At 33.7% G+C, this 144179-nt stretch overlaps 1 protein-coding gene across 1 annotated transcript; it reads left to right on the forward strand.

Moving 5' to 3' along the window:
- Window positions 1-50707: 50707 nt before the first annotated feature.
- Window positions 50708-100887, forward strand: RGS21 (regulator of G protein signaling 21). Its single transcript, XM_001113001.5, has 5 exons — window positions 50708-51038; window positions 77020-77090; window positions 81323-81399; window positions 85942-86108; window positions 99501-100887. The coding sequence occupies exons 2-5, from the start codon at window positions 77080-77082 to the stop codon at window positions 99702-99704; spliced, it is 459 nt and encodes a 152-aa protein (XP_001113001.1). The 5' UTR covers window positions 50708-51038; window positions 77020-77079; the 3' UTR covers window positions 99705-100887.
- Window positions 100888-144179: the final 43292 nt, after the last annotated feature.

Raw genomic sequence — 144179 nt, forward strand, 5'->3', positions numbered from 1 at the left:
AAGCCATCCTATTGGATAAAGCATGCTATTGGATAATGTTTATGATTATAGGACTTTTTTGATGGTTGTATGATCAATTGGAATAAGGAATTCTAAAGAAGAAAAGCTTATTAGGTTAATCTGTGGTCAGTTTCGTGAAAATATAATTCAATTTCTTTTCTTGCCTGTGCCTATTCATTGAAGTGTAACTATCCATAGTCCATTAAGTGGGCAGGATGATCGCACATCCTAACTATAAATAATTGGACAAAATCTACAATCCTGACCGAAGATGGATTAGTCATAATCCTTTCCCTGAAACTGTAAAAAGAAGACAACTGCCTTTGATTGACTAAACTGGACTTGAAACAATTCTACTCCTAGATATGTTCCTAACTAAAATTCATGCACATGGGCACCAAAAAGCATGTACTAATGTCAATTCCAATATTAGCTGTAATAGCTCCAAGCAAGAAATAACCCATCAAATATTCATCCAAAGTCGAATGATGATTGCATTGTAAATTCCTCACACAATGGAAAAATATGCAGCCTTAAAGAACTACGGCTAAATCTAGCAATATTGATCAATCTCAAAAACACTTTGTTGATTGAGTAAACCAACCTAAATCAATTTATAAATTCCAAGAAATCTAATTCAAAACTTTAGTTGTGTTTTTGAGTGATTTAGTTTAAAATGTATATGGCATAAAAATGTACTCAAATATCTAAGTTAGCCTACAAGAAAGAAAGAGATACTATTATTATACTAAGTTATAGCAGTCATTAGTGCTGTTAACTGAACATATACTTTCATGCTGTGATCACATGTTAGGGTGTAACTTGCTGGATTTGTGTTTTGGATGATAAATTATAAGCCAAACTTAGGTATGTCACTTCTGGACTGGAGCATTCATTTAATTATCAGCATGAAAACATCTAGTCTGTTCTTCCCTCTGGCTTGTGAATGGCAACACAGAGTTTCAGGTTTCAGTAAAAACCACTGTTCCTGAGTAACTAAGACAATTGAAGTATCCTGCAGACCTTCACTGGATCTGCAGCATGAAAAGTAAACCTCTCATTCTAAGCCACTGATGTTTTCAAGTTGTTTATTACCACAGCATAACATAGCCTGCTCTGACTTATGCCATTGGTGCAAAAAAAAGACTAATGGACCAATAGAATAAAATGGATAGCTCACAGGCAGGTATATATACAAACGCTCTATGAACAGGGTGCACTATAAATCTAGAAGAAAAGAATTGTCTGGTGTGGGAAAACTGGTTCACTACACGGATGAATATAAAACTTGATGCCTACCTAAGACCACACAAAAAATGGGAAGCCTAGCTGGTGCATTAAAAGCCAAATTTAGAAGAAAGGTTCAGTGGAAGAAATGTTGAAAAATTATTATGACCAAAAAAATCACTTATTAAGTAAAAATTTCAAAACACAAGCCAAGAAGCAAAAAGTATAAAAATAAATCTGGAAATCAATCAGAAAAAGTCTACAATCTCAAAACAAAAATAAAGGATACACCAGTCACTTTCCAGCAGAGAACCAAAAATGTTGACAAGTAGAAGATGAGGTGCTCAAAAGTATGGCAGTCAAAGAAATGCAAATTAAAGCAATAATGCTGTATTACTTCTTTTAGAAAGTTGTATAATTCTAAATGTGGAGGACATAGAACCCCTCATTCCTTGCTATGGAAGGATAAAATTGATTAGATCACACTGGAGAACACCCTTAGTTTATTTAGTTAAATAAAATATACACAATTCCTAGTAACATAACACAAAGGTAGTCTACAGGACATGCAAACATCTGTTCACTGAAGAATTGTTGATAGAGATGGGGAGAGTAGATGGACAAATTCTGGTAGAGGCCATGAGTATTGTAAGGCAGTTGGAAGCAACACATTAGACGAAAACCTAGGAATGTGAATGATCTCAGAAATAAAATGATTATTTTAAAATGGAAACTACATTAAGTCATTGTATACTAAATGTCTGCAGACAAAATAATCATTTGAGAAAGAACTTAATTAAATACTGAATATGCAATAAGCACAACAAAAACGGTTGCCTGTGTTCAGGAAGAATGGGAGTCGAGTATAGAGATAGAAAATAATAAACAGGCAAATAAAAAAAGGAAAAAATACTGTTGGTTTTCAAATGTTGACTATGTGCAAATTGAGAACTATGTATGCTTCCAAAACCAACAAGAGATGTCTTTTGTTGAGTTAACAATTTGAGACTTGTTTTAATGATCTATATAAAACATCTAAGATGGGGAAATAAAAATGTGTTATAGTAATACATGCCTGTGTTGTAATTGTGATGTAACTGTAATTGCAAATCAGTTTGATCCAGGTGTTAGTGTTATCAGAATAATTTGTATGTGTGAATTCCAAAGTGCTTCCAGAAATCAATGTGGACTTCCACACGACATCTTAAACTTATGTGTGCATTGTAAAAAGATGTTTAAAAATTTAAAACCAAAACTTTGCCATGTCCATTCTCAAATTTTATTTAATTCCTTCTTATTTCACTGCTATCTGCCTATTCTGCTTATCTCTCAAACATTAGGTCACTGATTCTAATAGCATATAGATCCCTATGATTGGTGTTAAGGATAATAGATATAAGCAACAAGAATATGAAAAATAACTTGAGATATGATTTCACATTCTTACTATATGTTGTAAAGTGCTGAGATATATGCAAACACCTACATCACTTACTAAAAATTATATAAACAAAGACAGGAAGAAATGACTGAGATGAACCAACCTCTAGACACAGTTCTGCAGGCTGCCTGGATATAAGTGATTTGTGTGTTTAAATGTGTACGTATCTATTAATGAACCATTACTCCAGGAATAGAGGGCTAAATTAAGTCTGACATGTTTTACCAACTGCATTTTAAAAAATGTGAATTGGATAGACATCAAGAAAACAAAGAGAATCTATGTGGGAGGGAGTGATTCACGTTTCCTGTGACCAGCACCTGTGAGACCAGTGGACTCCAGGAAAAATTGGCAGTTCTGGAGAGAAAGTGTGGCCTTTGCTAGTACAGGAGGTCTGGAAAAATGAATGTAAGTTGCAATAATTCAGAGTTTTCCTTCGGATAAATGTTAATAGAGTGACTGTATTTCATAGGACATTGCTAGTCAATTTCATGTGATAAAGAAAAAGAGAAGAACACACTCAAGAAGAACCAAAGTTTAACATGTAACAGGATACATTTTATGTCAAAATAAAAATACAATAATTCACTGTGAGGAGTAAGAGGACAAATAGAGCTATTAATGTTACATAAGGCAAGTTCTAAGCTTAGGAAATAGAAGAGTACTTACTGGTTCACAGAACATTTTTAAGTGTTCTGAAGATACAATAGATTCTACATTTGAAATAACACAGATAATGTAGGAATTTAACTTGAAATGTAAACTCTATAATTACTATTTCATGTCTTGAATTGCTTATTGCAATGTTCAGTAGCACATTACAGATCCCCTTTTTAATCATTTGTCTCTTATTCTTTTCCTACAAGCAATATATTGTCGACAAAACATCACGACTCATTTCTTTTTCCATAAAATCCATTCTTATGTGTGTCTTGTTCAATATTAAATTTAAACATACAGTCTTTAATCGTCAGAATTCTGAAACCAAAACTATTCATACCTTAAAATATATATCCCTGTTTGATATCAAATTATATTTTATCTTCATTTCAATCAATACTTTTCTCATCCTATCTAATAGCCCCTAGATATTTGTATGTTATCATTAAACATCATTTTCTATATTAATTTCTTCTGAAAAGTAATTGATCTGCAGCATCAAAAATGGTAAATAATAAAATAACCAAATTAGGGACTTGAGCATAAAAGTGTATTCTAGTAGATTTGTTTGAATACCTTGGTATTTGGTTCAGAATATTCTGAATATATTCTCACCTTTAGCAGTTGTCCTTCTTTACTCACATGAAATATTAATAACAGAATTATTTAAAAAGTAAAGAAGTTCTGTAATGCTTTATATAAACTCTCTCTCTCTCTCTCTCTCTCTCTCTCTCTCTCTCTCTCTCTCTCAGGTCTCAGAAGACACAGATTAAGATGCTTCCTTAAATGAATATGCCTTGAATTCTTTTTTCTTCAGTTACCCCGTGGAAGCATGGAGGCCTTTCTTATGTTGCTATTTGATGACCACAACCTTAACTTCAGTTACAAACTTTTAAAAGAGAAGCAACTTTTGCATTAATATAATCCATTTTTAATCCATTTCTTAATCCATGTGTATTTCTTAAAGGTAATTACTAAATATACATGTAAACCATGACCATCTATCACCATGGAAAAAAACTATACCTTAGTTCTGACACTAAGAACATCAAGCAATAAGGATGACATTATTCTACAAATAGCTGCTACTTCCGGGGAAACATTCTTCTCTTTCAAGTGAAAGCAGATGTTTCTACATAGAATTAAACAGGTTTTTTAGTTCTTAATCTTCCTTATTTTTTAATACTAACCTTCATATTCCCTTTACATGTCTTATAAAATGTCTAGCATTTTTCTGAGTGTTACTTCTTCCAGAGCACAAATTAAAAAACAGAATAAATCCATTCCTCAGAAATACACATAATAAAAAGATATACTGCACAATACAATGTTAAAAATCCATAAAATAGTGCAATTGAAAATAACTAAAGATTAGCTTCTTTTCATCCACATAGAGATAATGAGGAAAAAAGACCTCATAATTTAGGTCTTCCCTAAATGAATATGTCTTGAATTTAATGTAAATTCCCAGAAAATATTTTGATTAAGAAATTCATTTTCAGAAAGTTATATTCTTCGCGTTGAGACTGTTTTTAAAGTATATTTGTGACCTTCCTTCAAGGAAAGTGACAAAATGCAAGTACAAAAGAAAAATTACCATAAAGCATGTTCTGTGTCTAAGTGTCATTGATGCAGATGGCTAGTTAACAGTGCTGCTGCCTTTTGATAACACTGGAGGAAATGCATGATTTTATTTCAGCATTAGCAGATTGTCTTCTCTTTTGCTATGTTATACCTAAAACATTGGCCTTTTGCTTTTGTGTCCTTACATAGAGATAAACTTTTATTTTTATAAAAAATCTGTCATTTAGAGCCTAGTGGATACAATAGTTTCTGTGGTTAGACTTTTTGAGTTTAGAAACATGCTCAGCAACTTACTAGACTGACCTTGAATATAATCCTTCTGTGTCTCATTTTCATCATCTGTAAAATGGGGCTATTAATAGTATCTCCCACGTAGGCGTCTCATAAGAATTAAATGAAACAATACACCTGGTGAGAGTTCAATAAATGTAAGCTATTAAAGAAGTTTAATCTACAATAGAAAAGAGAAATACAAAAATCTAATTAGAATAATAATAAAACTAAAAATAAGTGGCACAATACATTTACAGGCAATGTTAGGGTGCATTTAAACCTGCCTGAATAAGTGATCTCAGAGAAAGCCAAATAAATGAGAGTCTTTTCAGTTGAGTGCTGAAACATACATTTTTATATATATATATAAAAATGTATATGTATATATATATAAATGTATATGTGTATATATATGAAAATAGGCTTAGAGAATAGAATAAAAAGGTAAGGAGTTATGAAAGTACATGTCACACTTTGAAAATATCATATAATCTTGGGGATTTTAAAGGATATTTAAAAATAAACATCTCTTCTTGATTAATGGTTTTATTTTCTTTGTAATGATGTCACTAAAACAAATGAGAAAATGATTGAAAATCCCTATGCCTCACTTTCCTTTGCTCAATTTTTGTAATTTTCTCTGTTTAAAATTTCTCCATTAGTAAAAAATTCACCTCTTTGAGTCAACCAGACAGAAAAATTTTGGCCAAGTCACAGAGATTTTTTTTTTTTTAAGTTAAGAGTTTTTAAAAAGCCCCACAAGTTTCTGGTGGAAGTGCTGACTTAAACTGAACTTCAGCATCCATTAGGAAGCTTGAGTGAAGCTCTCTCGACAGAACTGGGCTTCATCAGCCCAGAAAATGATTTCAATACTGCTGTTTCCAAGTACTCCGGGTTGTGACCTGCTTCCTCGTTCTTTGAGAGCTGTATCAGTGAGCACGTATTTGTCAGAGTGCGGATACAAAACCCAATGCAGAAAAGCTTGTGAATTCAAGGAAAGGCTGGTGGAACTTCCCCACTGAAAGTCCTGCCATCTAGATCTGCAAGGTCCCTCTGGGATGGGTCAGTCTTGTATAAGCAGTTGTCCACTTGATTTGATTTGATGGGTTCTTCTGCATACTCTACCCCACAACTATCCTACCTATTTCCACACCAGAGTGGAGTGGGCTTTCTAAAAACCATCTTGATACTGAATTGAATTTGGAATCAACACCTTCCATAAAACCCGCTGTTCTGGCAGAGGCCTGGGCAGTTCCCTTCAATGTCTTCTTAGGCTCTTCCTCCTGTTCTCTTCTTCCATTCACAATCCCAGGTTGGGTTCTCTATCATCAGCCTCATGTTTGAAACAGGGTTTAGAAGGAGACCCCAAATATCACTTCTTGTATATGAAACATGATTCCAGTGCCTCTGTTCTCAGCTCACACCTAGCACTGCAGTTCTGTACCTCCAAGTCACTCTATTGTCTTATTCACTATTTCTGACTCTCCTTCTTATCATTTACAATTTAGTACAGGCTTTCTTCTAGATTCATTCTATACAAGACCTGTATTTTGGTATAAGAATTATTCTCTACTCTCCACACTTTCTTCCATCATAGAAGTTCTCAATTATATAATTATTTACTTATAGATGTCATTAGTCTGCGAGCTCTGGGATGTGAGGGGACTTCTTTTAATTTTTTTTTAACCTCAAAACCCAGAAAATATCTAGCATTAAATAAGTGATCTATAAATGTTTTTTGAATTACCTAATTGCCTGTTTTCTCTAAAATAACTTTCATACTAAATAAAAATGTTATATTAATTATTCATTTATCTGTATATTTATCTGTATATAATCATTATCCTTTCACTACAATCTTTTTTTTTTTTTCCTTCCTAGATGAAGTTTCGATCTTGTCGCACAGGCTGGAGTGCAGTGGCGCAATCTTGGCTCACTGCAACCTCCGCCTTCCAGGTTCAAGTGATTCTCCTGCCTCAGCCTCTTGAGTAGCTGGGATTATAGACGCTCACCACCACGTGTGGCTAATTTTTAAAATATTTTTAGTAGAGATGAGGTTTCACCATGTTGGGCAGGCTGGTCTCAAACTCCTGATCTCAGGTGATCCACCCACCTCAGCTTCCTAAAGTGCTGGGATTACGGGCGTGAGCCCCCACACCCAGCTTTTCACTACAATCTTTTTAAAAAATATAAATGCATTTTTGGTAAGTAGCACATACGTTTTTAACACATTGCTTTAAGTACCATTATTGTAATGTTTCTCTGAGATTGGAGTAAGTAGGGCTTAAAGAAGAAGGATAAATTCAAAATTATATATAGGATGCTGAGAACAAGCCTTTTCTTTTCGAGACAGGGTCCCTCTCTGTTGCCCAGGCTAGGGTACAGTGTCGTGACTCCCAGGCTCAAGTGATCCTCCCACCTCAGCCTCCCAAGTAGCTGGGACCACAGGCATGCGCCACTACACCCAGGTAATTTTTTTTATTTTTTAGAGAAGGGATTTCACCACGTTGGCCAGGCTGGTCTCAAACTCCTGGGCTCAAGCGATCTTCCCACCCTGGCCCCTGAAAGTGCTTGACATTTTAGGTATGAAACTCCATGTCTGGTCCTTTTCGTATTTTTAGTTTCTCCAAAAATAAAGGTGCCCTTAAATTTAAGGCAAAGGAGTCTTTAACATTACCACACCAGCCAACAGTGGTTGCTATTTGTGTCGGGGAGCAAACTGCAGCTTCTAGCTACTTAGTGCCTGAGATAGATGTTATGGATTTTAATACAAATGTTGAAATTCACTTAAGCCTTTCACACTGTGAAGGTTAAGTGACCATTGAAATGGGAAAGTTCCATATGTCATTTTAGTACACAGACAAAAAAGATATATCAACTACAAAACATAATCCATTAGGTTAATGATCTATGCTGAGGTTGCAAATACATATTAGGGAGGTGATTCATTGATTCCATCAAACTTTCTTACAGCAACCTACATTTTTAGAGATGTAATGTTCATTTTTCTTTGGATCATTGTGTAGTAAATGATGACTTAATTTCTCTGTCAGAATAGCATTCTCCACGCAAACCCAGAAGAATTGCATCAAGTAGCATCCTTGTGCAATATATTCCAATCCAAGCACATCTCAGCTCTTTCTCAGTTGCATTTTATTTTAGCAATGACAATTTCTTTATTACAATATTTATGTATCAGGTATGCAACCCAAACAACAAAGAGGGCAACAAAACTGTGTTCTTGAACAGCTGCCAATGATGCAGTGTTAGGAAATAAACTTTTAAATTTTTCTTTTAAAAACCTTCTGCAAACAAGACATATTTCATGGAGGTTAACAGTTACCCAGAGAAATGTGATATAAGCTGAAACACATTCTGGCTTTCTCAGGTATTGTGAATTTCTGATAATGTACATAAACTGGTTGATCTCAGATTAACTCTATGTGGATGAGAGATGAAAGCTGAATGTAGATAATTAGTACTCAAAGTGATGTGGATAATAGTATCCAGGCAATGAATGGGATCTGAAATTTAAAAGTTTGGAATCTTACAATGCCCAATAATGTGGAGGATGGGAGAGAGATGTTGAGTGTAGAGAATGGCAAGGAATGATACTAGAAGGTACACTGGAACTAGATAGGAACCATGTTTTGAGGTCCTGTGTTAAAGAGGACACATTTTTTTTTTCATAGTCAATAAAACACCAACAAAGATTTATAAGGAGTGGTAGGAAGTGGTTATAATTCTTAAAAAAGTCTGGTGATGAGGAACCCAGCTAGGAAATTCATCGACAGTCCAACTGAAACACTGTGAGTAATGAGGATAAGGTGGGTAGACAGGGAGATAAGACACTAAGAACAGAATTGTGTTTTAAATAGAATCTAACTAGACAGAAAAGGTAAGAGAGAAAGTGAAGTCTAGGATAATTCTAGATTTTCTGGCTAACACTGAATATATTGTGATATACTTAGGAAGGAAGAAAAGTATTGTAAAAAAAAAAAAAGAAGAAGAAGAAGGAGGAGGAAACATGGAGATTTTCATAGAATGGGCACTCAAATATTTGAAGAATTGAATTAGAAAAATATGACCATTCTAAACCACAATCAAGCAGTTTTTCCTTTCTCTGTGACTTTTTTCAGTATATGCATTTGTTTTTCTTCCCTCCTACATGTTAATCCTAACTAAGATATTCTAGCAATATATTGTGAATGAATGTATGAACTATATGAGAAAAATCAAGCTGGGAGTTTTTGTTTTACAGATGAGTAAAATGAGGCTTAGAAGGAGTTTTAATAACAGAGATGTGAAGAAGAACAAGACAAACTTGTGCGTGTGTGTGTGTGTGTGTGTTTTATATTATATTTAAGGCAGACTTAGGCTTAGTGTGTTAGGGACACGAATAAATACTTTCAAAAATGTGTTAAGTATGTATGAAAGGGACTAGAAAATGGCTAAGAATTTGATTGAATTATTGTACATTCTTGGAGAGTAAGTTTGTCCTATTATAATAAAATAATATAATCTTAATTGAACTGCATGACCAATTAAGCTTACTAAAAGATAATTATATACTGGAATATAATAATATACAACAATATTATCATACAGTGAGGCATGTTGTGATGACTCAGTCAATAAGAGTTGCCTGATGATGGAGAATAAATACAGGGTGCAATGAATATGACTCATTCAGGGAAAAGCGGGAAGGAGGGTGGTGACCAAGAAATTATTCTGTTCTTGATTCCGTTATGACTGCACAATTCTTGAGGAATGTCAATATCTTTCTAGGAGTAGGCTGCACTTTTGAATAGTCACTTTACAGTTTTAGATAATGCCCTTTCCCCTTACTCTAGGTAAAACATGCATGAAATATGAAATATCTAAAAAGCAAAGAGTGTCTGAAAATAAACATTTTGCAAATTGTTCCATTTGAGTATATTTCAATATGCTAGTATGTTTCCTGCTTTAAAAATCTTCTTGCTCAGTTACTACTTAATACATTGAAAGTTAATTCAAAGATAATTCCATAGAAGAAAATACTTATATAATTAAATTTATATATCAACTTCATATATATTTTAAAGCTTAAAATAAATTTATAATCTTTCTGTGTAAAACATGACTCATTTTGCTCTTTTTTGCATTGTTGGATGTCGTTTTCATTTCTGAAAGAATTTACATGCGACAGTATTTTAAAATAGAGGAGAAAAAGCATAGCTAACACTGAATATTTTAGAATGGCTACATTTGGGAAAAATAGTTTTAAACCTTGTTATTTCACAGTAAAATTAAAGCAACTAAGTTAGAAAAAAGATGTTTGCCCTCATATTTGAAACTGAAGCACTGCTTCTTCACTATGAATAGAAATTTGATATAAGTTACACAGCTTTAGAAAACATACCATTTTATTTATGTCAGTTAAATCTGGACACAACTTTTGAAGTGTATGAGATATGAAAACTTTATTTCTATTTGTTTGGAACTAGGGTGTCATTCAAAATCTTGTCATTACCAAATATTATATTGCACTGAAATCCAAACCTACACAAAACAAACAGTAAAAATGTCCCAGATTTCGTAAAGAAAAAGCCCATGTAATCAGTCATCATTGAAATGTAAGTAATTAAAGAGTATATTTTTCAGTGCCCTGAGGTAAATTGCCATTGGTTTTCATAATGTTTTAAAGGTTAAAAAAAGAAAACGAAAGGAAATAAAAGGAAGAAAGGTTGTCTAATGATTTAGGTTTCTCTACATGCTAAAATACTTTGCCATAGCAATCTAAGCTTAAAACTCCATCAAGTCAAACTTTCTCTTTTTATTTAAAAATATGTGATGTGTTATGAAGTCACTGGGTTTCTATTAAAGAAATCCAATCCATTCAACAAACATTTGCCATCATGTATCATATTCAAGGCAATGTGCCTGAAAAAGTAAAAACCATAGGAAACTTGTCACTTGTTACTTTTCCTTGTCCCTCTCTCACATTTTAGATGATTCTTGTCAAAGAAATTAATCGATTGATAGCACTTTTTTCTTTAACATAATTATGTTTTATTCAATATTTGACAAATACTATATGTACCCCAATATAAGGCAATTCATGATAAAAAGTTTTTCTACCATATTCCCAAATAGAGGAGCCAAACATTTTTAAATAATTTGAGTTTATTGACTTTTAGAAATTTTTGCAGAGACTACTAAGTTGTTTACTAAACCTGCTCTTTTTTCTCCTAGGTGCGCATTTAGATTGCATTGCTATTAGATGTTTCTATGGATTGAATGTTTAAGTGATGTGGACCATTCCTAGGCCTTCTAAGTTGGATGGGGAAAACCACAATGACCTGGAGGATGGCAGAGCCTCCATTACCTCAAGTTTCTGAATAACTGTGTAGAATACTATTATACTTCTGTGACTTGGGACAATTACCCTGGACTGTGATGTCATAATTTAATAAATTTTGTTTTATATAATCCACTACATTTTAGAGGTTTACCATCATAACAGTTTAACTAGATATGTTGAGAAAATTATCAAATGCATTACATATTAATTTTTGAACTTTTAAAACATTATATATGTACATTTAAAATCTATATAGTATATTAAATATTATGTTGATTTTGGAATAAAATTAGTTTTACTAACAAGTCATGATGTAATTTTGTTTAAAACTCACGTTTCTTTGATATTAACGTTATCTTAACCTCCAAGTGAAATGTTTTAGACAAAAACATGTAAAGTTCATCTTATCAGCTAATGATTATTCCTTTCCTCCTCTACCCTCTTCTGTTATCATGGTTTCCCCTTTCTTCATGAGAGAATAATATTGAATCACTCCATTAACTCTGGGCTCAGTTGTTGATTTGCATTAATAAATAGAATGTTAGTGGACCTGAAGCAAGAAGAGGTTTTAAATCTGCTGGCAGGGATGGGCTTTCTCCAAAAGTTTGCTTGTCCTGGGTTTCTCCTCGGATAGCTGTTGATCCAAGGAGAATGAGGAGACTGATAGAGCAGATCTCCACTCAACCCAAACTCTGAAGCAAAGGCACCCTATCCAACCCACAGACATGTCAATGAGATAAATAAAACCTTAATGCTGTTCACCATTGGGGTCTATATTTTCATGTAGCATTACCGCAAGCAGTAGCTGACTAATATAACATGTACAACGCTCACCGGAGATTTTAACATAAGTTCCAGCTTTTATAACACAGAGGGAGTTGATCCTACTTTTTATACTTATGAACTCCAAAATCTAACAAAAAGGATTTCTTTTTTTCAATGCCCTTTAAACAGATTACAATGACATTTCACATTTGCAATCCTGAGACCACACGCCAAGATATAAAATCTCTATTAAATGTGTTTGCCTCCTTTTCTAGTTTTTCTGTTAAATGATCTCTCTATGCATCAAAAACTAGCATTAACTGAAATAATTTATGCTAATATTATTCTTCAGAATAGAACATCTTATTTCAAAAAAGTAGTCTGAGATATTTTTAAGGGCTTCGTTATACAGGATCTTTCTTAAGATTTTTTAATGGAGGACCTCATTTTATCTTTAGACAAATAAGATACTTATTTAGCAACACTATGTTTTTGTACTGTGCTAGAGGCTGAAATTGAAAATGTAATTTTTTAGAAAAATGTCTTGCTCTCAAAGATTTATGTGGATTTGGCAGCAAAATCTCAGAATACTGAGATATTAGGGAGTTTTGTTTCTTTTTTATTTTTCTCTCTCTTATGCTCATTGCTGTAAGAGGGAAATAAGATATTTATTTCGCACAAATAAGATATTTATTTAACAACACTATGTTTTTGCACTGTGCTAGGGGCTGGAATTGAAAACATGATTTTTTTAGAAAAACATCTTGCTCTCAAAGATTTATGTGGATTTGGCAGTGAAATTGCAGAATACTGAGATATTAGGCGGTTTTTACTTTCTTTTTCTCTCTTATATGCTCATTGCTGTAAGAGGGAAATATGTTAGGGCTACAAAAAGAGATAATCTCTGCCAGAAGCAGGGGAAAGAATACTTCTTCCATTCCAGTCATATAAACCACACAAACACATATGTACCTTCTCCTCTACTTCCATCATCTCCACTATCACTAGACTACAGAGAGAAAGATAGAAAAGGCTGGGTGTCTTAATGGTAAAAAGACCTTGTCACCAAACAGCATACCAGAACAATAGAAAGAACCCAGGATGAATTGGCTGAATGTATGCCACAGTAAAATGATACCAGAGGTATCCTTACTGAAACTCCAAGCCCTGGAATAAGCAGAAAGCCACTGGTTTCAAGAGCAAATGGCCAATAGTCAATGGAGGTTTCAAGGGTAATCTATATGGACATATGGCCAATGGCCAGAGGGTCTGCATCCTGCTCATACTGTGTCTGAAGGGGCCAGAGTGATTGAGAGGTAGAAATTAGCATTACAAAGTATGTAATGTTTTGGCACTCTTTAGTTGTTCCTTTGCCCACATGCAAACACAGTTTTAGTAATAGTTTGCACACAACCTTTTAATTTTATTTTTGATCTTGACTTGCTGTAAAAATGACCCGCATTTTAGTATTTGTAATTATAAATATTGGTCTATTAAAACAATATAACATAATATTCCACCTCCTTATCCCTCAATCCAAATACCATGAAACATTCTTATATACTGTATCTTAAATATCTCTAGAATTAGCCTCCCTTCTGTATTCTCACTACATTATTTACAGCTCTCAACGTATTTCTCCTGTACCACTGTAATTGTGTTTAGCATAACTTTCCCGTTTCCAGTCTCATCTATAAATAAACAAGCTTCAGTAGTGCTGGTGAAGTTGTTGTACATTGAAAAATCTCTTAAGCCATATTTAAGCCTAAAAAATAGTAGTACCTAACATATTAGCAATACTTCCTATTTCACAAAGCAAGCATCTCTCATTTGACCCAAGTGTACCCATTGATCTTCATTACTAATATCTTCACCTACTTTCCCCAACCACATTGAATCACACCTGGTTGCTTTCGTTGAATTTTATCAAGTATGCCATCCAATCTGATGCTGTGACTTTTTGAGTCTGTGCACATATAACAAAATGTTAAGGCTATTTACAAAATGTGTATCACTTGACTTTATTTTTCCATAGGAAAATTCAAATGAAAGGTAAATATGAGTTTTTTAAGAATCCCAAATAACACCCAGAGCCTGAACTATGAAGCAGAATAATCATATATGAAAATAATCATATATGAAAAAAAAAGGGATAAACCAAAGGAAGACAGCAGAAGTTGAGTAATTTGAGACCAAGCAATATCCTCTAATTGGAGGCTACTTCCTTGTAGAAAGCGACAGGTCCCACAGCAGAAAGATGATATAAATTCTATATTATTTTGCTGAGAGGCACACATTTTTGACATTGTCTATCTGACATTTCCATTAGAAAGAGATGTCCAGTATTACCAAAAGCCTCCACTGGGAAAACCGGCTTTCAGAAGGCTCCATTCCATCTCTTCACATGTAAATCTCTTCCCTATGTTATCTACTTAATATATTACCACAAATTCTTTTAACGTTTTTCTTAAGCACTGCCCCACTTTCAATAATAAATTGCCAGTCATCAGACATTCTACGCAGAACTTAAGACAACTTATACCTAAATACTCTTTACTTCAATTATAAAGTTAGCTATTTCTTTACTCTGATTAATTAAATCTGGTTAATAAGTTCAAATTGAAATTATATACATTTTCTTTAAAAGAAAGAAATAAAAGGGTATACTTTATAATCCAAAATGGGATAAATTATATTTTATGAAGCAGGAGAATTCTACTCTTAAATTGTTATAGCCTACTTTGGAAGTACTAAGGAAACTTTACTTATCACTTGGCTGAATGTAACCAGTGAAAGGGATTGTGCTGACACAGATGACTGAAAATCCCTCAGGACTTAGTAGCCCTTAAATACCCCTCAGCCCCATCAAGTATTCCTTAACCATTAAGACACCTGAACCACATTATGAATGCATGTGCTCATCTCCATTCAATAACTGTTGGCCAACTGAGAAATTGAATGGGTGGGGATTCTGGGCCTGGGCACATACATGGCCATGACAACTTCCAAACACAGTTCTATGCTTTCTCTCTCTAGATCATCCTGGAGTTTGCTTCTAATTGTTCCCAAATTTATCGCAGTATCAAATGAGTTATTGCTTTGTTTAGAATCTAGTTATACACCCCCAAATCTCCTTTACCTAAGCTAAATCTCTTCTCTCTTCATTTAATCTGAGACAGTGCTTCACAGCAAAATGATTTTGGGGGACATTTTTTAGACTAGACTGAAAAGAAAGAAAGAAAAGACATGCATCTAAATGTAGTCCCAATTCCCAATTCCTCTTCGACCTGCTTTTTTCTTCAACTTTTATTTTATGCAGAATGTGCAGGTTTTTTACATAAGTCGAGGTGTGCTATGGTGGTTTGCTGCACAGACCAGCCCATCACCTGGGTATGAAGCCCAGAATGTTATACCTTCTTCCTGATGCACTCCCTCTCCCCACCCACCCTCCACAGGTCCCAGTGTGTGATGCTGCTCACTGTGTCCATATGTTCTTGTCATTCTGCTCCCACTTATAAGTGAGAATATGTGGTGTTTTCTACCCCCTTTTGTTGTCTACTAGTAATAGAAAAGCTGCTAATCATGATCTATTGTCTTATAAACCTAGAACATAACTGATGAGGGAACAATTTTATATTTTTATTTATTTAATTTAATGACATTTTGGATTACAGTGAAAAAATAAAAAATAAAGTTTTAACTTATTCTTCTGCCTTTATATTTATATAAACCAGTTCGCTGATTTAAAGTCATCTTATTTCAACTCTGTCATGCAAGTTTAAAACACACACACACACACACACACACACACACTTTCTAGTTGATTTGAAAGCTTTTAAAGGAAAAGAATCATTATTTTTTTTCCTCAAATGGTTAAATCGGCATTAAAAGACATTTAAAACTAAGTTATAATTTTCACACTACACTTCCTCATAGCTATAGTTGTTTTTTATGTGGCACCTTTTCTCCAAGCAGCACCACATGTTTTATAGACTGTAAGTTACTAATCAAAAGGGTAACTATGCTTTAAATTTGAATCTATTTCACTTATCTTAAAGGTAAGTGCTATTTTGAGTGTTTTGCACTTTCAGAATTTTTCACCTCTAGAAAGTAAGTCAAGTTTCCTTCTGGATATAATAAACTGCCAACAATCTAAACATATTTTTAAAGTTAGTAGCTGAATGGAAAAGATGGGAAGAGGGAGATTGTTTTATAAGATCAGACCTCCGGTTTTTCTGTGTCAAAATCCTACCTCTAGCAGTGGCCATTATCTGATGACTTACAAGGTGAATGGAAATGTACCTTTTTTGCATTTTGATAACTTTGAGGTATTCTACATGGAAATAGATTTTTCTATAAATGTTTATGGAAATGTGCTAATAGAAAGCTATGTAAACATGACAGCAAACCAATTCTATAAATATAAAAAAACATTTCATAAGAACATGGATTTTTTTAAAAAAAAAATGGGGTTTGACACTATAACAATAAATAAGTCTAATAATTGGATTTTCATTTCTCTCCCGTTTTCTAGTAGCAAGATATATCAGAAACATTTTTACCTCTTTCAAAACCATAGCACATTTTGAAAAAACCCTAAAGAGAGCCCAGTTGAGAAACGAATTCTGTAAAATTAATAAAACTAGTTTTTCAACTGTCTGCTTCTTTTTTGGTCTGGAACTTTTGGCCTCAAGCAATCCTCCCATCCAGGCCTCCCAAAGTGCTGGGATTACAGGCATGAGCAACCACATCTGGACCCCTTCTTTTATCCCAAGGCTTTGACGTGTTTTTTTCATTTCTGATATTGGAGTCCCTTTACAGATTGTAGCTGGAGCCCTAGCCCTTTTAATAATCTTCCACAAGCAGGGCTGGTAACAGCTTCTGCATGTCTTAGATTCACAGGTAGAATGTACCCTATAATTCCTTGGACCTCTGTTTTTCATTCCTGCTGAATAATATGACATTTTGACAGAGAAAAAGACAAAGAAGGCATTTTTTTCCCTATTGCTTCCTTTTTACTTAATTTAAATTATTTTAGTTAAAGCAGTCTCTCTGTGTGTATGTTTATGTGATATAAACTTTTTAAATCATAGATAAAATGGCTAAATATAAAGACTAAGTTTTTCTCAATAAAATGTTATTGCAACAGGTTTAAAAAAAAAAAAAAAACACCACCACAAATTTCTGGCTGGGCACAGTGGCTCACGCCTGTAATCCCAGCACTTTGGGAGGCTGAGGTGGGTGGACCACCTGAGGTCAGGAGTTCGAGATCAGCCTGGCCAACAGGGTGAAACCCTGTCTCTACTGAAAAAAATACAAAAAATCAGCCAGGCATGGTGGCTCGTGCCTGTAATCCCAGCCTCTCTAGAGGTTGAGGTAGGAGAATCGCTTGAACCTGGGGGCAGAGGTTGCAGCGAGCCGAGATTGTGCCACTACCCTCTAGCCTGGGTGACGGAGAGAGGCTCTGTTTCAAAAGAAAACAAACAAGCAACAACAATAACAACAACAAAAATAACCCCACAAATTTCTTAGCAGTCAAGCTGCAAACAAACCTCCCAAAATAAGAGAGAGCAGCAGTGAGAGATTCTGACAGATTCCTGGCATCTCAGTGTGTGTGTGTGTGTGTGTGTGTGTGTGTGTGTGTGTGTGTGTGTGTGTGTGTGTGTGTGCTGCAATTCCCTAAGGGGATTGAGTTTGGTACATTTGTGTGAATTAGTGTGGTTTACTAATGCAGAGATTACACGATGAGGGGTAGAAAATAAATTCGAGTATTTTAAGAGCAGCCTTCACAGAAGGTAAAGAGGAAAGGGGAGTTCAACTAGATTCTCAGGGGAATGCATACCAAGGGGCCCTGTTCCAGTGACCTGCAGGTATGGGCTATGTTTGTCTCACTGCCTGAGGGATTTGCCAATTATATGCTCTGTGTCTATGAGCCAGTCTCCAGCTAGAGAAGAAGATGAAATGGTGTAAAAACACTTTTCAAACTCAGTGATAATGAGGCATTTCCAAAAAGGATGGAAGGAATAACTTAATGAGGAGGTGAAAAAGAAAGAAAATATGGTTCTGAAAGAATAGAATAGAACAAAAGGTATAAGGCTGATGAATTCAAGAATATGTTGCACAAAAGGAAGAAGAGGATAAATGTGTATTCCCAAAGCTGTATAATTAGGAGTTTTTTGTAGATGTTGTTTGTAGGGGTCTCTAAACTTTTCTGAAGACTAATTTATATCAAGGTAAAAAAATTTTAAATTGTTATATGAAGAGTTAATCAGAGTGTGGGGAAAAAGTTTCAATGACGTTAGGTATCCAGCAAGTAATTTAAAGAATTTTTATATTAAAAACAAAAGGAACAAGAAATTGAACATGTACTTTCAGTATATGCATGATTATTTAAAATTATATTCACATACTACTGTGCTGACATTGCATACACGTTAAGATACACACAAAATAAAATTCTTCAAAAATGAGACAATATTTTTATTAAAAAATTATTGGCAAATTGTATAAAAACCTTCTCACTATAAATGCTTCAATATTTTTTGTTACAGCATCCAAAGTTTCTTTCCAAATAGAATGCATTTTAGTACTTGGTTTTGAGAGTTGACGTTACCATTTCAGCTAAATAAAGTACCCAGAAAACATCTAAATACTAAAAAAGCGCACCATTGGCTGCAATAATAATCAAGACAAATAATTATATATTTTATATATATATATTATATATAATATATATATAGTTTGGCAAAGATTTTTTTGAAATTATGCTTTGCATTAAATTTATGTAGTCCTTCAACTGGTTGTTCTTAGGAACTGGTTAAAAAACAATTTCTAGATTTTTAAAATGTGAATATCAATGACAGTCTTTATGGGTAACATATGCATCAGAAAAATTCCAAATTCCTCTCTATAAAATGCTACCTCCATGGGATGAGTTTCCTTCTCAATGTGGGGGAAAAACAGCCATATTTACCATTCAGGCTCTAATTAAATGTAATTATTTTTAAAAATAAACTTTAGGTGGTATGCAACAGTGTGATTAGGTTACGATGCTTTTGTTTTTACTGACCTACCCAATACATGCCTGACAAAGCACTGAGCTATTAACTTTGGCAGTTATCTTCAACTAGAGAGTATTTTGCAGAAATCCTTTTATGCAATTTGTTCATTTTGTGAAGGTTGGCTTTGTTGGAATTAAACCACAAAATTTTTAAATTTACTAAACACAAACTGAGGCCACCGGCATCAATCTTTATTATTTATACAATAAGCTGTATAGATGCCTTCACTTATGAAAAAAAAATAATTACAGGCATATCTCACAAAGACATTGTGGGTTCAGTTCCAGATCACCACAATAAAGTAAAGCAAGTCACATAAAATTTTTGGTTTCCCAGTGCATATAAAAGTTATGTCTATACTACACTAGAGTCTAGTAAGTGTACAATAGCATTGTTTCTAAAAAGAAGTACATACCCTTAATTTAAAATTTTTTCGTTGCTAAAAAATGCTAACAATTATCTGAGCCTTTGGCAAGTTGCAATCTTGCTGGTGGAGGGTCTTGCCTTGATGTTGATGGCTGCTGACTGATTAGGATGGTGGTTGCTGACAGTTGGGTAGCTGAGGCAATATATTTGCCCCATCAATTGCCTTTTTCTTTCATAAAATGTTTCCTCTTTAGAAATATATTGAATATGCAGTGCTATTTGATAGCATTTTACCCACAGATCTTCCTTCAGAATTGAAGTCAGTTCTCTTAAACCTTGCTGCTGCTTTATCAACTAAGTTCATGTAATATTCTAAATTCTTTGTTGTCATTCCAACAATGTTCACAGTATCTTCATTAAGATTAGTGAAACCACAGGAAACCACATTCTTTGTCTATCCACAAGAATCAACTCCTCATCCCTTCAAGTTTTGTCATGAGATGGTAGCAATTCAGACACACCTTCAGGCTCCACTTCTAATTCTAGTTTTTTGGCTATTTCCTTCCCATCTGCAGTGACTTCTTCCACTGAAATCTTGAATCCCTCAGTTGTCCAAGGAGGGTTGAAATCAACTTCTTCCAATCTCCTGCTAATGTTGATATTTTGATCTCTTCGCATGAATCACAAATGTTCTCAATGTCATCTAGAATGATGACCGTTTTACAGAAGGTTTTCAATTTGCTTTGCCCAAATCCATCAGAGGAATCACTATCTATGGAAGCTATAGCCTTATACAATTTAGTTTTTAAATAATGAGTCGTGAAACCCAAAATTACACCTTGATCCATGGGCTGCAGAAAATGTTAAGCTCACAGACATGAAAACAACACTACTCATTCCTTTGTATGATTCTGTCAGAGCTCTTGGGAGACCAGATGCATTGTCAATGATCAGTAATATTTTGAAAGGAATATTTTTTCTGAGTAGTAGGTGTCAACATCAGTCTTAAAATATTCAGTAAACCATGCTGTAAACAGGTCATTCAGACTTTGTTGTTTCATTTTTAGAGCGTAGGCAGAGTAGGTTTAGGAAATTCCTGGGATTTTTCACAATGGTAAATGAGCGTTGGCTTAAATTTAAAGTCACCAGCTGTATTAGCCCCTAACAAGAGAATCAAAGCTTTGAAGCCAGGCATTGACTTCTGCGCTCTAGCTAGCAAAGTCCTAGATGGTATTGCCTTTCAATACAAAACTGTTTTGTCTACATTGAAAATCTTCATTTAGTGCAGCCACCTTCTTCAATGATCTTAGCTAGATCTTCTGGATAACTTGTTATAACTTTACATCTGAACTTGTTGCTTCACCTGAAACTTTTATGTTATGGAGGTGACTTATTTCTTAAACTTCATGGGCCAACCTCTGCTAGCTTCACACTTTTCTTTTTTTAGCTTCCTCACCCCTCTCAGCCTTCAGAGAATTGAAGAAAGTTAGGGCTTTGTTTTGGGTTAAATGTATGGTGTGTCTGTTTTGATCATTAAAATTTTCTCCAAATCAGCAATAAGGTGGTTTTGCTTTCTTATCATTTGTGTATTCACTGGATTGGCATTTTTAATATCCTTCAATAACCTTTTCTTTGTGTTCACAATTTGGCTAACTGTTTGGCATAAGAGGCCTAGCTTTGGGCCTGTCTCAGCTTTCAACACGCCTTCCTCATGAAGTTTAATCATTTCTAGCTTTTGATTTAAAGTGAGAGGCCTGTGACTCTTCTTGTCACTTGAACATGCAGAGGTCATGGTAGGTTTACTAATCAGCTTAATATCAATATTATTATGTGCTAGGTAATAGGGAGGCCTAAGGAGGGTGACAGAGACTGGAGAATGATTCGTCAGTGGAACAGGCCGGACACACACAATATTTGTTAAGTTTGTTGTCTTATATGAGTGTGGTTCATGGCACCCTAAAACAATTACAATAGGAACATCAAAGATCACTGATCACAGATCACTATAACAGATGTAATAATAATGAAACCTTTGAAACTTTGGAAGAATTACCAAAATGTGCCAGAAACATGAAATGGGCAGATGCTGTCAGAAAGATGGTGCCAATAGGCTTGTTTGACACAGGGTTGCCACAAACCTTCAATTTGTAATAAATGCAACATCTGTGAAGTGCAATAAAGCAAAGTACAACAAAACAACTATACCTACAAGCTGAAGGATTTTTGTTATTTTTTTTTTTTATTTTTTTTTCTGACAAAATGTCTTGCTGTGTTGCCCAGCTTAGAGTATAGTCATCCAATCAGACTCAAACTCCTGGGCTCAAGTGTTCCTTCCACCTCAGCCTCCTAAGTAGCTGGGATTGGAGGTATGCAACATCACACCCAGCTAATTTTTAATTACTATTATTAATTTTTTTTGTAGAGACAGGTTCTTACTATGTTGTCCAGACTGGTCTTGACCTCCCAGGTTCAAGCAATCCTCCCATCTCAGCCTTCCAAAATGCTGGGATTACAGATGTGGGCCATGGTTCCCAGCCCTAGGTTAAAGTTCCAATATTTTCTTCTTAGCTCCAGTGGATCATCTTTATGAATCCTGTAGACCTGCATTTCATTTTTAAGACCTCTGGTTCAAATGTCTATAAATTGGTTTAACATGTACTATCAGGCTGAAAACCCTTGAGACAGAGATCATAAGAGGCATGTGGAAGCAGAAAAGAGAAAGAAACTTAACATTTTTATGGATTAGGCATTTCGCTTGCAACCAGTGAGGTAGCTATTTCACTGATTAGAGACATGAGGTTCAAAGACCTTAAGTAGCTTACAAAAAGCCACACTGTTATTAAGAACCTAGGACCGGCCGGGCACGGTGGCTCAAGCCTGTAATCCCAGCACTTTGGGAGGCCGAGACGGGCAGATCACGAGGTCAGGAGATCGAGACCATCCTGGCTAACACGGTGAAATCCCGTATCTACTAAAAAATACAAAAAACTAGCCGGGCGAGGTGGCGGGCGCCTGTAGTCCCACCTACTCGGGAGGCTGACGGCAGGAGAATGGCGTGAACCCGGGAGGTGGAGCTCGCAGTGAGCCGAGATCAGGCCACCGCACTCCAGCCTGGGCGACAGAGTGAGACTCTGTGTCAAAAAACAAACAAACAAACAAACAAAAAGAACCTTAGGACCATGCTCTTTTGGAAGTGCCATCCTCATTAGTGACTCTGTTAAAAGAAGGTGAAAATTTCTAAATGCAAAACTGATACGATTAATAAGGTATCTTTGATAAGAGAGAATGTTTCCAAAAACACATTGGATAGTCACAATTGAAAGTTCCTGAACCTGAAAACTCCTGATTAGATTTCTTTAATCAGAGAGAACAATATTATCATTTTTAGGGCTTAACAAACAAAACAGCATTCACTCCTATTCATGACTAATAATCACAAGGAAAAATGCACTCCAGGTATACACTACTTGCTAGAAACTACAATAAGGACTCATTTGTTCAACACATTTTTATCTGAAACATCTCTAGGTGTTAGGCACTGAGGATACATTGCAGCAAAATAGATAAAATCTCTAACATTTTGTTATTATCTTATAGATCATACAGTCATTAATTAAGTACTAAAACCAGTAAGTGTTCAATTATAAAAAGAGAGAAATTGTTATGAAGAAAACATATGTGGTATTATGAAGGTTAAAAGTAAGGAAACTGGCCTAACACAGAGGTCACAGGGAGCTTCTCCAAGATCTAAGGGGTGGTGTGAAGTTACCCAGGTGAGAGTGAAGGGGAAAACATTCTGGCAGAGGGCAACATCTGTTCAGGACCTGCCAAAGGAGGGAGGATCATACAAGAGGCAAGTGTGACTGGAGATCAAAGCAAGAACAGCCGTATTCTGTGTGTCATGTCATCCTGAGATGAAGACAAGGCCAAACCATGTAGGACTCTGAACATTAACATAATTTTGTTCTCTATTATGTAAACAGTGAGATGTTTTGGGGATTTTCAGTAGAAATGACATGATCAAAACTCACTTGGAAAATATCATTGTGGCCAAGGATTGTAGAACTGGAGGAGGTAAAGTAGAATAAAGGGTGGTAATTTGCTGTGGTTGGCTGTGGCTTGTTCTCACCAAAACCTTTGTTGAAATTTGATCCCCAATGTGGCGGAATTGGGAAGTGGGGCCCGGTGGGAAATGTTTTAGTCCTGAAGGTGGATCCCTTATGAATAAATTAATGTCTTCCCACAGGAGTAAGTGAGTTCTTGCTCTTGTAGGAATACATTCTCTCGTAAGAATACATTCTCTTGCAGGAATACACTTCCTCCCAGGAGAGCAGGTAATTAAGTGTCTGGTTTCCTTGTTTGTTTGTTTTTTTCCTTTGATTCCATTCTTGTCCCGTGATCTCTATCCACATTATCACTTCCTTTCCACTTTCTACTATGAGTTGAAGCAGCCTGAGGCCATCATCTGATGAAGCTGCCCAATTTGGAACTTCCCAGCCTGCAGAAACTGTGAGCAAAATAAATCCCTCTTCTTTACAAATTACCTAGCCTCAGGGCTGCACCCTCATGGGTGGTTCATGCCATGATCAAGAAAGGGAGTGAGTTTTTACCCTCGCCAAACTAAATTAGTTCCTGTAAGAGTGGGCTGTTATAAAGCCAGGACACCCCTCAGGGTTTGCCTTTTAACATATGTCTGCAGGAAATATCCTATTTCATGGCAAGAGTGATGCCATCTTGAAGCAAAAAGTGCCATTATGACTCATGTTAGACCCCCACATACGAAGGTGTTTTGCAGTAAGATCTTAAACAATGCCTGTAGCATAGATGGCTCTTATTAAAATGCTTATCTAACCTTCCCAGTGGTCGTGAGTATTGGCAAGAAAATCTGGAAATAGGAACAGCTGCATCTCTTTAAGGGTAAAATATTTTTACCCTACAAGCTTGCTCTACAAAGAAAGCTTTCTGGAGGGCCAGTGCAGGGACCCACCATCTCACAGACATCTGAGACATGGCTTTTGTTCTAAGTCCTATTCAATGTTTCTTTTTGACAAATTGCATTTATCTTCCTTTCTTTAACTTCTCAACTCCCCCAGTCTTTGGGAGTAGGTCAGCATGTACCTGCTCACCGCACAAGAGTGCTCACTTCCCCTTTGTCCTTGTCTACCATGTTATAAGACAGCACAGAAAGCCCTCATAGGAAGTTGAGCAGATGCTGGTGCCATGCTTCTTGCACTTCTCTGCCTACAAAACTGTAAGTTAAATAAACCTCTTTTCTTTATAAAGATCCAGCCTCAGGTATTTCTGTTACAACAACACTAAATGGACTAAGGCAATGCTAAAAGCAACCTATCTGAAAAAGAAATGAAGAAAACAACCCCACTTATAATCATTACAAAAATAATAAAATATGTAGGAGTCAATTTAACCAAGAAGGTGAAAGATCTCTACAATGAAAACTATACAGCATTTGTGGCATAAATGGGAGAGGACACAAATAAAAGGAAAGATATTGCATGTTTATGAATGGAAAGTATTAATAATCTTAAAATGTCCACGCTACCAAATGGGATCCACAGATGCAATTCAATTCCTATCAAATATCAATGACATTCCTCACAGAAATATAATAATAATTCTAAAATTTGTATGAAAAGACCCTGAATAGCCAAAGCAATCTTGGACGAAAGGAGCAAAGATGAAGGCATCACACTACTGAAGAGAGGAACATAACTGGAAATGGGAAATTATCTGTTCTGCATATCTTCACTAAACAAGAAAGAAAAGAACAACTAATAACATTGACAGAAGTGGATAAACTTTAAAAAATCCCAAAAATGTAAGAATTCCAAAACAAATGGAATGTTTTTCTTCACAAATATTCAATTGTATCTGGTGAATATATTTATTTGCCTAGTTAAGTAAATTATACTATTAAATATTTTATATGCGATTTTCTTTCCATCCTTTGTTTGCCACCCAATCTCATAAATTAAGGCTTAATTTTGAGAAGTGTGCAATTTATATAAAATTTAATCCTAAGTGATAATAAATCTTATGGATATGTATAACTCATTTAAGAAATTTGAGAACCAAACTATTTCAGTTGTGGTTGATTCACACTTTTAATAGCTCATGCTTATTACATGACTTATCTGCCGTCTAAAAGTAAATGCTACTACTTATAAACTAGAGGCAAGTTAATCAATGACAATGTTGCCATTCCCCAGTCACCCACTAGCCATTACATGTCATCAAGTCACATTTGCTTTTTACTGGTCTATAGAATGTCAAAGCAAAGGAAAAGGACATTTTAAAGGTTAGTGTTATATCATGCCAAAGGACATACTGGAAGTCTTTCTTCTATTTGGAAAATATAACCAGAGGTTATGGCAATGTTATTGTTTCTATTGCCATTTGTTCTACTTTGTTATTTGATATGATTGAGGAAGAAAAAGGAAGTAGGTCATGTCTGTTGCCATTTTGCTCTACAGACAAGCCGTAGTGGGAAATAATTAGATGCAGCATATCAGCACAGTCACCTAAAACAAAAAAAAAATAATTCTGCAGTTTCTACATTATCTTTGTGATTTGAAAAATCCTGATCCTTACACCCTGAAGGTAGCCGTTAGGCAGTTTTCTGCCTTAAATGGCAGAACACATCAACCCAAACTGACTTAAACTATAAGAAATGTTGGAGTTTTATTTCATGTAAAAATAAGTCAAGGGGTGGGATGAGCCCCAGGCCTCAATGCTCTCGTTTCTCTTTCTCTGATATTCTCTAGTGTCTACTCTGCTCAGAATAGTTTAAGAACTTCTTGTAGGAAGGTGATGGAATGTAGTGGTTACATTTGTATCACAACCAAAGGCAGCAAATCCAGAAACAGAAAAATAGTATTTACTTTAGTGCTTCTGTCTTAGAATGAAATAAACTTTTTCTCACTGTTTGGGACAGAGGTCCACTGGTAAGGAGAATGAGATTACCATAATTCGTCTAAAGTCTTAAGCAATTTTAAAAATTTAAGATCTAATCTTGAAACTACAGATAAGGTTAACTTTGTCATACAAGAAGTAGTTTTTTTTTTTTTTTTAATCAAGGCTCTGTTAGAAAGAAAGATGGGTTGGGTAGATAGCTAACAGTATTTGCTACACTGAATGTATTTTCATCATCATGAAGAAAATACCAAAATTTGTTAGACAATAGTTTACTGATGGTTTATACATTAATTAGATTATAAGTATAAAAATATGTAGGTAAAAAGGTTTACACGTTCACCTTTGTTTAAAATAATGAAAAGATCTAGATTTCCAACTAATTTTTATATCACTTCCTGGAGAAATCACACAATCGCCTTGCTTAGAAGCCAGAGTGTTTCCAAGAGAAACAGGATGGTGGGGCTCAGGCCACAGCTGTTACTCTTTGAGTAACTTCCATGTCTGAACTAGCAACTCTATGACAAAATCAGACTGAGAGCTTCCAAAGTGCTTTGTTCAGAGCAGCAATATCAGCATCACCTAAGAACTTTTAAACACATAAACTCTTCGACCCCACCCAAACCTACTGAATCAGAAACTCTGGGTATGAGGACTTGTAAGTCCTCCAGGTGATTCTGACTACGTTAACATTTTAAAATTCTTCTTAATTTTTGTGAGTACATAGAAGGTGGATATATTCATGGGGTATGTGATATATTTGGGCACAGGCATGCAATGCACAATAATACCATCATAGAAAATTGGGCATCCATCCCCTCAAGCACATATCCTTCGTGTTACGAACAATCCAACTCTACTTTTAGTTATCTTAAAATGTACAAATAAATTATTATTGACTGTAGTCCCCCTGTTCTGGTATCAAATACTAGGTTTTATTCTTTCTGTCTGACTATTTTTTGTACGAATTAACCATCCCCACCTTCCTTGCCTCCCCTACTATCCTTCCCAGCCCCTGGTAATCATTCTTCTATTCTCTATCTCCATGAGTTCACTTGTCTTGATTTTTAGATCCCACAAATACGCGAGAACATGTAATGTCTGTCTTTCCGAGCCTGGCTTATTTCATTGAACATAATGACCTCCAGTTCTATCCATGCTGTTGCAAATGACAGAATCTCGTTCTTTATTATGGCTGAATAGTACTCCATTGTGTATTAGTGCCACATGTTCTATATACATTCCTCCGTTGATGGACACTTAGATTTCTGACCACATTAACATTTGAAAACCACTAGAAGCAGCTCTGTTGACAATTTTTCATTTTAGCAATTGTGCCGGTTTATTTAAAGCTTCTCACCCCACTACAGCTCCATAGTTCTACTGTTTTTGTTTCAGTAGTTTTGCTTATATTTTTCTTACTCTGCTACATGCGGTAAAATTAAAACCATTTGTCTCACTCGCTGCACTGTCCAATACAGTAGCAGCAGCCACATGTAACTATTGAAATTGAAATTGAGCTTTAAAAATTGAGGCATGCCAGCCACATTTCAAATACTCAGTAGTCACATATGGCAAACGGTTACCATATTGAACAGCATAGATATATAGAGCATTTTTATCATTGTAGAAAATTCTATTGGACGGGGCTGAACTAGAGCATGACAAATTCATGCTTTTTTTAAAAAGCACTTTTAAGTAACATGCACTAAACATATTTTTTTACATATAAAAGTGGCATCAATCTAGAATACATTCAATTGCTGGGAGAAGAGTTATTCACCCTTAATTCTCTTGTATAGGTTTGTGGTTTTCAATCTTGGAAATATGCCAGACAATATATTCTGAAGACAAAAATAACAAAATTGCTTTTTTGAAGACACATAGCTTCTGGCCAAATATAACAAATATTCTTTTCAATGAATAACTAACTGAGCTTGAAAGAAAAGAAGGGCGGGTGAGAACTCCAAGGTTACATGAAGCTTTGCCAATCTTGGAAACTGGGAGGCTAATTTCCCGCCCCCACCCCCCCCCCCCGCCCCCCAGACGGATTTTCACTCTTGTTGCCCAGGCTGGAGTGCGATGGCGCCATCTCTGCTCACCGCAACCTCTGCCTCCCGAGTTCAAGTGATTCTCCTGCCTCAGCCTCCCAAGTAGCTGGGATTACAAGCATGCACCACCACACCCGGCTAATTTTGTATTTTTAGTAGAGATGGAGTTTCTTCATGTTGTTCAGGCTGGTCCCTGACTTCAGGTGATCCGCCCACCTCAGCCTCCCAAAATGCTGGGATTATGAGGCGTGAGCCGCTGCGCCCGGCCACAGGAGGCTAATTTTTTAAGGTCAGTTCAATAACAGGAGACAAAGATTTTGGTGGGAAGTGGAATTAGATCTCTACATAAATTTGAGACAATTGAAGTCTACTCACTCAGTGAAAGGGTGGGCTAGAAAAGACACTGATGCAGGAAAAAAATCAAAAACAAAAACAAAAAACAAACAAAAAAAAACAGTGTGAGTGGAAAAAGTTCCTAAGGATTTTAGCCACAGGTCTACCCTACCAAGGGTCAGCAATTCAAGTTGATTCACCAGACTCTAGAATCTCTGGCAGACACAAATGCAAATTTTCTCCCAATGTGTGCAAATTCAAGCCAGACATTTTAGGATTCCCACACAGCCATACCAAAATTTACAAGGAAACAGATTCTCATGAGTAAGTAGGTCATTACAATTAGTGTCTTAGGTAGGAGAAGGAGCACAGTGGGAGAATAAGGTGGAAGAGGAAGAAATTGAAGACTGGTCACAGAGGACCAGAAAAAAGATATAGGCATTATCTCCTGGAAAATGAAAACCCACTAAAAGATTCTAAGTTAAAAGTAGCATGGTTAGATTTTGTTTTAGAATCTTGTCTATCATAGTTGATTCTGATTCTTTTGCTGCTTCTTCATTGAAAGGACTTGAAATATTTATGCCCCCTAACTGAAATTCAACGAAATCACCGTAAGATGTGGGTAAGGCCAAAATCTTGCCTTTATAATCCTATTCTGCATACTTGACCATAAGAAAATGGTTTTAAAATGATTAAAGTAGTTAAGTATATCTAATGAATATTTCCTGATCGCAACATCTATAGAAATGTTGCATACTTCTTAATAAAATTTTGAGACAGGAAATACTTTTCCAGGGTCAGGGTAGGGAACAAAAAGAAAAGACTTTTCAATTAATTGCCTGTATCTTCTGATAATCAATTACTGATTAGTTTGGTTCTCCAATAAGCTTCCTTTCAACCTGCTAGTTACACAATAAAACAGCAATGTGCTTTAGTATAGCATTTTACATGGGACACAGTAAAATGACAAAATGACACAACCGCACATTAAAAAACAACTTTAAATTAGCCTTTGGTTTCTTTCTACAATAAGAAACCTTTAACTTCTGCGCAACTTGTCAGAGAACTTTTTTTTTTTTCTCCTTTTTCTGCTCATGGCCAAGCAGAGAACAAAAATCAAATAATACAGCATACTCCAATTTTGGTCTTTGTGAAAACCCTTTACTGGTATCTTTCAATACTTACCTTTCAATACTGTTTCTCCTTTAAGTCAAGGAGAAAAACAGTGGTTTCTCCTTTACTTAAAATTTTAATGTTAATTTATCTTTTTTTACTGTAAAGATAGTCTGTAACTTACCCATTGCCTGCTACCACCACCGCCATCTCATAATACCCTCCTTTCCTTTTACTCTAACTCTTACCTTTCATCACCAACACAAATATTATTTAAGGTCAATATTCTGTCATTTTCCTTAAGAGCTACAGAATGTCTAACTACCAACCTACCGACCTACTGTTTTCTTGTGTAAGATCCTAAATTTATTAATACTCAAATTATCGGAGGATTTACCTTTTCACCCAATGATGTTATTTAATTTAAGGCCTCCTGATTTCTTCCACTAGTGGTGAGTGTAGGAATATGTTGACAGAACATAAATATGAATGATATTAAACTGTTTAATAGCCTAGTGGACTGAGGTATATATTAATAAATATAAATTAATTTAGAGAAAATAAATATGTAAAACCTGATATCAACCTTGGAGAATGTAAGAAACTTTTCTATTCACACAACTAGAAAGTTTTATTCACACCCAGATTTCTGTAACTCCGAATTCAGATTCCATATCACCCCCTTCACTGATTGTAGCTAAGCTGCATTTCTGCTTCAAATTTCTATCACGAGGCAGAAAGCAAATTCATACCTGAATTCCTGAGAAAAAAATTTGACCTATGTAAATACAATTATTAAATAATAATTTGTGGGGGAATTCTGATATTTTGATGACATTTCATGGAATGATACAAAACATAAATTATTGATATTCATTTCCAAACTTGAGCCACATAAAAGCCAACCAAGAATCAACTAATTTTTTTTTTAATTATCATAATGAGTGCATACATATCTTTGACTATTAGGTCCACATTCTTTGTGTGGTACAAATATTTTCCTATCATTTTTATACCTATACTTTAGAAAAATCTCTTGATTTTTATGTTTGTTTAAACAAATATGTTTCTAAAGTTATATTTATTTAAAAATATATATTATGTTTTAAGTCATAAAATGTAATTTGGGCTCCATCAAACAGTGCGTATACACACACACACACACACACACACACACACACATTATTGTTACTTCCAGTGGTGAAGAATACGCAGCTTAGCTGATTGGAAACCTTCTCTTATTGACCACATTTCACGTACAAAACCCACCAAAATACCGAAGATACTATTATACATCTGTATATAATTTGTATTGATTTATTTACATTTTAGGTTCAGGGGTAGATGAGCAGATTCGTTATATAGGTAAACTCATGTCATGGAGATTTGTTGTACAGATTTTTTTGTCACCCAGGTATTTAATCCTAGTACCCAATAGTTATTTTCTGATCCTCTCCCTCCTCCCATCCTCCATCTTCAAGTAGGCCCCAGTGTCTGTTGTTCCCCTCTGTGTCCATGTGTTCTCATCATTTAGCTCCCACTTATAAGTGAAAACATAAAGTATTTGGTTTTTTGTTCCTGCATTAGTTTGCTAGTAATAATGGCCTCCAGCTCCATTCATCTCCCTGCAAAGGACAGAAATTTTAAAATTAAAACAGATAACCGAAAAATATATTGAAATATTTGATCAGTTTAGAGAATAAATGTGTACTGTCTCTGAGTATTGACCTTGGAACCAATTTTGAAAAGATAGAATTTAATGTATAGCCTTAGACATTAGAAAATATCTGTACAATGTTGCTGTGCTGAGCCATGATACAGCCTGAGACAAAAGTAAAATTTAGTCATTCTCATCCTGTTTTTACATAAGACGTGAAATTTTATTCATCATTGATTTTTGCACTGATTTTAATTTTTTAAATATCACATTTAAACATTATCTATCTTGATTACTGAGGGGTTTAATGTGCACACTTATATCTGAGAGCACCTCATTCCCTTTACCCTAGTACAGGCCCTGCTATATACCTATACTGTTTGCTTTCTAGACTATTAATCACAGTGCCTAGAGATACCATGTGAGGAGATAAATATTTCTTTGGCTATGAAAGTCTATAAAAAAAAATAAGAGTATACAAAACCTGAGTCTAGTGTAATACATTACATGTAACTTATGTCATTTATTTTTTGACTAGAGATTTACCTCAAAACAAAATTCCTTACACACACACACATACACACACTCATACACAAACATGAAGAAATATAAAAACTTATTATTTTTAGAGTTAGTACTGAGATAGAAAAGAATTTTGGAATGTTTTGACATAATTTTAAGCTTTTATATTTTTACTCATTTAGGATTTAGAGGTTCTCTCAACAATAGTTTACGGAACTACTGATTGCAACATATCTGAATATTCATTACCTTTATTTTAATAATTCATATAGAGTCCAATTAGCATCTGTATTTTGGGATTTTTCAGTTAAATAGCAGCTGTATGTTATACCACATGGAATTTTTGGACTCTGGTTTGCTTTTTTTTACTCCTATTACTTTTTGTTTTATGATAATAAGGATAACTCATCAAATAGCTAGTTTGTAGCGTGGGATTTGGGAATTAACATCATTCAGTAACACCTTCAGTAGTCATCAGTAAACAAAGAGTGAGATTCTGAAATTGAGCATATTAAAGGTCATACCAGAAAAACATATGCCAGAATCTTCATGTATAACTATATTCTAAGTATAGATAACAACAAACAATAATACTATACATTTTATAGCGCCCTATAATTCACAAATCACACTTACTATTTTCATTAGAATCATGTAACAACTTCAGAAGCTAAATAGTGTGAGTATATTATTGCTATTTTCATTATGAGGAAACTGTCATGAAGCCTCCCAAATGCCATATGAGAGACACATTGTATTGTTTTCTGCATATGTCACTCAATATTTTTGTCAAATGCATGTAACAAATTTACAGATTAAATAAATTCAGTAATTTCAGTCTTTTTAATCCAGCCCAAATAGCCGATCCCTTGGTAAACTGCAAAGACAGTCGAAATGAGAGGATTGAGTTACTACAAACCACCCAATATCCCTTTCTTGTATCTGTATTTATTTTATCTGTTCTAAAACTACAATGATGCAGTCCTTAAAATGAATTACCAATAAATGCAGAATTATAGCACCCAAATGGCTAAATAGAAATATTTTATGGAAGGAGAAAAGAAAATACCCGGTCTTCTACTGTTAACATTAATGCAAGTTGGCTCAACTGGTTATCTAATTTTACCTTGAAATATTGAGAAAGAGATCTTGAAGAATTGATGTAGACAGGTCAGAGACTATCAACAGCACAGAGGTGAGATAACAGCGGCCAGAGAACAGGGGCAACCTTTCTAAGCCTCTTCAACATGAATCCCATACTAAATATCTGGTCCAAGAGAGGGCAAGTGAAAAAATAAAGGCATTATCTGCTCATTTCACAACCTTGTCAAGGACTGATGTTATTCTCATAACCTGGAAAATTAAACCACCTAAGATATTTTCTAGGAATATCTTCTCATGTTATTTTTGTTCTTTTGAAAGTTTTTCTATATCTACAAATGTCTTTATATTTCTTTTGTATCCCCAAGAAGACATGTTTTCAGTTTTCAACTTTTCATGCCTTATAGTCTGTACTATATTCATTTTTATATTGGAGAATCATGTTCTTATATAAATTACTTTGCTAAGCAATAAATGTTTAAAATCTCAGACTCATCTATGACTCCCCCTTTTCCTTTCCCACAAGTAATATGCTAACATTTTCCTGCATTATATTTCTGTATCTACTGATTACCTTATTCCTAAATCCACTATCCTAATTCAGATTTACCCATAGGCTACTGTAATAGGTATCTTTACTTGCTTTCTGCCATGTCTGTATCATCTCTGATCCATTTTATATATAGCTGCCATATTTTTATGAAATGCAGCTATCCTCAAGTCATATCTCTATTCTAAAACCTTGATCAATTTTCCATTGCTCAAAGAAAAATGTACAATTGCAGGCTTGCATTTAAGGAGCAATTGGACAACCTAACTTTCAGAATTCCTCCAGAGCTGTAAAATTCCATACATTTGCTCATAGGATTCACTATTCATAATCTTGTGACCTTCCTCTCTTAACCAACTTACTACTATGTTTTAAGACCCATCTCAAATGTCACCTGTTTGATGATGCTTTCCCTGACTCAATGAGATTCCTCCTCGGAACTCCCACAGTGACTTGATTATGAAATACACCACTTTCAGCTTTCTTTTTGTGGTTAAGTTTTGTGGAGTGTGTGTGTGTGTTGTTGTTGTTGTTGTTGTTGTTGTTTTGTTTTGAGACAGGATCTCACTATGACACCTAGACTGAAATGCGGTGGCATGATTAGAGCTCATTGCAACCTGGAACTCATGGGCTGAAGTGATCCCCCTGCTGCAGCCTCCCAAGTAACTAGGACTAAAGGGGCATGCCACTGTGCCTGGCTTTATTTTAAATTGTTTGTAGAGACAAGGTCTCACTATATTGCCCATCCTGATCTGGAACTCCTAGCTTCAAGCAATCCTCCCAGCTCAGCCTCCGAAAGTTGCTTTTATTGCAGATGAGAGCCACTGTGCCCAGCCTAATGTAGTTCTTTTACACTTCTTATCCTGCATAGAATTAGAAAATTACTGAGGATAGTAATTTTGCAGATTCAATTTTAAATCTTACACAGTGTCCAAAATGGATCCGTGTTCTATATAGATACACAGTCTAGAAGCAAAAATGGAAGGAAAAAAGAAGGAAAGTAATCACAATAAGTTGTCATTTATATTTTAATTGTGACAGAAATAAAATCATATTATGTTAGGAATAAAAGCATCATAATAGCTTTTTTTAAATAGAACTAATTGTCATAATATTCTAACATAATAAACAGAGACTTTTTTTTCATTTTTGGCACCACATATGAGATTAACATAATTCCAGACTTTGGGAGAACAGGAAAACAGGAAAAGACATGATAAATGGTCAGGAAGGCTTATTTAGACTGACTGATAATGCAAAGTTGGTAATTAAAACCATGGCAGAAAAAAATTGTTGCAGTTTGAAGGCACAACATCTGAAAAATCTGAAGAAAGAAAGAAAGAAAGAAAGAAAGAAAGAAAGAAAGAAAGAAAGAAAGAAAGAAAGAAAGAAAGAAAGAAAGAAAGGAAGGAAGGAAGGAAGGAAGGAAGGAAGGAAGGAAGGAAGGAAGGAAGGAAGGAAGGAAGGAGGAGGAGAAGGAAGGAAGGAAGGAAGGAAGGAAGGAAGGAAGGAAGGAGAAGAAAAGAAAAGAAAAAAAGAAAGAAAGAAAAAAGGAAAGAAAGAAAGAAAGAAAGAAAGAAAGAAAGAAAGAAAGAAAGAAAGAAAGAAAGAAAGAAAGAAAGAAAGAAAGAAAGAAAGAAAGAAAGAAAGAATTTTTGGAACTAAAATACTTTCATAGGACCATACCTTAGGGTGCAAAAAGAGAACTGCAGGATATGACATTATACTAGAGCACAGAATTGAAAGAAATTAGTGTTCCGATGTGTGAAAATAAACTGTGACAAAGGATGTCGGTTTCCATACATGCACTTTAGTTTTCAATACTGTTGAAAATCTTCCAACAAAACATGATGAAAATTTGAAAATATTAATGTTTCTTCTTTCCAGATAAAAGTTAAAATTATTTCAAGCCCCTTCTCTACTCAGACTAATATTATTACACCTTTCAAAATTTTATATGTAAAAATATTATGTCATTTTTTACTTGTTTGCATTTTGTTAATTGATCTAATTTTCATTATTCTTTCACACTCTAGATTCAAGAACCCCTATGGAACAGCAGCAAAATAAAAAAAGAAAAAATGGGCTGTGTAGATTTTCTTAAAACATTAGAGTGGTTTGGTTTATTTGTTTAAATACCTTCTTCCTAAAAGGAATTAAGTGATCCCATAAGACATATTTCAGTAGTGTGCCCTCTGTTGTCTTTCAGTGAGTGGTTATTAACTATTTTTAGAGGGAGATGAAAAGACTAAAGATAAATCTGAAGATACAGCTCACCAACATGGCACATGTATACATGTGTAACAAACCTGCACATTGTGCACATGTACCCTAGAACTTAAAGTATAATAAGAAAAAGAAAAAAAAAAAGAAAATTATCAAGAATGTGGGTACCGGTGGCACTTACACGTTATCTAGAAGTTTCCAATGGAATTTCGATGTATTAATCAGTTATTAGGCTAAGCTACACTTACAAAGATATTACAAAATTTAATAGCTCAACCAACTCAGAAGTTCACTTACTTTCACATGCCAGTCCAGTATTTTGACGTGATTCCAGTCACGTCATCCCGAAATCTCGTTAGCCTTTTGCTTATTCATCACCCTTGTCCCATCCACGGTATAGCCAATAAGAAGAGAGAAACTGGAGGGCAAGCAATTTTCTCATAAAATTACAATCTATAATTCATGACTATCACTTCAATTTGTTATTCTTGGCAAAATCCTGGTCACATGGTTGCACCTAGTTGCAAGAATAGCTGGGAAATCTGCTTAGCTAAAACTCAGGGATTCCATTAATAAAGGAAAGAAAGGGGTAGTGGTTGCCACAAGATAATTTGCAGATTGTGCTACACAAATTTACATCTTAAAAACAGACTGAGCTGTAGGAATACAGAGCAAAGCTCTTTAGATGGTAAAAATGAATGCATTGGGAATTTGAGAGAAAAACTATCCAATTAATAGTTATATAATGATGGACTCCAACACTACTGATTTTTACTAGGTTAAAAGAAGTAGAACTCACTGTGAATACTCTCTGAATATATTAGTACAGTATGGTCTTCTGGCTAAAAAATTATAATACCATGAGCAATGAGAAATATAATTTTACCCTCAAAATTAAACATCTTAAACTAAATAATTGAAGTACAAGAAATAGAGATGCACCTTAAAATCTAAAAAGGGAGAAAAATGGAAAAGATAAAAGAAGTACTTTACATGAAGGAGGGAAAATTGATGGTATATTTTATTTCCAAACTGAGAAAAAAATAGATTCTATTATGATCGCTACATAATAATAGATAATATGTTTGTAACAGACTATATTAAAGGTACATTAAGAAATTTGGGAGAAATTTAGTCAGCTTTTTGAGGATGCTATGGCTAACTTAGAAAGAATACTAACTTGACCGGGCGCGGTGGCTCAAGCCTGTAATCCCAGCACTTTGGGAGGCCGAGACGGGCGGATCACGAGGTCAGGAGATCGAGACCATCCTGGCTAACACAGTGAAACCCCGTCTCTACTAAAAAATACAAAAAACTAGCCGGGCGAGGTGGCGGGCGCCTGTAGTCCCAGCTACTCGGGAAGGCTGAGGCAGGAGAATGGCGTGAACCCGGGAGGCGGAGCTTGCAGTGAGCTGAGATCCGGCCACTGCACTCCAGCCTGGGCGACAGAGCGAGACTCCGTCTCCAGAAAAAAAAAAAAAAAAAAAAAAAAGAATACTAACTTTCAAAATTATTTCATTAGTACCAGTGTCAGAGATAAACATTGGGTTTAATGAACCAATAATCTGACTTTATTTTTTAAAGCTACAGCTAAATATTGTAAGTGGGAAAATCACAGTCCGTTTGGGTAATCGCCTGTATCATTAATATTGTTACAATCAGGCGAAATGTATGTAAGCTAAAGAATGTAATTGGATGGAAAGTCAAATCTTTTTTCTTATTTTCTCTTAATCTAATTTAATAATCTCTTAGTGATCTATTAGAAAGATACTACTTCCATAAGTGTTAAGCATTGATATTAACTGAATTGACATTATCTGGAAGTTTCTAAGAATCTATCCTTTAGTGGAAACATACATATATAAATCATCACACATTTTATTTGAAGTACTGAAGTTCTCCAGTGAAGTTCAAGGACAAAAGTTTTGTACCTGGAAGTCATATTTTTTGTTGTTGCTGTTGTTAATATATGTTCAACCTCTTTAAAACAAAATATAAAGTCACCATTCTTTAGAAATTATTATAATGCATCTGGCTTACAGTCCATTAGTGTTATGCTCTGACTCATTTCCCTGGGATCTCAGAATTGCTTCTGAGAAATTCCTGAATATCATTCCTTGTGAACAGTGGCATGCATTTCCAGATAGCTATGAGATACTGAGTCAAAAATCCAGAAATATGGAACAGTTTTCTGTGACAAAATTAAGAATCCTATATTATTGTTCTTATGTCTCCCATGATCCTGCATTATTATCTTTGACCTCTTTATTGTCCTCTTTTAATAAACAGACTATAATTTGTTTAAAATAGTAAGGTTAGATAAGGTAGGAAACTAGGAATTTTGAACAATGTGCAGATACAGAGGCTTTGCACGCGTTATTAGGAGCTTCGCATATGTCACCAAATCTTCACAAATTAGCTAATTATTTTTCCTATTTAACAATCGAGGGAACAAAAATTCAGCATGCCCAAGTTTTCACCGGAATTAAATGATAAAGCTGTATTTCTTATGTAAGTTGTTGCCAGTGAGAGAAAAGTATGAAAGGCAACTATAAACCTTCAAGGTTTGTTTTTAAATTCACTTGCGTTCTTGCTAGATTTCTTATGGTCTGCCCCTTTAGACTGTGAGTTCTTCATGAGCAGAGTAGAGTGGTTTTGTGTGGGATTTATATTGTTTTTTCATGTGTTTTGGCTTTTTTAGCAGTGATAATTAGAACACTCTATAGAACGCATTTGTTTATTTTAAATTGCTGATACTGGCATTTGTTGGAATGTATAGCTTTGCTTTGGAACTATAAGGAAGGTTCCAAATCTTTCTTCCTAACTCAGCCATTTTAATGGATAAAGTCCCTGAAGGTGGTGGGAATTTCCTGTAGAAGGTGGCCTATGATTTAAAAAAAATTAAAAAAAAAAAGCAGTACTTAAAAAAAAAACTGCTTTCATTTTACATTCAGGGAGTACATATGCAGGTCTGTTATGTGGGTATATTACGTGATGCTGAAGTTTGGAATATGATTGATCCCGTCACCCTGGTAGTGATCATAGACCCCAATAGGTAGTTTTTCAACTTATCCTCCTCTCTTCCTCCCCCTACTAGAAGTCTGTGGTGCCTATTGTTCCCATCTTTATGCCCATGTGTACCCAAAGTTTAGTTACCACCTGTAAGTGAGAACATGCAGTTTTCGTTTTTTTGTGTCTACATTAATTTGCTTGGGATAATAGCTTTCTGCTGCATCCATGTTGCTGTAAAGGACATGATTTTGTTCTTTATTTGCCTGTGTAGTATTCCATGGTGTATATGTACCATATTTTCTTTATCCAATTCACTATTTATGGTCATGTAGGTTGATTCTATGTTTTTGCTATTGTGAATGGTACTGCAGTAAACATAACAGGGGATGTGTCTTTTTGGTAGAACAACTTATTTTCCTTTGGGTATATGCCCAGTAATGGATTGCTGGGTTCAAGAGTAGTTCTGTTTTAAGTTCTTGAAGAAATCTTCAGTTTTCCAAACTGAAGAGTAATATTTTTAACCTACTTATTATTTTATAACTTCTGCCTTCATTAGCTTTTAGAGTATCTTTTCTCATTGGGAGGCCAAGGTGCTATGATCACTTGAGGCCAAAAATTCAAGGCCAGCCTGGGTAACATAGCAAGACTCTGTCTCTATAAAAAAAAAAATTAAAAATTATCCAAGCATGGTGGCATGCACCTGTAGTCCTAGCCACTCAGGAAATGAGGTGGGAGGATTGCTTGAGCCTAAGAGTCCAAGGTTGCAGTGAGCTATATTTTTACTACTGCACTCCAGCCTAGGTGACAAAGAGAGATCCTGTCTCTAAATTTTATTTTTTTAAAGAATGATTTTTTAAATTTGGTCTTTCAATTGACTTTGCCAATGAGGAACTCATCAACTCAAATTTCAAAGAGCTCCAGCAATATTTTCTAAGACAGGGTCTTGAACATTAAGTTATCTTCACTTTCCTTCTGTCAAAATTCAAGTTTATCAATTTTCAGGAGGTTGCCCTAGGCTAAATATAAGAGAAATATTTCGGTTTTAAACAGTTATTTTTTCCTTTATGTTGCAAGAAACCTCAAGAGAAACATCACATAAACCCAGAGAAAAAGAAAATAAACTTTTAAAGTAAAATATTAGCTTTCCTAACAATTTTACTATTTCTATATAAATATTCACAAATGTGTACAGTAGACAAGTTTATATATGTATAGTATACATACATGATACATATGCAGTTAATTCTTGAGTAAAATGAATTTGAACTGCATGTGTCCACTTATACATAGATTTTTTTCAATAAAAATTACACTGAGTGTGCCTGCTTCTCCTGCCTTCCCACCTTCTCTACCTCTTCCATCTCTGCCACACCTGAGACAGCAAAACCAACCTGTACTCTTCATCCTCCGACTCAGCCTACTCAGCGTGACAACCATGAGGATGAAGACCTTTATGACTATTCATTTCCATTTAATATATATTTTATCTTCTTAAAATATAATTTCTCTTCCTTATGATTTTCTTAATAACATTTTCTTTTCTCTTATTTATTATAATAATACATTATACAGTACATGTAACATATAAAATATGTGTCAATCAACTGTTTATGTTATTGGTAAGCTTTCAGTCAAAAGTAGGGTCTTGGTAGCTGAAGTTTTGGGGAGTCAGAGTTATATATGAATTTTTGACTATGCAATTGATCAGCACTCCTAACACCTGCATCATTCAAGTATCAAAAGCACATCTATTTATCTAGTTTATATACATATAATGTATGTATACTATACATATACAATTGCACATAAACTTTATGTGTACGATTTGCATATACACTATAAGTACTATATATAAAAAATCATGTTTCTTGCATTTATGTCATTATGTATCATCATAAACAAAACCTAACGCCATTATAATTGTATTTTCAGCTTTCAAGTGCAGAAAACTAAGGGAATGTATACAAGTTCAGTCTCTCAGATCCCAATCACAATAACAACTTCAAGTCTGAAAAGATTTTTCAGTATTCATCTTTTTTCTTCTGTATAGTCATCAACTCAGGATATTCTTCTAGATAATATAATGTTTCCAGACTATAATATTGAAAATTTTGAAAGAAGCACTTAAGTTTTTCAGTATATATAACACATAAATTCTACGTATATTTAGCTATGGTCTTATCAACGATGATGAGAAAGACTTATCAGAAATATTCAAGCTCCTCACAGGTGCTCATAGCTGAGAAGGAACAGGTTGAAGCTCATTTACTGAAGGTCTACAGACTACAGGTGAAGGAAATGATTTACATTCATTCAAGTTGGAAAAACAAATGAAAAAGAGAAGACGTGATTTTTGGCTAAGCTTAAACTGTGTACTTATTTTCCTCACATTATTTTAGCCATAGAACTTAAACAAATGGTATACAAAAAAAAACTGGGAGATGAACTGAATGTAGTCCACGTAGCCATGTATGTTATAAAGTGAATGTCGTATTCGAACAAAATAAGCAAGGAAAAAAGGACAATAAGAATCTCACTTTAAAGTGTTTTCCTCATAATTTCTATATGTTTCTATTATTATTTAATGCTATGTTGTGCACTTATTACACAAAATATAAGCAATCAGTAAGTTTTTTGTGGAATTAAGTAATACTTTTTTGTGTGACAAGAAACAGGGAGTGATATATTTTCAACCAGAGAAATATTTCTTTCCAGGGAATTTGGCTATTTCAGTTGTTTTTCATGATAGGATTCAGATATCTACAAGAAATGGGATATAAAGAATTATCACCAGAAAGCATTTAAACACATAGGTAACATGTTTCTTGATTTGATTTGTTTGGTTGTATATGCATATGGTGCAGGTTACATGTATATGTATATGGTACAAACACAAGCATTATATTGTTTAATGACCCTTACGTTTTTTAAAAAAGAGAAAAAATTAGAGTAAGATTTCCCCAGAATTAAGAGCTAGTAAAAAGTGTGATCCTTATCCTAATATGTCTTAGTATATCAGGTAAAAAACAAAACAAACAAATAAAAACTGTATTCCACTGTGTTTATCTCATAATGTTCTTTCAAAACTTTTAGAGCTCATTTTGTGCTTTAAATGGCTTTGTTTAGTGCAGCATCTCGAATAGAATAATCTCACTTCTGCCTTCATCACCACAGTCCTGTTCTTTTACCCTCTTAATACGATATAGACACTGGTTAAAAATGTAAATGAGTGAATGAGGAAAGCCTTCTGCCTAACTTGCAAAGAGTCTCAAGGGATCTTTTACCTGGAATAGTCAAGTGTTTATGAAGTGACAGAAAATGTATGAGTGTTATTCTATTAACAATTACGAAAAGAGTAATCAGTTCAATTTCCAAGTAAATATTTACTGAAGTATAGCACATATACAGAAAGGTAAACAAATTGCGATAACTTTATAAAGTGCACATTCCTGTGTAAAATCATCAAGATCAAGGAAGAAAAAATTACCATCTTTCTAGAAGCCTCCCTCATGACCTCCTTCAGTCAATACCTCTCCTAAAGGTATTATTTCTGCCTCCATAGATCAGTTTTGACTGCTTTTGAACTTTATATAAATAAAATTAAATTATAATATTTACTTGTGACTAGTTTTTTTTTTTTTTTTTTTGTATATATATTTTGACGGAGTGTTACTCTGTCGTGCAGGATGGAGTGAAGTGGTGCCATCATGACTCACTGAAACTTCCACCTCATGGGTTCAAGTGATTCTCCTGCTTCAGCCTCCAGAGTAGCTGGGACTACAGGCGTGCACCACCATGCCCAGCTAATTTTTTTTTTTTTTTTTTGAGAGATGATGTTTCATCATATTGGCCAGACTGGTGTCGAACTCCTGGCCTCAAGCAATCCTCCAGGATTTGCCTCCCAAAGTGCTGGGATTACAGGTGTCAGCCACCGCACTCGGCCTCAATATAATCTGTAATGGATTCATATTGTTACATGTAGCAAGAGGTCATTCTTTTTCATTGCTGTATTCTTTGTATGAATATTCCACAATGTATTTATTCTTTCTTTCACAAATGAACACTTGGATTGTTTCTAGTATAGCGTTTTTACAAATAACATTGTTGATGAAATTCTGATGCATATCTTTTGGTATACACATGTATGCAGTTGTTTTGGATAGATACCTAGGAAAGAAATTACCAGGTCATAAGGTTTGCAGATGTTCAGCTTTAAAAGATGTTTCCAATCAGTTTTCCAAGATGGTTGTAACAATGCACACATCCATCAAATCTGTGTAAGGGTTCCTGTTGCTCCACAGTCTTGTTTTTAAATTTTAGACATATGGTGGATATACAATGATTTCATTTTTATTTCTCTAATGACCAATATTGGTGAGCATTTTTCATATGTTTATTGACTATTTAGTATATTCTGTGATGAAATGTGCTAGCCTTTTCCCTCCGTTGAATTAGTGGGGTTATAAACCTTATTCTTAATTTGTAAGAGTTCCCTATATATGATGCATGTGTAACTTCTGTCAGATTAACTATTGCAAATATTTTCTCCAACTCTGTGTCTTGTACCTTCTTTCACCCAGTGAGTTTTATTTATTTATTTATTCATTCATTCATTCATTTATTTAAGACAGAGTCTTTCTCTGTTGCCCAGGCTGGAGTGCAGTGATGAGACCACGGCTCATTGCAAGCTCAATCTCTCAGGCTTAAGTGAAACTTCCACTATACCTCCTGAGTAGCTGGGACTACAGGTGCATGCCACCACACTGGGCTAATTTTTAAATTTTTGTAGAGATGCTATTTCACTTTGTTGCACAGGCTAGTCTCAAACTCCTGGGTCAATGCAATCCTACCACTTTGGCCTCCCAAAGTGCTGGGATCACCATGTGCAGCTGAATTGATTTTTTTCCATTATTTTATACACAGAAAAAGAGAAAAAAACCTTCTTTACATGGCAACAGACAGCCATAGTAAAAAGAGAAGACATGTTAAGTTTCTGATCTCTAGGAGGAGCTCAATAAATATATGTTGAATTAATCAATAAATGATGGCACATCTTTTAGTTCTATTCAATAAAACCCTTATCAAACTATTTTGCCTCACTATTTTGTTCAACATAGTAACAGCAGTTTTCTAGGAAAAATAATCATGATTAGGAGAATTTTTTAAATATCTCAGAGGTTTGTGAATTTCCCACTGACCAAAGAAGAGAAGCATGATATCATTCTTGAAATTTTTAAAAACCTGTTGACAGGTATTTTTGAAACTATAAATCCATGTAAATATAACATACACTGTTTATTTTCAACATTAATTTTATTTCTGAAAGATATAATTAAGGAAATAAACATTGAGAAAAAATATTAAGTAGTAGAACATAAAATGGAAAACAATTGTATCTCATTGGAGGTACTTAGGACTTTGAAACAAGAATATTCACGTTAAAAGCAATGTTCACAATCATTCTTAACAGATATAAGATGATGACTACTCAATTACCATTTATAACTTAAAAAATGAAACTCTTTTCAAACTGCCTTGGGAATTGTACTAGATTAAACTAAATTTATTGAAACCTGGATAAAAGTCTCCATAGCAAGCATGGATGTGAATAAAACACTATATGTACGAACAATTTATTTTTCACTTTGAAAATTGAATGGTTGAAGGAATATACATAAGTCTATATAAACAAAGTAACCATTTAAAAAAGTCATTTTCATTTAAATACTTCCTATAGCCCTTAAATTTCAATAGTTTCAGTATATTAGGGAATCTATTAACATTTTGTCTCGTCAACTCTATCATGTCATAATATATATTACTTCTCAAGGTAAAATAATAAAAAGGATCATTTAAGAAATGAGACACTCCTTAAAGACTAGCCTTTAAGAGTGGCATAAAACAAGTGTATCTGCAATAATTTCACTCATATGGTCAACCACTGACATCTATTGGCAAAAATACACAGGCAAGGTTTTGTTAACTTATAAAAGCAGATAAGATTTTTAAAAAAATTTTGTGGGAACATAGTAGATGTATATATTTATGGAATACATGAGATATTTTGATGCAGGCATAGTTTCATTTTTTCATGAACATCCACAGACTTTTCATTCCCCTTACGCCATCCTTTCTCCCTAACTTCCCTCTCCCACTGAGTACTGCTTCCTTGACCTTTTATCTAGTGACCCTTCTCCAGTATTTTAACACTTCAAGACAATAATGCATTATCAAGGTGCCCATTACATTAGCCAGCTTCTGGGGATAACGTAATTCATTTTTACACTTAATAAATATTTTTAAGAATCTCTACATGCTATAAACTGTTTTAGGTGCTATGATAGAAAAGTAAAAGACAAAAATCTAAGCTTACCTGGAGTTTTCCATTCAAGTAGTCAAGCAGTAAGAGAGAAAATAAACAGAAAAATAAAATAAATGCTATAGTACACCAGTTGGTAATAAGTGCTATTATATGTTGTGAATAAAATAAAGTGGGGAAGGAGAAAAAAACAATTAGGAAGGAGAAGCTGCAGTGTGTTAACCATGTTAAGTGTACTGGTCAGAGAAGCCTTCATTTGACATTTAAGTAAATCGGGTGTGCTAGTAAGCCATGGGAATAGCTAGCTGGGGAAGGAATACTCAGAAAGAAGGAAAAGCAAGTGTAAAGATGCTTAGGAATAAGGGTGCTTGGACAAGTAGGAAGGCAGCAAGGAGACCAATGTGCCCAGAGTGGAGCAAGCAAAAAGTTGTGTAATGGGAAACCGTATCAGAGAGGTGGATAGGGACACATTCTGTAGGGATGTTCAGGCCACTCCAGGACATGGCTTTTTTTTTTTTTTTTTTTTTCCAGATGCAGTCTCACTCTGTTGAGCAGGTTGGAATGCAGTGGCACAATCTCGGGTCACTGCAGCCTCTACCTCACGGGTTCAAGCAATTCTCCTGCCTCAGTAGCTGGTGGCTGGGATTACAGGTGCCTGCCATTACACTCGGCTAATTTTTTGTATTTTTAGTAGAGACATGGTTTCACCATGTTGGCCAGGCTGGTCTCAAACTCCTGACCTCAAGTGATCCGCCCACCTCGGCCTCCCAAAGTGCTGGGATTACGGGTGTGAGCTTGTGCCCAGCCAACATGGATTTCACTCCGAGCAAGACGGAAAGCCAGGGGAATGTGTGAGTGGATGAGTGATATGATCTGACTTGCATTTTACAAGTATCCCTCAAGTGGCCACACTGAGAAAACACTACAGGACTAAAACCCAGAAAGCACAGAGATAGCTCAGAGACAACTGTAGTAATCCAGGGAAGAGGCAGTTTAGGCTTAAATCAATATAATGAAGATAGAGGTGAGTGAGTAAAGACATGATTATATTTTGAAACTGGAATCAAACAGGTTTGATAAGTGAATGGAAAGGGGGAATGGAAGAAAAAGAAGAGGAAAAGAAATAGTCTGTTAGCAAAGCCAAAGTTACTTCCTCTCTGTAAGTACAGAAAAACCATAATGGGAAAGCCTGAGATTATTCTTTACTTTTTTGCACTTACATATGTGATAAGTTAATATAGTAAAAGAATCTTGTAACATTCTGAACTCAAAGACATTGAATTACTTTTTCATAAGATTTTTATGGCCATGGGTGTTACAAATGGAAAAGTCCATTATCTTTTCAAGTATATTTTAGATACATTACAAAACACATGATTTCAATTTATCATAACACTATAGAATTGAATTGTTTCCCATGAGCATTTGATAAATGTGTTTTCCAAAGGCTCTTCAAGTCATAAGACATTAATTATTAGATCCCCATTTAACTATAAAATTCTAATTGATAAGACTACTTAGAAAAAATACAATATGGTATTCTAATTAGAGCATCAATACTATATCCAGATTTAAATCACTAAGGAAGTATAGACCTTCAATGATAACATATTTCAATACTGTTTGTAATTTGGAGACTTGATTTATTTCAAAAGTATTTGTTGGCTAAGTTAACTGATAGCCACCTCTGCATCAATTATGAGATCCGGACATGCAATCAGCAGCTCCACATGAGACACTCTGGGTGGCACACTCTAATTTCCTTGTATTTCCTCCCACTCTTTTTATATATCTAAAATTGGCCATATATCTTCTGGCAAGCTACTGCTTTATCTACCAGATACAGAACTTCTTAGAACAGTTCTAAATTCTATCCTTCAAAACATTTTCTTGAACTTTTTGGCAAAATATTTTTTATTCAAAAACCTATCTCTTTACTTTTTTTTCTTTTCTCTTTTATTATACCTTTTCTTTTACGATATTGTTTCCTTAGACAATTAATCCAAATTCATTCTTTCCTCTCTCTGACCACTATATTCACTTTATGTGCTTAAATTATTCAATTCTAAGTGCAGCTATCTTGGAAATCAATAAACTTATTTTACAGAGTATTTCCAATGAAAATAATTCTGTTTAAAACTGTAGTGTATGTATGCATGTGTGTGTAGTCTTGTAAGAAGCATTCAAATTTTATTTTTCCTCTCTTGTTTCTGACCTTCCATTTCCAATATCCTTTGCCTCTCACTGGATTGTGAATGTGCCCTTTCCCTACATCTGAAAATCTTTCAACCTTCACCATTCGTTCTAAGAATCAGCAATATGTTACGTTTTTATAGAACTTTTCTTCCAGGGAACAGAGAGTGTTTCATATATATTACCACATTCATCCTTAAAATTTCTCTCACAACACCCATAGCCCTGGCTAAACTATACCTCAGTTGAAACCTCAATCTGTATCTTTAGCTCTTTCTTCCTTGACTGCCTTTCCTATAAACTCTGTAAATCACATTTCTAGAATCCTGCATCTGTAAAAATATGCATAATTCTATCATTCAGGTGACCTTTCTTTCTAATCCTGTGCTCAGAATTCACCATTTATATAGCATAGTAAGATTGGAAAGTATTATAATATATAATTATATATATATTTTTATATAATTTAGATATCTTATATATAAGATTAAAGGCATAGTAAGATTGGAAAGTATTATAATCTTACAGGATTTCAAAACTTTGCCACAGACTACCTAGTAGGCATTAGGTTACTAAGGTCTTCCTACTTCTCTCTGTAACTTCTCTTCTTCTTCGTGATAGTGAAATAATCTGACCTGATTATCATACTGTGATTACCTCCTTTTTTTAACCACATCACTTAAATTTGCTCTAAACTACATTTGTGTCCCTTTTACACTTGGCCTTAGCCAAAAGGCTGAGAAGAGATTGTGTTCCTTTTAAATGTGTTTTCTTTTCCCAATAATGATTTAAAATCATATTCTAAATTTTATTTTTATGATCATATGAAATTTAAGTATTAAAATAGTTTCCTTAGCAGTAATAGCTAACATGTGTTAATGTTTACCATCTAGTGATCACTTTGATAAATGCTTAAATGGTATCATTTAATTCTTAATGTAATAGGTATAAGAACCCAATCCTATTTTCTATATATTATCGATAGAAAAATAAAGGTTTTTAAAGGTTAAGTATCTTGCACAACAATGTACATAATGTGTAGCAGAACTCAGACTTTGACTAAAGTAGCCAAAGCACATCCCTATTTATCATTCTACATTTTCTCTAAACAATTCCCATAAATTGAGAGTTAAAAAAAAAACCCTGCAATATTACTTTTTCTCAGAATTTACCAGTTGCCTATAAAAACATTGGTAACTTAGTTTTAGACTTGAACTGGTTCAGAAAAGTAGTATAAAATATGTTTACTTGGATGAGACTACCACTACTCATGGTTAAAAAAAAAAAAATCAGACTTAAAAGTAAGTCATTACCTCTTATCAGAATTAAAATAAATCATTACATCCAATATGCATTTCAAAATGAAATCAAAATCATTACAGAGAACGTAAGAGGTAACAGCTATAATTCTATACAGAATGTGTTTTCTATTTTTTTCCCTGAGCTATCTAGTGCCCCATTTTGTTTTTGTTTAGTTTTGCTTAAAGAACTGGCATACTTATACAGTCATGTATCAATTAACAAAAGGGATACGTTCTGAGAAATATGTCATTAGGTGATTTCAATGTATGAACATCATGGAATTAACTTACAAACCTAAGTGGCATAACCTACTACACATCTAGGCAATATGGCCTATTGCTCCTAGGCTGTAAGCCTGTACACCATGTTACTGTCCTGAATACTCTAGGCAATTTAACACAAGAAGTACTTGCATATCTAAACATATGTAAACATAGGAAAGGCATAGTAAGATTGGAAAGTATTATAATCTTACAGGATCACCATCATCTATGTGGTTCATTATTGACTATAGCATCATTAGGAGGCACAGATCTGTATTAGTGAAAGCTAGTCTGTTACATATGGCCGAATTTATTACACAGTATCAGCATTTCTCTTTGATTTATTAATTCTGAGAAAATGATCAAAATTTATATGTGAATGTTTCTTCTCATGAAGCTTTTCTTCAGTCACTGTGTGTAGCACACGAGGGACATTAAGTATACAGACACTGAGACAAAAAGAAAATAACCTAACTTTCAAAATTGTTTGGGTAAAGCTAACAATTATGCTAAATATTTTCCTTTATAGATGTATCACATTTCAAATACTACATACATAACATATATTTAACAGAGTTTAGTAAAATGTCAAATAAACTACTTAGTAAAACAATATATTTCTTCCTGCAGTAATACTTAAATCATATTACTACATTTGAGGGTAGGTGAGTAGTAAAGAGTTAATTATTTGCAATAAAACCCAAAGGTCAAGAGTTAAAATGTGACAATCTATTGAAGTTTTTGATATGCCAGTGTTACAGTATAGAAAACAAATAATATTCAATACATTAATCATTAATTCATCTAGATCATAAAATAGGATGGGCATTAAAGATGATCTCACCGCAACAGCTGATGTTTCATTGATACAGGAAAGGCTCAAATAATCTGGACACATGAAATGGTTGTATAATATTTTCCTCTTTCACCACTTCAAGTATATCTGTCCAATTTTAGGCCCATTCCTTTAAAAACAAGACCATAGTTTGGTAATTTCCCTTCACTATTTGCTTGACTTGATAAAGATGTTGTTTATACATTAAAAGTTATGTCTTGAGTAGCTGAAATCATAAAATAATAGTATGTAGCTTTCAAATATTTTAAGTGTCTTCCAGATAAGCTTTGAATCATTGAATTAAAGGCTATAATCTGGGCAGATGTGAAACTAAAGACAAATTTCCTATGCAAACATATATACCATATGGAAGTCATGCAAATACTGCCTTAAGAAGAAAAATAAAGGCTTGTTTTATTTTTGTCCCTCAAACTGAGCTACTTTATGGGAGTACAATTGCAAAGTAAAGATTTACATATTTTTGACTGAAAAAATAATTTCCATACCACATGTATGTGACTTCACAATTTGAAGATTTTAGGACACTGACATGAATAGGTACCAGGTCATTAAGAAAAGAGACTCAGATAGTCGGAGTTATTGTTAAATTTATTATACATTTGATAGAAACACCACCAAAATTCTTCAAATTAAAACTAACTACAATCTAAATATCTTGATTATGGAATGGATTCAATGGTGTTTAGATATTAAACTTAACCTCAAAAATAATGTGGTTATATGAAGATTGTGTAGAAAAGAAAAATATATGGTAGGGAGTATGTTAATATAGAAAAGTTACCACCTGAAAAACAATTCATCTGAAAGAAGTGCAGATTCTGTCATCTATCCTGTCAACAAAGAAGAAATCAAGAGAGCAAGGACAGTGATTTCCCCTGCATTGCATTTGTGTGAGTATAAAGAGATTTAAAGTTTATTATATAAATGAACTTGTTACAAAGATTAAATTGATGACATTTAGAGATAAAAATGCCAAATATTAGATCCTATTCATCAAACTCAGCGAGTTTGGAATCATAAAAAGAAAAAATTTTACTAGCTATTCATTTGGTAACATTTGCGCAAAATAATATATTATCACAGATTGTCAGAGAACTGACACTTTGCCAACTAGTCTGATTCAAATTTGTAAAAAAGATGAACAAAGGATATCAGACTCCACAGGAGGGGAGAAAAAAAGACAAGACATAGGATTATAGAACCCATAGAATTTTACAGCTAGGAGAAATGTAAAAAAAAATCTATCTCATACTTTTCTTATATCCTTTTAGAAAAGCAACTAGAACAAGTAATAATAACATCTTTCTCAAGGACACACAGTTAGCAGGTGGCCAATTACCATACCTGAAAGTAATGAATTATATAAATAAAGAAAATGTAAGAAAGATGTTATATACAGCATACAAAACACATTAAATATAATATTACTATTTTTATGTCTTTACTTATATATGGTTCAATGACTTGAGTAGAACTTGATAGGATAAAAGCACTACTTCAACAATATTTAAAGTTTTAAAGATATATTTCAGTTAGTACTTTCACTATTATTCAAATTTAATTTTTAAAATAATTTTGAAAAATGCATCTTCATACCACCCTAAGTCTTATTAACTTATAACTGATAATAAGTTCTTTAAAATTAGTTTATATAATTTTAATTTGTAATTTCATAAAATTTTTAGTCAAAATGTGCATTCACAACTCAAGATGAAATGGTATTACCTTGTTTTGACATTTACTAGTACATGTATTATAGTATATGTATAACATATTAGTGGTTTGTACCATGCCCTAAAACTTATGACACCAAATGCTGGCAACCCTTTCTCCTGCTTTCTAAAATTATAGTCTAAAATATTAATAAATATTAATATATTCATCATATAATTAATTGCCTTTTTAAGAAATCAATATCCTGTTATTTTTAGACAATGTCAAAATATTGCATTTTCTAAAAAAACCTAGTCATTAAACTTAGAAATGTCAAGTACACCTGCGAATTTGTTAAGGGGACACTACAATTTTCTATTTGATTTGAAAATAAATCAAGCAGCCACAGCATTCTCGAAGTAACACTATTAATTACTTCTGCTAATTGCCTCTGAGCAATTGGGAAAGAAGTAAAGCAATCTCCTCTGGTTTCATTTGAAGGACATCACAGGATCTCACCCCATCAGACTGCCTCTAACATTCCCCCTCCTTGGGGCTAGACTCTGTCCCTCCCAGAACAGCAAAATCTGTCAGAAGTTTTATACTGAGCTCAACTCTCTCTTCAGGCCCTTCTGCAATGTAGTCCTCACCCAAGATTTGTCTTCTAGCAGAAAAACAGGGAGAATGTCATATCTAAAGGGAAGTTCCTAGGTCAGATATCATTTACTTCTTAATGTTGGCTTAGTCTGTCTTTACTGATGGGTTTTATCATTCAGGAGCCATTCTAGTACTTAAAATGATATTGATTAATCATCCTGCTCATCACTGTTCAAGCTTGGAGGAAAATAATATCTATTGAAAGAATAAAAAATCTTTTTATTCAACAATTTTTTGAAAAATAACACTTCCAAGAACTATTGCTGATCCATGTCATTATCGCCATAAAAACCAGCTGGTAATTTTTACTTAGATAGAAATGAAAAATGGAAATAATTTTATGTAGTCATGATGTCCATCTGCAAATCAATAAACAAAATGAATGACAGAGTAAAATCTATTTTAAGAGTTCAAGAGTGGGTATGGTGGCTCATGCCTGTAGTTCTAGCATTTGGGGAGGCCAGAACGGGAGGACTGCTTGAGGCTAGAAATTCAAGACCAGCCTAGGCAAATTGCCAAGGTCCCCTCTCCACCCTCATCTCTATAAAAATAATTTAAAAATTAGCCTGATGTGGTGTGGTGGTCCACACTTGTAATCCTAGCTACTTGGGAGGCTGAGGACAGAAGGGTCACTTGAGCACAGAAGTTCAAGGCTGCAGTGAGCTATGATTGCACCACTGCACTCCAGACTGGGTGACAGAACAGAACCCTTTCTCTAAAAATCCAAAAAATAATCCAATAAGCTTTTAACATGAGAATCCCTTCCAAATTTTTTATATCAGTTGTTTCAAAATGTTTGTTACTAGGAAAATTAATCCTCCAATCTATGTGTGTGAGTATGTGTGTGTGTGTGTGTATATATATATATATATAATATATATATATATATTCTTCTGCTGCTGTAGATTACCCAAAAATAAGAAAACAAACAAGCAAATAAAAATAGGTATTTGGGAACAATTTTACATGCTGTTTGCTAAGGCTATGTATGCAATTTCCCAAAATGAGAGAAATACCTGAGTAATCAAGCAACCTTACCTACATATTTTTTAAAAATAATACATTCATTGAAACGAGACACTCGTTAATTAAAAAAAAAGATGAGCTTTAAGGGATGACCAGTATTAGTAAACTTCTGAATCTGCCAGTTATCAATTATGATTATTCGGGTTACTTTTCTGATTTTTTTGAGTCATTTTAGCTACTACATAAGGCACTTAAGTGGATAAAATTGATTTTTTGACATAAAACTTCTGCTACAATAGATGTTTAATAATTGATGCTTCTCTTTCCTCTATGTGCCTGCCACTAGACTGGTTCTAATCCTAGCGGTGCAATTCTGATAAGATTATTCAACCCTTCATGCCTCTGTTTCTTCATCTAAAAGTGGTGACAAAGGGGAGCTGAAGAGGGATACCCAACTGTGTTTTACCTGTGGTTGCTGGAAGTCAGAAGCCTTTGGGTAAAGGGAAAGGATAATGAGTCCACACAGTGAAGTATATTATAGCAATTAGAAGCAAAGGTCACACAGCAATATAGATAGATCTTTTTAAAACCACAATACCAGATGAAAGACATTACAAAACAGAAGGGTAACAACACATACTGGGGCTTTCAGAGGATCGAGGGTGGGAGGAGGAAGAGGGTCAGGAAAAATAACTAATGGGTACTAGGCTTAATATCTGGGTGAAATAATCTGTTCAACAAACCCCCATGACATAAGTTTACCTATCTAACAAACCTGCACTTGTACCACTGAACTTAAAATAAAAGTTAAAAAGAAGCAAAATGAAATATATCACACAATGACATTTGTTTAAATTAAAAGATTTGCATAAAAATTGCAACACACATTTTACAAGAATATATGCACAGAGATGTTCAACATCACAATGTGGCATGGGAGGTCGAGAATCAGAGCACCTCATATAGTAGAAACTCAATAAATGCTAATCCTCTAGCACAGACCATGTAAAATGTAAAGGAACATGTATGTGTATGTGTGAGGGTGTGTTGTAATAACCTCTCCAGAATTTCCTAGTAAGAAAACACATTCAATCTAAAGCAGGGCTAAAGCTAAAGCTAAAACCTTGATTGAACATGACTTTTATGATTTTCTATAGTATTAATTTAACTTCCTACTGCTACATTAGTAGTTTCAGAAAAAAAGAGAGAATAAGAAATAACATGAGAATAAACAAAGCAAATTTAGAATTAGCCAATTGACTAAAAATATTTTTAAATTTTTTCAGCTTGGCTGACCTTAAATTAAACATTTGTACATTTCTATGTCTGGACAGCAACAACAAAAAAAGATTCCAAAGACTAATTATAATGTTTGAGGATTTATAAAACTTCGACTCCCCACGTCATTTATAAACCTTACAATTAGCATATTTTAAAGGATTGACTGTATAATAGATAATATTATGATGACTCTATATTTTTAATTCATCTAATTAAATATCTACTTTGAATTCGAATTTTCAGTTTAATGAAGAAATATCCTAATATTTAAATTCTAAAGCTAAGACTTCATATCTTTAAAATATGTATATTAAAAGCTATTAATAAAATTAAGTCAATATTCATGACAAAATTATCCTTTTCTGTTAGATTTAGATTTCTATCCAACCCCATGTTTTCTAATAAGCACTTCTTTAGAAACTGAAATAATACACCTTGATTTTCCAGAAGAAATAAACTCTTTAAAACTGTCCATCACCTAATGAAACCACCAATTTAATTACTTTTCTCAATCTCGAGAATATAAAATGATCTAATTTATAATTAGTATTATGACAAGTGCCTAATAAACTTAAAATGATTTGACATTAGGGCTGAATTTTCATTGGAACTGGTGGAGTTTTATAACTTGGGGATTTTCTAATCCCCAGGCATACTGATGAAATCTAACTCTAATTTAAAATCATCCTGATCCTTGCTGTTTTCTGATTATAACTTTAGGTACCAAACACTACAAACGTAAATAAATTAAAAACTTATTGACACTTCATAAAAAGGAGCTAATTCTTATTGATTTTATTTTAATGTCATTTTTACTTTTACGTGAATCATTTGTATATTAATATATAATATGAGCATAAGTTAAAAGTTGTACCATATGGATGTACAATTAGTATAAATCAAATTATTTTCTCATGAACCTGAGATACTCACATTTTGATGTATTAAAAAGAGCCCTGATCTGAAGAGAATATGCTTTTTGAGTATGTTTTTATTTTCAATACTTGAAATAAATCCTTCATTTTGAGTAGCTCCTTATATTAGAATTGAAAACTATGACCAAAAAATAAAAAACAGCTAAAACCACAAACACACACCCACAATTTTCCCCAACACACACACACACAGATTATAGCAAGTAAATCTTCTGCAAGTCTCATTTTTAAAAAGTAATTTGATGCAGATTTTTCTTACAATATCTTTGTAAACACACAATATGTTCCCAGGAAATTAAAAATGGAACGGCTAATCTAATATCCTGCCCCTTGCAGGGGACTGCAGCTGATAACTTCCAGGGAAATTGACAACTACCCAGTCCTTCCCCTTAGGAATATACATGACTTCACAAGAAAGGTATATTCACTTCCTTTAGAACCTGAGAAGATTCATTTGAATATAGAAGCATGACATTCAAATATCTAAAGTTCATTATAAATTTTGTATCTGCAGAATAAAAATCCTATCATGGAAATGATCAATCTAATCAATCAAATTAATTGTTCCAAACCTCAGAATATTTTTTTCAAACTCCCAGACCAACAGGCCCATCAAATGCCACAGAAAGGCCCTCTTAGGAAGAAATTTACAAATTCACAGTTCTAATCAATGGCACATATGCTTTCATTTACTTCCACAATTATTTTCCCATTTTGAGGTTGGACTCATGATTGTATCCATTTCTATGTAATCAATAAACATTCTGAAACATACTTACAACTGAAATGTTTGTTTCTAACAACCCATTATGTGTTCTAACAACCCCCTTAATTTGTATCTTCTAAATCAAGTCTCCTCATGGCATTACCTGGTTTCCCAAGTTCTTCCAGTAATGCCAGACACCTCCAGCCAGGATCCCATGCTACAGCACACCACTCAAACACCCCAACACCATCTCCCCAAATTTCACTGCCTGTTGTCCTATTTGTTCACCCTTCTAAAGGGTGTCTTAAACTGTCTTAAACTAAGATTCTAATAACTGCAAAAACGTTTTCTCTGTCAAAATCAGCATTATTTAAATTCCCTGGTAGTCTGGATTGGATTCTGAAGTAGAAAGAGGAAATCAGTGGGAAACTAGATGAAATCTGAATAAATTTCGGAGTTTAAATATCAGTAATATACCACGGTTGATTTCTGTTTTTAAAAACCTGCCATGATAATGTAAAATATTAAGGGGGTGGAGGGAATGGAGGAAGCATCTATCTAGATTTTGTATCATCTTTGCAGCTTGTCTGTAAGACTAAACCTATTCCAAAATAGTTTATTTAAAAAAATAAGTGGTGTGTTTTTAAAAGAGACTTCAATGTATTGACACAAAGGATGAGGAAGATGGAAATTGCAGATACAGTGTTAGATTTGCAACAAGAGAAGTTTGAGATGAAGAAAGTGTAGTCACTCCTCGCTTTACCCCAGAAACACAGTTGCCTCTTTCTGCCTTTGCATAAAGTTTGGCTGTGAAGGAAATTCCATTTATTTGCATGGCATCTGCTCAGGCAACTACATAACCTCAGATTTGCTTTTCAGAGTGATGAATCCTGTTGCATTATGGAGTATGGCCTTTAGAAAGGAAGGAGAAGCTGCCAGATGAGCACTTAAGGCTCTGTTGCAGGAATGTTAGGCAAAAGTTGTAATAGACTAGTGAAAGTAAAGAGAAACTGAAATGAATAAATCAGGAAATATGAAGAAAATATATAACATGAAGAAAATAGATAATGGCAAGAGTAAGGGAAGAATGAAAAATGACTCCCAGATTTGCTTGTGTCACTGAGTAGATGATTGAAAAATTGACTGGTAAAAAAAGTTTTAGGAGACATGTGGATAGAGGGCAAAGATGATGAGCATATAGATACTTAGATGCTTATGGAGATTTTAAGTGGCAATGGAAATGATAAGAAGCTCAGAAGAAGGGTTGAACTGCAGGTGAAGACTGGACAACCATCAGCCTGAAAGTGATGTGTATAAATTTCCTGAAGATTACTCAAAAAGTTATTAAGATTATCTAAGTAGTAGAATGCATAGGTTCAGAAAAGAAAAAAAACTAAAGTTCCAAGTCATATAAATGCACAGCCCAGAGATTATAAATCAGGCTATTCTTTAGACAGGTTCAAGTATTATGCTAAGAAATGTATTCAAAAAACTTGTTTGTAAGGAAAAAAAACTGTTAAAAAATGAATTTTGCCTTATGTAAATGTTTACATCATGTTTCATTGTTCATCCCTAAGAAATATCACAGTTAATAAAGAAGAGCAAATAAGTAGCTAAATATAGATAGAAATAATACACATGTAATCGTTATTAACTGTTTCCACAGACACATGTTTATTTCTCTACAGTCATAACTTCATAAAAACAGCATAAAGAGTTCTCTTTAATATTAAAGGATCAATGGGTCTTGTTACTAACAATATCTTTAGTTATATTTTGGTTGAAATTAAGTTAATGAAACTCTAGAATGACCAATTCTACAAGATACTTAAACAATTTTCTCATTAGGAGAATTTTCACTTCAGTTTGAATACTGATTTACATTTACATATAAATTTTCCTTGTTTAGATTTTTCTATTGAAAGAGATCTGTTTCACAGCAAGATAAGGCATTGGCAGTTGAACTTAACAACAATTTCATATAGCAGTAGTTGTAGAATTGAGCTGAGTATCAAGAACACGACTTCTTGCTCCCTTAGGAATAGTATTTTATTTCAATGTGAATTTCACATTGGAAAAAAATAAAGATTATGTTGCACTTGGAAATCTGCACATAAAACACCAAAAGTATTCACAGAGGAATGTGTGTATGATACACTCACACACACATGCACATAATTCTAAAATTTTGGCAGTAAAAAATCTCCATCCATAGAAAAAAATACATTTGCTTTATTGATATTTATTAAACACCACTTATCCTTTCTAACTTCTTTGTAAAAAAATTTTTGCATTGAATCCATCAAAGGCAAGCCTACAAAGTCCATTCCAGGCTAACAAATGTCTTAGTTACATGGTAATCATTCAGAAGCTTAATTGAAAAATAGGAAATTGGTGAGTCTAAGAGAAGGCTGGAACGGTGATACTCTTTAAGCTATAAAAATCCATTTGGTGATAACATAGTTAAATCTTGGCCTCTTCTCTTGGTTTTTAATTTCCACTATCCTTGGGAATGAGGATGATCTGTCTTGAATATCTTATTTTAGTTTTGTTTTTCAACTTTTATTTTAGGTTATTACATTATGCTGGGATTTGGTGTACAAATGATTTCATCACTCAGGTAGTGAGCATAGTACCCAATAGGTAGTGTCTATTTTTCCCATCTTTGTGTCCACATGGACACAATGTTTAGCTCCCACTTATAACTAAGAGCAGGAGGCATTTAGTTTTCTGTCCCTGAATTAATTTGCTTAGGATAATGACCTCCAGCTGCATCCATGTTGCTGCAAAGGACATGATTTGGTTTTGGTTTTATAGCTGTGGAGTTTTCCATGGTATATATGAAGCACATTATGTTTACCCAGTTGATGGGCATCTTGGTTGAGTACACATCTTTACTATTGTGAATAGTACTACGGTGAACATATGGGTGCATATATCTTTTTGGTAGAACAATGTATATTCCTTTCGGTAAATATCCAGTCATGGGACTGCTGGGTCAAATGGTAGTTCTGTTTTAAGTTCTTTGAGAAATCTACAAACTGCATGGCACAGAGGCTGAACTAATTTACATTGCCATCATGTATAAGTGTTCCCTTTTCTCTGCCACTTTGCCAACATCTGTTACTTTTTGACTTTTTAATAATAGCCATTCTGACCAGTGTGAGACGGCATCTCATAGTGGTTTGATTTGCATTTCTCTAGTGATTAGTGATGTTGAGCATTTTTTATGTGCTTGTTGGCTGCATGTCTTCTTTTGAGAAGTCTCTGCTCATGTCCTTTGCCAAATTTGTAACGGCATTGTTTTTTTCTTGTTGAATTATTTAAGTTCCTTATAGATTCTGGGCATTAGACCTTTGTCAGAGGCAGTTTGTGAGTTTTTCTAATTTTAAATTGTCTTGTGATACTAACAAGAATTTTTATTTGATTAACTGGAGACAGATCCTTCAGAAAGAATATGGATCTCTGTATGTTACCTTGCAAAACAGAAGTTGTATTCTATAGGAATTATTTTAATTAGTCACATTATTAAGATAAAATATGGCTCTTCTATGACTCATAATTGATACATGAAAGCTATGGATCCTGCAAATATTACAACTTAAGTATAAGGAATATGCAGGGACTGTTGTCTCTAAGGACAAACAAATCTAGGTAACCTTTGTGGTACTAGATTTGTAAAAAGGTTTGACATAACTTTAAAATAATGATGTTTCTTTTTATGTTATACCACTTAATTACATAGCAGTTTTTTTAAAATACATTAAGCCATTATCATATAAACAATGGGGTTGTATTCAGCATTACTGAACTGGATAGAGAAAGAAAGAAGCCAAATTAGACTCTCTAAAAACGGCTAAACAAAATGTGTTCAAATTTTAATTCTACAGCTTGCTAATTTTATGACTTACGTAAGACAAATTGCACACCTAAAAAATATGGTTAATAATATTTACCTCAAAGTTATTTTTAACAACTTTGAATGACATAAGGAAAATAATTTCATAAACTTAAAAGTACTTATGTGTGTACTCATTACGTTTGTCATATTGCCTAATCAACATAAAAGCCAAAAAAGTTGTCTTTATTCTGATGACTAAAATTCAAGAAATTGAATATGCAAAGTGAAATACAATTTTCTCAGTTTTAGAGTATGAAAATGCACACAATGATAGAGTCCTGTCAAAATAAAAAATATTTTATATGCAATATGTATTAACTCAGTTTGTATTTACAATATACACAACTGTTTTCAAACACAATATTCTTCCCAAACTTTGGAACTAGTATCTTTATGTGCCTTAAATGACAGTACAAGGATATAAATTGTACTAGCCACTTTGTTCATAGCAGGTAAAGAATGTCAATAAATTAATGTACAGATCTGCCTAATTCTAATATTAGAGATAGTGAACTCAAAAGAGCTCTCCAAAAAGTTCTAATATACACAGGTTCTAGGGCTCTTTTATCCTGTTTTAGAGTATTGTCAAGGATAGTAGACGAATCAGTTTATGTTCTAATAAAATGGTTTTTCAATGAGTCTTAGAGAAGTCAGCCATTTCCTTCAAAAATAAGAATAGAATGTCTAGAAGCACATAAACTCTTTCAATGTGCATCGAATAACAGAGAAATTGTTAAACATTTAACTGACCTAAGAAGCTATACAAATTACCCAAACAGCATGTGATCTTAATAAAGAGTTGGATACGGGTGTTACTGAGTGGCAAAGAGCAATGAGTAAAAAGAAAATAAATGCAGTATAAAATGTGCAGAGTTCAGGACAATAATAGCCTCTGAAAAAGCATCAGAAAAAGAAGTGACAACAAAATATTCTAGCAACAAGCAGATTATAAAATACACAAATCATAAAAGAAATCCAGAAAGTAAAAAACTAGTAATAATGCTAAATCCCAAAAGTCTATAAGATTTAAGATTATTGCATTTTAATAAACATTTATTTTTATTATTATTAATTTATTTATTTATTTATTTATTGAGATGGAGTTTTGCTCTTGTTGCCCAGGCTGGAGTGCAATGTCACGATCTTGGCTCACTGCAACCTTCACCACCTGGGTTCAAGCAATTCTTCTGCCTCAGACCCCCGAGTAGCTGGGATTACAAGCACGTGCCACCACACCAGCTAATTTTTGTATTTTTAGTAGAGACCAGGCTTCACCATGTTGGCCAGGCTAGTCTCGAGTTCCTGATCGCACGTGATCCGCCCACCTTGGCCTCCCAAAGTTGTGGGATTACAGGCGTGAGCAACTGCTCCCAACCAGAAAAAAACATTCTTAGAAGAATTTGCCATCTGGAAAGCAAAGTTCTAGTAAGTAACAAACTGAGCATTTAGTGAATAAAGAAAGTCAATTATATCCCCTGTTATATGCACAAAATGATGACACGAGCAATGAATTAACATGGCAAAAAATACTCTGACTTCTATAGCAATTGAAGAGTTATAATTTCTCATGAAATGCTTATTATTTTTAAGTCATATTGTCTGATCAAAGTGGAAATCAATAAGGTTGTCTTTACTTTGATAAGTAAAATCCATGTAATTGGCAATGTGAACAATATCCCATAGGCAAAATGAATACTATATTCTCAACTTTTAAAAAGAAGGCATACAAGGCTGCATGTGTCTCTGTTGTGGACACGCGTGATTGACTCTTTAACTGTATCCTTAACCATCACATATGCATGCCAGGCTGGGCACGGCTCTGAGGGCGGCCAGGGACAGACGCATGATACAAAACTATTGGAATTAATACTAATTTGTTATGTAAAATGTATTAGCTCAATTTACAGGATAAGAGGTATAAGAATTAGAGATAAAAAATTAAACACAGATGGTTACCTGAAATTTGTTGATTTTATTATTTGTTAAATGCTTAGTAGTTGAATTAATGTTAGTAATTGAATTAATAATTTGTCCCTATGGTTTATTATGTTTTTCTAAGTTAAATGTTTCCAAGCTTCAGATAAGAATCTTACAAAACAGGCCATCAACTATGCTAGGCCTTTATATTACTTTCTTTAATCAAAATGGCAAAGACTTTTATTTTAAATGATAAAAACTCACTGTTGGAAAAGTTTAGAGAAATAGGACTTGTAAAAGCAAATTGGTAAAGTGTGTCTAATGGGAAGTTTGGAAATAATTATCAAAATATACATTGTGCATAAAATTTGATCTAGAAACCTCATCTCTAAGAATTTACATTGATATAACTACATATGTATAAAATATGTGTACACTAGGACATCCATCACAGTATTACAATAGTGGATAAGGGGAAATAACCCTTAAGTTTAATAGAGGATTGATTAAATAAATCAACAAATAATTTGCAGGTGATAGCTATTATGTTCAAGAATCATATTTATTGATACAGAAATATTAAAGCTTGATATTGAAGTCTCATACATTCATATTGTGAATATGATTAAATTCAATTAACTTACTCCTTTAAAATGTTATACAATTTAAAATTATTTCCCATAGATCAACTTTACAATTCCATGAGCATTTTTTTTCTTTTTAAATGACAAGAAGAGAATCAGGGAAGTTAGTATCACTCATAATGATGTAGGTTATAAGTTTTTTGATACAATAAATCACACATTTAATATTAACAGATATTACACAGACTTTAGTATCTGATATTGTCAGGTTTACCTGGAAATAAATTGATAACACCTCAGTGAATTCAGTGATACTGAGTATCTAAAATATATAGAACTGATCCCACTAGTATGAGCATAAAATTCAATTACCTATTCATTTTTTTTCCTTGGATATATGTTAGTTTCATTATGAGCAGAGGTATACTTCATTCCGTTGTTAATTTTGCTTCCCTTAGGCTGTTTCTCTGAGATTAACTACTAAAGCTACATTTTTTTTCTATTTCTTATTCTGATTTGACTATTTCTGATTCTATTTTTGAAAAGAATAAAATATGGAAGTGTCTTTTAATTTCTCTCCTTATTATTAAGAGAAAAGGGGCATCTATGTAAATTGTGACTTACATAAGAAAAATAAAAACATATAATGACCTATTACTCTAACTTAAAAGAATATCTGTAACAAAGGAATTAAAGTACTAAGGCAGTTTCACAGATTCTATGAAGAAGAGAGACGTTTCTCAAATGAGGTGTGTCATGCAATTAATATAAAACTGTAGTCAAATCTTTGTGCTATAATCTTACTGCTTCAGGCAATAGTACAGATGAGAAAAGAAGGTCAGCATAGGCAGGGAAAAGTAAAAAAAAAAAAAAAAAAAAAAAAAAAAAAAAGAATCATGCTCCAAACCCCAAAAACCTACACGCACAGAAAAGATATTCTTTGCCTTTTCCACATTATAAGTAGGATTAGGTATATAAGCTTATTGATTTAAACAGAAGTACTCTAATTCAGTGATAAATTTCATCTTGTATGCATGTTGATAGTAAGCTAAAATCATGTGGTGAAGAGCTTCCTAAAGGTTGAGGGAGGAAGAAAAATATAAATTTTTAAATATTTTATATTTCTATATCACATTGTTGTTAATATTATATATCAACTGGCATTGTTATTATATATGAGGTAATATGCTAGGCATTGAGAATAATTTAAAGCTGAATAAATATTTAACTTACCCTTATGCAATAAAAAGTCTAAAAGGAGAAACAAGACATGGTCACACATCAGAAGTACACAAGATAGAAAGTGATAAAGCATATAATAGGTGTTATGAAAGTTCAGAGGAGCAAGGCATCATTTCCAGTTCTGTGGATCAGAGATGGGAAATCATGCAAGCAAAGCTTTGAAATCCATGGGTAGAATTTAGACAACTAAAGATGGTGAGGTTAAGTCAATTTCAGAGGGAGTTTAAAATACTGACAGATATACAAAATGGTTCAGAATTCAAAAAGGGTGTGGGGGGGAGGGGAAGAATTTTCCTAAAGTAGAAGCTACTTTGACCCAATAAACTTTGAAATAAAATCTAGAAAATCAGGTGGAAACCAGATTCTCGCAGATGCTGAAAGTCATCTTAAAAGGTTTACACACAATTTGGTAAACGACGGAGGCATATAAGATCCTAGGGCAAAAGATAATGAGATCTTATGTTTTTCATTAAGACTCTTTTAAGATATGTAGGATGGATTGGAAGGAGAAGAATCTGGAGGCAGTACAATTAGTTAAGAGATGCATTAATCACTAAGAAGTGAGGGCGTGGACAAGGAATGTTGCTGGAGTTGGAGAGTTACAGATAAATGTGAGAGATACCTGAATGAGACGTGACAAGCCATTATCTTCATGTGAAGTTATGTTAATGATAACTCTGAAGTCTTTAATTCAGTGACTACAAGTATAGTTAAGTCAAAACAAAAAAATAAGGATTGAATGATAGACAATGGAAAATGAATTAAGTTTTAGACACTTTGAGTTTGATGAGCTGAGGGGTAACCAAGTGTATCTGTGCAATAGTTGGGAATGTGGCACTGAGATGTATTTTGGTAATTAATTAGGTGATTATGATGTAGTAGATTGTATCAGTGTTTGTGTATGTGGTAGTAACTCAAACCTATGGTTGATGTATATGTTCTGGCTCTACTCAACTAGACTACTTTAAGAAAGACTATAATAGAACACATGAAGCCCTCAATAAATAATAGCTCTACATTCTTGTTAATGTCTGGCTGTATGTAGCCATGAAAATTTTGTGGAATTTATTTTCTCCCTTGTTTCTGGATCTAAAAGTTGTAAGTGATCTGAAAAAAAAAAATTCTATTTTAAATAAACATGACTGTGGCTGGGTGTGGTGGCTCACGCCTGTAATCCCAGCACTTTGGGAGGCCCAGGTGAGCAGATCATGAGGTCAGAAGATCGAGACCAACCTGGCCAACATGGTGAAATCCCATCTCTATTAAAATACAAAAAATTAGCCGGGCGTGGTGGCACATGCCTGTAGTCCCAGCTACTCGGGAGGCTGAGGCAGGGAAATCGATTGAACCCGGGAGGCAGAGGTTGCAGTAAGTCCAGATCGTGCCACTGTACTCCAGCCTGGTGACAGAGCAAGACTCCATCTCTAAATAAATAAATAAATAAATAAATAAATAAATAAATAAATAAGACTGTGTGTAATTTAAACTGACTTTAAAACATATTATTCAAAAACTTTGACATACTTAAAAACCTAATGAGTGGCACAATGAGAGTAACTTAAAAATTAAGGTACAGGTATTTGATAAAATACTAGAAGAGTATGAAAATCATGAGTTAGAAAAATAACATTTTGAAATATTTACTACTTTAAATATTTTTTCAAAATTTAGATACAGGGGTCTCTACTTTTGTTAGAAGATTGAAAATGTATTTATCTCTTTTCCCTTGAGACCATTTAAAAGTGATGTTAAACAAATGAACATTGCATATATCCACAATAATTAAGATATTTAGAGAACGGTCTTAAATAGAAATCCTTTTCAATTTGGGGAAATTATTTGATGCAAAAAAAATACAACGGGGAAAATGAAGTAGAATCTTAGACAGACTGAGGGTTTACCATGGTAAAAATTACTAATAAAGAAGTAAAATTCAGGATGTTCATGATCTAACTGATAAGCATAAAGAACAGAAAAACAGAATTGAAAGGAGAAAATTATTTCTTAAAATAATGAAAGAGAAATTCCCAGATCTGAAGAACATAAAGCTCCATATTTAAAAGATAAATCAACCTAGTGAATGAAAAAAGAACCATGTAAAGGAACAGAATCAAAGTATCTCATAACACCAGTAATACAAATGCAAAGAAATGAGAATTATATGGGTTCAGTAATCAGTAAGATTGGATAGAAAAAGGCAATGAAGCAACCATCAAAATTATAAAGGGAAATATTTTTCAGCCTAAAATTTAATCCCTGCCAAACTGTCGATTGAATACCAATAGGCAAAAAAAAAAAATAAAAATGAAAAAAATAAAAAATAAAAATCTTGTTCTAAACTTCACACCTTATATTTTAAAAAAATAGTTTTAAATGAATCATAGATTTAAATGTAACTCTAAAATGGTTAGAGTGTAACAGGAGAAAGTATTTGGAATCTAGGACCTGGGGAAGAGTCATTAGACATGACATCAAAAGCACAATTAATAAAAGAAACAACAATAAATTGAACTTTACCAAAATTAAAAACCTTTGTTCTACGAAAAAGCCTGCTAAGAGAATGAAAAAGCAAACCACATACTAGGAAGTAATATTTGCAAGCTGCGTATCTAATAAAGTGATCATGCCTACTATACATAAATAATTCTCAAAACTCAATGGAGCGTGTGCCTCACGCCTATAGTCCTAGCTACCCCAGAGGCCGAGGCAGGAAGATGGATTGAGCCCAGCAGTTCAAGGCTGCAGTCAGTGAGCTACAGTCATGCCACTGTATTCCAGCCTGGGTGACAGAGCAAGATACTCTCCTCCTACCCAAATGTCTCTAAAAAATAATTTTAAATAAAAAAAAATAAAACCTCAACAGTTAAAAATAATAATAACTAACAATTAGTAAAAAAGGTAAAATACAAGAGGCACTTCACTGAAGAGAACATATAGATGGCAAATGTCACATAAAAAAAGGGTCAACATCACGAGCTGTTAGGGAATTAAAATTAAGAGCAAAATGAGTTATCACTGCCTATCTATTAGAACAGATAAAAATGTCTTTAATGATAAAACAAAAATTTCATTAGGATGCAGAAACAGTGCACCTGTCATACACTGCAGGTAGCATATAAAGTGATAGTTTCTCTGAAAATAGTTTGGCAGTCTCTTAAATACACACACACACACACACATACACACACACACACACATACAAACACACACTTACCATAGGACCCATCAATTGTAATCCTCCACATTTAATCCAGATAAATAAAATGTATGTCTATACAAATACCTACACTAGTCATAGCAGCTGTGTGTGTCATAGATCAAAACCCCTAAACAAGCAAAGTGTCCTTAAGTAGTGAATGATTAAATTAACAGTGATACACACATACTATGAAATACTACTCAGCAATAAAAAGGCAAGGGCTATTCACATGGGAAATGATGCAGATTAATCACAAGAACATTATGCTGATTGAAAAGAGCCCATCTCAAAAGGACATGTGTGGTATGATCGTATTTTTATAATATTCTCAAAATAACAAAAAAGAAAAAGAGATGAATGGTTTCCAGGGGTTAGGGATGATACAGAGAAGGTACTATAAGGACATAACATGAGGGAGATCTTTGAGGTAATGGAATAGTTCTGTATGTTGTCTTCATTGGTGGTTATGTAAATTTACACATGTGATAAAATGACAAAGGACAAACACATACACCCCAGTGTCAACTACTGGTTTGTTACTGTACTATAATTATATAAGATGCAAACCATGCCAACCACTGGGATAGACGGCGCAAAGGGTCTGAAACTTCTCTGTTCTGTCTTTACATCTTCCTGTGAATGTATAATTATGCCAAAATTAAAAGCTGGAAAAAGTAAAACATGTTGTATGACTTAAAATTTAATTCAAAATTATTAATCCTTTGGAAAAAGTTTAACATATGGCTCTCTAAGGACATCATGATTATAAAAAGATGTATACATAGCATTGTCTTTGGGTCTGCATGCCTTTGCTAATCTAGGCTACATTTCTAGACAGTGAACTTTTCAATGTAAGTGTAGTAGAAAGTATATTTGGACTTAAAGATACCTGAGCTTCAATTCCATATCCAGCAGTTATTAATTTAAAAAGTGTATTTGTCGTGTAACTATGAGTAAAAAATCTTAATGCTCACTTTAGGTTATCACCTTTAAAGAAGAGATAATAAATAGTTATATGCTATTACAGTCAAGATCAAATACAGTTTATGAAGTATTTTCTGCTAACATTCTTCCATTTTTGTTTTCGAATTGAATTCTATTCCATTCTATTCTATTCTATTCTATATTGGGATTCTATATTGAATTCTATTTCAGGAAGAATTAGATCTTTTCATAGGACAATGAGTACAGTATACTTTTAAAGTTATACCATCGAAGGTCACTGGACATTGCTTCTAATGCTAGCTTAAAAACTTGATAAAATTAAAAAGAGGCCTCTGAACTGTGTTGTAATATATGTGAGAAATTTGGGACAAAAAGAAAAAAAAAACACAGATGCTGAAGAGAGAAGAGCTATTGAAAATAAAGAATGAGTTGCAAAAGTTTAAACAGACAGTAGGAAATATGTGGTATTTATGAGTGTGTATATTTAGCTAAGAGAACAATCCCACAGAATAAACAGCATGAAGCATGTGAAATCATTTGTTAAATCTGCAAAAGAATGTGTTCCATCTCTCTTTTTCTCTTTCTCCACTTTCTTTCCCTTCCCCCAACAAGATTGCATTGACAAGTCTTTTAAAATAAACCATAATCCACTTGCCACTTATGTCATTACAAAGCTTGAAAGACTGCCTAATGAGTTTGCACAAATCCTCTTTTTAACATGTATTTCATATACTCTTCTAATTAAATATTTATCACCATATCTGGACCTACAAGTAACAGTATTAAGGTATGATCCTGAATAAACCTGTTCATTGTATTATCCTCACAGAGCTTAGCTTCCCTAAAAAAAATCATTTCATAGGTCATCAGGATAAAGCTTGCTACTTTTGTTCTTTTGTTGCAGCAAAGGATGAACATAATTTGAATTTTTAAATTGTGAATGAACATGGATTTTGGAATCAGTTAAACCTGTTTGAATCCTTTCTCCACCACTAAAACTAAGTAACTTTTGGGAAGAAGGAAATGATTATCTGAGCTTATTTTCTCACATATATAATGAGAATCTTAGAATTTTTATAAGAATGAAATTAGATATTCTCTTTAAAGCTAGTATGCAGTGTGTTGCACATGATAGCAGCTTACTAATAGAGATCACTGTCAATAATTTTACTAAAGAACCTCTTCCTCATTTTTGGTTACTCATTTTTTTTAGTATGTTCCTTAGTTTTACATATTGTTTTTCTACCTACCCATTTCATTTATTTATTTTGCAAATATTCACCGGACATTCATATAGTGCTAGGCACCATGCCATATGCTGTGAGATGTACAAGACTGTATCTCTACCTTGGATAAGAAAAAAGACCAGAACACTGGATATTGCAGTAGAAAATATATAATCAGTAACATCACAATGCTACCAGCTGAAGGTTATTGATAGGCTGGTTCTTTGGAGAACACCAAAGGCTTCCAAGAAGGGATAATTTTTAAACTAAGCCTTGAGAAGTTAAAGAAGACAAAAACTGGGTAAAGAATTCCAAGTAGAAGAAATTTCAAGATCAGCAATAGTTATAAAACAGTGGAACTTTCAGGGAATACCAGGCAGTCAGTGTGTCTGAGAGGAAAAACAAAAACACAAACACCTGTGTTTTACAAAAACAGTTTACATACTACCAGGCCAGCATTTTAGACTTCTAGGTAAGCAGCCGGAAATCAACAAAAATAAATTTTTTTAGTTGCTGTTGAACGAAGTATACTTGTTGTAATAGCATCCAGATTAACAACCTGTGTAATGTTCTCCGTGTAAAGCATATTGTCTAAAAATCAATTAATTGAAAATTAATACACGTATGACGTTTCCGAATTTCCTGTAACCAGTCTATAAGTCAAGCCTAAAGCACCACTAATCAGAAGATTAAAAGGCTCAGACCAGGCACAGTGGCTCACACCTGTAATCCCAGCTCTTTGAGAGGCCAAGGCGGGTGGATCATCTGAGGTCAGGAGATCAAGACCAGTCTGATCAACATGGTGAAACTCCGTCTCTACTAAATACAAAAAAAATTAGCCAGGCGTGGTGGCGGACGCCTGTAGTCCCAGCTACTCAGGAGGCTGAGGCAGGAGAATGGCGTGAACCCAGGAGGCGGAGCTTACAGTGAGCTGAGATCGTGCCACAGCACTCCAGCCTGGGCAACAGAGCGAGACTCCGCCTCAAAAACAATAAATAAATAAAATACAAAAAATTAGCTGTGCATTGTGGCAGATGCCTGTAATCCCAGCTACTTGAGAGACTGAGGCTGGAGAATCGCTTGAACCTGGGAGGCAGAGGTTGCAGTGAGCTGAGATTGCGCTATTGCACTCCAGTCTGGGCAAGAGTGAAACCCCGTCTAAAAAATAAATAAAATAAAATAAAATAAATAAAATAAAATAAAGTAAATAAAATAAAATAAAAGGCTCAAGTAGTCTAAGAATGATAAATTCAATGGAAGACATGGTTACTGTCTGATTCCTGGCAATGCACATATTAGATGACTTCCTGCCTTCTTTATACTGTTTAAAAGAGAGTTATTTCAGCAATAATCTACATATTAAGAGAAACCCATTTAACCTGTCAAAAAAATGAATGGTTGAATATCCCTAAGAATCAAGCCAGGTATTTTATAATACTTGCAACGAAGAGTGAATATTTTTAATTGTCATTTTTCCTTCTCCATTTAAAAAAAATGAATTTTACAAGTTAAGGGTTAAAAAAAAAAAAAGATATGAAAGCAAACTGACCATGCAGGAGGAGATACCTGGTCATGAAGAAAATAAATAAAAATAATCTTGTTATGAGTTGAGGGGAAAAAAAAGTGATTGTCTTGGTGAGAATTTTATTTGGTTTTTTTTTTTTTCCTTTTCTATTCAGAATAGTTTATAAATAGGATGGTACAAGTTACCCATAGTTGAAATTTGGATATAGTTGCAATAACATAATTAAATAAACTTTAATTTATATCATGGCTTTGACAATTTATTCTAGGAATATATAATAAAAGACATTGAGCCTTTTCCTTATAAAATAGTCAATGATCTTGTATGCTATACTTAAAATATATTTGGATGTAGTAATTGTGTTTCTTCCATTTTTTATTAGGCATCAGTGCCCCAAAATATTAAGACAATCTTAGTACCATCTCAAAAATTGTACATTTTTAAAATGCTAGAATTTATAAAGAATCGTTCCTCTCAGTATGTCAACATTCCACTACCCAGACTGTGGTATTACTTAATAGAATTGTACTACCCAGACTGTGGCATTCCATTGAGCTAATTTCTTATTAATGTTTTTGTTCAAAAGTTAATAAAAATTTGGCTAAGGATGTACATAGATTTCAGTTAAAATACTTTTTTAAAAAATTATATTACTTAGCTTTATTAATATCTCCCATGACTGCTACTCTGCCTTGCATATTTTTGCATTGAATACTGAGGTCTTCACCAGACAGTAAAGACAGGAAAGGTTAGCTCAGAAGAATAGTTTAACAGATGCTATGTATACACAATGGCAACACAGAAATGTAAAACACAGGGGAAAGGGTCAATTAAATGATTATTTATCTTTGTGTTCTAAAAATATTCAGCTACAGTAAAGGAAAATTGCAACAGAGCAAATGATAACAAATATGATGATGACTATGAGATTACAATGTGAATTTAAACATTCTCTACCTCCCAAAAGCTGACTTTTAAATTTATACAATACTTTTATATCTATCATGCTAGAATTTTGATTAATTCATTGAGGTATATGAATTCACTAAAGTGAAAAAATGTTATTCACTTTCAAAACATAAGAAAAGACATTTTTACTTACATCAGAAATCTTGAACTTCTAAATATTTTATTTTACTAAGGCAGATATTTCTTTAACTATCAATGACAGTACATGTTCTAAGAAAACAAAGAAAATACATTTAGGACATACAGTCACGAAGTGTGACTAGCAAGTAATGCGACCAATTTATCAACAAGCATACTAAGAACTATACGTCCAAATGAGCGTTATATTTCCAAGCAGCCACTTGGGGAGATCAGACACATTTCAGCGGTATTGTCATTGCTCAAAACATTTCTAACTTCTCCATTAGAACTGCTCTCAGAAATAATTGATGAACCATACACAACTCAGGCTCATTGCTTTATAAATTGAACCTCATATAGCAGTAACTTGAGGCAAAGCAGAATCAAGAAAATATAATTTTCTTTTCCCATTTGTTTATAAAAAGAAAATTAACTTTTAAATTATTTAGTCCTAAAATAAACCACTTATATAACCCTATTTTATAAATCTAAGAAGACAATTGTAAAAAAAATTAATCTTTCCTTTCCTATTATAATTTGAATAGAAACATAATATGGGCAAATAACAATCAGTGTGATTTTGTGGTGAACTGTCCTGCTCATCTAATCTCATTCTTGTTGATCTCCTTTGCTGTGACCTGTGCAAGAGACCATCTTAACAAATTTCACAGTATTTTATCACTCATCATTCTCCTTAACCTGTCTGTCATCTGACCTCTTGATCATTCTTTCTTCTTCCCAAAAGGCTGTGAACAGTGTTTTTAAAGGAAATTCCATGCCACTCTGTACCCTTAGCTTTCCTCTGGCTTATTGCATTAAATCTTCATCCCTAGTTCATTTCCCTTTTCTATTCCTAAAACATAAGTGTTACTCTACATTCAGCAGTCACTAAAGTATTTAAATATTTATTGAATAAATGAACATTTAAGCCCTCAGTTCTCAGCTCTGGTTTTCTCTGTCATTTCACCTGTTAAACTAAATCTAACAGTTTTAACTATCACTACCACTTAAATACCAAATTGCCCCCACTCAATCTTGCTCCAGCCCTTCTCCTTTCTAGTTATACAAGCCTAAGCAAGTTATTTAGCCTCTTTGAGTTTTAGTTTCCTCATATTTAAAATATGAATAAAAATATTGACTATCTCATTGAATAATAACCAAAGAGATAATGCTCAGAAAGTTTCTGACACATATGTCTGAAGCATTTTAACTATTATTGATTAAAATGCTCAATTATTTTAACTGCTATGGTGTTTTTTCCACAAGTCTTTCATGACATTCTCACTTGGATGTCATACAATCAAATCAGCATTTTTTTTTAATGAACATTGTTTAGCACTTGTATCAAGATAAAATATGATACTTTTGCTTAAATTATGCAAGTACCAGAATTAAATTCTTATTAATTTTTTATCCTACTTTTAATGATGAAGTATAAATAGCAGTAGTTTCTTAGGTTAATAGAGGGGTTTCATGTAGATTTAAATGCTCTATATTGTCTTTGAATATGCCTATAAAATTACTATAACCTCTGACAGGAAAGTTAAGCAAACTGTGTCTAAACATTCTACATATCTCTAAACCTTTTTTTATGTATTGATTTTCCTAACCTTGTTTTTTTAATGGATTGCCATGATCATGAGTGGAATCACCATTCTTTCAAGTTACCAGATTTGAAATCTGTTCCTTTGACCCTCTTAACCCCATCTCCTCTGCTGAGACATAATACCACTGATGTTTACTGTTCCATCCATCTATCGCCACCCTTGTTCTCTCATGTTTGGAACAGTTTACTATACTTTTTAAAAATGTTCTTAAACTTTGTTTTGCAATTTCAAGGAGAAAAGAAACTATGTTACTTTTTAAACTAGAAAGTTGACTGCAGAGTCCAGTTTCCAAAAATATTACAGCTCTAAAGTGGTTTACGAGTATAATTTGTGTCATGAACTTAACCCATAAACTGAAAATAAAAAGAAATACCATGATTCTGCTAATTCCCCTTTACCTTTTAAACTAGTTAATTTTGTAACTGACAAATAAAATTTATATATTTATATATGTTTATATATATCATATATATTATGGAGTTAAACATAATCTTTAACTTTCCCATCTGCCTCTCAGTCTTCCAATTATTCCACACATACTCTCATCATGTTAATTATCCAGAATGACCAATTTTATACTGTCTGATTAAAGTTTTGAATTCCTACAGCACCTATCTATGATTTCTTGTACAAGTATTTTAAAATATTGCAGAATAAATCTCATATCTTTCCACAGAAATTCCCATTGATTGCATGACAGTATTGTCCATAAGATCTCGCATATTATTATCTTAACCATGGTTCTGTGAATGTCAAATGAGGACAAAAGAAACAAAATAAATAAGCATATATAAATAATCCTATGTAAGATGTGTTGGCTTGCTATATTTTCTTTCAGTTTCACACAATAACTTGGTGAGATATCAATACTATCAGTAGCAAAGAGACTGAGAAAGGTCAAGGTTATTGTCCAGGATGAAGAATCCATATTTGCATATGAGCTTGTTACTCTTGACTCAAAATTTATGCCTATTTTATTATTGACCTCCCTTCTTCTAAGGAGGGTTTTGAAGAGGGGAGTTCCCTAGATGTATTCATTTTCTATTGCTGTTGTAAAAAACTGCCACCAACTTAGTTGCTTAAACAATATACATTTATTATCTCAGAGTCCAGGGGACCTGTATTAGTCTGTTCTCATGCTGCTGATAAAGACATACCTGAGACTCGGTAATTTATAAAGAAAAAGAGGTTTCATGGACTCACAGTTCCACCTGGCTGGGGAGGCCTCACAATCACAGCTGCTGAAAGGCACATTTTACATGGCGGCAGACAAGGGAGAAAGAGCCAACCAAAAGGGTAAACCCCATATGAAATTATTAGATCTCATGAGACTTATTCACTACCACAAGAACAGTATGGGGGAAACCGCCCCCATGATTCAGTTAGCTCCCACCAGGTACCTCCCACAATACCTGAGAATTATGGGAGCTACAATTCAAGATGAGATTTGGGTGGGGACACAGCCAACCCATATCAGGACCAGAAGTCCAAAATCAGTCTCACTGGGTCAAAATCAAGGTATTAGCATGGTCAGCTGCTTCTGGAGGCTTTGAGGAGACTACCTCTTTCCCTGCCTTTTTCAGCTTCTAGAGGCCACCTACGTTCTTTGACTCTTAACCCTTTCTCACCTCACTCCAACATCTTGTTTTCATCCTGAAATATCCTACTACTAGACATTAACCCTCCTTTCTCCCGTCTAAAAAGGTCCCTTATAATTACACCCAGTCCACCAGGATAATCTAGGATAATCAACTTCTCAAAAGAGAAGTACTATATTCACATGTTCCAGGCATTAGGACACAGACATCTTTTCAGGGAGGGTTGTATACTTAGCTTATCACACCGGGCATAAGTTCTGAGAATGGAGCCTAAACTCATTGGACTGAAAGCTGATGGTATTTAGATGTCTCAACAGTATCTATATGGCATTCTTTTGTCAAGATACATTGAATGCTATAAAGCATCATTCCACCTAATAAGAAAGCTTATTTCCTCACCTGCTCATTGTATTATGATTCCTTTTGATAAATAAAATCTAATTCTGAGTTGTTTTTTAAACAATGAAAAGAAGATTGAAAGGAATGGGAAGTGCACACTAAACAAGTAATAATTGTGGTTTGTGGAAGGATTTATGAGAAAAAGCATGCTTGCAATGGCACTAAACTCAATATAGAAATTTAAATTTTTGTTTTAACATTTTAATGTAAAGTAAGCCTATCCCTGGCTCCTATTTCTTAAGGACTGTGCATGTCTTTGTTTTACCAAGAGGGTCTTTAAATTTTGACAGTGTATTTTCCAAACTGTACTATTTTCAAGCATATATTATGAAATTAATACTTCATTATCCCCCCTGAGCAAAACAAAAAGTCAAAATATGTTTAATGATTCAGATTTTGCTTATCATAAGAACATTACTTAATGGAGCTTGAATTAACAAAAGGGATTGAGCTAATTGATGATTTCCCTTCTTAATGATACACTGACTTTTTAGGTCATTTCTTCTTCTTCTCTCAGTTTCATTAGTCCAGGGCCACTCATACTAGCCATTTCTATAGATCAACTAGGGTACTTCCATGCTAAGTCAAGGAGAAGAACATTTTCTACCTTCTTCTGACTCCTTTCTTTCTCTCACCTGAAAAACTGTCAATCTTTCAATAGTCTTTAATTGACATTGAGGGTCATAAACACATACCAGTTGAATTTTACTACCAAAGAACTGTATTACATTGAGATAAAAGCTTGACAAAGCATGAAGTTATAAAACTTTGACTATAATTAAAATTGCCAATATATGGTCTTTGTTTTGATAAATATATTAGCCTTATTACATTAAACATTGCATTGCATAAATATTGGCATAAAATGACATGACATCCATGGTTAAAAGAGAGAAATATACGTTATTAAGCCATAAAACCTGCATAAATTTCAAAGAAAACTGCAATGTCTTATATTAGAACATTTTAGCTCATGAATAAAATTGCTTAAACATATATAGTTGTTTAAGATAAGTATATTAGATGTAGAGCCTTCCTCAGATTTTCTGAAAATCAAACAAAGGAAAACAAAATGATCTTTTAGGCAGATTAAAGACTCAAAGGTGAATATTAATTATATATATATTTCAAATATGTGTATCTTAATATATATTGATTTAACCTCCTGTGAACAATAGTTGTCTTATAAGCAGATGAATATGAACTTCAGAAAACAAACTTTCAGATGGAATTTATTTCAATTATGCCACAGACTCAGAGAAATGTCACATTTATTCAGAGTTATTTATTACTTAGAAGTTTAAGTGCTTTGACCAATGAAAAGTTAATAATAAAAACAAAAAAGCTGAGAATAGCAGGATTTAAAGAATGCCAATTTGTAACCCAGGGGATAGGTATTTGCATACTAATTGTAATGTTCCTGCTGTCACATTACCTTCAGCTTGAAGATCAGTCAGAAAGAGAAACTCGGCATCATCTGTGACAGACAGTGGAACGAAAAATGCCAGTGAAGTGAGTTGCCGTTTCCAGCTATTTTTATCTCCGAAGATGTACAAATGAAACACTTGAGTCTTCTTTAGTCTCGATGTTTTATTTCCTTCATTTATGATATATACACTAATTGTTGTCTTTCTTCCTGATTTTTTCTCCTTTCTCTATTGATTTCTTCTTTTCGAAAACATATCAAGAATTTGTGGTTTACTTTTGCAATTTATTCTTTATGTGGGCTAAAGGAAGGTTATAAAGTGGAGAGAGACCATTGTGCTTTCTTTATGTAATTTTTTAAAAAATTATGAGATGGATTAGAGACATAACATATACATGATCCTTGCAAAAATTATTATCACAATGTTTATTGAAAATTTTTACATGGATATTAAGGGCTGGGTAAGGAAGCAGCTGTTACTTCCTGGAGCACATGGACTCCTTGCTTGAATTTTCCATTCTCCAGCACACTGCTAATTGAGTGTGAACAGCTAAGTTGTTGGATTCCACATTTTTTAATGCAATACAACTGGTTCTAGCTGGCACAATTAGCAAGATAACTGGTAGCTTTCACGCAGTTCCCATCTGGCCTGCCTCTTCTCTGGACATATAATATGGGTACTGCTGGTCTTGATGGCACTTGCTTAATGAAGAAAGTAGAAAGGAAATCAGCCAAAACCCCATGAAATACTAAGTGTAATTTTGGCTTCAGATACACAGTGACTTTTCATGGCAAATCATACACAAACAAAACCTTACTCTGATTATGCATCACAATTTTACAGTAAATATACACAGAAATGTAAAGAGCCAGACAAAACTTCTGTTAAAACTCAATAAAAGGAAGAAAAAAAGAAATGAGGGAGTGGCCATTGTCCATTTTTTCCAGATAGCACATATCAAGTAAAAGTCAACCAAGTCAGTAGAGTTTAAAATCAACCACCCTCTTTTTTCCCCAACTTTTATTCAATAGATTTCTTTCTTAACATGTATATAGTTACAGTTTTTAAAAACAGAAAATGATATTTCTTACTCCCATCTACCATAAGAAATGCCCTATTTTTATCTGATAGTGTATAAGCTTTAAGAATCTCTGTTTCGTGTAAACTTTCAATTGAGCAGCCAGTTACCACAATTTAACTATTATTTAGAGGAAAAATAATATTTCTATGAAGTATGATAAATCTCTATTGCAGAAAAAATAACTTTTCAGATAGTTATTATAAATGTTATAAAACATGAATTAAGTACAAACATATATGTATTAACTTATCTATTTAAGAAGTATGAAATAATCTGGGTTAAAGCAGACACACTTGTGTTTCAATTCTAACTCTGGCCATTACTGTCTGTGGAATATTGCACTACTTATTTGTATCTCTGAGCCTCTTTACTCATTGGTAATATTGGAATAAAACAGACTATTATTTTCAAGGTTAAATGAAATAAAGTATATGATATGCTTAGCACAATGTGGTATACATTGTAAACATCCAATACATAGTTGTGCATTTTGGTGCTATTATAAATAATGTATTTAGTTTATTCATAGATACCATCAATTTGCTCTTCCACAGAATTACAAGAAACCCCAAATTTTACTATTTTAACTGGCAACAAACAAGCATTACTCCTTAAAATAGTTACATTTCACCTAATTTCTGAAAAGTAAATGCTGTGTTACCTCCAACTCTCTCAACATCTCAGATAGTCAAAATGTAACCTTCTGGATAAGAAATAGGCTCTGAAGGAATGAACTGAGGGCATTCGAGGCATTGTTACATACCAGCAGAGGTACTCCTTCAGAGCTGATGGGCAATTTCTTCTCTTTAAAACAATGTCAGCATTTTGTGGACCTTAATTAATACTAGGATATGCCCATATCCCTAGTTCTATTATCTATAGTATTCCATGTCTATATCTATCAAATATCTATAACATTTTAGCCTCTCTCTGTAATTCAAAACATTAGGAATTTTTCTTTTATCCTTGGTTCTACACCATCTCCCCCACTTTGCTTTCTTTCTTTCACTGTTTCTCTACATTAATGAAGACAATATAAATAGCTATTATTTATGTAAACACCTTCATTCTATAAATACTCCTTTATATCCAAAAAGATCTTCATGGAATATGCCTTTTTGCTTTTGGCTTAAGTAAAACCTGTCTGTCCTTAAAGGACACTGCCTTCTAGAATGGATATCGGTCATTCTCTCCAACCTCACATACCTCATGATGATCCAGTGATGTGTTCACATTATTTTTTGTCTTTTCTTGCCCAGAACACCCTATGTCTTCGAAGCTAATACAATTTAGCTATACCTTTCAATACTTTTTATCATTGTAATTTATCAGCATCTTGGAGGACATTTACCATCTTCCACTGAAGGCTTTAATATGTGTCAATATATGGGGTTTGGTCATCTATTGTTTGTTAATATGTTTAATATTTCATAGACCAGGAACACTGTTCTTGGTGCTAGAAAATAACATTTAGTCCTGTCGTCAGATAACTTACATACTAATGGGAATATAAATGTTCATCTTTGAATGAATTTGTCTAGATTTTATTTTTCACTGTTTTTTCCTGGATGCCTGTTCCTCATTCAAAATGGGCATTCTGCATAGCCAGACTCCTCTCTATCCTATTCATTAGCATATGTTCCACAGGTCTAAGTAGCTTTAATTTGAATACCCTGCTTGGAACCAAATTTTAGTATACAAACAGGAATATTTTTAAGCATATGTATTTTAAGTGACCATATAACTTTAGAATTCCTACAAGATCTAATATTTGAGTTACATGAAATATAACATAAGCTTATTTGAGTAACAGGCTATAGAGTACACAAAATTTCTTCAATGTAAAATTAAATGTAGGATTGTGTCTCATCCTCCATTTATGAAAGACAGAAACTGAACAACCCAAATTTTGTGTCCACTTGAATGAAAAAAAAACACTATTTCCAAATGGTTTGACAGGTAATTTGTGTCCCCAAGATTTAGTAAGTCAAAGAAGAAAGGAAAGTCAGCTGCTTACAACAAGAGAAGGAAATTTGAGATTGGAAATGTGAGTAATGGAAAATAGTAAAATGAATTCTTAGCTATATTGCCCTCTCTGTGTGTCCTCAATGAGGATGACCATTATTAACTGAAGATGCAACTACAACTGCATCAGTAGAGGAAAAACTATAAAAACTGCAGCAAATTAAAGAAGTAATACAAAAGCAAAGGAATCATTTCACACTAGCATATTTAAGATTAATCATCTTGCCGTGCAAATACAAAAGTTTTATAAGAATTGCGATATATGAGTTTTTCTCTATTTTATTATTGATAATTTCAACACAGACTTTAAATTGGACCCTCTCTTTCCACAACTAAGTTATTTGCACATCACAGCTACGTAATCCAATGTGGTTTTATTTCTGGGCAGTAGATGCTTTCTACGAATAGGGGCTTATTTCATCAGGATCTTTGTTTATTTATTAAGAGGAATAATGTATATTTGCATCTCAGAAAATTTCTATCTTAAACCTGATTTATTATTTCTACATCACATCCCCAAAAGTAACCTTCTTCAGAAGACTTATGTCTATAAATTTTTTGACTGCTTTGGAAAAGATATTACTCTGTCTTGACAGATTCCTAGATTTAAATAAATCAGCTCAGAACTAGAAGTATACCAGTCTAAAGAGAAATAAAGGCTGCCTCAGAGTAGGTAAAGACTTTTTGAAATATTATGAACAAAATGTTTTCAAGTTCATCACATGCTAGAAATTCTTAAAACTTTTTTGAACTTTTTTGAGATGCATAATTATGAAATAATCTTTACACCATAAAAACTTAGAAAGTAGTTTATTCATCACCTTTGCTAATATAAATTTTGACTAGAGTAATGTCACATAAATTAACAAATATGATTATTTGTTAATTTATACATACAAAAAATACTCATAGTTGAAAAGAAATTCACCATTGATCCACAGAACCAATCTCTTATGCCATTATTAGAATTTAAGAATTTTCAAATATTATTAACACTGTCAGCTAGATTAATAATTTGCTGATGTCCAATTACATCCCAATTTATGTCACCATAGCTATCTACTGTAAATAGCACTATATAACTTTTTGACGTTTGACTATTTGATTAGCAGCATGAAGTTCATTTGAATGACGTAATTCAAAATACACATAACTCAGATATTACTATTGGTTAGAGAAGAGAAAGATCACAATGCTATTGTCAAGGGTAGATGCTGTTTCTACAGGTCACAAACTACGGAAGCAATGACATGGTCTGAAAATATGGACACACTTTTAGCCAACCAAGGTAAGATCTAACTAATAATAGGCTTAAAAATACAATAATTAAATATAAATAATTAAATTCTGAAAGTTGGTAACATATCATAAAGTATGAGTTTAGTCAATGAAGTATAAAAGTCTTAATGACCATAAATTCATAAAAATCCAAAATCTAAATGGAATCAAGTTGGGTCTAAAATAAGTTTATAGGAACTCTGTACATTAAAACAAAAGGAAAATTCAAACTAGCAAGTGAAGTTTTCCATTTCCTTAGACTTACTTTAACTTTTCTTTTTTTTTAATTTTATTTTAATATAGAGTCTGACCCTGTCAATCAGGCTGGAGTGCAGTGGCATGATCTCAGCTCACTGCAAACTCCACCTTCCGGGTTCAAGCGATTCTCCTGTTTCAGCCTCCTGAGTAGCTCAGATTACAGATATGCACCATCATACTCGGTTAATTTTTCTATTTTTAGTAGAGACAGGGTTTCACCACGTTGGCCAGGCTGGTATCAAACTCCTGGCCTCAGGTGATCCACCCACCTCGCCATCCCAAAGTGCTGGGATTCAATTCAGGTGTGAGTCACAGTGCCAGCCCTAGACTCGCTATACATATATATATACACATATATATACACACATATATATATAAACACACACACACACACACACACACATATATATATATGTATTTTTTTTTTTTTTTTTTTTTTGAGACGGAGTCTTGCTTTACCACCCAGACTGGAGTGTATAGTGCTATGATCTCTGCTCACTGCAATCTCCGCCTCCTGGGTTCAAGGGATTCTCCTGCCTCAGTCTCCCAAGTAGCTGGGACTACGGGAGCATGCCATAACACCCAGCTAATATTTGTATTTTTAGTAGAGATGGGATTTCGCCATGTTGGCTAGGCTGGTCTCGAACTTCTGACCTCAGATGATCTGCCTGCCTTCACCTCCCAAAGTGCTAGGATTACAGGCATGAGCCACTACGCCCAGCTGGCTCACTTTAATTTGATGTACATCATGACTGCCTTTGGTATAAGTTGAAAGAAACATACAAACTGTTGAAAAAGTTGAAAATTTAAATAAATCACTTGTTTCATATGTACAGTTGGCCAAAACAAAAGGTATTTTAAAGTACTTTATATCAACTGTGTTATCTCACTTTCAGTGAATATAAAAACATATTTAAATGTATACGTTTGTATTAATTATGTATATGTGTGAATATATATTTATAATTGATAGAGTGGTTCAGTAAGGTAATTTTGGCCAATTATAAATAAAACATCCTAGTCTTTAATAAGACATCTTAGTCAACACAACTTATATACAAAATAATCATTTAAAAAGGTATAACTTCTGCTTGTGTTACAAATAATCTGCAGTTCTATCTCATCTGAAAGGGGAAAAATGGCACTGTGAAACATATAGAGAAAATGTTTATAATATAGTATTATTTGTATAAATCAAATGGCATTTTATTTTAAATTCATGAAGAATAAAAATTAGAATATTAGAAAAATATAAAACACAATAGACCTGAATAAATTCTTCACAGCTGCTTATTTATGTATAAAGTTAGATTGACTTAGATGAATTTAGATACTATAAACATATTATTTCTAAGTCACCAATTTTTAAAGTATAAACATTAAAGAATCAACAGAACTTCCAGAATCCACCTAAGAGCATATATTGAAGAGATGAGATTGTGGAACTGCAGTTTATTAAGTGTTAAATGGCGTATTTTCTTTCTCCTTAAGTGTATAACTAATAGGACAGATCAAGTTTGCTAAAGGGCTTACTGAATCATCTCTGCGTGTTGTGACCCAGAAGGCTTCAGAGTAGTGGAAGTCCATACAACAATACTATAGAGGAGAGGCAGGAAGGGTGAGATGAAGGCAAACTCGTTCCTCTGCATATCTTCTGCAATTTTATATTTCATTCCCACATGAAATGGAAAAGTCATATAGGCATCTGAACAGTTGTTTGGTTTTTGCTTTTTATAATACCAGAGAAATAGCAAAGTATGAATGCTTTTTAATGCTTTAAACAGCTAAAGGACTCACCAAATTACCTAGTTGTTTTTGTTGATTTGCAGACATACTTTGCATGTACTAAGCATAGGCATTAGCCTAGTTTTCACCCCATAATGCTGACATATTCCATTTAACACCCTTTGTTGATACTAGCCAGTAAGCATTCCATTCTGTGGAGAGTGCCCTCAGATAGTAAGTTTAATTTTATGTAGCATATTACTTTAAAATCATTTGGCATCTTTTGAACATTCAAACTGTATGTATAGGAGAGTAAATCAACAAAATATCATGTTCAAGGCAGAGATAACTAGCCCCAGGTTTAGTTGTTTAAGTTGTTTATTTTGTTCCATTGGGTCCTGAATCAAGCTACAGGAAGAGGAAAGATATTAATTTTTAGTTGAGAGTAGCCTGTCGTTAAAAGTGGAGAGCAGGGGAAAATAATAATTGTATCTTGATCTCTAACATCCCATCTCTCTGGGATGCATTTAGAAAATCCTCCTAGGGAGAAGCTCCATATGCCTTGATGATGCACATATAAAATATTGCCAGGCATGAATCTACAATATTCTTTCTTTCTGTATTATTAAAGAACACTTTATTCTCTATACAAAAATACATCTTAGCATAAATTCTGTTTAGATCTCTGAAATTTCATCATTGTTTGAACTGAATTCAAGAAAAATTTTAATTGAGTGTTACTAAGAGGATTTTTATAACCTAAATTGGTGTCACAGAAACTTCTTGAATGTATTTTTAAATGCAAGGAACGTGAAGTTAATTGAATTTTTATATAGTGCTCATATATTAACTGTATCCACACTCTCCAGTATTTCAACCAAGAATGTTAATTGGTACCTGATAACCTTTTGCAATGACTTGTTATTTCAAACTTATTTCAAATAACTTTTAAAAAAATCCGTTAAATCTATTTTAATACAGTGTTTTTAGACACTTTAATTCTGCTCCAGAAAGTCCTTTTCTATTTTATCTTTATAAACTTCACTTTTACATTCTGCAGGCAGCAACCCATGAACAACGAACTTAAGCCTCTTTTCATTCACTTTTCTCATTGTTTTCTATTTCTGTAGCCAATTTGGCCTATCCCCTGCTTTTCCATAAACTTACTCCTCCTGTACTTTGGAACTTGAAGGATTAACTCTCTCCGCCTGCAGGAAAGGAGCAGCTGTTTGGAGCACATGCAAAGGGGGCCTCCCTGGCAGGTGGAGGAGTAAACCACCAACGTTTTGGAAGGCAAATTTCTCTGAGTGGCAAAAGTGCTGACATGTTTTACTCCTCAGAGAGATATACATTCTCAAAATAGAGACAGCCAGAAAAAGGGTACAAACTGTGACACTGAATAACATGACCTAAATGTATTGGTTTAGTTTTGTCCACAGTGGGAATATGACAATGATCTTTCTGACCTGTTGTCTAACCAGAGGCACTTACCTTCTCATATAAGCTCTGGGTATACCAAAGAAGAATGTTTCCTGGCCCATTTTGATGAGGAAAATAGAGAAGGAAGGGTCTAAACAAGTGGTCACAATATCAAATATCTTTAGGAGTAAGGGATATAAGTGTAAATTTGACTGAAAGTAAGATAAGGGGAAGAGGTGAGACTCATGGAAATCACAGACTGAAAGCCCTGCCTGTTGTCAATTGCATTTAAAAGAGCATCATATCATAATCAAGCCAGAGTAAACATGTCTGTGAATAAGTGAGTCCATTTGCAGTTCCTGATCTAAAGTTTCTGGAGAAGTACATGCTAAGGATAATACCTAGGAGGAGGAGGAACTCCATAAACAGGTACCACAAGGGAGAATGGGAGGCACCAATGTTTTGCTTAAGGCAACATTGGAGAAAAACCCTACGTATTTGTGTTTACTTTATGGAATTAAAGTTGCTTGTTGCCACATAAAGGGGAGAAGCATTCACATCAAATATGTTGCCAGTTACTTTCTTGGTTTTGAGACTGAGTTGGTCTATATATTTATCCAAAACTAATAAAAGCTAACGCTTCCTCCTTTGCTTTAAGCCCAAACCAATACAATTTAACACTTTAGCATCATACCTTGTTTCTGTACCAACTCATAGCAACAAAGATATTTTTACCCTGAATTTAGTATAACATCATTAATTTGACCTGAGCTTAGTGCAATAAACCTTAAAAGCAAAATCCGTGGGGCTTCCTGTGAGGTAACTACCATCAAGATCTCCTAAACATAACTTCTAGATTTCTCAAATACAGAAAGAAAAAAGTACAGCTGTTCTTTGTTAATGAAGCTAATTGTAGAAATAGATATATATATATACACATATGTTTTGTGTGTGTATATATGTTAACAATTACTGATCCAAAATAAAGTTTTCTAAAGTTAGCAACTAAAACATACATTACATTTAGGTGGAATGATCAATATTTGCCACTGAATACCCAGTAAATGCTCATACTATACAATGTACTCATTTTGGTCATATTACTACTCTGTATGCTATTATACAAAACTCTTTCTCATATATTTCATAGCTGGTCTAGATGCTTTTCGAACATTTCTAAAATCAGAGTTTAGTGAAGAAAATGTTGAGTTCTGGCTTGCCTGTGAAGACTTTAAGAAAACGAAAAATGCAGAAAAAATTGCTTCCAAAGCCAGGATGATTTATTCTGAATTCATTGAAGCTGATGCACCTAAAGAGGTGAGTGAACTACTTCAGAACAGTGAAGAGTCGTCCCATAACAAATCTGCTCCCAATTAGAAGACCTTAAATCCATCTAAAAGATAACCAACTTCTCGCTATGTGTTTAAATAGAAAATGTCAGTAGCTTCCAAGAGAAGTTCCTTAAGATGATTCTCTTTTTTTTTGTTGATTCAGTAAGTATTTTTCAACACTTATTATGGGCTAGGTATGACTAATATTTCTGTCTCTTTGGAACAATACTCAGGCCCTTGAAAAATAATGTCTAATATCTCAAACAGCGCTAAAGTCAACCCAATATAAATCCTACTTCAAAATGCTATTGAATTTCCAATGTAGTTTCTTGTTTTTCTTTTGCTAAACTAGGAATTAGACAAAGTCAATATGGATAACATTCTCGAATATGTAAAAACAAATTAATGTGTGTGGATTAATTGAAACAAAATGATATGTTGCTTGCCTTTATTTCTTTGATGGTAAAATTGAGCCAAAGATGTGCGGCTCTGTATCAAGTAATCAGGACTCACCTGTACTGCTTAAAGATCAGGAAACTAGAAAGAGCCTTGGGGAGCAACCTGCAATGACTCTGATAATAGCCCCCAAAAGAGTTTTATGTGTGGAATATCTCATTTACAGTTGATTTAATTTCCAGAGCCAAAACCATAATCATTTTCGAATCCTTTTAAAATTTTAACTGTAAAATTTAAACAATTGACATTTCTAAACTGCTTTGGATTTCTTGCTGAATATATTACATAAACAAAGAGTGTTAATGTATAAGTAACCTACAAACAGGAAGCTCCATTAAACTACTAGTACCAAACAAACTACTATTACTAGTCATCTTTCCTACAGAGGTGAAATGTTGATATCTGTATAAGTGACAGTTACTATATATTCTGATCCAAAATGAGGATTCATGGTAAGAGAGGATGGTTGTACTCACAGGAAAAAAAGATAGACTCGATGAAATGCAAACATTTTCAGAAAATATGAGACAAAGTTAGTTACCATATTACTAGTAGTTCAAGTTTTAGATAGATATTAATTACTACAGCATATATTAGTCTAGTATAACATTAATAGTCACGTGAACCATTGAAACATGGCCTGGAATTCATGGGGGTGGATAAAGAACTTTAACTCCTGTGGAGCTATTTCAACATTTATGTCCAAGTCATCATCTAAGAATCAATAAATAATGCTGGAAGATTGAAAATGTTGCATGTAAGATTTTTCAGGTTGATTGATGTGTCATTTTGCTTTGAAATTAACCCTAAAGATATCCTACTTATTGTTACAATGGTCTGAAAGACATATTTTTTCCTATGTTATGAATTCATCTAATTAACAGTAGTTGCTTTAGGATAATATTTTGAAACATTGTGTGTGAAAAATCTTCTAACACAAAATGTCATCTTTTAATTATAGCTGAATTCAAGGTTATAATATATCATAAACCATCAATTTTGATAAAATAGTTTTATTTATTTTCCTAACCTTTTCTTCCAAAATTAATTTATATTGTAATAATTTAACTAAATAGTATAGCTATTATTTTGGGATATAAAACTTCACAGCTTTTTATAGATTGTCCATCTAATTAATTTTGATAAAACAAAATATAATTAAATTGATGGCTGCTTTTCAAGTAATAAATTATAGTCTTTCCTTGAAGTATCTCTAAAAATGCTATAGTACCAAATTAATTGAAAATATGCAAGTGTAAATATATATACCCTATGTTGATATATATACACACACACACATATATATGAAATACTTATTCTGTTTCCTATCAGTTATTATTAGTTGTTTCCTATTCAAATTACTAAAGGGAGTTTGCTTGTTATATATTATACCAATTGCAAACTTCAAGGTATTTCTCTAAAGTTCATCAGTTATGTGTTAAATATAGTGATACTATTAGTATGTTTATTCATTAAACTGATTTTTTGAGTATCTGTTCCCACAGTGAAGTTACAGAGTAAAAGAAGAGAGAGACTGACATGTAATAAAACTAGTAAAATACACAATAGGTGATATAATAATAAAACTTCATTTAAAGTTCATTATTAGCACAATAGGAAAGAGTAATTTTATCTACCTGGAGAGTTAAAGTTAGATTTGCAATGTGGTTCACACATGAAAAATGAGTCATATTTTATTAAAAGAACGAATGAAGAAATACTATTTCAGCACTGAGAGCACCAATGTATAAAGCTCCCTAGCATTTTCCAGAAATTGCAGGCATTTTGATATTGCTAATGCGAGTAGAAGAGTTGGGGATGAGGTTGGATAGGTAGGCAGCAGTAGAAATAAAGAAATGATGGGAAGTATTCTAGCTGTATTGGGTAGGCAGACTTGACAAGACTCAGTGACATATTTGCAACAGATGGAAAATATGATTTGCACAAATGGAAAATTAAATCAAGAATGAGATTTTATGTCTTCTCCTTTAAAGTGTTACCTTCTCTCCAGTTCCCAAATTAATAGGGTGTTAGTATGATGTAACAGAAAAACTAAAGTTTGGAGCTATCTAGACCTGGGTTCAAATCCTGATCCCTCACTTGCATAGTTTTGTCATAAGCTATTTATCTCTCTGCTCAGTTTCCTCATCTGAAAAAGCATAATAATACATTTACATCGAAAAATGAGAATGATACATAAGACATAAGATAGTGTATCTAGGGTTTACATCATGCAGAACAGTTTTTAAGGAATGTTAATTCCTTTCTTTCTTAAACAAGTCATGATAAGTGCTATTGAAACTAACTATTGAAACAAACCTTAGCATATTTCTAAGAACATACGTAGATAAGCAATGTCAAGACTTGAGAGAAGTGTAAATGTGAACATATATTATAAAAATGGGTTTGCAAATTGGCAGGTCCAAATAAAAAGAGTTGCTCATCGAATAAATTGTACCCAAATGGCTTCAGGAGAAAATACAGCAGAAAAACAAAATCATGACCCAAGTATTTGACTAAGTGACTTGAAAATAAGAAAATTATTAGAGAAACAATATATATTTTTAAACTATCTCTACTTTGTACATACTAATAATGTGTGAGTGGCAAAGAAAAAAATTCTTAAACTTGTACTTATTTTTGCTTCAGCTTGGATCACTAATTTCAGATTATTATTGAATTTTCAAGAAAATATTATTTAACTTTGAGAAAATAATCTTTAAAAATTAATATTTTCATATCCAGCTAAGAAATTAACATCTTTTAAATATATATTATATTTATGTCATCATTCCTCTATATTGTAAGGAAAGTCATACAGGATGAAAAATATGTCATTAAGGGGAAATTTTTAATGTTGATTGTCATTCTATGAAATTAGAAAATAGTATCAAATCATATCATGGTGTAATGTTTAAAAATTATATAAATTCAATTTCACACTATCAACAATCCAGAAAAAAACACATTGGTAGTTTTTTAAGTCAAAAAAACAGGACAAAATGTTTATTTCTTAAATGTATCTCCCAAATGTGAGGACACTGTATCTCATAAAACAAAGAAGAAATTATAGTCATAAAGGAGAGCACATCTTCACGGGTCTGTGCAAGACACTTCTTAATATTTGTGTTTGGCTTCTTACTTTTATTTTTGATGCAGCACAATGTTGCTTATTGAGTCACATTATCTTTCACATCAATAAATGTTTTTTATTCTGAGCCTAGTCACATCCTTACAAGATAAAATCCCTCCATGGAAGGGAAGCTCAGTTTAGGGAGGAAAACAGATAACAAACACATAAGTATGACACAATGTATTGCTGTGCTAGGCAGCTCTTGATAAGGAAATGTAAGAAAATAAAATAAGTAGAAACCTTAGCTTGATTCTAAAGAACCTTTCAATATAGTTGGGTTAAAAAATAAAAGTGTATAGAACTAGAGAAAATGGCAAAGCAACAAATGATTAACTGCAAAACAAAGATGAAATTATTTTTATGCTACCTGGAAGGATATGATGATTAAATACCAGTGAGACAGCAGCATATTGAGATAAGGCCTTCATTATAAATAAGGATAGTTTTAAACTGAGTCTTAAGGGAAGAAACAGATATATGAGTTGTTGGCAGAGAAAAGCCCAGGAAAATAGGCATCTAGAAGTATTTTATCCTATTACTGTGATGCCAATTTGTATTCTGCATTTTATATTCGTATTTTTTCTTTGTATTTTTAAATGCCACTTCCTCTATATGTTGATGTTATTTTGAGTAGCGTATTTCTGCTCTACTAGTGACTGTTAGACAACAGTGCTCTCCCAACTACAGAATCATCTCTGTATATAATGTGCTTGCTTATTTGTTAATTTTCTAGGTTTTTGTTCATTAATCAATACTTGAATACCTAGTATCTGCTAAGCATTATGCTGGTGCTACTAAGAAAAAGACAGCCATGGTCCCTGAGTAGATCCTTCCCCATATTCTGGTAGGAAGACACTAGATAAAAAATAATAATTACAATAAACTTCCATGAGTGTCCTAACAAGGAAATATAAGGTGAGATGGTAGTTTGCAACAGGAAAATCCAAGTCTAGAGGATCAGGGAATATATTTCGAAGAAGTAACTGGAAAGCTTTGACCAGAAATTTGACTGTACAGGGAAACAAGACAAGATGGAAAGAGAGAAGGATAGGCGAGGAAGAGGAAGAAGAGCCAAGCAAAGGAGCCAAGCAAAGGACTAGCCAGTGCCTAGAAGACTGGTTCAGCAGTGAAAGAAGCCTAGTATTGTGTGTGTTCAAGTATAAATTGAGGCAACTGCACCTTCTGGATCCCAATGATTTCCACATTTCTATTCATTCCTTCTAGTAGAGATCTCCTTCAAAAGAAGAAAGAGAGACACAGAAAGAGGGAGGGAGAGAGAAAGAGAAAAGGAGATCTAAAGAAACCATAATATCTGTGTAGAGATTTTACATAGATTATCTCATTTGTTCATCATGTTCACTTTCTTAGGGGAGTATTACATTCATTCACATTTTAAGGTGAAAAACTGAGGCTTAGAGATAAAATGATGAGCCCTGCAGTCATTAAGATCCATGGAGAGGGTGGTCTTCAGCCCACACTTTTAAGTTTCAAATTTCTTCCCACAGATCTACCACTCATTTTAAGTGTTTATGGCATAGCCTGGGATACTTGAAGGTTTATGCCAAAGGCAGAAGCATAAAATTATCTAGTCACATACAATATATCTTCCTATCAAAAGTTTTGTTTCTCTTCTCGTATTCTAATTTGTGTAACTTCTTAGATTATGAAGCCTAGATTCAAATATGACATTAGAAGGAAAAAAGTGTCCGAAGTATTTCTTCTAATAATCTGCAGAATCATTCTGTGCTTCAAAAAATAATTTCTGCATTTCAACTCAAAAACAAAAGGCTCAGGTGTTCTTTAAACTTTTATGTCTCTGTGCCACTTAAATTGACCTTAGTTTAGCATGTTGGAATTGGTGAAGGGAACAGGTCAATCTGATTCCCTTTCAGCTGCTCCAGCATAGCTGCGGCTTTTGTATATCTATTTTTAGCCATCTGTACACGTTATGATTTCATATGTGTCATCTCCTTTATCACCACAGAAATCAGAGAAGCATCTGGTTTCTATTCAGTTCTATCTTTGTTTTGACTACTTGTCTAATTAATCAAGATGGTTTTGAATTGTATTTCTCTCATTTCTCTTTCCCAATTTAAGGTGTTAATCTTACCTGCCACCTTGTATCATCTATTTCTGCCTCCAAAGCCAATGACAACAAAAGGATACAGTCTTGTGCAGGGATGAATTCCTTCTAGATGTTACAAACTTTGTTATATTCAACTTTAATAGCCACGTTTGAGAATACATTTTAGGATATTCATTTGCTTTTAATGATGCCAAAATGAAGTAATACTTGAGGTGTTAGTGGTGATTAAAGGAATTATGTAATCAAAAACATGATTATAGATGGCCTTAATTTGAATAGTAATTTTTAAGCTCTGTTGTGAATGAGGTCTAAGATGCTGTCGGCTCCATTTTTGTAAGGCGTTTTACTTATGCATGCACACACCCTTTGCATAATGACAGTCTCCTGCTACACTATACATTCTAAATGAGGAAAGGCTATCTAATTTGAATGTGAGAGCACAGTTGAAAACTTTTCATTCAAATTATGTAAAAATACATAAAGCACAGATTAGGGTCACAAGAGAGCCAACAGGTACAATTTAAAATGTATTCTTTCCACTAAAGTCATTTGTTGAAAGCCAAAAGAATTTAAGTCTGCTGGTATAGAGAAAATAAATTTGGTTTGCATCACTTTCAGTTAACAAAAATCACATGCGTATTAAAACATCCTGGGTCTTCATAATAAAATTGTTTTTACACAACTACCTGAAACATCATTCATAAAGCAGTCATTCATTTTAATGCAGTGGATTGTTGTCAATGTCAGCTGTGTCAAGACCTTTTCAAAACTGACAGGATTTAAAAGCCTCTAAATGGTTGTGATGACATCTCAGCTGTCATTTTCTAAGAACCACAATCCTGTGTCTTGTTTTCTAAGATTGGCAGTGTAGTGGTTTCAGAAATCTAAGATAATTTATGACCTTTTGAAAAATAAGCAAATAAAATATTATGTTTCACAGACATAATATTGAAAGTCATTGAAACCAAAGGGTATCCATACAAAAAAAATAAAATTAGCTATTTATAGCAGTAAATAAAATACACGAGGCACTGTTTATTTCATTAATTGATATAATGTTCAGCCCATGCTCTGTAGTTCCTAGTTTGACATGCTCACCAAAGTCTAAGCTTCTCTGGACCTTCCAAGCGGCTCACGAGTACCTTCAACATGCAACTGCCAAGTATGAGTTTCTAGGGGGTCACCTCCTGATGGAGTCCCACCTTTAGTACGCTTCCAACTCAGTATTTCCTCTATCTTACTTTTAGAGATAGAAATGCATCCAAGTATCTTCTGGTAGAATACAACCAAAAATAACATTTGAGAGGAGTGCCGAGTTGGGTTGGGAGTGCAATTCACGGACATGTCCCAAGGAGTGACTCTATTAAAGGAAGAAGGAAGAAATACATGTGTGTGTGTGTGTATGTGTGTGTATTTATATATGTGTGTGTGTGTGTGTGTATATATATATATATTTATTCCAGTTTACCATTCCATGTGCAAGTCTCCTCTTTAATATTTCAGTTACATATAGAAACACAGTTATATATAACTCTCTCTATATATATAACTCTCTCTTTCTCTATATATATATATATATAAAAAATACACACATAGTAAGTTACATATATTATTTAGTAAGATATGTATATCTATCTTACTAAAATGTCAAGGGAGTTGAAAAGAAAAGATAAGGCACTCTTGATAGCATAGTTCCATACATCACCAGAATTGACTTCTAGGGGCATTTCACAAAATATAGGATTCCCTCTTAAAGGAAATATCTTAAATTGGCTTCTAGGACTGAATTTCTTTCTCCCCTACTGACTACTCTTTCACCATTTCTTTTCCTGTTTCTACTCATAATCCAACATGTATTATAATAAGAGACACTCCTCATCTATTTTCTTCTTATACTCACTCTCCCGATGATCTCTTCCAGTTCTATGGCTTTAAAAGGGAATCTCAAACTTAACAAATTTAAATATGAGTCCTGATTTCATGCTCGAAGCTTTCTCCAACCCAAGTTCTCTCTATCTCTGTTAATAACAACTCTGTTCTTCCACTGTTCTGGCTAAATAATTTGTAGTCATCCCTCGGTTCTTCTCTTTCTCATATACCCTATATTCAATCCATCAGCATTTTCTATCATCTCTTTCTTTAGATTATTTCTAATATCCAGTTATTCTTAAAAAGATGTTCTGCCTTGTGCTAGCTCATAACTATTCAATCACAAGTCCCATTCATTCTACTTTCTGAATAGCTTTGAAATCTATGCACTTCCCTTTATTCTCTGTGACATTACCAATCCTAATTCACTATCAATTGTCCACCTGATCTTCTGGTGTGGTATCCTAATTTTTCTTTCCTTCACCCACAGCCAGCTATTACACCACATGGGAGCCAGCGGTGCTTTTTCAAAAATGTGGTTACATTAGTCCCTTACATAAAATTTTCCTCATTGGCCTCAGAATAAGTAAAGAAGTCCTTACAAGACCTACAATGTCCTACATGATTTGGCACCTTTATGCCTTTTGTGATTTACCTTTCTTCTCAAAACCCACAGGGCTTCTTCCAGTTTACCATTCCACGTGCAAGTTTCCTCTTTAATATTTCACTATCATAATACTACTTGAAAAATCAGCTTAAAATTTCATTTCCTTCAGAAAGCTCTTCCTTAGAGCTTTTTTTCAAGCAATTTTTTCTTTTGGGTTACTGTTTCAAAATCTGTCTTCTTGATTGACTTTTTACTTTAATCATCTTTTATCTTCAAATCCTAGCACAGTTTCTAAGCACCTACTCCATAAATGCTCCAAGTAAATAAATCGAAAAAATTACTAAAAATAAAATAGATAGCTTTCCAAAATATGTTACGACTTTCCCCCCAACACCACCAAAAAAGGATAATATTATCCATCTTATATGGGTGTGTGATATTTAGCATAAAGTGGCCATATGAAAACTTAGCACATCAGTACTAATGTTTAATTAAAACAACATTATTTACAGTTAAAATAATCATCTTGAAGTACTCTTATTATTATTTTAGAGCTGATGGTATTGTTCAAAATACTTTGCCATGGGAGAAGACAGAGTCACTAAGGAAAAAGTCTAGAAAGAAAAGACTTGAGGCAGAACTTGGGGAATATATATATGATCTGCTTATATTTTTAAAAGACCTGTGGAGAATAAAAAATTAGTAAAAGAAATAGAGAAAAGATAGAAAATAGAAGACATCTTAATTCCACATCATGAACTATTGAATTCATCTGTAGTAACAAATCTTTCTCTGATAATCACATTGAATACTTAACATTATCAGAAGCTTTTGTATTCAAATCTGTTTAAAAAATCAATTCTGGAATTTTTTTTCTTTTTTTTTTGACAGAGTCTCGCTCTGTCACGTAGGCTGGAGTGCAGTGCACGATCTCGGCTGACTGCAACCTCCAATTCCTGGGTTCAAGTGATTCTCCTGCCTCAGTCTCCCAAGTAACTGAGATTACAGACACCCGCTACCACGCCTCGCTAATTTTTGTATTTTTAGTATAGATGGGGTTCTACAATGTCGGACCTGGTTGGTCTTTAACTCCTGGCCTCAGGTAATCCGCCTGCCTCAGCCTCCCAAAGTGCCGGGATTACAGGTGTAAACCACCATGCCTGGCCAATTTTCTGGAGATTTTAAAACCAACACTGAATATAATAAAAAAGAAATTATAGTGACTTTCTGTGAACAAGGAAGGCTTCTCAGAGGATATTCAACTTAAGGTAAATGATAAAAGTAGAAGACAATCTGTACAGGATATAATTCTGGGGGCAAAAGCAATTTTAGATGGTGAAACAGTGTAAACAAAAGTTTTAGGTAAAATATTCACTTTGGGAACAGAAAGTAGTCCAATTTATGTATATCAATAGGAAAAAGTAGAAGTTGATTTCAGAACAACATATTCAAGTCAGGGTGTGAAGAATCTCAAATGCCACAGTGAGATGTTTAAGTTTTCTGTTATAGAAAATAATGGATTTTCAACTGAACTTTTATATGATAAAAGTTATATTCTGTTAAAACCGATTTAGTAATATTATCTATTGTGTTCAGAAGGGAAAGATACTGTAAAAAGAGGTATCAGATAAATTATAAATTCCATAACTTAGGGAAAATGTTGGTTATAAAGCCCTAAGCTGGAGGAATAAGAGTGAGAATTAAAAAGACCATTGTGAAATTAGAAAATAAAAGAAAGAATTTATATGCATATGTGCATGTACACACAAACACACAAGATAAGTGATCATAGAAAAGAGAGGTGTCAGAGACAATTTCTACGTTAGCTTGAACGACTTTAAGAAATATAATTACATTTACACAAACATGTGGGTGTGATGTTTTGTCACTGACATTAAGCTGAACTGCCAAGACACAGCTTTATAAGACTACTGATTATCTCCTGAGAACAGCACACCTTCTCATTACTTAGCTACCAATTGCTGATGCTGGCAGTTCTTTGGTAGGAAAATAGGCAAATCAGAAAAATGGCAAGGATAGGTCAGAAGTACAAGGTTAATATATTTCAAAAACAATATTAATTGGCATTATTATGTTGAAATTGAAGAGTTCTCTCTAAAATTTAAACATGATTTTGAACAAATATGGAACCATTTTTTCACTTGCTTATACATGTATTTATTGAGTCCTTATAGTGTGCGAGGCATAAGAAAGGATGTTCAAAATGTAAATATCATCTAAGCAATGCAAAATCCCTTGACAGATCAGAAAGAAAAAAAAATCCACACGTAAACTTCAATGTTAGGTGTTAAATTTAGCCTTAAAGACAAAAAGACTTGTGAAAGACTTAGGATAAAAGGCATGACTTTCAGTTAGATTGAGATATTATGAGAAAGGTTTAAAAGTAAGAATATACAAGAAATGTAAGTGGAATTGTCTAGCTTGATGGGAATACAGGGTACACATAGAAGAGAAGAAATATGTAAGTAGGTATCACATTGTAAAGGCCATGAATGCCAAAATCATGGCTTTGGACTTTTTAAATAGGGAATGAGGAATTATTATAGGTGTTCAGTTACAACAACAACAACAGTAATAATAATAAGTTAGCACTGTTTGGCAGGCACACCTTGGCCATGCTGTCAGTAAAAAAACTCCCTTGATGAGTGTCTAAACAGGTTAAGTTCCTCTGCTTAACCACTAGGGGAGATACAAAGTTAAATAAATCACAGATGATGCTGTTAAAGACTTAACAATATAGTTAATTGAGGAAACAGGCTACATATATTCTCATATTCCCACACCAGGTAAGTTTATGAAACAGACTATAGTAGATGTTTAAAAACTGCTACAAGATCTTGATAATAGCCACTATTGATTCCCACTATGGGACACTATATATGTTCATTATATAAGTTATCATTCCACTTCCTGGCACAAAACCTTTCAGTATCTTTCTATTGCTTCTAGTAGGAAAATAAGAAGTCCTGAACATAGCACACAAGCTCTACAAGACCTGGCCTGGATCTCCTCTTACAACTTTATAACAAAAATTCCTTGCTTACACCCTGCACTCCAGCTATTCAGGTGTAGTGGCTCATTGGAACCTAACAATTTTTTTCTTGCATTAGGGACTCTGTGTTTATTTGTTTATTTTTTCTACCCTAAGTGTTTTTCCCCAGATTCTTAGAGCACCATCTTCTTCTTATCTTTCAACTTTAAATCTAAAACAACACCATTTATTTAGTTGTTGGTTTTGTTTCCCCAAATACAGCAGCATCTTGTACATAACAGACACTCATAATTTTTGTGAAATAATAAATATATGGATCATCCTGCTTTAATTCTTATATCACTGGGTCAAAAACTATCAATAGCTTAAAACTGAAGAAGCAGAAACTTGGAAATATTAAGGTAACTCACCCAAGGTCACCAAAGCCGTAAGTGTTAGAGGACAGACTTGAAAAGGATCCCCAAGTGTTTCCACTGCCCTGCAGCATCTTCCTGTATGAGAAACGGGCAACTGATTCCAGGTTTTCAGGCCTTTAAGATTATTTTGGTACTTGTTCTGGAACTTTGATGAGGGACTCAAGAAGGTAATCAAAGGAAGAAAAGTGGAGGTATATTCTGGGATCACTGAGTAGCTGAAGTCCCAAAGGAAAGGAAAGATCTATGAGCAAATAGTGGCCTTTTGATGATTCTTTTCAAATTACTTATTTTCTTTATTATTTTCTTCCTAGAATAATAATATTAAAATAGTTTGATATTCCTATGTCATTTAACCCTTAAAACATTTTAAGATAGGTGCTATTACTATTCTCTTTTACACTATGGAAATTGAAGATGTAAGAAAATTATAGAAACTACTTCACTCATACAAACAGCAAGTAAGCAGCTGAGGAGTAATTTGATTGCAGGTGTCTATGTCTATTGTTTAACCTCAATTTAATGCACCATAAATTGTCATTTATAGTTCCAGAATCCAAAATTCTAACATTTTTACCATCTCCTGCATTTTGCCAAGGGACATTTAAATTCCATTTAACAAATATTTATTGATTGACTATTATGTGGTAGGTATTCTGCTAAGTGCTAGAAAACAGAATGATGAATAAGACAGATACAGAATCCGCCTATGGTGAGCTTTTAATTTTAAGATTAAAATCTCTTCTAAGGCTGGCTACGGTGGCTCATCTGTATAGTCCCAGCACTTTGGGAGGCCGAGGCAGGCAGGTCATCTGAGGTCAGGAGTTCAAGACAAGCCTGGCCAACATGATGAAACCCCATCTCTACTAATAATACAAAAATTAGCCAGGGGTGGTAGAGCACACCTGTAATCTCAGCTACTAGGGAGGCTGAGGCAGGAGAATCACATGAATTCAGAAGGTGAAGGTTGCAGTGAGCCAAGATTGTGCCATCGTACTCCAGCCCGGGTGATAAGAGCAAAAGAAAACAAACAAACAAAAAAAAAACCTTTTTTAACTTCATGACTATTTTCAGTTTAAGTTAGATAACTTGGATATAAACTTTTCTGCTTCTCAGAATATATCCTGGAATATGTGGGGATCTTAGTATCTCCACACAAAAAGGTTTGGAGAATATATAGAATATAGAATAGAATATAATAGATCTCCATTAGACCTCACTGGAAATGCCTATGTGTGGTAATGGTAAAGAAACAGGTAGATTATATGTAGATATATGTTCCTTGGGAGAGATGGGAATCAGTGAAGAGGGGATGTTATTTGATCCATTTATCAAACAAAAAGAAACACAAATTAGAAAGAAAAGCAGTGCTGTAAGGAACAAAGGAAAATATGGAGAATGGGAATGAGTTGGTATAATCAAACCTAATAAATTCTAGTAATAGTTCTGCCTATGAAAATGACATTTTATGTACTCAGGTCAAAGTATTAGAAAACAAAAGGTAGGTGAAAAAATGTAAAGTCGCAAAATGTCTTACTTGCTTTTTCACTTTGTCTTTTTAAAAAATAAATCTCAAAATAAAGTTTTACCACTGTTTCCTGTCAATGCTACCCTTCTCAAGCAAGGAAAAATAATTAAACTAAGCATGTATTCTGCATTCTAGAAAATGAATACATGACCTTTCTGCTGTTTTGCATCCGATTAGCTTTGTGTTTAGAAAGAATTTCAAATAATATGTATGTATATACTATACATTCTTTGATTAAACTAATCCAATGATATGCAACCTTATTTTCTACAGATTAACATTGACTTCAGCACCAGAGACCTCATCTCAAAGAATATTGCTGAACCAACACTCAAATGCTTTGATGAGGCTCAGAAATTAATCTATTGCCTCATGGCCAAAGATTCTTTCCCTCGATTTCTAAAGTCAGAGATTTATAAAAAACTGGTAAATAGTCAACAGGTTCCAAATCATAAAAAATGGCTCCCTTTTTTGTGAGGAAGGTAAAAGTTAACTAATTAGTCACTGTACTTCAGGGCTACAATATTTTAAATACACAAGCACAATGCATTGTCTTTTGTTTTGTTTAGGATTTAGAAAACATTTTTTACCCATGTTTTATACATCAAGCCTGAATTTCTAACTCATTTGTTTAGAATGCATTTGCTTTACCAGCTACTTAATCTCCTACAGGGGAAATACAAAGAAAGTTTATGGAGATACAATATAGTCTTAAACCAAAACTGAATACTCTTATTACATTATAATGTAAGAAATTGTACATATCTTCACGTGGTAGGAAAGACTTTTGAGCATCATATACACAAATTTAAATACCATCGCTTTATTCAAAAAAACTCACTTCTGTAAAAAGAGAATTTCTGAACCAAAATACAAGCCTTCAATTAACATATTTAACTGGTTTTTTCCTACAATTTCTTTCCAACTATTTCTAATAATTTGCTGGTTATGGAAACTGCTATGCCTCTCAAATTTTTTTTTAAATCACAGAAATGTATACACATTTATATGTATGTCTTGAATGCACCATAGACTAAAGTTTTTTAAAATATATCACTTGGCTCAATTCAATGGCATCACATATGAAATGTGATGAGTTATGTATGAAAAAGGCCTCAAGGGTGGAGAATACTGATTTTCTTATATTAACAGAAATGTAAAAGAAAGTGGAAGACTAAGGAGCATGGATAAATCCTTATAAGATGAAATATATAGCAAGTCATAAAATTTAAAAATTTGCAACATTATCTACTCAATTGTGGGGAAGTATCTATTCACTCCTTCAGCACTGATACTTGTTTATAAAACCCAAACAATTTTTTAAATGTGTTTATTTTAAGATGTTCCTAAAATTGTTTAATTCTATATGTAAATATCCTGTGATAAATATGAATAATTTCATTTCAATATGAGAAGCTGTAAGGATTCAACAGATCTCCCATGTTTCCATTTTCTTTGCACAGATTTATTTATCTGTATTGGTATTTCTACTTTTAGATTGTTTGAACATTAAAAAATGGAGGAAAAATAGCATGGCTTATTTTATGTTTTCACAAACTACTCATTTGATACACAAAATTTTGTCTCCCCTTCATCATGAAAAATAAACATTTAAATGTATGCAAATGGAATATTCCCTGTACATTTGCAAATTCTTTAAAAGAAGACATAAATAGAAATTGGTTGTGAAGCATTCAATGTGCCTTAAGGTGCACTTAGTGGAAAATAGCTACACTTTTTAACATTTATTCTAGAGATTTCAACCTTAATTTACTCTCTATTTAAATGGGAAACTTTAAAATTATTCTCAGAGAAGAAATAGACTTTTGAGGATAAAAGCAATCTTAGAAATTAAAAGCACATTCCCACTTTTAGATGTGAAAAGAAAAAAATCTCAGTTATTTCCTCGGATCACAAGGCTGGTAAGTGACCAAGCTGGTCAGAGCAGTGGTTTTCCCACGTGGGCTCCCTGCTCTGACAGAAGAGTGTAGTCCTCTCTCCAATTTAGAACTGTTCTGAGGTCTGAAATCTAAATTCCAACTAATCCTCAAATACCCAGACATGATCCCTTTCATCAAGTATTTCAATTTTCTCTTTACAGTCAGTTTGCAACTTCTTTCTCGTTACCATAGAGCAAGACTTTATGTTTAATGATTGCCTCTCAAGTTTTCTCTAATGATGTGAAAGAAGACACAAATCAAACTTTCACTACCTAGAAACCGTAGGTGCTTGATAGTACCTAAAAAAATACAGCTGGTGTCAAAACGGTTTGTTGAAAATTGGATGTTAAATGACCTCGAATAGAATCCCAGCCAAAGACCCTCAATAACAACACCTACCTCCTCAACTCATTCCCACCCTAAGTGACAATTCTAGGTATTCTGATTAAATAAAAGAAAACAATTGCAGATTTTTGAATACTTATCACTGAGAATTTTTAATAAAATATCAGATGTACATCTTACACACATGGTCTCTTTCATGCCATATGTTATTTTATTTCATCAGTTACCATTGATGAGTAATTTTATGGATGAAATTTTAAGTAAAAAGGATTAATTTGCAAGAAATGAATAACAACATTAACATTCCTTAAACACGTATTTAAATATTCAATGATTGTTTAATGTCATTTCCTAAAAATGTTTCCATCAACTTTAAGAAATGAGGTGCTAACATTAAAAACTAAGGTAAGCAGTAAAACATTAATATGATTACAAGATATTTAAATTGAAATGACCCTCTAAGATTTTTCCAAGCACAGTGCTTTCCACCTTCTGAAAGTTTCCACAGAATGTGTTTTAATGAAATTTCTGCTTGCCCTCCACTAGTCAGACCTAAAGAAGTAAAATGATATATTTCTAACATGATCTTACCTTTTTAACAATGAATTATGGAACTATAATCCATGAATTTATCTAAAATCCTTTTGAATTTATTTGTATTTCAAGTATTAATAATTCCACCAATAGTGATTCTCTTAAATATAGTTTCTTACATTTGCCTAGAAAGGATCTATTTCTGCCTCAAGATATAATCAACAAATTTTTTTCTAATGCTATATTGTAAAAATCTAAAATCTTGAGGGCATTACAAAAATAATCTAGTCTCCAACTTTCCCTTCCCAAATTTGCTTTTATTTTGGGGGGTTTTCTTCAGTCTGTCTATATGTAGAATTCATTCTAATCACTTTCATTGTTTTAGTTACTTTGCTCTACAGTTTTTAAAATTCTGTGTGTACTCAGGATATTGTTGATGAAAACACATATTGATATAATAAAAGAAGAGAAAAAAGTGTTTTCAGTTTCTTTTGCAATATCCTTTCTAATGAAGCTTAGTATCAACCTGGCCTTTTATACCATAGTAGCATTCTGGGCCATAATTTTGGAAAATGGTCTAAATTTCTTTCCTGAAATTTCAAGAAAAGTTTAGGTTCATTATCCTGGACTTGAAATTTAGATTAAACTTTCTTTTCTTTGTCTATATGGAAGATAATTAGCCAATATTCCCAATCATGTAGGCTATGCCTAACATAAATAAATAATTGTGGGAAAACTTAAGAAATGTATTCTAAAAACAGAAAATTCTCCTTAAAAACAAAACCAGACAATTTGGTCTCAGTATTGCTGCTCTCTACATTTATGTCCTATGTAAAAATTATATCTTAGTTTTTACTCACAAAATCCCTATATAACAGTTTCACCCCAATTATACCAAATGTGGGCCTGATTTGCTTCCCAACCACATGGCCAGGTAATTTATTTCATGGTGATGCCAACTAATTTAAAGTGAACTCATTTCATAACTGTGAAAAAAGTGGGATGTTGCACAGCGGTAATCAATTATTATATGAATAAAGAGTCACACAGTCTAGTTTCCTCTTATTGTTTTGTCAGATTTGCCACTGCATTTTAATGGGCAATGATCAGGAATGAATATTAAGTGATAGCTTATTTACCTCGGCTACGCCATTTGGAGAAATTTTTGTATGTTCTGTATAAATACTACGTATAGAGTGTGTTGAAATATATAATGTCTATGTATAATTAATACTAATAAAGGAACATAGTATGCTTCCAAACATAACAGAAAGTGGGAAAATAACATTTACCTAAAAATGCATTTTTTTAAAGAAATCACATTAGCCTTTCTTTTTCTTTTAAGAAGCAAAAACAGGGCTAGATATCTGGAAAAGAAAAAAAAAAATGTATATATATATATATATATATATATATATATATATATATATGTCCAATGAAGTTTAATCAGCTTATTGGGTAGCCATTGAGTATTTATGATTTGTGTTATATCTAGAATAAATTCAGCTATGAATATTTCTAAGAAACAAAAATTGCTTTATTCAATGTACATGGTTTTCTTGGGTGATGATTGTTTAATTATTCCTGGAAGTTTCACATAAAACATAATTTCATTTATTTCTGTTTTCACAAATAAGGATTTTAAAGCAATTAATTCCTTATGAATATGATTTGAGTTCTTTGTCCTAATACGTTTATTTCTTTTGTGCATTTAGGAAAATAAGCTGTAATATTTAGATCATTAATTTTGTAAACAATGATGGCTTAGAGATAAAATATAATAAATAGCTAGCTCTTTTTAAAAACTAATAAGAAAAAAGTTAAATGTTTTTTTAACTTGGATATATTAAATATTCTTGCATTTACTTCTTATAGATTTTAATTAAAATATCTTATTTTTATAGTGTCAGTTTTAGGTTTAAAGAAGTAAATATTTTGATCATGATACCTTTAAATTGTTGTTTTTATTGTGCGTTTCAAATATATCATGTTTTCCCCAAAGATATAATCATGAATTCAAAATTATAAGTTTTTTCTTACATATTATGAGGAAAAGACAAAGAAAATGCCTATTATTTCGCAGAAAAAAATAAATTTATTAATCACTCAAAGTAATGTTTAATATCTGAATATGAATCTTTTATGACAACATATCATAATCCATGTAAAAGACCAAGAACACTGCAAGAGAGATTTAAACTGTTGGAGTTATGATTGACCTGCTAAAAATTTTCTTTTAAATTATTGTTTGCTGGCCAGTGATTCTCTAGATTCCTTCGCAGGTTTGTTTGTTTGTTTTTAACCTAGAAGCAGTCTTTTAAAAGAGTAAATAAACCCTAACACTAGAATGTTAAAGATTGATTGAAATTTCAATCCATGAGCCTTAACTGTGTTTTAAACTAAATAATACAGAAACTACATCTGGGAAAATGGCTTTTAAGTGGTAGAAGCCAGTGGAAATTAAATAGTATTATAGTACCTTAAAGTAAATGTAGAACTTTGTTGAAAAATCTAAGGTTACATGTATATATGAATATACACATATATTTACTTAATGAACTCTGTTTCTGTTTAAATTTTTGTTTTTTGAAAGTGTTAATGGCATATATCACCTGGCTATTTTTAGGTCTATACAAGTTGTGTTTCATAATATCTCCATTTCAAAAAGGTACTGAAAGCAGCATTAATCAAATCAGAAGATCTATTTTCTAAATCAATAACTTTGAAAAAAGAGACTAAATATAAGTAAAACACACTTCTTTTCCACAATTAAAATGCAGTCATTAGCCCTGACATGTGAATGGACATTTCTTAACTCAAGTTTGAAGGACTATGACTATAAATGCCTAAGCACTCAATAACTACTATCTGACTAGTTGAGTTGTAAGAATTTCTCATTGAATTAACACTTCTGACGTAGGCAATGTGGAAAGGCAAAAAAAGATTTTTAAAAGTCTTTCAAAAGTGCACAGTAAGCTAAAAAGACAGCATTTGGATAACAGCTCACAGTTCAACATATTTTCACAGAAGAAAAGTAATTCTATTTTCACGTAAAATACACAACTAAACTCCAGCATAAATGTTAATTGCAGGATAGTGTACGTGGATATAAATATTGGTAATTCATATCACTATATATCAATGTATAATTGTAAAGACAGGGACTAGTTAAACCAAAGTCAACAGAGACTTCGCAAAGAGAAACTGTAAATTGATGTGTGAAAAAATGCAAAGAAGAGAAAGAGAATTCTTCTCATCGGCAAAGCATGCAAAAAGCATATGAAACCCCAGTCTAGTTGTGGAGTCAGTGCTCAGAATCTTACAGTAGTTGCCTGAATTCTTTACTTGAGAAAGGAAAAGAGTTCAGCTATTTAGAGCAAAAGGTACACCTGCTCCCCCATGTCTTCCGAATGCCTCACTAAATGCACCCTGGATCTTTGGGTTGATTAAGGAGAGAAGAATCTCCCTGGGAATGGGCTTTTAAACTAATTAACCCCAATCAGCAACATTGTCTACTCAATTATTTATGTCTCATTCATCACTGGAACCTATTTATGAAATGCGAACAAATTTTATTTAAAAAACATTTATTTTGAAATGTTTCTAAAATTGTTTCTTTCTTTAAATAAATATCCTTTGATAAATAGGAAAAAATTTCATGTCAATAGGAGAAGCTGTGAAGATTCAGCAGATCTTCCATGTTTCCATTTTATTTGTACAGATTTATCTGTATTGATATTTCCACTTTGATATTGTTTGAACAATGAAAAATTGAGGCAAAATAGCATGATTTATTTTATGTTTCCAAAACTATCCATATGATAGGCAAACTTGCTTTATATGCAGCACATGTGTTTTCAAAATTAGATGCTTCCAAGTAGAGGCCTGGTCACAGCCAAACACACCAATCTCTTGCTATTGCTTCACCCACACTTAATTGCATAGCAATTATTTAGCAATTCACCTTTGTTATGTCTTTAACAAAGCCATAGCAAAGCACTCAATTTCAACTTCATTGAATTAAATCTCCCCCTGCACTAATTTCATCTCATTGCATATTATTTAATTATATCATGCAATAACAATAATTAAAATTTGCATAAAGAAGCTTGAGGAAAAAGAGAAACATAACGGTTGTTGATAAACCTACAACTCTACTGGTATCAGCAGATGAGCTCTAGCAATAAGAATTCACTATTCCACAAACATGATCATTAAAAAAATGGAGAATCATAATGTAAAATCTAGACTCTAGATGATAATGATGTGCCAATATAGGTTCATCAACTGTAACAAATATACTACTCTGTTGGGGATGTCGATAATGGGGAAGCTATGCATGAGTGAGGACTGGTGCAAGAAATCTCTGAACTTTCTTGTTAATTTTGCTGTGAACCTAAAACTAGTCTAAAAAATAGTCATTGAAAAATCTGGGGAGAATGTAATAACCCTGAGAGGTTCTTAATTGGAGTTCTGCTAAAAGAACATCTAGACTGACATTTAAGATGAGCAAATAAAGTCCACTTACTGTCTAAGACCATGTTGTATTAAAACCCTGAAAGAGTTGATAGTTAAATAGGAAAGTGGCAGACTGCCCATTTATTGTTGAAGTTTAAATATCTAAAAGTTAAAAAGTTGATTCATATACAAATATAAAATAAAGACATGTCAATAAGATTATGTTCTTAATTAAGGAGGGAACCAGCAGGATAGTAAAGCTTTTTCAAAAGAGAATGAGACTCAAGAACTTACAGCCAATTAAAAGATGCTGAAATATTATTACAAAGTGATATATGGAAATGGTTAATGTCTTAAAGAGTAATACCATTATGTCCTTTCGGGTTTTGTTTCTTGGTTTTTGCTTTTTGTTTTTAGATGGAGTCTCTCCCTGTCTCCCAGGCTGGAGTGCAATGGCGAGATCTCAGCTCACTGCAACCTCCGCCTCCTGGGTTCAAGCAATTCTCCTACCTCAACCTACTGAGTAGCTGGGCCTAAAGGCGCTCACCACCACACTCAGTTAATTTTTGTATTTTTAGAAGAGATAGATTTCGCCATGTTGTCCAGGTTGGTCTCGAACTCCTGACCTCAGTTGTTTCGCCTGCCTCAGCTTCCCAAAGTGCTGGAATTACAGGCATGAGCCACGGTGCCTGGCTGGGTTGTTTTTTGTTTGTTTTGTTTTGTTTTGTTTTTTAAGCAGACAGAAATCATTGCCTCACCAGCAGACAAAAATCATTTGTAATTTATTAAACTTCTAGTTATCATCTACCTTCACTGAGTCTGAATCCTGATCAATAGTACACAGTTAAATCAAACAATGCTTCATCTTTAGAGCAGGGGTAGACAGATGTTTTCTGTAAAGGCTCATATAGTAAATATTTTAGTATTTGTGAGCTACGTCAAGTCTCTGTCACATATTTGTCTTTCTTAATCTTTTTTTTTTTGCAACTTTTTTAAAATGCAAAATCTATTTTTAGCTCAAAGAATGAACAAGCATGGGATTTGGGCTGGATTTCACCTGTGGGTTAAAATTTGCCAACCCCTAGGGGCCGGGCACAGTGGCTCAAGCCTGTAATCCCAGCACTTTGGGAGGCCGAGATGGGCGGATCACAAGGTCAGGAGATTGAGACCATCCTGGCTAACCCAGTGAAACCCCGTCTCTACGAAAAAAAATACAAAAAATCTGGCCACTGCACTCCAGTTTGGGCGACAGAGCGAGACTCCATCTCAAAAAAAAAAAAAAAAAAAAAATTTGCCAACCCCCTACCCTAGGCAATAAAATAATCCCTGAGTGAGTCTGTGGCACAATGTTTTATTGTGACACTAAAAAAAAAAATGCAGTTTTCCTTTGCCTTATTTCCAAATTTTAGATAATTTGTTAACTATACAAATGAGAAAGCAGAGAGAAAAAAGAGTTAAGTAGCTAAATGTCCCAAAGCAAGCTGCATAGCTGGGACTTGAGTTTGACTTTAAACAGCTTACTCTGTCATTTCTCATAATTACATTGATGCACATACACAAGCACATTCACAAACATATAGTTTTGGTGAACTATTTTTCAAAGAATTTATTTCATGTTCTTATTCCTTTTACATTATACAAAAATATATATTTAGTAAGGAGTCCAGTTGCTATTGTTTTTCACTGTTATGTTGGGTAGTTGCAATCAGAAGCTGTTCTTTAAGAAGTCAATGTCTAAGAGTAAAAAGCTAAAAGGAAAAAGCAAAGAAACCTGAAATGAAGAGTAAAAGAAAATGAAGAAAGTAAATATGAAAATAGTGGAAACAAAAACCAGAGATGAATCAAGGGAGAAAAAAGCACAATAAATCATATTTTTGAGAGTAAAATCTACTAAAATACTGATTCTTGAGAGTAAAATTTCATTTTCCCACAATGAAAATAGCCAGTCCCTGACAGCACATCCAGGCTAATCTATGAAAGGTAGGGCATTGAAAAAAGAAAACCTATGAAATACACATAACTCATTAATCTCAAACATATTTCTCACTATTAACATAATAATAATCAGACACTGACTATTATAAATTAACATTAAAATGTACTAAATTTGCATAAGAATAATACTATTATATCCCACTGCATTTGCATTTCTCAGATAATTCAAAATTCTGAATATATAACAATATGATTATGCTGAATTACTTTATTAAATCTATAATATGAAATAAAAGATATTTAAATATTTTGGTATTTAATTTATTTTATGAAATGCATACATTGTAAAACTGTATTTGAGTTATCTAAAATCGTTGTTCAAATTAGGCCTCACAATAGTTTTAAAAGAATAATCTCAAACTTATAATTTGTAATATTTCATGAATTTGAAATAATATAGCACTAATTAAACATATATAAATGATCTAACTTCTAATATATAATCATATTTGAATTGAAAAAATTTTATTAAGTATTAGCATTTCATATACATGCTTAGGAAAAATATGATTTCTTAGGAACATGAAATAAAAGGAAATAATTGAAGAACTTTATGTAGGAAGTATCTGAAAATCTTTTAATGCAAAACGTTTAAGATTACTTTCCTCTCAAGATTAAAATGTTAAACTTAGAATTCTAAGTACCAACTTTTTGACAAAAAGAGGCAGTGTACTGGCTTTCAAGAGCTATGCAATACATTATGTAAATATAATTTTACTCTTGCTATAACACTGAATAAATGCACATACTATACTATAATGAAGCATTTCTTCCTAGTAGAATTCTAAACTTCCATGTAACAACTCAGACGTTAGTGAACATATGTTACAAGTATGTGTTAAAACCAAAGCATAATTAATTCTACATCTCAGTGCTTAATATATCTTACCTTACCATTCTTCCTTAATGTGAATGATATATTACCCTATTTTCAAGCTAACGAGTTAGCCTTCTACAATTTCGTGAATACTAGCAGAAGACACAGGCTCCTAGAACTGGAAAAAAGATGTTATAGTTCACAGCAATAGTAATATACATTACTATTAGTAATATGTATTACTAGTAATAGTAGTCAGAGCATCAGTAACTTCCAGTCCCAGTTTCCACAGGGTGATGCTCAGAGGGTCAGGTGACACTTGTAAACTCTGCAGCTTGCATTTCAAAAGAGAAAAGCTAAGCTTAGAGTACCTGAATCTTTTATAGTGGGCAGTAAACATACCTATCTTCTGCTCTGGAAAGAGACACTATGCCTCTTTCCAAGGCCATTTGCTATACAAATATTCTCGAAAAATTGCACCAAAACCAAAGCAGTCAGTGCCTCTGCTTGCAAAATGGGCAAAGACGTGAGAAGCCTGTAAAGAACTGTGTCCTAACGACCACCTAAAGAGTAGAATATAACTAATCTTATTTCAAGGAACATGGAGAGAACGCTCAGACATTTTGTTGTGTGAATTGTGACTATAGAGGCACATTTGACCTTGCAGGAAGCCATTCCCCAAGAGCGGGAGATAATAATCGACAGAAAAAGGTAGTAGTCATCTTTTGTTAGAGAAGATATTCTCAATGAAAATATATTAAAGTACATTATTTTGTATGAGATGAGATTTTTCTCTTTGAAAGCTCTTCAACAGGCTGCCTACAAATTGTTAAGAGAAATGCCCTGTGAAAGAGGCACGTATTTTCTAAAGTTGGTAATACTTTGGGCTAAACAGATTGCATTTAAAATAAGTGTCACAAGTGCAATGACTCAACTGAAACTTTACTGCTCTCAGATCTACTGTTTGCTGTCTTCTAACAAGAAGTCATCATTGTAAATCCTAAATTTACCATACATAGTTTTAGTTATATTACACTACTTGTGGTTCCATATCGTAGTTATGCAACATTGCAGAAGAGCAAGGTTGCCCACTTGAAAGTCAGCTTCATGTACTGTGTTGCTGTATTCCTGAGAGCCCGTTGCTGTGGTATAACAAAGCTGTAATTCCCTTTGTTTAAATCATCTTGTGTATATTTAGGATAATACAAAATTCTAATATTATACACATTTTGAAAATAATTAAACACCTTTTCCTCTATGAGTGGCACAAGACAGCTGCCTATCAATTTGCTAATCTATCCAGTACACAGATATAATTTATGCATGCACTAAATACACTACAGTAAGAAGTTTTAAGAAAAACTATAATCAAAACAATGCATTAAAATTAGTTTTATTTTTTGGTGTTAAAATTTTAAACTTTATGCTATCTGTACTCCAACATTAACAAAAATCTCCACAAAATGCAAAAAGGTCTTAAGTAAATTGATATGTTGATGCATAACATCTAAGAATGAGGATGAGTACCTGCAATAAGTTTTTTTATGTATTTTTATTTTGCTGCTTATTTTGCTATTATTTTCTTCCTGCAGAGTTTTTACTCTCACCTACCTAATCTGTTGTTGGAATGTAAGAATAATCCAAGTTGACAGACAATGAATGAAAAAAGAGTTACTGCTCCAGTCTGTATATGTATCCATCCATCCATTCATCCATTTGCTCAGTCATCTAAATGGTCCTTTCAACCATTAAGCAGTCTAGGAAGTAACTAACCGTTAGGTTGTTTCCTAACTGTGATGGATAAAAAAGTAAATAAGAGGTAGAAACTTATTTCAATGGGTTAAATAAAATATTACTTTCACTGATCACATTATAGGGAAATTATTACAGGGATTCACTGATAGAGGGCCCTGTGGACATGTGTATCAATGAAGTGAGGCAGTGGGAAGTTTAAGAGAGAAAGAAAGACCTGTAATCCCAGCACTTTGGGAGGCCAAGGTGGGCGAATCACGAGGTCAGAAGATCGAGACCACCCTGGCTAACACGGTGAAACCCTGTCTCTACTAAAAATACAAAAAATTAGCTGGGTGTGGTGGCGGGCGCCTGTAGTCCCAGCTACTTGGGAGACTGAGGCAGGAGAATGGCGTGAACCCGGGAGGCAGAGCTTGCAGTGAGTCAAAGTTGCGCCACTGCACTCCAGCCTGGGCAAGAAAGCAAGACTCCGTCTCCAAAAAAAAAAAAAAGAGAGAGAGAGAAAGAAAAATTGGGTGTGTGTGCCTATGTGTTTGTTTGGAGTAGGAAGAGCCTCTAATGAAAGATGAGGGAAAAGTTATGCTTTAACTGGTCCTAAAAATCTACCAGACAGAGTGATAGGGCATGAAAACGAATGGGGGAAACTCATAGTGATGAGTTTCCATACTCTTTGCTCATACTCTTTGCTTCCAAAGGTATGGAGGAAAGAAAGGAGAGATGCCCAATCAGCTCCACATTTAAATAAAAGATTTAGTCTTATGTGTTGGCATTCATTGGTCTCCTGATTACTATGGCTGAATCTGAATGTGGAGATATAATGTCCCTAGATATTCTACCACTCCTCTCTACAAGCTACACATAACAAATCAAGATTATAGGTATCCACACAAAAGAGAAACAGAACTTTTCTTTTTGGTTTTGCTTTGTTGCCTGATGATGTGCCACCAGTTGGCGGTATTAATGTTCATATACTCCAGAAATCTGCACTGAATACTTGATAAGAGGCACACAGTGAGTTCGTTTCTAGGAATACAAAAATGCATAAGGTAGGTAGGATATCTGCTTCTTTGGAAAGTACAGTTGAGTAACAGGGAGAAAATTAAACAAGCCCAGGACACATTTGCTATGAAAAGAAAAGGGCAAAGTTCGAGGAAGAATATATCAAGTTCTTAGGCAGGGATGGAGAGTTCAGATAAATCTTTCCAAAAAACATCTCACATTCTGTGTACAGGGTAAAGAACAAGCTTTGAAGGAGTTTAGTTTCAGCAACAGAATAACAAAATCAAAATTTTCTTTTAGAAAGATAAATGTATATAATGTTGAAATGCCTTGGAAAGGAAGAAAACTTCTGCTTCCAGATGTTAAATAAAATGTTCATCTAAAATTCTATTGACCACAATATTCTATTTCTTTGACTTTCTTTCTACATGAGTGATAAGCTCCTCCAGGGCAAGAAATGTTCCTTTCACAAAGCAGTTTGACAGCATTTCATATGCAGTAAACACATTTTCAATACTCCTGTAATGTCTAATCTGGAAGCAGAAAACACAACAAACTGAAGCTGGAAGTGTCTGTTTGCTTTCTGTAAACTATATATAAGTTGGTCACAAACTCTAAAAGTGCTTACAGACATGGTTGACATGTTTAAAAGCACCTTGATTTTGTTATCCTTTCATGGTCCATGTGAAATTAAATTTTTTAAAAAATCAAAGTTTGACTAAATGTCTGTAACCAGTTCCTTAAATATATCAAGTAGCCTCTCTCTTGCCTATTTCCTTGGTCCTGTTCTCTAGAAGGGTGGGGTCATGAGTCGGGAAACAACTAACAAAACCACGTTTCACAAACTAAACACATGAAACTCTCCAGGTAATCGCCAGATGAGATTCCCAGTGGGAACTGTATATGGGTTATAGAATTAGAATGAATGTTTCCATCATGGAGACAGTAATCTCCTACCTGATCATTCCACATCAAAATTCATACCATTGGGGGGAAATTCACCTCTAAACTTTCATCCAGTTCAAAGTCTAAATGTGGGAAGAAGTGAAAGAGCACCTTGGTGGAAAATCAACTGCTTGCTGCTAATTAGGCTCCTCCACAATCCCCCAAAGAAGTCCAACTAGCCAATTAAGCTTAATTGCTGCACACCAGGGCCTTGGGGTCTGGCCCCTACAGAGCTCACAGCAGTGGCTACGAGGACTTCTTTGCCCAGAGCAGGGTTTCAACCCCACATTTCTCAAACTAATCTCAGTGATACTTTACCCTAATATACTCAAGCTGAGAGAGGACATACTCTATCTTTAGAATGATGCCATATTATTTAGGATTGATTTCCAGTTAATGTTCTGCTCTGAATTTCAATATATGTATGCCCTAGTCTTTGCTACTTATTTAAGTTTATGATAATCAAGAGAAATGGCAGAGAAAAATACACTCATGGGAAAAGATGAGTGTAAAATTATCATTATAAAACCCAAGATATGTGATATAATACAAATCAGTACATATTATTTTCTTTGTTTCACACTTAAAACATTACTCCTTGACTGTAATTTAGAAAATGTTCCAGAAATAGTTGCTGGAATCTCAAATAACCTGCAGATAAATATGTTTTATATCTCTATCTTCATAAAAGTATGATTTTCTGTTATCCTGTTCTTCCTCTAATGCTTTTCTCAGGATCCTGATAACAGATTTTCAGGATATAGTCTCCATCTAACATTGACAGGAGTAAAATCGCAAACCTGTGCCTGACTCACTCTTTTAGATTTATTTTTATAATTAAGTTGCTATGCCTCCTAGTCACCATGACAGCTTTCTGCAATGCCTGAAAACACGCCCTTCCACTCTGACACTCTTATCCTACTCAGATTCCACTATTTGCATTTAAAATAATGAATGCTGAATTTTATTCTTATTCAAAGCCTTCTGAAAATGGGTTTTTATCCAGGTTGCTGCTGGAGTGTGAATAATTTCCATACTGCATTCATTAGTCATAGAAACAAACAAATATGATTTATAGGAAAAGATTGAATCCGGAGGCTAATTTTCTTCTATCTGTTGGTGTTACTGATTTCTTGACTTCCATTTTCTTTAGCTCTAAGAACACAAATGATGTGTTCTTAGAACACAAAATAACTACTAAAATGTAATTAAATAATTACCATCTTTCAAGAAAAAAATTGTATGTCAATTGAGACAGGAAAAATATATTTACATGAGAGTAATACCAAAGAAAAGTGAGAGAGAAAGAGAAGCATCAATGCCTTGACAGGTAGGAACGATGAAAAAAGGAAAAGAACAAAAAGAGAAAGGCTTATTATGTATATACTATACTAATTACGATTATAAAGAATGCAATGCATTCTACCTTACATTCTTCTTGATTCAAGTGTCATTACAGTCTAATTATATATCACATTTATATATTCTATACCTTAACAGTTTCTATATGATGATCAATTTGGTCCTAAGGTTTTTTATTCTCTAAAGTTACATGAACATGTAAACAGAGAAAAGGGGGCAGGAAAAAAAAGTGACATCATAAAGATTATTTTAAATTGATACTTTCAAGCTCTAGTTAGTTCAATAAATAATATTGCAAGTAAATTCTTGGAAGAGTTAGGAGAGAAAATGAAGTTTATGAATAGATATGCCTTAAACTTTTTTCAGCTAAGCAATTAATTGTGTATAAAAGCTCCAAGAATATTGAGCAAATTTGCAGAAGAGGATAAAACTGTATCTTTTTTATAACTTAATCAGATATTGTATTAGTGTGTTAGGGCTGGTGAAATGAAGTGTCACAAATTGGGTGACTTAAACAACAGAAACTTACTGTCTCAGAGTTTTAGAGGCCAGAAGTCTGAAATCAAGATATTGACAGGGTTGACTCTGAGTGCTCTGAAGAGAGACTCTGTTCCAGGCCACTTTCTCTGACTGGTAATGGCCATCTTCACATATGCACAATGTTCTACCTGCATGCATGCTTGTGTCCGAATTCTCTCCTTTCATAAAAACATAAGTCATATTGCATTAGGGGCCTCCTACTTTTATGACTTTATCTTAACTAGTTACATCTGCAACAATACTATTTCCAAATAAGTTCACATCCTGAAGTACTGAGGGCTAGGACTTCAACTCACCAATTTGGAAGGATACAGAATTTAACTCATAACAGGTAAAAACCTATTTTAATCGGAAAAATATGTAAGTGCATAACCAATATTGATATATTATTTTCATTTTAATGTTACCTGAATAAATTCCTATTTTTCATAATTCCAATAATACTAAATAACCTCCCCCCTCCCAGTTTTAACTATATTAAAGTTAGGTAAATTTAAATTAACATCATTAACTTACCATGATCAAAAACAAGTTAGTTTGCTGTTGTCAAATTACAATTCAGAATGTGAATGTGCATTTGGCAGCTACAGTATTATTTCTTTTGATTTTGGTATGTTCCATAGATAATTCCTATTTTTCCACTAGCTTTCTCCATTTGAACTATGGTTAAACATTTGTATGAAGAGACTACTATATCAGTCTGAGTCTGATCAGGAAAGAGAAACTGAACAATTTGGACAGGAAACATTTAATATAAAGAATATTGCATTGGATTGGAGTAAAAACATATTTGCTAGTTAGATGTAAAGAGAATTTTAAAAATCCAAAATTAACAAATATAAGGTGCAACTATTACCTCTAGAGTTGGGACAGAACACTTAAGGAAGGGCTCCCACAGGAACGACATTTAGAACCTAGAACTGTGGCTCATTTTATGACAAAGAAATCACTGTAGTACTGTACCAGTAGAACTTGCCAGAAACAAATTCTTTGTAATGCCAGGTAAACCTACTCATGGAGAGACATTTGACCAGAGACAGTCTGCTACAGGACTGCCTAATGTGGTATCAAGGGAAAGCTGCTAGCTGCCATGTACTCAATGATCCAGGCACTGAAGTTGCTGTACACCCTTTATTTGCAAATCCTTAGAGCCAGCTACCAAAGGAAAAATATCTAAAAAGCTCAGGTCCATTTTCACAAATAAGATAAAAAGGGTGAATTTTGAGCTTAGAGGCAATAAATTAATAACCACATCCACTAAATCATTACCACCACCACTTCATGTACATATCATTTATATATTAAGGACACTGTATTATTGCCTTATTTGTCAAAGAAAGTAAAGAACTACTTGTTCACAATTGCTTATCCTCACTCTCCACCTCAAAATGATTTGAAATCCAAATGATTTTTATTTTAAAAAATCCTGATACAATCTAACAAGAGTATATTTATAGTCATTATTTCCCACTTATTTGAACAGCCACATATGTTATTATAGAAATTTGATTTGATTCAAGTTTGTTTCTATTGATTTCAGTGATTTCCCCATCCTCCCTTGGGAAATTATATACTTTTCAGTGTATGTACTGCGTTACCTTTCTCAAATCTAAAGCTATGGAAAATATCTGGCCCTAGGGGTTTCAGATAAGGGATTGTAGACCTTCTACTTGGAACCATTTTGATCTCAAGTACAAAACCAGATATGGGAAGGTGAAATCAGCAAGATGACAGAATAGTAAACCCTGAGCTTTGTTAACCTATAGAAACAAGACTTAACAATAATATACAGTCTGAAAAGCCTTGTAAGAACTTCAGAAACCCATTAAGAAGTCGTAATATCCACGGCAAGCTCAAACACAAGGCTAATCACATTGAAGTAGGCAAGAAAAGTAACTTAATTTTAACTGCATCAGCCTGTCCCCCAAGCCAGCACAGTTTATGGTTGAGAGAAAAATCCCAACTTCCATCGTCTCTCTATGGAGGGAAAGAGAAGATGGAAAGTATATCCAACATTCTGGCTTTTCAGAAAGCTGCCCAAGAGATTGGTGTCTGTCTTGCCCAACTCAATGGGAAAGTCATATACTTTAGAAGCACAGGGGGCACGGACAACAAGAGAGCCCAGTGGCTCATGGGAGAACTATAGACCTTGTAATACTGTGGACAGAAGCCAATAAAGTCCACTGTAATTGGAAGAAAGTGGTCAGTTCATGGTTTCCTCCTTAGGAGGGATGGAGAAAAGTGGAATGTGTGTTTACAATATTCTGGCTCTTCAGGGGGCTTCCCAAAGAACTCTTTTCTGTCTCACTTCACTTGACTTCAAACACTGATGAAAGAGGAAAACAAATTCTTTTGTGAAAAGATTAATAAAATCAGAAAACACTTATCCAATCTAAGACAAAAGATAAAAGACTCAAAAACAGAAAGAGGAGACATCAGAACTGGTGTCACAGAAATAAAAAAAGTTCGTAAGAGACTACTATGATTATACTAATAACAATTTTATGCCAACAAATTGGATAACATAGAAGAAATGGGTAAACTCCTAGAAATGTACAACCTGCCAAGAGTGAATCATGAAGAAATAAAAAGGCTGAAAAGACCTATAATTAATGAGATTGAATTAGTAATCAAAAACCTCCCAAGGAAGAAAATCCGAGGATCAGGTGGCTTCACTGCAGAATTCCTCCAAACTTTTAAAGGCAAATTAACACCAATTCTTGTCAATCTCTTCCAAAAATGTGAAGATAATTAAAATTGAACACTTCTGAACTCATTTTATGAGGCCAGCAATACCATAGTACCAAAAGCAGACAAAGATATTACAAGAAAATTACACACCAAAATCCCCGATGAATATTGATGCAAAAAATCTTCCATAAAATACTAATAAACCAAATGCAACAGCATCATTAACAGGATTATGTATCATGACCAAGTGGAAATTATTCCTGGAATGCAAGGAAGATTCAACATATAAAAATCTGTCAATGTAATACAACACTTTAACAGAATGAAATGTAAAAATCACATGCAATCTCAACTGATGAAGAAAAAGCATTTGACAAAATTTGGCACCCTTTTATAATTAAAAAAGAAAAAGAAAACTAATGAAACAAGAAACAGAAGGAAATTACCTTAACATAGTAAAGGCCATATATCAAAAGCCAACAGCCTAACATCACACTCATGGTGAAAACTGAAAACTTTTCCTCTAAGGTCAGCAACAAGGCAAGGATGCCCACTCTCATCACTTCTACTCATCAAGTGCTAGAAATCCTAATCAGAACAATTAGGGAAGAAAAAGAAGTAAAAGTCATCTAAATAAAAAAGGAAGAAGCAAAATTATCTGTTTGCAGATTACATTATTTACATATTAAAAAAATTCCACCCCCAAACAGAAAATTGTTAGGACTAATAAAATAATTCAATAAAGTTGTCAGATAAAAAATCAATACACAAAAATTAGTGTGTTTCTATACACTAACAATAAATAATCCAAAAAGAAAATTAAGAAATAATTTTATTTATAATAGCATAAAAAAGAATAATATACTTAGTAATAAGCTTAACCAAGGAAGCAAAAGACTTGTACACTGAAAACTGAAAAACACTCCTGGAAAATTAAAGACACAAATAAATGGAAAGCCATTTCATGTTCATGGATTAGAAGACTTAATATTTGTAAAAAATTTATACTGAAGCAATCTGTATGTTCAATGAAATCCCTGTCAAAATCCCAATGGCATTATTTTGCAGAAAAGAAATAAAAAACAAATCATTAAATTCATATGGAATCCCAAAGGACCCTGAATAGCAAAACAATCTTGAGAAACAAAAGAAAAGCTTGAGGCCTCATAATTGCTCATTTTAAAATGTATTATAAAACTACAGTATTCAAAACAGTCTGCTACTGGTATAAAGAAAGGTATTAGACCCATACAACCAAATAGAGATCCCAGAAATAAACTCAGATACATATAGTCGAATGATCTCCAACGAAGGTGAAAAGGCTGCACAAAAGTTATGATGGAAATAAAATGGGGGAAGGGGACTCTTTAACAAATTGTGTAGAGAAAACCAGATATCCACAAAAGAATGAAGTTGGACCCTAACCTCACACCATATACAAAAGTGAACTCAAAATAGATTAAAGACCTAAACACAAGACCTGAAATTATAAAACTCCCAAGAGAAAACAGAATAGAGAAAAAATTCATGACTTTGTATTTGGCAATTATTTCTTGGATATGGCAACAAAAGCAAAAATAAACAAATGAGTATATCAAAAAATCTTCTGCTTAGTAAAGAGAAACAACCAACAAAGTGAAAAGGCAACTTTAAAAATGGAAGAAATTCCTACAACTCAACGGCAACAGAAAAAAAAAATCTAATCTAAAAATGGGCAAAGAACAAAAATAGACATTTCTCCTAAAATAAAAATACAAATGGCAAACACGCAAGTGAAAAGATGCTCAAGCTCCCTTACATTAAAGAAGGGCAAGTCAAAACAAAATGAGATATCACCTCACAACTGTTAGGATGGTCACTGTCAAACAAAACAAAACAGAAAATAGTAAGTGTTGCTGAGGACATGGAGAAATTGAAACCTCTGTGCACTTTTGTTGGGAATATAAAATGGTGCAGGCCCTATTAAAACAGTATGAACATTTCTCAAAAACTTAAAAATAACACTACCATATGATCCAGTAATTTCACTTTTAGGCATGTATCCAAAACAATTGAAAAAGGGATCTCAAACAGATATTTACATGTTACCCATGTTCATTGCATTAGAGCGGCAATATTTACAAAAACTCAGAAGTAAAAGAAACCTAAATGCCCATCAGCAAAGGAATAGATAGAGAAGATGTGGTTTATATATAAAATGGAATATTATTCAACCTTTAAAACAAGAAATCCTGATAGGAAGTGAGGTAGCCAGTCACATAAAAAATACAGCCATGCATCATATAACCAATGGAAATATGTTCTGATAAATGTGTCATTACGCAGTATAATCTTTGTGCAAACAATATGAAAGTACTTACACAAACTTATTATATGTGGTTGATACAGTTTGGCATCCCCACCCAAATCTCATCTTGAATTCCCATATGCTGTGAGAGGTACCTGGTAGGAGGTAATTGAACTGTAGGAGCAGGTCTTTCCCATGCTGTTCTCATGATAGTGAATAAGTCTCACGATATCCAATGTTTTTTTAAAAAAGTTTTCCTGCACAAACTCTCTTGTCTACTGCCATGTGAGAAGTACCTTTCACCTTCCATCATGATTGTAAGGCCTCCCCAATCACATGGAACTGTGAGTCCATTAAACCTCTTTCTTTTTTAAATTGCCCAGTCTCGGGAATGTCTTTATCAGCAGTGTGAAAATGCACTAATACACCGGTATAGCCTAGTGCACGTCTAGGCAAAATGACATAGCACATTGCTCCTAGGCCACAAACCCATACAACATGTTACTGTACTGAATACTGTAGGCAAATGTAACACAATGGTAAGTATTTGTGTGTCTAAACATAGAAAAGTATAGTAAAAATGCAGTATAAAATATTTAAAATGGTACACCTGTGTGGGGCACTTACCATGAATGAAGTTTGCAGGACTGGAAGCTGCTCTGTGTGAGTCAGTGAGTGATTGGCAAGTGAATGTGAAGGCCTAGGATATTACTGTACACTCTGTAGACTTTATAATCACTGTACATTTAGGTTACACTAAATTTATTTTAAAATTGTTTTCTTCCTTCAATAAGAACAGATTACCTTAGCTTTGGACTTTGTAAACTTTTTCAATTTTTTTAAAACTTTTTGACTCCTTTGTAATAACACTTACATTTAAACACAAACACATTGTACAAAGTGGTACAATGGTGCAAAAACATTGTCTTTCTGTGTATCTTTATAAGTATTTTTTTAATTTTGGAATTTATTTATTTAAACTTTTTTGTTAAAAACTGAGACACAAACATATACATTAGCCTAGGCCTACACAGGGTCAAGATCATCAATATCCTTGTCTTCTACCTCCACATCTTGTCCCTCTAGAAGGTCTTCTGGGGCAATAACATGCCTGGAGCTGTCATCTCCCATGATAACAGTACCTTCTTCTGGAATACCTCCTGAAGGACCTGTCTGCAGCTGTTTTACAGTTAAATATTTTTATATGTAGAAGGAGTACATTCTATAATAATATTAAAGGTATATTGTAGTAAATACATGCCAGTAACATAGTCATTGATTAATTTTATCCAGTATTATTCACTGTACTTAATTATATGTGCTAAAATTTTATGTGACTGGTAGTGCAGTAGGTTTGTTTACACCAGCATCACTGCAAACATAGAAGTAATGCATTGTACTATAAAATTATGACACCTTTGACATCACTAGGCATTCATTTCTAGCTCCATTATAATCTTAAGGGACCATGGTTTACACATAAATATAAATATATAGAGAGAGAGCATATATATATAGCATATATATAAACATGGTCTCTTAAGATTACACAGTGTGACATTGCTTAAGACATAGTTATGTGGCATATGACTGTACTGTATGATTCTACTTACATGAAGTATCTGAAATAGTCAAACTCTTAGAAAGTAGAACAGTGTTTGCCAGGGAGGTGCTGGCAGGAAAGTGGAAAGGGGGATGTTTTAACCAGGCTTCTTCAGAAAGACAGAACGAATAAGATATATGTAGAGACAGATATATGAAAAGGGATTTATTAGAGGAATTGGCTCACCCAGTAATGGAAACTGGAAGTCCCACGAGGAGCCGTCTGCAAGCCGGAGAAACAGGGAAGCCAGTAGTGTGGCTCAATCCAAGTCTGAAGGCCACAGAACTAGAGATTCCAGTGGTCTCTTAGTGTGAGGCCAAAGTCTCAAGGGCCTGAGTGGGCCACTGCTGTGAGTCCCAGAGTCTAAAGAACAGAGTCAGGAGTTCTGAAATCTAAGAGCAGGAGAGGGCATTCTGGCTCTGGAAAAGAGAGCAAGAATTTGCCCTTTCTCCACCTTTTTGTTCCATCCTGGACCCCAGACAGATCATGCCCGCCCACATTGAGGACAGATTTTCCTCATTGCCAATCTCCTCCAGAAACACTCTCATAGACACACCTGGGGCAGCCCCTCATACTCACCAAAAGCCAAATCACCTGGGCCTGCCTTTCAGCAGAAAACAGGTGAGCTCAGTTCCTATCAAACCACTGAGAACAATTAATGCCTTATCAGCTATCTGGGTATCCCTTAATCCAGCAGAATTGATTCCTAAAATCAACCATCAGAGGGGAGTTTTTCAGTGGGTATAGATTTTTAGTTTTTCAGGATGAAAAGGTTCAAGAGATCTGTTGCACACCTATATGCATATAGTCAACACTGCATATGTATTCTTAAAAATGGTTAGGATGGTAAATTTTATGTTAAGAGTTACTGTGTAAAATGAATAATAATAACAATAAAACAGATATGGGCTCCAAAAGGCCTAAATATACTCAGTTACAACATAATCATCCAGATAATTCAGAATGTGCTTACATTTTTTAAAGGAAATAGTTTAAATTTTAAAAAATAATTTAAATTTTCTCATGAAGAGTCAGAGTTTCTTCCAGGTTATTACCGGAACACAGAGTGGAAGGGAAGAAGTGTGGAGGAGGTAGATGGGGAGCTTCATACCTGAATTTGAGAAAGCCATTGTATACATACCTCATGCATGAAAGAGTAAGATTTAGACATTGCTTAATTGCCCTTTTTAATGCCAAATCACCAGGAAAAAGCAAAACATGGGGTGCCACCTTCTATAGCTAACCTTAACCCTGATCTTAACCTGAGCTTCTGCAAATTCTTGTGTATTTCTGATAGATAATAAAATCCTTTGTTTTTAAATGATAACCTTTTTGTAAAAGGGAGTTACAAAGAATAAAGCTACTTCTAATGGCAAAAAATTTGGCTGCACTCAGATTAAATATTCGCCATTATCTAAAACTTCCTACATATTAAACAATTTGGTAACAGTTGCTGTTTTTCATCTTCTTTTATTGTTACTCATTTTTAAAATATACTTAATGCCAATATACTTCATAGCTTTCATAAATGTTTAACTGAAGCTAAAAGAATAAAATAGCATACTTAGTATTGACAAAAGCATTGTTCCTTATAGTTGTCGTAAGTTCAGAACTCTACTGTTTTGTCACCAAACTTGGTGCAGAGCAGACATTGTTAATTTTCTTTATATATATTTTATGAAGTCCATGCCTGCATTCTTTGCTATAACTGCTATTGTAAAAAGTATACCAACTGTAACCTCTTGTGCTGAAGAGACATGATCAGTCAATTCAACGATAACACAAGAACCATTCAAGTCATATCAGACCTTCATTAAATATTAGAATGTAACATCATACCTCATGATTGTGATTCAATAATTTAATTAAAATGTCCTATGAAATAAAATAGTGGTCACAAAATTGGAAAAAACTGATCATTAAAGAAAAGATTTCACAACTATCTAAAAGATGAACATCTTGATTGCACATTTGGCAGGTAAATGAAGACAATAATGTCCCCCCAACTATTGCCCATGTATCATCATTATTAGCACATTGATATTTGCAAAGATGACTCAGATGAAATGTTATAAACTATTGTGAGTACATGTTGTCAAGCATTCATGTACTTGACCCGAAGCCATTAGAGCATCTGTTCTTTGAAAATTTACCTGGCTAAAATTGTAGCCATTGCTAACTAAGGTGCAAATTTGCTATTTGCAAATTAAAGTTTAGACTCACAATTTGCTATTGATTAATATTGTTAACCAATTTCATGAGAAAGTTTAAAATGATACAAATGTGAAATAATTTTATGATTCAGTTAATAATGAAAAAAATTGCAGAGCTGACAGGCATATGAATTATAAAGTCTGTTAAATTGTAGGCTTCTCATGGAGGAAGTACTTTTGTTGGTAAACAGAAATCTCCACTTCTAAACGTTTACAGTATCTTGTGATTCAAGCTGTTATTTACACATATAGGAACTTCTACAGTTGATTTTGATTACCACTGTTCTAGTATTTTAACATAAAGTCACTTAAATTTTCTTTAAAATTCTAATAATATCATGCAAGGATTCATCAAGTGTTAGTGCTGGTGCTGGAAAATAAATGATTAAAATCAATACCTTTGGAATGCAAATTAATATGAAAATAAAAAACACCATGATGATGGTCAAAAAGCCTGCATGACTCACTGTGCTGTTAGGAAAGCATACTCTGTGACATTTTAGAGACAAAGATGAGAAAATAAATGTAGCATTAGGCCAGGCATACCTTTAAGCTAGCCAGAAGGACCACATGTCATCAGGGCAAATGGGAAAAAAAGGAAGCAATCTCTCATTATAAAGTGCCCCTAAGTTTAGCTGGTCCTAAGAGAAATTAGTTTTATGTCTGACCAAGAGGGCCTTAACATTCCCCTCAGCTTTACTTGACTTTAGACTCTAGACCCTGACTTCCCTTTTCTTAGAGCATTTACTTGGAAAACATCTTGTAATTGTAAGTGCTTTCTCTGCCTCTTTGAGAAGGTAATGTTTTTAAAAGCATCTTGTCAGGTTATTTATTTATTTATTTATTTATTCATTATTGAAATGGAGTCTTGCTCTGTGGCCAGGCTGGAGTGCTGTGGCAGGATCTCTGCTAACAGCAAGCTCTGCCTCCTGGGTTCATGTGATTCCCCTGCCTCAGCCTCCCAGGTAGCTGGGACTATAGGGGCATGATACCAAGCCCGGATAATTTATTTTTTTTTTATTTTTTATTTTTTTGTATTTTAGTAGAGACAGGGTTTCACCATGTTGGCCAAGATGGTCTCAATATCCTGACCTCATGATTTGCCCGCCTACAGCCTCCCAAAACGCTGGGATTACAGGCGTGAACCACCATGCCTGGCTGCCTCTTGTCAGTTTTACAACCCAGGAATGTCTTTCTCAAGGACCTGGGAGCCATCCCTTTGAAATGTAATCATCAAAGAAGACAGCGCCCTCACCTCCCAGTCTCTATGGGAGGTTAGGAGCATAACTTTGGTGGGCACCTTGTTCCAAGTCGTTAAATTACCTACTATCACAAAGATAAGGAAAACTTTATTTTCCATTTGGTAAGGCCAATTAGCAAACACAGATGACTTTTACCTTCTTCCACCCTAGCTCTTAACAAATCCCTGCCCTTTGTTTCAGCAGATCTGGGGATCCAGATTTGGTCTGTGTTCTCTTCCTGATTTCTAAACTATTCTAACATTGATATAAAACCAAACAAGACTCCAAATAGCCAAGGCAACTTTAAGTAAAAAGAATAAAGCCAGAGCCATCACATTATCTAACTTCAAGCTATATTACAAGGGTACACTAACCACAACAGCATGGCACTGGTACAAAAATAGACAGACACATAGATTAATGCAACAGAACACAGATCACTGAAAAAAAAAAAAAAAAAGCCACACAAGTACAACTAACTAATCTTTAACAAAGTTGACAAAAATAAACAACATCATTTAACAAAGTTGACAAAAATAACACCATTCAACAAATAGTAGTGGGAAACTGATTAACCACATGAAGGAGAGTGAATGAAACTGGACCCGTAGCTCTCACCTTACACAAAAATGAACTCAAGAGGGATTAAAGAGTTAAATGTAAGACCTCAAACTATAATGCCCTAGAAGAAAATCTAGGAAATACTCTTCCAAATATTGGCCTAGGCAAATAATTTATGATCAACTCCTCAAAAGCAAATGCAACCAAAAACAAAAACAAAAAAAGAAAGTGGAATCTAATTAAGCAGGAGCTTCTGCCTCAGCCTCCTGAGTAGCTGGGACTACAGGCACAGCCCACCATGTTCAACTAATTTTTTTTTTATTTTAGTAGAGTATATTACCAAAAGAAACAATCAATAGAGTAAACACACAACCTATAGAATGGGAGAAAATATTTGCAAACTATGCATCTGACAAAGGACTAATGTTCAGAATTTATAAAGTACTTAAAGAAGTTAACAAGAAAATAGAAGAAAACACAAATTATCCCATTTAAAATAATCCCATCAAAGGATATGAACAGTAACTTCTCAAAAGAAGGCATACAAGCAGACAACAAACATACAAAAACACAAATGCTCAATCAACATCACTAATGATCAGAGAAATGCATATCAAAACCACAATGAGATACCATCTCACACCAGTCAGGATGGCTATTAATAAAAAATTTGAGAAACACAACAGATGTTGGCAAGCTTGCAGAGAAAAAGAAGGACCACTCAGATTCTGTTGGTGGGAACATAAATTAGTTCAGCCACTGTAGAAAGCAGTTTGGAGATTCTAAGAGAACTAAAAATAGAATTACTATTCTACCAGAATATCATTACTGGTCATATACCCAAAGGAAAATAAATAGTTCTACCAAAAGGACACATGCACTTGTATGTTTATCAGAACGCTATTCACAATAGCAAAGACACAGAATCAACTCAGGTACCCATTAATGGTAGATTGGATAAGAAAATGTGGTACATATACACCGCAGAATACTATGCAGCTACGGAAAGAATAAAACCATGGCCTTTGTACCAACATAAATGCAGCTCCAGGACATTATCCTAAGCGTAATAGCAATGAAACAGAGAACCAAATAGCACATGTTCTCATTCATAAGTGGGTACTAAGCAGTAGGTCCAGGCTGACACAAAGATGGGAAAAATAAACACTGGGAATTCAAAAAGTGGGGAGGAAGGGACAGAGGGATGAAGGGTTGAAAAGCTATTTATCAGGTATTATGTTCACTACTCGGACGATGGTATTGGTAGAAGCCCAAACTTCAACATCACACAGTATACCCAGGTAATAAACCTGTACATGTATCCCCTGAATCTTAATTTTTTTAACATGAAAAAATTAATTTACTACTATTAAACTTGTTTGGTGTGATTTATTTAGCAGGTAGGTCTTGAGGAATGCCATTCTTCACATATATTGTGGCATCTCTATATTGTAGTGATGGGCACTGAACAGATAATACAAGGGGTCAGAAAATAGTTCTTGAAGATGATAGAACATATCTGCTTTCTGTTTCTTAGGGGTTTAACTGTCAGCACAAGAACCAAAAAAAAATTATTAGTGGAAGCAGGGATAGATTATGGCAGAAATGTTCTAGTTCCATAATTTTGGAAGCTTTCACATCCCTCCACTCTGCAGTGGAAGAAGCCCATCCAAAGAAAACAGAATTTTAACATCAGAAGGGAGAGAAAGCACAGGAGAGAAGAACAGAGTTTCTATCATTCATTGGGAGGAGAAACTCTTTAAGAATCACAGGGAGGCTGAGAGCAGAATGGAGAGAGCAAGAAGGTTCTCAGGGCAGACCACTCATACAGCACCTATCCAACTTTTTATTAAAAGGGAAAAGAGTGGGGATACTGCTTTCTCTCATTAGCAAATAGCGGATACTTTTTAATTTATACTCAATATGAAGATTTAATAATATGTGATTATCTGAATCAGTTGTTCTCAGAATTCAATCAGTTGAAATTCAGAGAATAAAATAAAATGCTTGTTTCGGATAAACAGCTCTCCTTATTCAGTTTTAGGATTTTGGCAGATTTCCACTACCACATTCTGAAGACTATGACTGGTGAAGGGCCCAACTCATTTACCTGGACAGCTTTCATGTATCCCCTTAAAAAGAGAGAGGTCATTAAAGGTCGGCTGAAAACGATTTTTCTCTTTTTATTCCATGATGCTGTCTTGTTCAGTGGACAGACATGAAGCTCAATACTTTTGTTAAGAGCCCTGCACAGAAACCTGAAGTCACAGCATCATATTTTAAAATTTAGTCTTTGTTGACTGGAATCTCAGGCTACTTACATTCTACACTAACACTGAATGGGGAAATTTCAACTGAGTTTCATGACATACTACAGTAAATCTGGTCATGGGTCACTGCAAAAATGAAGAAAAAGAAAGAGGAGGAGGAGCAAAAGGAGAAAAGTGTTACCATTCAATTTCCAGTTGAGAGCAAAATGTCCTCAGAATATCATAAAGAAAACTGAAATACCTACTTTCAATGGGTAAGGGATTACTGTCTGCACAGAGGAGAGAACTTTCCATACACTTAGACAATGTAAATTTAACATCACAGCCACCTTACATCAGAAATGTATTCATCCCAACAAATATGTACTGAGTATCTTGTATGTTCCATCATCATAGTAGGTAGAGCAGATACAGAAGTGAACAAGATTAACCAAGCCCTGCTTTCATGGAGCTTGCATTCTATTGGAGGGAAAAAGAATCAATCAATGCAACAAACAAGAATATTTAAGAAATGACCATTGCTAGAAGACAATTAAAATAGGATGATTTGTAGAAAATGTTTTCATAATTTTATAATTAGATTGGTTACTCAGGGAAGATCTAGCAGAGGGTAAGATATTTAAACTAAGAAGACTTCCAGCTTCATCTATGTCCCTGCAAAGGACATAATCTCATTCTTTTTTATGGCTGTATAGTATTCCATGGTATATATGTACCACATTTTCTTTATCCAGGCTATCATTGATGAGCATTTGGATTGGTTCCATGTCTTTGCTATTGTGAATAGTGCTGCAATAAACATCCCTGTGCATGTATCTTTATAATAGAATGATTTATACTCCTTTGGGTATATACCCAGTAATGGGATTGCTTGGTTAAATGGTATTTCTGGTTCTAGATGCTTGAGGAGTCACCACACAGTTTTCTACAATGGTTGGACTAATTTACATTCCCATCGACAGTGTAAAAGTGTTCCCCTTTCTCCATAGCCTTGCCAGCCTATGTAACAAACCTGCACATTCTACACATGTATCCCGGAACCTAAAGTAAAATAATATTTTTTTTTTAAAAAAAAAGGAACACAAGAAGAGCTTGACCATTTGAAGATCAAGAGACAGCCAGCATAGAGACTCTGAGGCAAAGGACTTGATTGTAGGAAGAATGGAAAGAATCTCAGCGAGCTAACACATGGAAGTGAAATAGGGAGTAGGATAAAATGGGGGCATGGAAGAGCATGGGAGGGATTCAAGCATGAGAAGAACAGCAATTCAAGGCATTTGTACTATGGAGTAAGTCTGGACAGCCAAGTCCTAGAGTACTGGATCCTTGGGAGACCCAATTGAATAAGAGTAACAACAACCATGAATTGGCTCAATAATACTCATACCACTGGCTTTAAAAATATTTTTGTTGTATCTTCAATTGTCCAACAATCTAAGCTTCACCCCATTTTACAGCTTGAAAAACTGGAGTTTACAGAGATGATACAATCTCACTAAGACTTCATAGCACGTAATTGGCAGAATCAGAATTTATAATATTGTATGAATTATTGGATTTTATTCCTTGGTGAAAGACAAGAGAGGAACATAACAGCCCTTTTCTGCCTGCTAAATTTGGCCTTATCTTTCTCTCCGGAGCCCCAAGAAACAGATTCCATTCCAGGCTCCTCTCTGCTTTCTTCTCTGACTCAGCCCTGTCTTCTGCTTCAGTAATTGAACAGGGAGAGTTACAACTCTCTGGGAACCTCTGGTCTAGGCACCTGCTCCTCCAAACTATTCTTAGAGGACAGATCTCACCTCAGCGAAATCATCTGCAGAGGGACCACTCTAGGTTCACTCCTTGAAATTAATTCTATCAACATTAAATTCAGTGTTTTCAAAAAGGAGCAGGAACTTAGAATATAAGTATTTTATTGTAATATAATTAACAGCATTTAGTATTTCCTATATAAACATGGTAAAATAATAATAATAATAATATAACTAATAAAAATGTCCCAATTCCCCAGTTCTCTAGAAAGCCTGTTGGTAGCATAGTGTCCTGCCATTAGTTCACTTATACTTATTTTCATATTAAACAGAAAAGGTAGCATACTTAATGTTATAGGGCACACTAAAGGCAAGATCACAAGTGTAGTGCATTATGGTTCCAAAGCATTGCAAAGTAACTTTCAAATTGCAAGTTTCTCTAAAAACAAAAGGGAGTTTATTAAACTTCTACTTGTGATGAGACTACAAGGAAAAAATAAATTGCTGTACTTTCCCTTTGAATAGGAAAAACTAATTTTATGTAAGGAACATTCCACGGGCTTTTATTTAACCACATACACATTTGACTGAGTGTGTCTGAAGTACTTCAGCACCTCTTGGTATGTCATCATTCTGAACTCATTTAGAATTCAGTGAAACATCACAGAGCATAATATATTCATTTGGTAACCATTTGGATGTCACACTCATTTCTATAGGTATTCAATTGTAATTCAATATTACTGGGCACTCAGGAAAAGCGTTAGCCTTAATATCTTTAGTTGCCCCACTGTTAGAATGCATCCTCTGCATATAAATCAGCACATTTGCATGTACAATTTATTCTTGATCTGAGCTTTATATTTTAAAGAATCTCTTTTTCCTTATTATCACGTTTAAATGCAAATTGTTTGATACGCTGCTAGTCTATTACAGTTGTAAACAAAACTTATAAAGCGAGAGATTCCTTAGGTTCAAAATTGCTGCAAAAGTTAGCTGACTTTGCCTTGTTTTTTTTTTTAAAAAGTCCATTGTGCCTATATAATATAAACATATTTTTGCCATTTTTGTTCCCCAGCTAAATTCAACCAGATCATGTTAAAATATAAATATCTATGGAAAATCAGTCTAATTTTGCAAATTATGAGGAATTCCATCCCTCACATAGAATGTGGCCTCTCTATATTTTAGTGATAAAAGTTAAGCAATAATACAGGGGATCGTATAATGGTCTTGGAAGTAGATAGAATGCCTCTGCTTTCTGATTGTCAGGGGTTTTACTGCAAGCATGAGACCTGAAAAGTAGGAGTAAAAATGATGTGAATGGAACCATTCCAGTTCTAGACATAAATATTGAGATAGAGATGTTAACCAGAAGTATAACAATTATAACCAATTGAGATAAATCTACAGGGTCATGGCAGATAGATAGATAGATAAATAGATAGATAGATAGATAGACAGACAGACAGACAGATAGATGCAAACAAACACATATAATATGTGTTTGTGATAAAAATTTTTCCATTATTAAAAATCATAACTACTTAAGCTAAACTACAAAATACATAAAATATATATGTAAATATAAATGTGAGTATATTATATAGTGATACCTAGAGAATAAAATTAGTAACTTTTGGTCAAGGAACAATATTATTCTTAATTATAACATAACTAGCTATAACTAAGATCTAAAATATTTTCAGAAATAAGATCTCATATAGCACTCCAATACTTCATTAAAGATGTAAGGTGATGTCAAAACCCCACTTTATGGAAGACAAAGTAAAATAGAGATTGATTTTTGGGTTTGTAATATATTGAGTTCATCATGAATATGAAAGGGCTGAATCTCACTTCATATTTTTCTATTGTTTTTAAATTGCTTAGCTGTCTTCAATTCTCAAAGCCAATAGATTGTGTACCGAGAAAACAAGATTAAAGGCAGTAAGTCATTGCTAAATTAATTTATTCATATTTCTTGTTAGCCTTTTAAAAAGCTGAATAGTAAATGGATGAATAAATGAATTGTAAACAAAGAGATGCATAGACCTAGTTTTAGATGCTGGCAGAAATATCAAGACATATTTACAAATACCCGCAGTGTCCTGGGTAGACCCTTTGCTATTCTCGGTGAGGAAACTCCACCTTCTGTTAACTATCCGCTACATTTTATTTTATTTTGTTATTTTATTATGGTAACTCAACAGAAGATCTACCTTCCTAAATGTTTAAGTGTAGAATACATTATTCTTGACTATATTACAACATTATATAGCATATCTCAAGGGCTTATTCATCTTGCTTGACTAAAACTTCATATTCATTTCTGACCCTGAACTTAAAACTGATAAGCTCTACTTTCTTAACAGCACTAAAAAGAACTGAACTGAAAAATAACTGAAGTAACATATTGGCTCTTTTAAATAGTGTGCCAGTCAAGTAATATAAGAAAGAAATGTTGATTTTTAGTGTAATTATGTCAGCTGAGATGTGTGTGTGTGTATATGTGTGTGTGTATGTGTGTGTGTGTACACATAAAGAAAATTTAAGAGAAGTATCAAGAGAGGGCTTTTAAAGAATCATAGTTTCCTTTTTCCACAGTCTATTTTCACGTATGTTGTTCTTATATTTAATTCCTTAGGGTTATAAATCTGCCAAATGCTATATAGTTAACACAAGCTCACATCATGGAATATGTTGTGTTGCAGGGGCAGAGAGGTGTGATACCTTTCCTTACCCATCATAATGGTCACAGCTGACACTCCTGTAAGAAAAGATGGATTAACAAGAGAAAAGAAAAACACATGTATTTATTCAAAATGTTTTCCTGACACAGAAGCCTTCTGAAATGAAGACCCAAAGACTTAAGGTAAACTGTCTATTTTTACTCTTAGGTTTGATGAAGAATGGACAGCCATGTGCAAATATGATTGGACAAAAGGGTATGAGCTAAAGGTAATGGTCTGAGGCAGAAAACCCAGCAAGTCCTTCTGTTCAGATTCTTCTTGGCCTCTTTGTGTGGCATTTCTTCCTCCCAGGTATAAGGCAAGACCCTTCTGGAATGATGGTCTTATAATCTACCAGCAAACAAGGTAGGTCAGATCATTTCTTTCTGGCCAGCTCCTACACAGAAAGGTGGGGGCAGGGGAGTAATATTTCCAGTTTCTATGGCCTTCCTTGGGGAAGGAAGGGGAGCAGGAGAAAGAAAGGCAAGAAAGGATCAGAGACTTCGCTTCTGAGACCCTTCCAATGTCCTTCAGCTCAAAGTCCTCATCGGGCCACAGCATCATACTTTGGGGTATTGTTTTCAGTTTCCCAACAATCCAAAAGAAAATTTTATTTAAAAGAAGCATTTTCCTATCTCAAAAATTGTAATTAGAGGTATTCGTGATTCTGCAATGCAGTTTTGTATTTAGAATATTTCCTGAGAAATACTATCCATCAGTATTTTTAAGTAAGAAACAGAAGAAAGATGTTTCAATAAGTTTTTGTCATTAAAAAGAACCTAGATTTTGTTATGACATTTAAAGTGTCCCTGAATGACTAAATAATGTCTACTATATAAAATAAAACATTCTTTCTTGTCATTCTGGAATGATTTTTCTTTGACCTTGAGATAATAGTCATACTATACTAAAATTCAGGACCTTACCAAATATAATGCTGTTTATCTTACCATTCTATAATATTGACAGCTACTAAAACTTCCCACCAGGTGATGGTGAAACAATATTTCTAGCAAATAGATATTAGCCCCTTGCCTAATGAGATCAATATGTTTCCCCGTGAGTTGGAGATATCTGTCTGTAACAATTTCCATTCAGAGGATATCTGCTTTATCAGAGATGGCAGACAAACATTTAATCACCCCCTCATCTCTCTTCCTTTTTCCTGACCTGTTTCCTAAGAGGACAAGCCTGGTTGCTGAGCAACAGACTACTCCGAAAAAGCTCTAGCGCTCCACCTTTCTTTGCTAGTAAAAAGCAGGCAGATGAAAGCAAACCTAAGGTTTGGACACCAGGAAGGAGTATGGGCTAAGCCACTTTTTCGAGGCTGGGACAGCATTGCAGTCAGTCTTGGAGTTTATCAGCCAAATAATTGCACAGTTGCAGAATATCAGACACTTTTGTGATAACAGTTACTAAATCAGAGTGAACTGAACGTATTAGAAGAACTAAAATTAACCAACCTAAGTCTCAGAACATTTAATGAATCAAAAAAGTATTGTTTAGTCCTAAGGCAGTAACTTTTGTATTCTCATGTGGCTTAGACTGAGAAGCATGGCAACATCTAATTTATTTGTTTTTGTCTCTCTATCTCTCTATCTATGTATCCACCTATACATTTATTCATTTATGTTGGGAGGAGTTGGGTTTATTTATAAAAACCCATATTTTATCAGAAGATTATTTATTAGATTTTCCCTGACTTCAATTGTGCTGTCCTGTAGTTTTATATAATTGATTTTAAATTGAAAATTTACCTAGTTTTTCAGGAATTAAGACATTTCATGTTGCTTCCTGTGAACAAAAGAATAGTCCTGTGTACATACCCCTAAACTGTTTATAATTTTAGCATCATTTCATCATTAGAAGTGAGTTCCCAATTTTTACTTTTCTGATAAAGCTGCTGCTCTGCCCAAACTTTTAAACAAATCAACAGGATTTAATTAAAAGTTAACAAGATTCAGTTAACATGTTCTTGCTGTATTTTGGAACTTAAATGATACAAGATTTCACTAAAGATAGCTTAGTCTCCATTGAAAGTAAAAGATACAGGAGAGCCATGCTAAAGTGCTATACTAAAGTAACTGAAAGATGTGTGGTATTATTTCTGAGGGCTCTGTTCTGTTCCATTGGTCTATATTTCTGTTTTGGTACCAGTAACATGCTGTTTTGGTTACTGTAGCCTTGTAGTATAGTTTGAAGTCAGGTAGCGTGATGCCTCCAGCTTTGTTCTTTTGGCTTAGGACTGTCTTGGTAATGAGGGCACTTTTTTGGTTCCATATTAACTTTAAAGTAGTTTTTTCCAATTCTGTGAAGAAAGTCATTGGTAGCTTAATGGGGATGGCATTTAATCTATAAACTACCTTGGGCGGTATGGCCATTTTCACGATATTGATTCTTCCTATCCATTAGCATGGAAAGTTCTTCCATTAGTTTGTGTCCTCTTTTCTTTCATTGAGCAGTGGTTTGTAGTTCTCCTTGAAGAGGTCCTTCACATCCCTTATAAGTTGGATTCCTAGGTATTTTATTCTCTTTGAAGCAATTGTGAATGGGAGTTCACTCATGATTTGGCTCTCTGTCTGTTATTGGTGTATGAGAATGCTAGTGACTTTTGCACATTGATTTTGTATCCTGAGACTTTGCTGAAGTTGCTTATCAGCTTAAGGAGATTTTGTGCTGAGACAATGGGGTTTTCTAAATATACAATCATGTCATCTGCAAACAGGGACAATTTGACTTCCTCTTTTCCTAATTGAATACTCTTTATTTCTTTCTCTTGCCTGATTGCCCTGGCCAGAACTTCCAACACTATGTTGAATAGGAGTGGTGAGAGAGCACATCCATGTCTTGTGCCAGTTTTCAAGGGGAATGCTTCCAGTTTTTGCCAATTCAGTATGATATTGGCTGTGGGTTGGTCATAAATAGCTCTTTTTTTTGAGATATGTTCCATGAATACTGAATTTATTGAGAGTTTTTATCATGAAGGGCTATTGAATTTTGTCAAAGGCCTTTTCTGCATCTATTGAGATAATCATGTGGTTTTATACCACACATCTACAACCATCTGATCTTTGACAAACCTGACAAAAACAAGAAATGGGGAAAGGATTCCCTATTTAATAAATGGTGCTGGGAAAACTGGCTAGCCATAAATAGAAAGCTGAAACTGGATCCCTTCCTTACACATTATACAAAAATTAATTCAAGATGGATTAGAGACTTAAATGTTAGACCTAAAACTATAAAAATCCTAGAAGAAAACCTAGGCAATACCATTCAGGACATAGGCATGGGCAAAGACTTCATGTCTAAAACACCAAAAGCAATGGCAACAAAAGCCAAAATTGACAAATGGGATCTAATTAAACTAAAGAGCTTCTGCACAGCAAAAGGAACTACCATCAGAGTGAACAGGCAACCTACAGAATGGGAGAAAATTTTTGCAATCACTAATCTGACAAAGGGCTAATATCCAGAACCTACAAAGAATTCAAACAAATTTACAAGAAAAAAACAAACAACCCCATCAAAAAGTGAGCAAAGGATATGAACAGACACTTCCCAAAAGAAGCCATTTATGCAGCCAACAGATACATTAAAAAATGCTCATCATCACTAGCCATCAGAGAAATGCAAATCAAAACCACAATGAGATACCATCTCACACCAGTTAGAATGGCAATCATTAAAAAGTCAGAAAACAACAGGTGCTGGAGAGGATGTGGAGAAACAGGAACACTTTTACACTGTGGGTGGGACTGTAACCTAGTTCAACCATTGTGGAAGACAGTGTGGTGATTCCTCAAGGATCTAGAACTAGAAATACCATTTGACCCAGCCATCCCATTACTGGGGATATACCCAAAGGATTATAAATCATGCTGCTATAAAGACACATGCACACGTATGTTGATTGCGGCACTATTCACAATAGCAAAGACTTGGAACCAAACCAAATGTCCATCGATGACAGACTGGATTAAGAAAATGTGGCAAATATACACCATGGAATACTATGCAGCCATAAAATAGGATGAGTTCATGTCCTTTGTGGGGACATGGATGCAGCTGGAAACCATCATTCTCAGCAAACTATCGCAAGAACAGAAAACCAAACACTGCATGTTCTCACTCACAGGTGGGAATTGAACAATGAGAACACTTGGACACAGAAAGGGGAACATCACACACCGGGGCCTGTTGTGGGGTGTTGGTAGGGGAGAGGGATAGCGTTAGGAGATATACCTAATGTAAATGATGAGTTAATGGTTGCAGTACACCAACATGGCACAAGTATACATATGTAACAAACCTGCACGTTGCACACATGTACCCTAGAACTTAAAGTATAATTAACAAAAATAAATAAATAAAATAATATTCAAATCTAAAAAAAAGTAACTGAAAGAATGAATTCTTTCCACCAATATTTACTGAGGTGTGAAGCATCTCTCTGAGTCATTGGAATCAACCATGGCTGAAACTGGCACAGTCTTGCCTTCATGGGGCTTATAGTCTAGTAAATCTGAGAGACGTTTTTTTAATTATCATGTGCCTATTTTTCTTCCTGTACTATCTGGGTGCTGAGGATACAACAGTAAACTAACAGACACAACCTTTGCTTTGGGGAGACTACAGTTTCAGCTGGAAGAGGCAAATAATGAACCAAGGCTCACTTGTATGTTAGTCAGTTGTGACCTGCACCATGAAAATCAATAAATAAAGCAGCCTAAGAGGGTAGAGAATTAAAGACTTCAGTGCAGGCAGAGATAAGAGACATTATCAAGGGACTGGTTTTAGAAAGGTCATTTTAGAATTTGACTCCATTTTTGGTGTTTGACTGCAGACAGCTTTAGGTCCCATCTCTTACATGTTCTCTCTTGCTCAATATCTGGGTAGACCATAAGAAAGCCAGGTGGGTTCCCTCCTTTAGTGCCAATAGAAAGTTCCAAATATGTAAGGCCCCACTTAACCTGGGAAACTTCACCTCGCCTACCCACAAAGCACAATAAAAATCAAAGCCCCTGGCCTCTCCCTTCTATTAGACCAGCTTGGGAGCCTGTGCTGCCTTCACCAGAAATCCTCCTTAGGAAAGTAGCACAGCTCTACATACCTTCATAGTGTATGTGTGTGGTGTCATTAGCCTCAACATCTAGACCAAATTTGGTATCAGGGGTCCATCCCACCTTCCAGAGGATAATAGTGGAATAGCTACTTCAATTTTTCCTTTAGCTGTAGGAATTTTTAACATTCAGAGAATGTGATCAATGTATATGAACAAATCCAGTCACTAACTATTTAACAATTATTAGTTAGGCTTTTTAGTAGTTACCAATACATTAACATTAAACAAACAAACTTAAGACACAGAAAGGTCTAGAATTTCAGCTACATAGAAAGATCTAGAATTTCAGCTAAGACGGTTAGAATGTTGTGCACTCCACCTGCATACTTCACATTTGTTGTGCTAATTACTTATGTCACTTTGAAATTTTCATAACATAATAATTAGTAAATAATTATATTCGCTAATTCAAGCAAAACATTCATATAGAATATTCATCTCAGTGATGGGATATCCCTGAGAAAACAAAATTGCAAATATCAAATATTCCAGACACAAAACATTTCAGACAAGTGCCTAGTATTCATATTTTGTTTCTCTCTTGAAACTTTTCTCTTGTGAACTTTTAATTCTTCTGCTATATCAAGAAGAAAGCGTAATGTAGGTGCTAATCTATATTTAGCATCTCTCTATGAGGTGTGTGAATCTCCACGTTAACAAGGAAGGCACTCCCTCCAATTCACTTGGTAGTTAAGAGCGACTCGCAGGAGTGACAGGACCACATTCCGGGGAGAAGATGGGCAAAAGAGAATACAAGAGATGATGAGCAAGGGACCCAGAAGGCAGCAGTGACTCCAGGAACAGGTGACAGTTATATATCCAGGATACTCTATTAGGTGAACAGCAAATATTTGAAACCTCAAGTTCTGAATCTAAAAATCAAGTGTATTTCCTGAATAATAGCACATTATATAAAACAAATTGACCTCTTTATCTACAGATCCTGTAAATTGCAGCTATTTCAATAGAAGACACATGGAGTGAAATAGTTTGCTCTGAGGTGGGCATTTCATGCATTTTTTAAAGTGAAATCAAGGTTCTAAAATAAGAACAATAACAGGAAAGAAATGTAGCAGAGCTACTGGGAATTTTTTCATGATCCCACATGTAGTTGAACAGCATGAATACAAAACCAATTGCATATTAGCTGTCCTGACATGACTGTCTGGGCACCTTTCAAAACAAAATGAATATTTCCTATTATTACTTTCCCTTTTATCACCAATTTTGGTCTGATTTAACATTTTCATAGTACTTTTTAGGCATCTTAACTGTACCCAGAGCTTTCTTAACTTCAAAGCAAGAACTGAGCATTACAAGTTCTAAAGAGGTATGAATATTGAAAAGAATTACGTCCCAAACCATAATTACTTAATGTATGATAATTATAAAAACAGGATTTCACCAGGCTCTCTTGCCTGATTTTACTTGATAAGGGTGAACTTACTAGCTTTTTTTCATAATCATGAGTAAAAAGTAACCCCCAAACTACATTAATTCCAAAATTTTAAGAATCTAAAAATAGAATAGGCTTTGGGGTTTTATTTTAACTTGTCACCTGAGAGTAAGAAAATGGATCAGATTATTAACTCAGAATTTCTTATTTGAACTAAAATACTATGTTCCCATACCACTTTAAACCGTATTAATTTTGGGTTTTTATTTTGTCTAAACAGAAAAAAATGAAGCAAAGTAAAAATATTTACACATTGTTATCACATCAAGGAAAAAACTGTAGGATATACTTCCCTCTCCTTATCAGACTTGTTCACATAGTTTGAAGTGCAAAGCAATTACAATCTAAATTGCATGTTGACATTATAGAAATTATCCCTTTCTCCATACTGAAGCCTCTAAGGTGCTTTTGTCTTATGGTTGCTTTTTTTAACTTGGAAAATCCTGATGTAGACTCTCTTTTTTTAAAATGTCTTTTTCATGAAATGTAGCTGGGGCTTTTAAGAAAAGAATTAACATTTTATGTTGAAACTTTAATATGTTACTTCATTTTTTACCTCAATAAATAATTTACATTATTTTGCTCTCTTCCTTTTATGTAAATATTATTTTCAATATTATAGAGTCCAATTCTTTTTTTTTACGAGGAAGAATTGATTTATTTCACCTGAATTACAAACTTAAATAGTCAGGGTTGGTATCTAATGCAGTCTGTGTTCATCTAGAAGAAAGAGAGACATTGAATATAATTCTTGCTTGAGCATGGCATTTGAGGCTCTTAAGACTTCTTTCCGTCATGACATCATCTTAGGTGCCTACAGTGTTCATGTCTATAGCTCTTCAACATCTCTCATCATCTTGGTTACTTGTTTTCAGACAACTTCACTCCCTTTCTACTTATTCACCCTTTTCCATGACCACACCCTCCCTGGACTCTGTCATAACCTAACAGTTCTTCCTAAGAAATAATGAACTACTCTACAGCTTCCTATCCTTCAGAATCCCTCATTCCGTTACTTCAACCACACAAGTTTTTTGCTTTTTGGTTTGGTTTGTTTGCTTGTTTGTTGTTGGTTTGTTTGTTTGTTTTCCCTTCAGATGGACCTCTGGTTTTTTGACCCATTTGCTATAGAGTCTGATTCTTAGGCTACATATTCTCTCAAAAAAATCAGGGAGAAAATTTCCCCCTTTAATGTTGGGTAAATAAAAATGTGAATGAGAAAATGAAATTAGACCAGGACTATCAGAGTTCAGAGCGGAAATTAACTTCATGGCAGTGTTCAGTGCAGCTCACCAGTTCTTGGGTTCCTCTCCCCTTCTGAGCACCTGGGTCATCAATAAACATTGAGTTAATTATCATGAAAGTCTTCATATCTGTAAAGACATACATATACATATTTATATAAAACTATTAATAAAAATATAATATATTTTGATAACTATTACTGTAACTTCCACTACTATTATAAATTTTATCAGTTGTCTATTATTTTACAAATTAAATGAGCTTTGGTTTGTTTGTATAAGACTATCAGAACAGAGTTTCTTTTCAGATAGAAAGCCTCCGCAGTATCTACACAATCCAAATATCCTCACACTGAAGGCTTCTATTTATTTTACAATGACCATTTGAAGAAATTAAATACACTAAATTTTGACTAATTGAAAGATTATGCAGCAATGAGACACACAAACAGGTGTAATGTCATAACTAATACACAGGTTAACATCTTGTTCCGAACAAAAACTGTTTCATGAGAATAGTAATTAGTAAAGTATGGAAACCCAGTCAATGTGAGTTTATCACGATATGAGATCAAGAACTAGATCCTGCTCCCTGATAACATTTAGTTTGCTGAATTTCTATAAACTGCCTTCACCTCACATTTCCTTATAATATTCTAAGAATAAAGTGAGATTTTAATTAAATAAAGCTGCAATGCTTGCAAATAATTTAATATTTTTACAGTTTTCTTGAATAAGATTAAGTATGCTACTATTATGGTTGACTAAGTAGAATGCAGAAGAAAACATTGTGTGATCATAACTGTAAGAATACTAAGATCAAAAGGTTTTTCTCATAATGACAAAAAATTCTCAAGTAGAAACTCAGAATAGTAATTTTTAGACTTTCTTTTCATGAGCTAAAGAATGAAAACAACAAATCTGGAAGAAAATAAAATTTTTACTAGCAGCTATGGATGCAAGACTTTTTATTGTGTGTGGACACAGGGCATCCATAATCAAAGTAGTTGTCTTTCAGCCATATATTATTAAATATATATTATATTAAATAATTTATATATATTAAATAATTACATTAATATATATTAAATTATATATTAATAATTTTAATATATATTATTATTTTTTATATATTAAATATATTATTTTAAACTAATTTTGTAAATTAAAATAGAAAAATATCATCCCAAGTCATCATATGTTTTATTCCATTCCTATGTCATTTTAAACAACTATATTACTGCCTTTAGTACTTCATAGTTTAGCATTTCTCCATTTCAATTTATGTAATAGAAAAATATATCATCTATCAACATATCCAACTTTAACAAATCATACCCATTCATCCTCTGGCACTCCAAAAGTTTTCATACTTGCATGCGCAAAAAAAAAATGTCATATATCTAATGGAATAATATATGTCTACCCACTCTTTAGTTAGTTAATTTTTATTCTGCCCTCCAAACACACACATGCACACAAACACACACTCTCTCCACATAAATACACAAAGTAGTATGTCAGAAAAAAAGCAACATTTTTCATGTAAAAACCTAGCAACGTTGTTAATGCCAAAGCTATTTTCCCAGACCCTTTAGAGTTCCTGCAGGACAATTTTGACAGAGATTTAATCTTAATGACATACACAAAGTTGCTACTAAATAATTCATTTTCTAAAATGAGGGAAAGACAGAGAGCTAATGCATGACTCTACATCACTCCTTGGTTCTTAAGGGGTCATGGACAAACCATAACAACTTTCTAATCAAAAGTCAGGTGTTCATGTTCATATATGAATGGATTAGGTAACAATGTTTGAAGTTTTCTGAAAACTAAAGCATGCATTTACAGATAATAATATCCATCTATAATAAAGGTATATAAATTTGTCCAATTGTATATAGAAATATTAAAATGCACAAATAGAATGAATAATTTTAACAAAAATATTTTGCTTTTGAGACTAGCTTATTATAAACACTAATATTTTAGTGTATTTTTAATACTTAACAAAGCTAATCATTTTTGTCTAATATTTATTTCAATTATTTCTCCCTACATGTATTATAAAAACATATTCTATTGAACTTAATTTTATTTATTGAAGTAACTTCTTCAAATGATCCAAACAAAAGCTATTATATGTAGGGCCCTAGTGAATTTTATATTTATTTGCATTCTGGGGCCTTAAGAGCCACACTGTGGAAGGATATGATGTTCTCCTTGATAACTAGTCATAGCTTCTGTAATAAGTTCCATGTGGCTCTTTGATTAAAGGCAAAAATCATTAACTCCGTTTATTAAACTGTATTCTCTATGATTATTAACCTTTAGATTTATGAAATTCTGTTGACTATATCAAGTAAAAGTTCATTTTTTATTGATAACATTTTAAATGTGTGCATTTCTCTAGCATTTGATAATTTTTTGTAAAAAAGGTCTTCATTCATGACATTAAGAAATTTATGTATCTAGATTTTATTTCTGTCCAGTTTTTCTATTTTTTAGCATTTTGAGCCTGAAAATTTATACCTGTCTCTATCCATTGTATAGCCTTAAAAAAAATTCTGAGCACACTGTTGGTTTGTTTTCAAAAATTGCACTAGCTCTTTTGGCTGCTGCATCACTGTATGCTAGTATCTTAGAATACTATCTCTGAATCAAAGGTGTTTTCTGGAGCTAACGTCAATAGCTATTAAATATTTAACAGCTTAAAAAATCTATAGTGTTTTACCATTTACCAAACATAAAACTAACCTGACACCTTTTTAAACTGATGCAAATGACGGCATGCCTCCTTAGTACAAAATAACTATGTCCTTGCCCTTTGTCTTCTAAGCCATTTTCTTGAGAAAATAACTATCTGTGTTACACTCATATAATATCTTGGACTCCAGTTCTCTGTAGAATCCCAAAGATACTTTTAAAAAATTCAAATAGACTATATAAAGTGAATTTTTCACTTGTATAACCTAAATTAGCATTATTTGCTATTGGAAGGGTAAAAACAATCCCATAATCTTTTTTTTTTCTAATTTGTCATTTTGTTAAATATTTAGTGCTTTTTTCTTCTGTTTATAAATGTTTGCAGTTTATTAACTGTGGAATTGAGACTAAATCCTTTCTTATGTTGAATTACATTAATAATCGAACTTAAAATATGTCATTAAGCATTTTATATATAAATAACATTTTATCTCATAAAACCTTAAGTGTCATCTTGAATTTCTTTAAATTTATCAGATAGATGAAATCCAGTTTTGTTTATCTATTTTGATTACGTTAGATAGACTTGAAAACTTCTTGTGAACTGGCCACACTGATCCAAATTAAAAAGAAATTTAAGAGAGGCTCTATGGACTACGGATGGAAAATGTTAATATATTCCAGGTCATTGTGGATATAGGTCTGTTCTATTCTTTCTACAAAAATTTTAACTGTATTCTCATTTCTAATTCCAGTTTATGTCAGTTATCAACATAATGAAGATTATCTGTCTCATGTCTAGATTTCTAAAGAAAAGAGAAACAGAATCAAGTTTAAGTATTACTCTTTCATAACATGACTGATTCCAGAGTCAATAATATACAGCACAACACCTAGGTTGACTTTAAACTACTACACAGCCATCTCCAAAGTGTTTTTAATTTAAAATTCGACTGTTTTCTTAGATGAAAATGTTCCTTGCAATCCTTTTAAGAGGAGTTTTCATCTAAGCATTCAGATTTTTTCATCTAAGCATTTCAGCTTCCTCCAACACAGCCTCTGTAATTAGTGGCTCCAGGCCAGAAAATGCATCCTGCACAACAATCTCTCTGTTTCTGCTTGTTTCAGCCCACAGGTGCAAAAGCAACTGGCTTCTGATTTGAAATTGAATTTGACAAAACACTCTCTCAGAGTGATATAAGAACAGGGCTACAGATAACAATGACACCTACTGCAAAGGTCATATTCTGACCCTATTACTCATATTAAGTTTCTGCTGACTTCAATAACGTCATAAAAATGTAAAAAAGAGCAAAATTTGTCACTGACTTCCTAATAAGTTCCTAATGTCATATAGGAGATACCATGTTTCTCACTGAACACCT

Source organism: Macaca mulatta, chromosome 1, assembly GCF_049350105.2.
Source record: "Macaca mulatta isolate MMU2019108-1 chromosome 1, T2T-MMU8v2.0, whole genome shotgun sequence".
In the NCBI taxonomy this organism is placed as follows: Eukaryota; Metazoa; Chordata; class Mammalia; order Primates; family Cercopithecidae; genus Macaca; species Macaca mulatta.

Bases quoted from the DNA above. Each gene is read 5' to 3' on its own strand.
- RGS21 (XM_001113001.5), top strand. The intron at 81,400-85,941 runs GTAAGATCTAAC...TATATTTCATAG, and splicing joins CACACTTTTAGCCAACCAAG to CTGGTCTAGATGCTTTTCGA. The intron at 86,109-99,500 runs GTGAGTGAACTA...TATTTTCTACAG, and splicing joins AAGCTGATGCACCTAAAGAG to ATTAACATTGACTTCAGCAC.